Source organism: Hypanus sabinus, unplaced genomic scaffold (assembly GCF_030144855.1).
Source record: "Hypanus sabinus isolate sHypSab1 unplaced genomic scaffold, sHypSab1.hap1 scaffold_107, whole genome shotgun sequence".
NCBI classification, from domain to species: Eukaryota; Metazoa; Chordata; class Chondrichthyes; order Myliobatiformes; family Dasyatidae; genus Hypanus; species Hypanus sabinus.
In genome coordinates, this window is record NW_026779125.1 from 877708 (window position 1) to 1021886 (window position 144179).

A 144179-nucleotide genomic window follows, 5' to 3' on the forward strand; every position below is an offset into this window, starting at 1 on the left:
CAGACTGAGCCAAGTCACAGACTGATGAAGGGGAGGAATGATCCATTTTGACACAGAGAGAGAAGCAGAGAGTTTGATGTTGTGGTTGATTCCGGAACTGTGGCCAGTTAAAAGATGAAGTCTTGTCCCCCCAAATTGTTTTGAGATGTGACAGTGTTTTTCTCTGAAGGCACCATGGAAACTAAATAATCTGAGTGGAAATGTTGTCCTTCACCCACTGACGTGGTTTGTAAACTTTTAACAGTTTAGAAAAGACAAAGGATTTGTGTATGGGAATCACAAACACAACAGCACGATAGTTCCGCTGTATCTGTCAGTTCACCAGCGCTTGAATGCCGCCGATCCTTGAATGTGGAGGCGGAGATGGCGGAGAAGACAACGCTCCCTCTTGCTGCAAGGAGAGCCCGAACATGTGTCCATGCCCGTTATCTGATTGGATACATCGCCCTGACGTTATAGCAGTACTGGCTCTCATTTTGGAAGGGATTCTGTCGGCCATCGCAGATACACCAACAGCTTCGCTCTGGGAAGCGGCCGTTCACCTGCTCCATGTGTGTGAAGAGACTCATTCAGTGAACCCACCTTGTGATGCTCCGGTGTGTTTACAATAAATAGAGGCCACAGTGAGCAAAGAGTTTTACTCAATCATCCCAGCTGCTGCAACACCAACAACTTCACATCAGGGAGGAAGTTCAAATCAGCTCCGTGTTAAATGTTTAACATCACGGCGACTGAAGGCAGCTGCAGGTTCATGAGGGACTGTTACTGTCAGATTCTGCAGTTCTTGCGGCTGCTCATCGCTCCCTGGATAGAACCCTGGTCACTGAGCATTGGAGGAGTCTGTTCTGCTGATGTTAGCCTTAAACTAGACTGGTGTTTAATATTGTGGATCTGTGAAAGATAAATCAATTCTGTATCAAATCCCATGTCGCAGGTACTTAATGTCACTGCCAAACTCACAATTTACACTAGAGCGTCCACTCGATCCATCTGGTCCCTGCCCAGGTTTCTGTTCCATATCAGTATTTTCAAATTTACCTCTCACTCTCGCTGTTGCAAGGTGTCACCACTCTGTGGGAGAAGTGATTTCCCTTGGATTTCTTAGAATCAGAGAAATCTGCAGCAAATTACAGGCCCTTCGGCCCACAATGTTGTTCCGACTGTGTACCCTACTCTAGAAAATGCCTAGAATTACCCTACCACAGAACCCTCTATTTTCCTAAGCTCCATGTACCTGTCTAAGATTATCTTAAAAGACTCTATTGTACCCGTCTATACCACCGTCGCTGGCAGTGCAGTCCACACACCCACCACTATCTGTATAAAAAAATATATATCTCTGACTCCTCCCTTGAACTACTTCCAAGCACCTTAAACTATGACCCCCACGTGTTCGCCATCTCGGCCCTGGGGAAAAAGCCTCTGACTTTTCACACGATCAATGCCTCTCATCATCTTATACACCTGCATGAATTTCCTGCATGATTTTCCCCTGACTAATTAACACGATGAGCTCGCTGAGTATTTGACCTTCCTCAGGGCGCTGGACTAAAGTGGGTAAATTCCTTTTTTCCCTGCTCTTTTCAAATTTTGTATCATTTTCACCAATTTCAAAGGACTGTGCCTCAGACAGCTGGGTTGTTGCAATGCACCTCTAAACCCTGACAGCGGACTGGCGAGTGAATCTTCGGTGGAGCAGAGTCAGAAAACAAAGAATTACCAGCACCAATCAGGGCTTTGAGGTTCCGGAAAGAGATGGGGTCTGGAGGTTCCGAGCAGGAGGAGGAAGAGGAACCAGACCAGCGGGTTGTGGCTATGAAGGAAAGATGAGAAACATTTGGAAACTGGTTAATCGAAAAACAAAATGCTTAATTTCTACAAAACATTGCAGATTATCAGCAGATCAGGCAGCAAATGTGGAGAGGAATAAATGGGCAGCATATAAGCCGATCCCCTTCAGCATGTCTAGACTGTGTACTCCTCTGCTTAGTTGCTGCCTGAACCTCAGAGCCTCTTCAGCATTTTGTGTGTAATCATCTTTGTATTTCCAGCAAATGCAGAATCTCTTTTGTTTCAGATCTGTTTCAGAACACGAAATGCCTGTTGATATTGAGTGTATCGTTTATGGGAGCCGCTTTCTGCGTTAAGAAAGCTGCTGAGTTTTCTACACAGAAAAAAAAACTGAGATATGGACGTGGAACCGGTCCCTGCAGAATCTTTTAATGGCACCATACTTACCCATAAATCACCACGTTTAAAATTTCGCTGTCGTTTGAAGCACCGATCAAATGCGCAGGCGTCAGGATCGCAGCCGTCTCCGATAAATACGCATGCGCGCAGTATACAAAATGTCGGGAGGATCGGAAAGGTAAGGGTTTTTCTGACTCTAATTGGGTGACAATTGCTGTGAGAACCGGAGGCTGTCGCCCGCAAACTCAGCACAGGCCAGATTTTTTCTTCTCTCTCAGCCCCACGATCCGTACACGGGCCCCGGGGAGCTTCCGGCTAATCAGGGAACGGGAGCAGATAGATCTCACAGACGGAGCTGAGCTCCAGCTATCTGAATGCAAGGATTAGGAACTCGGAAAAAGAGAACAAAATCTTTCTATCAGCTGTTGAGAAAATCACTTTTGTTCTATCTCCTACCGCAGCAAGTGAAAATCTGCAGAAGCTGGAACTCTTTTAATGCTGGAACAGCATTAGGACTCTTTTCCATAGATTCAGCCCGGCCTGCTGAGTTCCTCCAGCATTTTGTGTGTGTTGCTTGTTCTACCTCCTCTTGTTCTGGACTTTTCTACACGTGAGGACATGTTTTGACCCGTTCTGTCTTGGTACATAATGATATCAAGCACCTTTGTCCTGGGCATCAAGCAGCCTTCAAATCACAAATATGCCAGACTCTAGTGAGTCAAACTGCTGCCCTTCCCTTCATATTCATTGGCATTGCCATAACCGAGTTCATCACCGTCCGTCACTTGAGGGAGGGTTCAGTGGAAATATTTATGTAAAATACAGAAACTGGTTGTACCTGTTTGCATTTTGGTGATGCAAAATTTGCTGGAGAATTTGCAAGTGGGAAGAAGGGGAGTGATATTTGGAAGTCTGACTTTTTAAAGCATCATTTAGTAAGAAAATTGCACACAGTGACATACAAAAGTCTGGGCACCCCTGCTCAAAATTCCTGTTCCTGAGAACAGCTAAGCGAGTAAAACAATGACCTGATTTCCAAAAGGCATGAATTTAAAGATGACACATTGTTTAATATTTTAAGCAAGATTACTCTTTTGCATCCATCATTTACAGTTTCAAAATAATAAAAAAGGAAAAGGGCCTGAGTTTGGACACCCTCCATAGTCAGTGCTTAGTAACAACCCCGTTGGCAAGTATCACAGCTTCTAAATACTTTCTGTCGCCAGCCAAGAGTCTTTCAATTCTTGTTTGGGGATTTTTGCCCATTCTTCCTTGCAAAAGGCTTCTAGTTCTGTGAGATTCTTGGGCCGTCTTGCATGCACTACTCTTTTGAGGTCTATCAACAGATTTTTGATGATGTTTAGGTCAGGGGCCTGTGAGGGCCATGGCAAAACCTTCAGCTTGTGCCTCCTGAGGTAGTCCATTGTGGATTTTGAGGTGTGTTTAGGATCATTATCCTGTTGTCGAAGCCATTCTCTTTTCATCTTCAGCTTTTTTACAGACGGTGTGATGTTTGCTTCCAGAATTTGCTGGTATTTAATTGGATTCCATTTCCCTATACCAGTGAAATATTCCCATGCAACTGGCTGTAACACAAGCCCAAAGCATGATCAATCCACCCCTTGCTTAACAGTTGAAGAGGTGTTCTGTTCATTCTGCACCCTTTTTTTCTCCAAACATACCATTGCTCATCGTGGCCAATAAGTTATTTTGTAACTTCATCAGTCCACAGGATTTGTTTCCAAAATGCATAAGGCTTGTTTAGATGTCCCTTTGCAAACTTCTGATGCTGAGTTTTGTGGTGAGGATGCAGGAAATTTTTCTTCGGATGACTCTTCCATGAATGTCATATTTGTGCAGGTATTGCTGCACAGTAGAACAGTGCACCACCACTTCAGAGTCTGCTAAATATTCCTGAAGGTCTTTTGCAGTCAAACGGGGGTTTTGATTTTCCTTTCTAGCAATCCTACAAGCAGTTTTCTCGGAAGGATTTCTTGGTCTTCTGGACCTCAAAATGACCTCCACCGTTCCTGTTAACTGACATTTCTTAAGTACATTACGAACTAAGGAAATGGCTAGCTGTAAACTCTTTGCTGTCTTCTCTTGCTTTGTGGGCATTAAGTATTTTAATTTTCAGAGTGCTAGGCAGGGACTTAGCGGAGCACATGTCTGCTGCTTGTTGGGCCAAGGTTTGTGGAGTCGGTATTTATAAGGCTTTGAAATTTGTAACACCTGGCTTTTCCACAATAACAGGCAGGACACTTTAGAAACTGTTGTAGGAGGAATTATCTGGCAGAGCTAAGTCAAAGGTGTGATAGGGGATTCGATAGTTAGGGGAACATAACTAGAAGAGGATTAACTTCCTAGTGGTAAGGCTTGCAAGTGCTAGTGGGGAGTTAAACTAAAGTTGCAGGCAGGGAGGGAACCAGAATGACAGAACAGATAATGGAGGGGGTTAATTGAATTGAATTGGCTTTATTACTTATATCCTTCATATACATGAAGAGAAAAAAACATTTACATTATGTCTCTGACTAAATGTGCAATGTGCAATTTATAGTCATAATAAATAGTGTGTACAACAGGCAGTCAACATAACATAGAGATACAGGATGAATCAGGATGAATTAATCAGTTTGATGGCTCAGTGGAAGAAGCTGTCCCAGAGCTTGCTGGTCCTGGCTTTGGGATGTTTGCACCACTCTCTGCAGAGTCCTGTGATTGAGGGAAGTACAGTCCCCATACCAGGCAGTGACACAGCCAGTTACAATACTCTCAATTGTAACCCTGTTGAAAGTTCTTAGGATTTAGGTCCCTATTTCAAACTTTTCAATGCTCTGAAGTGAAAGAGCACTGTTGTGTATTTGTCACCAAACAACCAGTGTGTATGGAACATATATTATGATATTGTAGCCGTTACTGGAACTTGGCTCCAGCCAACAGTCTGAGGAATTTAGAGCGACAATTTTTTCTCTGGTGATCGCAGACTATGCCAAGAAACAAAGCTTGATATATTAAGTGATTTTAATTTTCCATATATTGACTGAGACTCCTATACTGTAAAAGGGTTAGTTGGGGTAGAGTTTGTCAAATGTGCCCTTAATCGGGATGTAGAATTCCCAATGTAGAAGTGTGCAATAGGCTGTTAGGAAATGATCTAGGGCTGGTGACACAGAATAGTGTTCATAATTCCATGAGATTCCAAGTAAATATGGAAAAAGAGAGGTCTGGACCACAGGTTGAGATTCTAAATTGGAGAGAGGTCAATTTTGATGGTGTCAGAAAGGATCTGACAAGTGTGGATTGGGACAGGCTGTTTTCTGGCAAATGTGTACTTGGTGAGTGGGAGTTCTTCAGAAGTGAAATTTTGCAGGTGTAGAGTTTGTACGTGCCTGCAAAACTAAAAGTTGAAAGGTAACTGGTGCAGGGAACCTTGGTTTTCAAGAGATATTGAGGCCCCGGATATTTTGTTCCTCTAAATACCTCAGACAGTTGGGTGCTACCAAGACTCATTAATGACTGCAATATCGTAATTCCACACCGTGAGCTCATCCGACAATTTTTTCAGTTGTCTTCTCTTGGTTTTTAAAAGCTTCCCAATAGTTTCTGCTCTTTTGTTTGCCCTCACTTTGTCTTTTATGTTGGCTTTAGCTTCTCATTTCAGCCACAGTTGTGTCCTCATGCCTTTCCAATGCTTCCACTTCTTTGGGATGTGTCTATCACTCACCTTCCGAGTTTCTGCCAGAAACTCCAGCCATTGCTGCTCCGTCATCACTCCTACCAGAATCCCCTTCCAGACAAGTTTGGCCAGCTTCTCTGTCACAGAAACGTGGAGAAGGTCCGAACAGAAACATGCCCACTCTGGACGATCGGAATGGTAATCTATACGGGAGACAAAATAGATGGGGGAGGTTTTAAATAGTAGTTTTCCATCTGTACTTACTCAGAAGATGGGCAAAGAGTCTATAGAAGTGAGGCAAAGCAGCATCAACTTCATGGACCCTGTATAGATTACAGAGGTGGAAGTGTTTGCTGTCTGAAGGCAAATTAGTGTGGATAAATTCCCAGGGCTTGAAATGTAGATCCCTGGCACCCTGTGGAAGACAAGTGCAGAAATTGTTGGGATCCAAGCACAGATATTTAAATCATCCTTAGTGACAGGTGAGGTACTGGAGGATTGGAGGACAGACAATGTTGATCCACTGTTCAAGAAAAGCTCTAAAATTAAGCTAGGAAGTGATATGTTGGTGAATTTCACAGCAGTAGTGAGAAAGTCATTGGGACATATGTGCAGGAACCGGATATATAAGTATTTGGATAGATGTGGACTGATTAAGGATAGACAGCATGGCTTTGTGCATGATAGGTCATGTCTAACCAATCTAATGGAGCTACTCGAGGAAGATATCAGGAAAGTGGGTGAAGACAAGGCAAGTGGATGTTGTCTACATGGACTTTAGCAAGGCACTTGACAAAGTCTCATATGGGAGTTTGGTCAAGAAGGTTCAGTCACTCAGCATTCAAGATGAGACAGTAAATTGAATGAGACACTGTCTTTGGGAGAAGCCAGAGTGTGGTAGCAGATGGTTGCCTCTCTGACTGGAGGCCTGTGACTAGTGGTTGCAAAAAGGATCAGTGCTGGATCTGTTGTTGTTTTTCATCTATATCAGTAATCTGGATAGCAAATTTGTGGATGACAACAAGACTGGTGGTGTAGTGGACAGTGAGGAGGACTATCAGGGCTTTCAGTGTGATCTGGACCAGGTGGGAAAATGGTTTGAGAAATGGAAAATGGAATTTAATGCAGACCAGTGTGAGTTGTGGCACTTTGGTCTGACCTACCAAGGGAGGTCTTTCACAGTGACTGATCGGGCACAGGGGAGTGTTATAGAAGAAAGGGACCTCTTGAAGAAGAAAGTCCTTAATTCACTGAAAGTGGTATCACAGTTAGATAGAGACGGAAGGGAAGATTTTAGCCCAATGGCCTTCATGAACAAAAATACTGACAACAAAAGATGGATGTTATGTTGACTTGCAGAAGACATTGCTGAAGCCTAATTTGGAGTACTGAGTGCAGTTTTGTTCACAACCTACAGGAAAGATGTAAGGACTTTGAAAGAGTTCAGAGAAAATTCACAAGGATGTTGCCATGTCTGGAGGACTTGTGTTATAAGGAAAGATTGAACAGGTCAGGACTTTATTCCTTGGAATGTAGCAGATTGAGGAGAGATTTGATTGTGATAGAGGGGCATAGATAGTGTAAATGCAAGCTGGCTTTTACCACTGAGATGGGGTGGGATTACAACCAGAGGCCCTGGGTTCAGGATGAAAGGTGAAATGTTAAGGGTAACATGAGGGGAAACTTCTTCATACGGTCAGTCTTCCGGGTGTGGAATGAGCAGACAGCGCAAGAAGTGCATGCAAGCTCAATTTCAACATTTCAGAGGTTCATGTAGGTACCTGGATGGTAGGGGTATGGGAGTGGGCAGATTAAATAGTTCAGCACAAACTAGATGGCCCAAAGGGCCTGTTTCTGTGTTGTAATTTTCTACAAGAATCTGAAATATTACAAAAATTCACTCTGTCTTTTTAACAGCTGTGGAGACCAACCATTCACCTCAACAGGAATTTTTTATATAGCGTTAAAACTGTGGCACTTAAAGTTAATAATACATAAAAAAAAATCCCAGATGCACATCAAGAAAGACTATTTGTGTGAGACTGTTTCAGTTACTGTGGGGCCAGGCACCCATGCAGCTTACCAGGAACAGAGAATAATACCAATGGAGAGAGTCCAACTCAGCCAAGGTACAAATTGGAGATGGCAGAAATGCCCCATTCTTATAGAAACAGGAACAGCATTAGGGAATTGATGGTCATTCCAGACTGTGCCCAGTCAGGAGATGATTTATCTGTCCAACCTGGGTTTAACCTCACTGTATCAGTGTGATTCCAGATCAAACCTTGGCAACTCAAGTAATCACATCTGAAATGTTGTCCTAAACCCATTGATGGATTTTGTAAATCTTTTACAGGTTAAAAATGAGAAGGAATTTATCTCCAGGAAGCTCAAACATGGCACACCAGTTTTGTTGTCTCTGTCCAGATATTTAAGAAGTGGGGTGAGGGATTCAATCGACCATCCTTCCTGCTCAGACTGTGGGGAGGGATTCACTCGATCATCCTTCCTGCTCAGACTGTGGGGAGGGATTCACTCCGTCATCTGACCAACTGGCACGCCCGTCATTTTACACAGGAGAGAGGCCGTTCACCTGCTCAGACAGTGGGAATGTATTCACTCGGTCATCACAATTGAAGGTACATCAGCACATTCACACTGGGCAAGGCCATTCACCTGTACTGTGTGTGAGAAAGGATTCAGTCAGTCTTCCCACCTGTGGACACACCAGTCAGATCACTCTGGGCAAAGGCTGGTGATCTGCTGAATATCTGGGAAAGGATTCACTCAGTCATCTGACCTAATGGCACACCAGCGTGTTCACACTGGGCTGAGGCCGTTCACCTGCTCACAATGTGGGAAGGGATTCACTCAGTCATCCCACCTGCACAGTCACAAACGAGTTCACACTGGGGAGAAGCCATTCACCTGCTCAGTCTGTGGGAAGGGATTCACTCAGTCATCCACACTACAGAGTCATCAGCGAGTTCACACTGGAGAGAGGCCATTCACCTGCTCAGAGTGTGGGAAGGGATTCACTCGGTCATCCCAACTACTGGCACACCAGCAAGTTCACACTGGGGAGTGGCCTTTCACCTGCTCAGAATGTGGGAAAGGATTCACTAAGTCATCCAGCTTACTGGTACATCAGCGAGTTCACACAGGGGAGAAGCCATTCAGCTGCTCAGTCTGTGGAAAGAGATTCATTCAGTCATCTTACCTGCAGAGTCATCAGCGAGTTCACACAGGGGAGAAGCCGTTCAGCTGCTCAGTGTGTGGGAAGAGATTCACTCAGTCATCCCACCTACAGAGTCACCAGCGAGTTCACACCGGGGAGAGGCCGTTCACCTGCTCAGACTGTGGTAAGAGATTCACTCAGTCTTCCACCCTACAGAGTCATCAACGAGTTCACACTGGGGAGAGGCCGTTCACTTGCTCAGAATGTGGGAAGAGAGTCACTGATTCATCTGCCCTACAGAGACATCAGCGAGTTCACACTGGGGAGAAGCCGTTCACCTGCTCAGAATGTGGGAAGAGATTCACTGATTCATCCACCCTACAGAAGCATCAGCGAGTTCATACTGGGGAGAAGCCATTCACCTGCTCAGAATGTGGGAAGAGATTCACTCAATTATCCAATCTACAGAGACATCATCGAGTTCACACTGGGGAGAAGCCGTTCACCTGCTCAGTCTGTGGGAAGAGATTCACTGATCCATCCACACTACTGAGTCATCAGCGAGTTCACACTGGGGAGAAGCCATTCACCTGCTCAGAATGTGGGAAGGGATTCACTCGGTCATCCTACCTACAGAGTCATCAACAAGTTCACACTGGAGAGAAGCCGTTCACCTGCACAGAATGTGGGAAGAAATTCACTTGGTCATCCACACTACAGAGTCACCAGCGATTTCACACCGGGGAGAAATCGTTCATCTGCTCAGACTGTGGGAAGGGATTCACTGACTCTTCCACCCTACAGAGACATCAGCGAGTTCACACTGGGGAGAAGCCATTCACCTGCTCAGAATGTGGGAAGGGATTCACTCAGTCATCCCACCTACTGGAACACAAGTTAGTTCACACTGGGGAGAAGCCGTTCACCTGCGCAGAATGTGGAAAGAGATTCGCTCACTCATCCAACCTACATAGTCATCAGCGAGTTCACACTGGGGAGAAGCCGTTCACCTGCTCAGAATGTGGGAAGAGATTCACACACTCTTCCACCCTTCAGAGACATCAGCGAGTTCACACTGGGGAGAAGCCGTTCACTTGCTCAGAATGTGGGAAGGCATTCACTCAGTCATCCCACCTACTGGCGCACCAGTCAGTTCACACTGGGGAGAGGCTGTTCACCTGCTCAGACTGTGGGAAGGGATTCACTCAGTCATCCAACCTACAGAGACATCAGCAAGTTCACACTGGGGAGAAGCCGTTCACCTGCTCAGTCTGTGGGAAAGGATTCACTCAGTCATCCCAACTACTGGAACACAAGTCAGTTCATAGTGGGGAGTGGCCATTGTTATGAATCCCTAGGTTTCGTTTGATATGGACTCATTTTAAGAGAAATTAAGAAGGTGAATCAGTCTGACTTGCAGCTTGTTTACATCGCTCGCAGCTTGTTTAGTTTTAACCGAGGACACAGACACTCAGAGTCAGATGGAGATGGATGAAAAATGGAAGGATTGAAACCAGGGAACTAGTGGCTAAAGGTCACTGTTTAGAACTTTCCTGTGCCCACAAGGGTGGGTTAATTATCCATTCACTGTACATTGAATGTGTGGTTGTCCCCTTGTTTGATCCATAGACGTGTATCTGATTTGAGGTATCCTGTGAAGTCCACTTATGTGTTAACCCTTGCCTGGGTGTGACGTGGTCATTCATTTGAAGATGATACCCCTCATGACAAGTCACTTTTGGTGATAATTTGTATGTAGATTTGTAAAGATGACTGATAAAATCTACAGCAACTGGTCTCTCATTTTACCACTGTGGAACCTGTAGAACAGACAGACAGACAGACGTACTTTATTGATCCTGAGGGAAATTGAGTTTCATTTCAGCCACACCAACCAAGAATAGTGTAGAAATATATAGCAATATAATACCATCAATAATTAAATAATAATAAGTTAATCTTTGCAAGTGGAAATAATTCCAGGACCAGCCTATTGGCTCAGGATGTCTGGCACTATGAGGGAAGATTAGAAAAGTTTGATGGCCACAGGCAGGAATGACTTCCTGTGACGCTCAGTGTTACATCTCGGTGGAATGAGTCTCCGGCTGAATGTACTCCTGTGCCTAACCAGTATACTATGGAGCGGATTGGAGTCATTGTCCAAGATGGCATGCAACTTGGACATCATTCTCTTTTACGACACCACCGTCAGAGAGTGCAGTTCAACCCCCGCAACATCACTGGCATTACGAATGAGTTTGTTGATTCTGTTGGTGTCTGCTACCCTCAACCTTCTTCCCCAGCACACAACAGCAAACATGATAACACTGGTCACCACAGCCTCGTAGAACATACTCACCATCGTCTGGTAGATGTCAAAGGACCTCAGTCACCTCAGGAAATAGAGTCGGCTCTGACCCTTCTTGTAAACAGCCTGTGTGTTCTTTGAGCAGTCCTGTTTATTGTCAATTCGTATCCCCAGGTATTTGTAATCTTCCACCATGTCCACACTGACCCCTTGGGTGGAAACAGGGGTCACCAGTGCCTTAACCCTCCTCAGGTCCACCACCAGCTCCTTAGTCTTTTTCACAGTAAGCTGCAGATGATTCTGCTCGTACCATGTGACAAAGATTTCCACCATAGCTCTGTACTCAGCCTCATCTCCATTGCTGTTCGACATAACTGCCTTCTCTCGACATTTACCCTGAATTACAAATATCTCTCTCATCACCTATTTTGTGGATGAACTGAACATTCATACTTTACCATCTGAAGACTCCAAGCCTTGTTTCCCCCGAGCTCAATAGTTTGGGAGTTATATTTACACACATATATACACATAACACTGTTAATTTTCATTTAATTTGCTGAAGTTACTATAGTATAAATGGATACTAATAAGCATTGTTGTTTTCACATCAAAAACAGACTCCAGTAGTAGTCTGTTGCTGGTGGTTCGTTTCTGAAGCGTTAAGGTTCGTAACAAAATGGGGCCTGCTTCTGGGATATGATCAAATTTGAGGATTGATTAATTATCAATTTCATTGGGGAAATCTCTTTTGATTTATTTCTGTTTGGAAAATTTGCAGCAATGGATGTTGATCGATGTCAGGAAGCGCCAACCTCTGTGGCATTAGAGGACGCCAGAAGGGTTGAGTTGTTGAGTATTGCTGAAAGGTTAAAACTTGCTAAGGTGAAATTGACAATGAGGAGATGCAGAGGATAACAGCTTAACATTATGTATCTGAGGGGGTGTTTAAAGTGGAGGAGTTGGAGGGGTTTCCTGAAAGTAAACCTCGTGAGCTTGAGCTCCAGTACAAGTGAGAAAAATTAAAGATGGAGGCTGCGGAAAGGCAGAGGCAGTTTGAGGCTAGAGAGGCAGAAAAACAGACAGAAAATTGTCTCATAAAGTGTAATAAAGGGAAAGGCTTAGCATGCCTATACTGCTTTGCCAGTTGATGAAGCAGCTGATTTTTTATACTGCACCAATCATCGCCACTGGGCTATAAACGTGCAAGAGCAGTGTGTGGTTCAGTGCTTTGCTCAAAAACACTCACACTGCCTCGGCTGAGGCTCGAAAACATGACCTTCAGATCACTAGTTCAACACCCTAACCAGCTGGCCACGCACCACACATTATGACCTAGTGAAGCAGGCTGTGCTCAAAACTTATGAGTTGGTCCCAGAAGCATAAAGGCAAAAGTTTAGAAATTTGAAGAAACCTGTGAAACAGACTTATATGGAATTTGCTTATGAGTAATTTGTGTGTATTGCCCGCTGGTGCACATATAAAAAATATAAATAATGATTTTAACAGCTTGAACGAGTTGGTTTTAACTGAAGAATCCAAAAAGTGTGTCCCTGATGACATAAAGATGTATTTAGATGGAAATGATGCTGCCACTATGCAGGAGTCTGCTAGATTAGCAGATCAGTTTGCTTTAACTCATAAGGTTATGGTTACCCTGAATAAGAGTTTCGAAAAGAGTAGCAGGGATAACCAGGGTAAACCAGAAATTAATGCTGGGATTTGTCACAGTTGTCAAGTTTTGGCTAAACCTCATCAGGTCACCCCAGTGGCCCCACTCCGACCTATACCTGCATTCTGTGAACCCTTTTCTAAAGATATAGAGAATTATGTTGGCCCATTGCCAAAGCCTAAAGCTGGCCATCAGTATCTGCTAACTATTATGTGTACTGCGTCCAGATTCCCAGAGGCAATGCCTCTCAGAAATATTAAAGCTAAAACTGTGGCGAAGGCTCTTACTGAGTTTTTTTTTACTTTATTCGATTTGTCTCAAGAAATCCAGTCTGATCAAGGAAGTAATTTTACATCTGGGTTATTCCAGCAGGTAGTTTCTGAACTGGGAGCAAAACAAATTACATCGTCTACATACCATCCAGAATCACAAGGGGCTTTAGAAAGATTTCACTATACCCCCAAAACAATGATTAAGACATACTGTGTTGAAAATGGAAACAACTAGGATGAAGGAATACATTTGCTTTTGTTCGCAGTAAGAGAGTCGGTTCAGGAATCATTGGGCTTTACTCCATTTGAACTCGTATTTGGACGCAGAGTGAGGTGACCTTTGACCTTGTAAAAGGAGCGGTGGATTGGTAGGGATTTACATGTTAACTTGTTAGACTATGTTTTAAATTTCAAAAATAAACTACACCAATTCTGTGGTCTAGCGAGACAAAACTTAAAGATTTCTCAAAACAAAATGAAGTGTTGGTTTGATAAGCAGGGTTGTGAAAGAAAATACCAGGTGTGAGATAAGGTGCTTGCCTTATGTTGACGAATCCACTTCAGGTGAAATTCAATAGACCGTATGAAATAGTCTCTCAATTTAATGATGTGAATTATGTTATTACAACACACAACCTACGTAAACTAACACACCTGGCACACATAAATATGATAAAGCCTTGTTTTGACAATCAGGCACCATCTGTGTGTGTTGTTGTCAAAACATATGAATCTGGCAACCCTGAGCTTGAAACAATTGACTCGTCTGAGACTTTTTACAAGCCAAACGTGGTCCCAGTTCGGCTAATGAACTCCGTTGTTCCAGAAAACATTGATAACAAGTCGGCTCATCTGCAGCCAAAGCAACAACAACAGCTGAAGGAATTAATTCTGAAGTTTAAAGATTTCTTTCCCGATGTTCGCAAGCAAACCACGGTCTCATTACATGATGCAGATATTGGTCAAGCCAAACCGATTAAACAACACCCATATCGCATGAACGTAGAGAATGTAAATTGGCTGAGCAATTGTTGTAAGCGTGGAAACAGATTCAGTAGGTCTCAGGGGCACAGATTATGGGAAGGTAAATGAAGTAACAAAAACAGATGCCTATCCTGTCGCTAGGATAGATGATTGCATCGATAAAGTTGGAATAGCTAATTTCTTACAAAGATTGATCTGTTGACAGGGTATTGGTGTGTTCTATTGACGGACAGACATAGAGAAATTTCTGCCTTTGCGACACCATCTCGGTTGTATGAATACAATGTTTTGCCTTTTGGAAAGAAAAATGCTCCAGGAACATCCCAGAGAATGATTAATTTTGAAATTCGAGGGTTAGAACACACAGATGCCTATATTGATGACTTAGTCACAGGGAGTGACACTTGGGAAGAGCATATCTCTGATTGGTAAGAAGGCTCTGAGAAGGTTTCTGGGAATGGATGGATATTATCGTAAGTTCTGTAAGAACTTTCCTGCTCTCGCTCTTCCTCTGACTAATCTCCTGAAGATGGGTGAAAAGTTTGTTTGGACTGAACCTTGTCAGGAGGCATTTGATCGATTGAAAGATATTATTTGAGATTAGGCCAATCAATGTAGTATTCTCAGCAAATTTAATTAGCAGATTGGAGCTGTGGGTGGCAACACAAGTCATGGGTGCACAGAGAGTAAAGGAGAGGGCCAAAGTGACAACCCTGTGGGGTATGTGTGCTGAGGGTCAGAGAGACAGAGGAGATGGAGCCCACTCTTACCACCTGCTGGTGATCTGACAGGAAGTCCAGGATCCAGCTACACAAGGCAGGGTGAAGGCCGAGGTCTCTGAGCTCCTTGTCGATACTTCATGCCTTTGTATGGCTTCTGCTCTGCCCATGACTGCAAGAAACTGCAGAGAACTTTGGAGAGCAGAGAACATCAGAGAAACAAGCCTCCACTCCATGGACTCTCCCTACACTTCCCCTCCCTCGGAAAAGCAGGCCATGTACACAAAGAACCTCATAACCCGGACATTCTTGCTGCAAACCCGCTCCCACATTGGCGGAGAGATACAAAAGCCTTAAAGTGCGTAACACCAGGCTGAAGAACGGCTTCCTGTCTGCAGTTATAAGCCAAATGAATGATAAAATGGACTCGGCCTCACAATGTAACTCGACGTGACCCTGCACCATATGTCTATCTGCACCGCACTTTCTCTGCAGCCATAATACTTTGTTACAGTTATTTTTTTGTTGTCTATGAGTTCAATGTACTGTTGTAATGTATCGATCTGTGTGGATGTTACATCAGGCAAGGTTTTCACTGTAGCTCAGTACGTGATGATAATAAACAAATACACCACTTTAATTGTGTGGAAATATTAGACAGACTGAGCTTCTGCTCCGGAACCACAGAAGGAAACTGACCAGTTGTCATTTCTGTGGAAAGCAAATATATGGAAAATGCTTCAATCTCACATTACGATCTGCGGTAACTGGGATCAGGTGACTGGCGGTGGGTCTCCCATATCAATATCAGAATCAAGTTTAATAGCACCAGCATATGCCATGAAATTCGTTGTCTCTGCGGTAGCAGTAGAACCTAATTAACAAAGGATCTTAACAATTGTGACTTAAAGTAAGTATATATATATATATAGTACAAAAATATAAAAAAAATGTAATAAGCTATTCTAATTGTGTAAATGTAATAATCTAATTTAATTGTGTGGAGCTATTTGATCCGGATCTCACTGCGTTCTCTGAAAGGGACAAAGGTGAAGCTACACGTACACGTCGAGCAGTGACCCGCAAATACTGCAGATCTGCAGAAAAACGTGAACAGGAAACGGGATCAGGTGACGGGTGGAGGGTCTCCCTCCTGAACTGGTGACTCTGCTCCTCGGCCCTAACATGCTGCCCGACCCATCCGCCGCATTCCCCACATTATTCCATATTTACACCAGATACATGTCTACTTTTCCACACCATATCTACCGCGATCCCTTTCCCTCCACCCCCAGGTCACAGAGTCACGGGCTCGATTCCCATCCCCTTTTTCAGAGACTGGGATCACTGGTTCAACCGGTAATGATGTTCTGCATTTCAATGTGTTCACCTCTCAGTCCTCGATTCTCTAAATGACATTTAGAGTTACCACATTTGATCTTTCTTCAGGTTATGACCCCACCTCTCCAGGGATCAGTCAAGTGAATCTTCATTGCACTCTCTATAACAAATACTCTCTAACCTCATTGTTTATGGAATTAATTTCCATCTTCTGCAGCTCCGTGTTGCCCCAACCATTGAGCTCCCACCCCTGTCACTATTTTCACCTTCCACCTCCCCCCTCACCTGAATCCACCTCTCACTCCCCAGCTCATGCCCCATCCCTACCCCTCACCTCTTTTCTCTGACTATTTCCCCTCCACTCTCAGTCCAGAGGGAGGGTCTCGGCCCGAAATGTTTACGGTCCATCTCCCTCCACAGATGCTGTCCGACCCACTGAGTTCCTCCGGCAGTTTGCTCTTTGGTCTGTATAACCCGTGTTAATATGGGGAGCGGGATTTTACACCATATTGCAGGGTTAGGGTTAATGGATTTTTCGGTGAGACGACAACATTAATCAGGGGTTTCATCACTGAATCCAGGGTTGTGGGATGTAAAGTCCCCTGTTATGTGTCCGGCTGTGCCGTGTTGTTGGTGGAGTGGGCAGCGTGGTGTTTGTCTCGATTCGGGTCACAACACCAGAATTGCCAGCGGGATCCACACACAGTGTATTAGTCAACAGAAAACCTCTCGTCCCTGCAGTCTTTGTCTCCTGGTAAACTCAACACCCTGACAGTGTGGACCATAGATACCCCTTCCTCTCAGAGTCAGGGAATCACTCAGACAGCTGATCGCTGAGAGGAATTATATTTATTGGTCATTAAAGTTCGCCCAGATTCGTTTGGACGGATTTGATGTGGAGTTCGGGGTGTCACAGTGACAGGGCCGGACGGCCGAACTCTTTCCGTTGTCCAAACATCCTTCCAGGTGAGGCGACACTTCACCTTTGAATCTTCCGGGGTCGCCCGTTGTGTCCGCTGCTCCCGATGCGGCCGCCTCTACACTGTTGACACCGGCTCCTCTGCAGTTGTGTCGGGAAGGAACGTTTTTAACGGGTGTCGATATTTTTCTTCCCTTTTGTGCGGGCGGGAGGGGTGGGTTTTGGGGGTTGATGATCGGGATGCCGTCCTTTTGATGCGGGGGGTGGGGAGGGAGTTTCATTTTTTTTTTCTCTGAACGACTAACGTTTTCTTTGTTTCGTGGTTCTCGGAAAAGGAAAAAAACTCAGTGTTATTTATGAATTCCTGCTTTGATAATAAATTAATCTTTCAACCATCCACTCCGAGCGGGACTTCCCGGTGTCCAGACATTTCAATTCCGATTCCCATTCCCGTTCCGACGTGTCATCCCATCCCTTGCCAAGATGAGGCCACCCTCAGGGTGCGGGATCAGCAACTTGTATTCCGTCTGGGTGCCCCCACCCACCCTGATGGCATGAATATCGATTTCCCCTTCCGGTGAACAAATTTACCTCATACCCCTCCCTCCCACTCCCTCTCATCCCCTCTGTCTTTGTACGTCCTCTCACCTGCTTATCACTTCACTCTGGGTCCACTGCTCCATCCCTTTCTCAATATATTGAAGTGTACCTGTGAGTGTCGATACTCAAAATATCCTCACACGTCTGGTGTTACATGGTTCGACCTTCATACATCCTGTTTAGTGTTTAAATATATAAAAAGTTAAAGAAGCTAGAATCTTTACATAAATTATTATCGCAACTAAACGAATAGAAAATATTGTATTTTGGAAGTGACAAATGTTAATGGGAGGAGAGCAACCATTTAGGAGGTTTGGAAATGCATTTCATCTCGTTCATTGTCTCACTAAGTTACTCTTTTTCCTATCAACACAAAGAGAAAAAGAGCCTCTTTTCAATCAACTACAGTTGGTGGAGCGAGGCCAAGGAGTTAATCAGCTACTAATGATATGAAATGACGTAAAACTAGCTTGTAGCCTAGAATTTTTTTTCCATTTGGCTTCCAAAACAAAACTAAATTTATCCAGGTGTAGAAGAGGATTTTGGATGATTAGCTTGTGTATTTTTCTTTCATTATTTTCGACTCTTAAACATGGGTTTCGATGTTCATTCCGTGCTTAATATAGCTCCTTCCTGGAATCCAATGGTATCCATTGGAAAGAGCGGAAAAATGCTTGCATTTGTGTACAGGTATTTCCCAACTTCATTGGACAACGGGACGAGCGAGAAGGAATTTCACAAATACCTAAATAAAAAACAGTCACAGCTCCAGGCTTTCACCAAAAACAATCAAATATCCTAATGTTATTAGTGGTATTTCTCCCCACCAGCCAACACCCCCGCTTCTGTAAAATTCGCTCTATTTAATATGCGGGGTTGTTAAATTCCGCACTTGTTTATATTGACTTTTTTACAGAGGTGTCAGAGCGGCGCTGCTGTGAGCTCTGGTAGCACTGCACCCCTGAATGTATGAGATAGTACAGTGTTAAATGCAAAACCCTGAGCAGTGTCGATGGTCAGAGGGATCTTAGACTCCAAGTTCATCACTCCCTGAAAGAGACTGCACAGATTGATCGGGTCGATAAGAAGGCAAATGGCATGGTTGTCTTTATTAGTTGAAGCACTGAGTTCAAAAGTCATGAAGTTGTGTTGCAGCTTTGTAAAACTTGTTAGCTCACATCTGGAGTGTTTCATACTGTTCTGGTCGCCCCCATTCTCGGAAGGATGTCCGGGCTTTGGAGAGGGCGCAAAAGAGGTTTACCAGGATACTCCCTGGATTAGAGGGCATGAGCTAATTCAAGAGGCTGGACAAACTTGTGTTGTTTTCTCCAGGCTGGGGTGAGACTGGATGGACGTTTACAAGATTACGAGAGGAATAGGTAGAGTGGACAGAGGGTATGTTTTTTCCTGGGGGTTTGAAATGTCTGACACATTTAAGGTGAGAGGAGATGTGAGGGGCAAGTTTGTTTATTTCCACAGAGTGCTAGGAAGCTGTAAACTATGCCTGGGATGTTAGACCCCACCAGTCACGTGATCCCATTTGCCCCTCCCATTTAACCATAGATGTAACAATCTCTTTGTGCATGTTCTCAATCTCCAGGTGGGTGGTCACGCATCCTCCATGTTGTGTTGGGGAAATCTGATGTTGGCCACTGAGTCCCGTTAACTTCCTCCCAACTGGCCTCGTTTCCTGAGGCTCCTCACATTTGACCTGGAGCTTTATGGGTGTTGTGTCTTCTCCCGGACTGGCGTGGGTGAGAAAGGAGAACGTCCCAGGTTGTGGGGATCTTTGATTTCACTGCCTGCTTTACCGAGAGACTGGGAAGTCTCGGGGTGAGAATGTTTCCTGTGATGTGCTGATCTGGACACAAGGACACACATGCAACCTCTGCCAAGGCTCGAACTAGCAACCTTCAGATCTCTAGATGAACGCCTTAACCACTTGGCCACGCGCCAACACATGTGATAGTAGAACACTAAAGAAAGCACAATGTTTCCCTTTAAATTATCCTGGTACCAATTTGTTTGTTATTCCTGGAAATGTGTTCAGTACAGTTGTTGCTAACAAGGTGTACATAAGTAATCTCAGGAATGATCGGCTTTATGTATGAGGAGCATTTGATGGTTCTGGACCTGTGCTCAATGGAGTTCAGAGGGATGGTGGGGGTGGTGGAGGGATGTATGGTTAAGTAAACCGACTGAATGTTGAAAAGCCTGGATACAGTGGACATGGAGTGGATGTTTCCATTAGACAGCGAGTCTGTGATCTGACAGCACTGTCTCAGAGTAAAGATGCTTCTCTTTAAAACTGAGATGAGAAAAAATAAATTGGCCTTAAGGTGTCTGATCTGTGGAATTTGTTGCCACAGAGGTTGGTTGAGGCTCCAATTTGGATATATTTGTGACAGATTAATATATTCATGATTGCTGAGTAGCTTCAGGTTTACAGGAGGAAGACAGGGATATGGTGTTGGAATAAAAATCAGCCGTGGTTGAATGATGGGCAGACCAGATGTATCGAATCACCTAATTCTGTCTTATGTCTTACCATGACTGAATGATGGCTCCTTCTTATCCCATATCGTTCTGTGAGATGTGAGGGACAATAAAAGATTGTTCACTGAGATCGTTAAATCTGCCTTCAGTGTTTAAATTTCAGTGAGTTTTGTTCTTAGTAACATTAAGCAGAAAAGTTTAGTTCTCCTTTTCATTATTAATGTGCTTCATTGTCTCTCTGGTTAAAGTTAGACCTGTGGTGAGAGATTTATTGGAAGAAAAACACCAACTGGAGGCAAACCACGACTGAAGACGAGGGAACAGCAACAAGTGTACCAGCCCGAGGACTGAGAGCACCGACTGGAGAGAAACCAATCTGACTCGGAGATTCCAGTGATTCAGTCAGGAGAATGTTTGGTGAGTCTCGTTTACTCAAACACTGGTCCTTTAGATATTACATACCTGTACAAAGGAAGGTAGGTAATAGTGGGGAGTGAGACTGAATGTGCCCAGAAGAACCAGTTATGCCTCTGTCAGACCCAGTTGCAATCAGTCCCGGTCTGGTAATGTGCTTCCAGCAGCCCAGCCCTTTGAAACCACTCCCATTCCCTCACAGTGGTCACTCAGTTCAAGATCTTACATCCTCTGATGCAGCTTTTGGTCAGTTCTGAGTGGGGAGAGGGAAAGAGAGGGGAGTGTTTTTACTGACTGTCTTTCAAAAACAGTATTTGTTTGAACTTGCTGCAGACTCTCTACCCATACCCTGTACTTTCTCAACCAAATTATTGACATAGATTACAAGTAGCAATGGGTGTAACCCCAGGAATCGTCACTAAGCATGGAACTCGAGTCCAAGAAACAGTCTCTCACCATCACCCTCTGATTCCTACCACCCAGCCATTCCCAGGCTCTGGGGCTCTGTAACAAACTCAATGTTAACAGGGAGATTAGTCAGTGATTAAGATGATGAGAGAATTGTGGCCTCCTGAAAGGACATGCGAGCTGAGCTGTCTGATTCATTGGACCAGATCCACCCTCGTTGACAACATAATTTACCCCTTGTCCATCCACCCAAGTCATGTTACTTCCGATAACCCACAGTACCCCAACCACCCCCCGCACACCCACACCCTTCTGACCATTCACCCCACACCGACACATAGACAGGCCCCCTTCACCCACGTCCACCCTCCCAGCTTGGGGAACCACAACAAACTGATCCCGCGATCCCGACACAGTGCAAAACTAACGCCAGGGATGCAAGACTGGAGAGCCCGGAGCCTCCAGTTGTCCGGCTCGGTCCCGGCCCTTTGCCACTTGCACCCGGCCCTGGATTTACACAAACCCGAGATTAACCCCTTCCTCACCGCCACCTGAACAGGAGAAACACCCGCATCAGCTGGGGTTGAGCTGCAGTTGGTTCCGGTATGTGTTAAAGCTCCCCGCTGTCGGATATGGAGACCAGAATCGTACGCGGTAAAACCATATAACAATTACAGCATGGAAACAGGCCGTCTCGGCCCTTCTAGCCTGTGCCGAACGCTTACTCTCACCTCATTCCACTTACCTGCACTCACCCCATAACCCTCCATTCCTTTCCTGTACATATACCTATACAATTTTTTTTTAAATGACAAAATCAAACCTGTCTCTACCACTTCCACTGGAAGCTCGTTCCACACAGTTACCACTCTCTGAGTAAAGAAGTTACCCCTCGTGTTGCCCCCTAATCTTTTGCCCCTTAACTCTCAACTCATGTCCTCTTATTTGAATCTCCCCTACTCTCAATGGAAAAAACCTGTCCACGTCAACTCTGTCTATCCCCTCATAATTTTAAATACCTCTATCAAGTCCCCCCACAACCTTCTACGCTCCAAATAATGAAGACCTAACTTGTTCAACCTTTCTCTGTAACTCGGGTGCTGAAACCCAGGTAACGTTCTGGTAAATCTCCTCTGTACTCTATTGACATCTTTCCTATAATTTCGTGACCAGAACTGTATACAAAACTCCAAAATCTGGCCTCGCTAATGCCTTCTACAATTTTAACATCACATCCCAACTCCAATACTCAATGCTCTGATTTATAAAGGCCAGCATACCAAAAGCTTTCTTCACCACATGAGATTCCACCTTCAGGGAAATATGCACCATTATTCCTAGATTTCCTCACACTGTCTACAAGCTTTCTCTATTTGTGAACTAACCACTTCTCTCCTAGTCTCTTCAATTTGATTCGCACCCCCCAACCATTCTAGTTTAAAGTCTCCCCAGTAGCCTTCACAGATCTCCCGCCAGGATATTAATCCCCCTAGGTTTCAAGTGTAACCCGTCATTTTTGTACAGATTACTCCTGCCCCAAAAGAGGTCCCAATGATCAAGAAACTTGAATCCCTGCCCCCTGCTCCAATCCCTCAGCCACGCATTTATCCTCCACCTCATTCCATTCCTACTGTCACTGCCGCGTGGCACAGGCAGCAATCCCGAGATTACTCCAGCCCTCCCTTCTTGCTCCCTCTCTCCCTCACTCTCAATTCTCCCTAACCCCTTCCTTGTCATCACAAGGATGTTGCCAGATCTGGAAGACTTGGGTTATAAGGAGAGATTGAACAGGCCAGGACTTTATTCCTTGGAATGTGGAAGATTGAGGGGAGATTTGATGGAGGTATACTACATTTATGAGGGTTAGAGATAGGGTAAAAGCAAGCTGGCTTTTACCACTGAGATGGGGTGTGACTATAACCAGAGGCCATGGGTTAAGGGTGAAAGGTGAAACGTTCAGGGGAACATGAGGGGAAACTTCTGCTGGGTGAGTTTCCAAAGAGATCACCAGCTCGAAACCCAGCACGGATGGAATGCGTGCAGGGGAGCCGGCTGGATTCGAACTCGGGACCTTTCATCCTGAAGTCTGGCATTGATGCCACTATGCCACCAGCCAGGTCAGGAGATATTGACATGGCATTGAAACTGTGGCACTTTATATTAACATTACATAAAGGGAAACCCCAGCTGCACGTCAACAAAGGCTATTTACGTGAGAGGGTTTATTTACCGTGGGGCCAGACACCCTTTCAGAGTGGGAAGAGGGACTAATTCAAATGGACAGAGTCAAACAGAGCCAAGTCACAGATTGGAGATGGCATGTGTCCCACTCTTATAGACCATCAGAGAGTTTGAGGGTCATTCCAGATACCAGCACTGTGCCCAGTTAGAAGGTGATTTCTCTCTCCAACTTGTGTTCAACTTCATTGTAACAGTGTGATGTCGGATCACACCTTGGCAACTCAAGTGATCTCATCTCAAATGTTGTCCTTCACCCACTGATGGATTTTTAAATCTTTTCACAGGTTAAAATCGACCAGGAATTTGTCTATGGGAATTCAAACTCAACACACCAGTTGTGCTGTCTCTGTCTAGATATTTAAGGAGCAAGAGATTCAATCAGCCATCCTTCCTGCTCAGACTTTGCGGAGGGATTCACTCGGTCATCTGACCAATTGACACGTCCATCATTTTACACGGGAGAGACCATTCACCTGCTCAGACTGTGGGAATGGATTCACTCGGTAATCTCAACTGAAGCTACACACTGGGCAAGGCCATTCATCTATTCTGTGAGTGGGAAGGGGTTCAGTCGGTCTTCCCACCTGTGGACACACCAGTCAGTTCACACGGGGCAGAGACTGGTCATCTGCTGAATTTGTGGGGAAGGATTCACTCGGTCATCTGATCTAATGGCTCACCAGCGAGTTCACACCGGGCAGCGGCTGTTCGCCTGCTCAGACTGTGGGAAGGGATTCACTTGCTCATCTAAACTGAAGGTACATCAGCGAGTTCACACTGGGGAGAGGCCATTCACCTGCTCAGACTGTGGGAAGGGATTCACTTGCTCATCCACACTGAAGGCACACCAGCGAGTACACACAGGGGTGTGGCCGTTCACCTGCTCAGAATGTGGGAAGGGATTCAGTCAGTCATCTGATCTACAAAAACACCAGCGAGTTCACACTGGGGAGAGGCCGTTCATCTGCTCAGACTGTGGGAAGGGATTCAGTCATTCATCCACCCTACACAGTCACCAACGAGTTCACACTGGGGAGAGGCCATTCACCTGCTCAGATTGTGGGAAAGGATTCAGTCATTCATCCACCTTACAGAGACACCAGCGAGTTCACACTGGGGAGAAGCCATTCACCTGCTCAGAATGTGGGAGGGGATTCACTCAGTCATCTGATCTACAAAACCACCAGCGAGTTCACACTGGGGAGCGGCCATTCACCTGCTCAGTCTGTGGGAAGGGATTCACACAGTCATCCAAACTATTGGCACACCAGTCAGTTCACACTGGGGAGCGGCCGTTCACCTGCTCAGACTGTGGGAAGGGATTCACGCTGTCATCTAATCTACTGAGACACCAGCGAGTTCACACTGGGTAGAGGCCGATCACCTGCTCAGTCTTTGGGAAGAGATTCTCTCGGCCATCTCCACCAAATGTGCATGATTGTCAAGTCAAATTTGAGTTTCAGGAAGGTATCAAGGAAGAGCAAGAATTCACTGGCAGAGAGGACGGAACCTACTGCCTGAGGGCGGTTTCTGCCCAGAACATTTGGGCGGACCCCGCAGCGTCACAGTGGCAGTCCGAGAGCAGCGTCACAACCCGCGGTAAGATGCCGAACTTTAAATAATTGTTGAGACTGTTTCAGGGAAAGGAACACTGCTGTCACTGCGTTTGGTTTAACTCCGCCATCGGGATCATCGCATGCAGGCACTTCTTGAAAATGGCGCAAGGCTTAAGAAGTGCTTGCGAACCTTTGAGAGAGTTCACCCAGTTTGGAATCATAACGGTCCAGTAGAGAAACGGAGGTGCACGTCCAAAATTGTCTCCGAAGTCCGAGAGGCAGCCAGTTTTTCACCTAATCCTAATGCTAATGCTACTGCCTTATGACTAACCTTGACTAGACTAATGACTGACATGACTGATTATTTATGACTACTGACTAATAACTAAGAACTATGAAATGCCACACTTGTGAAAATAAAAATAAAAAATGGAAAAGAAGGAAAGTTGTTTGTTCATTGAATGGAATCCGGTTAAAACCTTCGGGTATTCAGTCCCGTTCGAGTGTGGAAGCTGCACATGTGCAAAGGGAGCAGTGAAAATACTGCTTGACAAAACTGTTTGACTCGGAAACTGGAGGACCAGGAAACAGAAATCTGTGAGCTTTGAGCTGGATCAGCAAGAGCAATAAACTGTAGTCCTGAAAAAGGAAGGAAGGAGAAAGGAGGATGCTGAAATACTAACACCAACGGAGTTGGGCTTTTCCTCCAATTTTCCCACGCCAGCCGTCAGACTGAAACCGACGGCCCTTCCCAAGTTTCCTGGCAGCAGACGTGATTTTCACAGGTGGAGAAAGGACTGGGAAGCAATCCAGAGGCAGAGAGAGCTGACCGGTTCAAGAGAGGTGAAAAAGGTTCAACTGCTGGACAGTCTTGACGACAAAGTCAGAAGAGACCTTCGCCTCAAAACTTATAAAACTGCAGATGTCATCTTTCGTGTTCTAGAAAACCGCTATGGAAATCGAGCGTGGAAATCGGAAATGGATAGTATTGGTGCAGCATGCGAGCCAAAATGCGGGGGTTGTGGCTGCGGAAACTGCCAGCCGGGCGGCAAAGGAATGACTCTTGCTGAAGAGAGGGAACTTGTATACAAATTCATATACAAAAAAAATCAAAGCAATAGTGATAAGGGAGAAAGAAAGGCATGAATATTGACCTCTAACTTCCGTTAATGCCCGTCCTCCCCTTCTTACCCCATCCCTGACATACTGAGTTGCCCATCATGCCACCTGTTCTCTATCTCCCTCTGGTGCTACCCTCCACCTTTCTTCCTCCCTAGGCCTCCTGTCCCATGATCCTTTCCCTTCTCCAGCTCTGTATCACTTTTGCCAATCACCTTTCCAGCTTTCAGCTTCACTCCACCCGCTCCGGTCCTCTCCTATCATTTCACATTTCCCCCTCCCCCACCTACTTTCAAATCTCTTAGTACCTTTCCTTTCTGTTAGTTCTGACGAAGGGTCTCGGCCCGAAACGTCGACAGTGCTTCTCCCTATAGATGCTGCCTGGCCTGCTGTGTTCCACCAGCATTTTGTGTGTGTTGTTTGAAATTCCAGCATCTGCAGATTTCCTCGTGTTTGCACAATACTTCACATTATGGATCATATATACAAAAAAGTAAAATCAAAGCAATAGTGATAAGCGTGGACGCTGAAAAGGCATTTGATTCGGTTAATTGGAAATTTCTTTACAGAGTTTTACATAGATTTGGTTTCCATAACAATTATTAAAACTATACAGGCACTATATGACAACCCTACTGCTAGGATTAAAATCAATGGATATTTAATCAAATAGTCTTACCCTAGAAAGGGTCACAAGACAGGGTTGTGAATGGTCAGCACTACTCCTCGCGTTTTATCTGGAACCATTAGCTCAATACATGAGACAAAATGGGGAATTACTAGTAAAGGGACAGAGCATAAATCGGCTTGTTACGTGGATGACATTTTGATCTATTTACCTGATTGATGCAATCCTTTGAACAATATGGTCAATTATCAGGATACAAGATCAACATAGATAAAACCCAATTACTTTCATATTACTACAGCCCAGCAAGAGAAATTGAAAGTAGATAACCCCGGGCATGGCAAACAGGGTCTTTCAAATATTTGGGCATCATTATGCCAAAAGATTAGGCAACATTATCAGAATGTAATTATCAGCCTGTATATATAAAAAAAATAAGGAATAGATGGCAAGATGGAACCTGATTCCTTTCTTTTAGTTTCAGTTCAAGGAGTGAGTCTATTATAATGAATACACTGCCCAGACTGTTATATCTCTTTCAGCCCCTACCAATAGAGATTAATCAAAATCAATTCAATGAATGGAACAAGATGTTATCAAGGTATATTTGGCAAGGTAAAAGACCTAGAGTTCATCTCAAAACTTTGCAATTAGCAAAGGAAAAGGGTGGATGTGGCCTAACTTCTCTTAGAGGTTATTATTTTGCAGCACAGTTGAGAGCTGTGATATGCTGGAGCAACCCATCGTATGACGCTCAATGGAAAAACATTGAGGAGCGGGTACTTCCCATCCCCGTACAAGCAATTTTGGCTGATAATAACTTGCAAAGGTACATAAATACTATTAATAATCCATGGGTGAAATTGACTCTTAAAATATGGAAAACTACTATAAAAGAATATAATCTCGAGGGAGATACTGCAATTCTTAAATGGTGTGCATATGACTCGGATTTTACACCAAATAAATTGGATGCTAGATTTAAGGACTGGACAGCTAATGGAATAACAGTTCTTTGCAACATAATGAAAGAAGGAACACTGTTCAGCTTTGAAATGCTGAAAGAGAAACATTTAGAAAAACAAGATTTTTATCAGTATATATAGATGCGACAGTATGTTAATAGGATGCTTAAAATTGTAACCAAGGCAAGTACGTGCATGTTAGAGCTGTTTAGAAAAGCATATAATTCAGATAGCGGTAGTAGAATTATTTCAAGCATGAATAAGGATTTGTCAAATCTTAAAATACATTTGACTTCATACATTAAAACAAAATGGGGGAAGGAAGGAGGGATAATTATATGTGAGGAAGAATGGACAACAATATGGAGGTATCAATGGAAGTGTACCAGTTCACAGAAATGGAGGGAGTTCGGACGGAAAAACTTGATAAGATATTTTATTACACCCTCTTAAGTATCCCATTATGATAGTAACCTCGCGGTTTGCTGGGGAAACTGTGGAAATCGAAATGCAAATCATTATTATATTTTTTGTGACTGCCCTGTTATCAAAGACTATTGGAGGGGGATACACAATGCCCGACATGACATCTTTAAATGTGAAATACCTTTGGGGAGTAAGACCATATATTTTGGATATATACCTCAAGAATGGTTGCAAAAATATAAATATTTAATGAATATATGGTTGGCGGCTGGTAAAAAGACTGTTACTAGGAAATGGTTATCACAGGAGAGCCCAAGGTTAAATGCATGGATGGAAATTACAATGGACATTTACAAAATGGAGAAGATAATCATAATCTGGAACAATTTGCTTCATACTGGGAAAAATGGTTTAACTACATAATGCCTCATAGGCCCGATTTTATTCTCACAAATCATTTAATATGTTGTTAAAAAAAATCACTCCCTACTTGTACATAGTTTCTTTTCGTTTCGTTTTGCTTGTTTTTTTTTTCTTTCACTCTTTTCTATAAGTGTATACCTCAGATATATTCAATGCTGAGATTTGTGACATATATGATTATATGATATATATCTACAATGTCTGAAATACAACTTCTGGAAATGTTTCTTTGACGATGAACTTCAATAAAAAACAACAAGAAAAACAGATAAAACTTTTAAGTATATATTTTCATCAAAAATGAACAGGATTCAGCACTCCATGTGTGTATATGCAATCGTGATAAGAGATACAGACCAGAACACGTACATGTGAGGCCAACTCAGAACAATAAATCATCACTCTGGAAGAAAACATTAACCAGTGGAATGAGTATGACCCTCCATGCGAGACATCCCAACGATCTGAGTAGACTAGATGGTGACAAGGAAGCCTTGAGCACCGGAGTGAGAGTTGGTGACTCTCCTCAAAAAACAAAGGGGTTCCTTGCAGAAATAAAGGACGCTTGACAAAAGGGGGAAAACATCAAAAAATACATGAAATATTAACAAACGAGGCAGTTAGTGCAGAAAATGCCAGAGAAAGCAGACACAACCCAACACATTCCAGGATCCTGCAACAGTTTTACTCAATCTGATTACTCACAAAGGTACAAACAAATGGCAAATATCATTCACCAAAATCTTGCTTTAAAATACAAACTCATGAATGCCCATCACTTCACAAAGGTACCATAAATTCAAGCCCGATACAGTTTTAGTGTCAAAATCTTACATATTATATGATAATCAATACATTATTTCAGATAGGACAATCCATAATAACCATCCAGCTATAATATTACGGGATAACCAAACACGATCAACTCCCCCAGCAGATTAAACCATTCCCAACACATACATGTTCCTCAACCAGTGGAGCACCTCACCACAGTCATTGTTTGTGCCATCAGTCAGACAACCAAATTATATTCTCTGTCAATCAGCTTCCAAATGTTGCTACTCTGTCATTCGTTGCCACGCCCCGCTGCTGCTTCCCTTCTCATCATACGTTCAGAATCCAAAGCCCCACTCTCTGCCCTGTGTAGACTTCCCTCGGGTTTCTGACCCTGCTTCGTTGAACATCCGACAGGTGGTTCCCCATTCTGCTTTCAGTCTTTAAAGGACAGGGGTGTTTTCAACAAATTTTAGAAGCAGGGAAAATGACCCATAATACGGAAATGAGTCGTGAATAAGGAGGTTAACTAGCAAAGTCATTCTTCATCAGTCCAGAGATGAGAGGGGCGAAGAACATGTTGGAGAGAACTGCAGTCAGCTCGTCTTCTTCAGTCTGCAGATAACTCAAGGGGAACCTCTTCCCCCAGAAAGTGGTGACTGCAACCCATTTCGCAGGGAGAACGAGAGGGGAACAACAGGGGAGGATTTAAAAGGAGAGTCGTGGAACAGAATCAGTGGTAGGGTTTAGCAGGCCTGAGTTGACTCTCTGCTGTACACTAGCACTGTTATAAATTCAACAGATTCCGAAGACTTACTAATGAGGCCGACATTATGCAGGTGTTCCAAACTATAAGTGTACAGAAACGGAGAAAGTGCGCAGTTGAGAGAATTCGGCCTTTTCTCCTTGGAGCGACTGAGGATAAGAGGTGACCTGATAGAGGTGTACAAGATGATGAGAGGCATTGATCTTGTAGATAGTCAGCGGCTTTTCCTCAGGGCTACAATGGCTGCCACGGGTTTAATGTGCTTGGGAGCAGGTACAGAGGAGATGTCAGGGGTAAGTTTTATACTCAAGAGTGGTGGGTGTGTGGAATGGGCTGCCGGCAATGGTGGTGGAGGCGGCTACGATAGGGTCTTTTAAGAGACTACTGGATAGGTACATGGAACTTAGAAAAATAGAGGGCTATGGGTAACCCTCGTAAATTCTAATGTCGGGACATGCTCAGCACAACTTTGTGGGCCGAAGGGCCTGTATTATGCTGTAGGTTTTCTATGTTTATTTTTTTCCTTTACCCCACTTTTGTGGAATCAACAAACAGAGAGGACTGGTTTAAGGTGAGAGAGGATTGATTTAATAGGGATCCCAGGGGAAAATTATTAATCCACTCTCCCTTCCGTTTCATTGTTTAACTAACACGATGAGTGCACTCTCAGGTTGGAGGAGCAACACCTCATATTACTTCCGGGTAGCATGAGCATCGATATCTTTAACTTCTATCTCCACCTTTTCATTTCATCAACCCACACGCCAGTCTCTTCCATTATGTCTCCTCACTTCTCTCTTCTCCACGGCGGATCGTCTCCCTCTAGTTGCCCTTTACTTTCTTCCCCATTGTCCGCTCTCCTCTCCTATCAGATTCCTCCTTTTCAGCCCTTTGCATTTTCCACCTGCCACCTCACAGCGCCTCACTTCATCTCCCCCCCCCCCCCACTCACTCACCTTCACTCTTATCTGGCTTCACCTATCATCTACCAGCTTGGACACTTTCCACTCCCCGCTCCATCTTATTCCGGCTTCTCCGCACTTCCAGTCCTGATGAAGGGTCTCGGCAGGAAATCTCTGTTTTGCTTCATCCCCTCTATAGTAGCTACCAGACCTCCTGACTTCCTCCAACATTTTGTGTCTGTGACTCTGCATCTCCAACATCTGCAGAAACTCAGCGGGACAGAGTGCAGTATGCAGAGACTACATCGGGTCTCACTGATGTCGAGGAGGCCACAACTGGAAAACCGGAAACAGTGGATGACCCCAACAGTCACGATGCTGAAAAGTTGCCTCAAATGGAAGGACTGTTTGGGACCCTGACTATTGGTGAGGAAAGTGGTTTCGGGCAGGTCTGGCACTTCACCCACTTGCAGTTAGCTTCCAGTCCACTTCACTATCGTTGTAAACCTCTCCCTTCTGTGGACAACACTGCCACTTGGTGGTGATTTGCCACAATAACAGGACCACCGATTTGTGGACATCCACAGCTTATATACTGTGCACGAATTGATTGTATGTTCATAAAGTGACGCTCGGCATTGGATGCCTGCATATAAGATGACAGACGGGAAATGATAAAGCAGAGGTGTTTAGTGTTGTGGAAGGGTGGGTTAGAGGGTAGAGATATTTATCAGCCTTACTGCTTGGGAAAAGTATCTGTCCCGGAGGCTGGTAATCCTGGTAAGGATGCTGAGCATCTCCCCACCAATGAGAGTGAGATGAATCGACCATCAGTGGGATGGGTGGAGATAGATTATGAAAATTAGGTTGGTGCTTGATCTCAAGAGAGGGAAATTGGAAAATACTAATGAGGTGCTTTTAGAATTGCTTGTAATTGTGCCCTCTTGAAAAATGTTAATTCTGGAATGGGTGTTGTCCAAAGAACCAAATTTGATTAGGGAGCTTATGGTAAAGGAACCACGTGGACATTGTGATCGTAACATGTTGCAATTCACCCTGCACTTTGAGAGAGGAAAGGTACAACAAGATGCATCATTATTAGTAGGGTGAGGGGAACTACGGAGGCACGGGACAAGAGCTTACCAAAGTTGATTGGAAAGGGACACTAGCAGGGATGATGGCAGAATTGCTATGGCTGGAGTTGTTCAACTTGACAGCCTCAGGGTTGAAGAGAAACACATCATATTCCACCTGCAGAGCTCCAACAGGAAGGCATGAATATCGGTTTCTCCTTCCAGTAAAAAAATTACTGCCCACCTTTCCTTCTACATACCCCCGAGTAATGTAACTTTACACATTCTGACCACTGACATCTGGGACTTCCATATTCCTGCCAGTGTCTTCTACAGATAAGAGTGATGTACGATACTTATTCAGTTCATCAGCCATCATCTTTCACCCTCACCCCATTAATACCTCTCCAGCATCATTTTCCATTGGTTTGATATTCGCTGCTGTCTCTCTTTTACACTATATATGCCTGAAGATAAAAATAGTATCCTCTTTAATAATACTGGCTAGCTCACCTAAGTATTCCATCTTTTCCTTCTTAATGATTTTAGTTGCATTCTGTTTGCTTTTAAAAGCTTCACAATCCTCCAACTTATAGTAATTTTTGTTCTGTGCCCTCTCTTTGTTTTATATGTTGTCTTCGGTTTCCCTTATCAGCCACGGTTTTGTCAACTTACCTTTAGAATACCACTTCCACTCTGTGACTTCTGAATTGCTTCTAGAAATTCCAGCCATTGTTGCTCTGTTTCATGTTCTTTTCAAATCAATTTTGACAATTTTTCTCTCATGCCTCTCTAATTCTCTTTATTCCACATCGACTTTAGTTTCTCCTTCTCTAATATCGGGGTGAATTTGATCAGATTAAGAACACTTGCCCCTGAGTGTTCTTTGGACTCAAGTGACCTAATTAATTCCGGTTCGTTACTGCACCCAATCCAGAATAGCTGATCCCCAAGTGGGCTCAATCACAAGCTGCTCTAAAAAGCATCTTGTAGGCATTCTAGGAATTCCTCCTCTTCAAACCAACACCATCCTGATTTTCCTAATCACCTGCATGACAATCCCCATGACTATTGTAACATTGCCCGTTTGGCACTCATTTTCCATCTCTCATTGTAATTTGTGGACCACATATTTACTACTGTTTTGGGGTCACTATAAAATTCCCATCAGGGATTTTTTGTACATTTGCTGTTCCTTAATACTACCCACAGATTCTACACTGCCCAACGCTATGCCACCTCTTATCTAATGATTTTATTTAATATTTCACCAACAGAGTCACACAACCCCACGACCAGCTTGTTATTTCACTAAACATATAATATCTGGGAAACAAGAGGACTTGCAGGTGCAAGAAATCGAGAGAAATTCACACAAAGTGCTGGAGAAGCTCAGCAGGTCAGGCAGCATCTGTGGATGGGAATCAACATTTCGGGCCAAGACTCTTCTTTGGGACTCTTGATAACCACGTATCTGGGAAATCAACAAGCAAAGACAACAGAAAGTAGTGCAATATTGAGAAAACCTGTGACAAAATTTATTTCAAGGCTTTAAAATCTGCGGAACAGAGCTCAAAAATCAACAAGTACAACAAAGGCAATAAACACTTCCATCAATACCGACATTGACTTTTTTTAAATGAAAATATCTTAGTCCCATTTCGATCATAAAATTTACAAAGTTAAGTAAGAACAGAAATGACAAGTTTAGAAAAGTCTATTTACACTCAAACCCACTGAGATTAACACTACCTTGGACAGAAGGAGGAAGAAGAATAACGCACATGAGAAAAAAAATCACATATGACCACAAGACACAGGAGCAGAATCGGCCATTTGGCCCATCGAGTCTGCTACACCATTTCATCATGAGCTGATCCAATCTGCCCTTTAGTCCCATTCCCCCGCCTTCTCACCATAAACTTTGATGCCCTGACTACTCAGATACCTATCAATCTCTGCCTTAAACACACTCAATCACTTGGCCTCCACTGCTGCCCGTGGCAAAAAAATGACACAGATTCACCACCCTCTGACTAAAAAAAATTCTCCACATCTCTGTTCTGCATGGGCGCCCTGCAAACCTTAAGTCATGCCCTCTTGTACTAGGCTCCCCCAGTCACTCCTGAAATTGCATTCAGCAATGGGGATGGACTAATATCCAGCCTGCAGCTTCTTGGAACTTTCTCCCCAATGTGAACCCAGTCGTGTGTTACAAGGTTAGATTATTGAGTGAATCCCTTCCCATATTCACAGCAGGTGAACGGCCTCTCCCCAGTGGAACACAATGATGCAGCATTCGTGGAAACGGTTGAGTGAATCTCTTCCCAAAGTCTGAGTAGACGATCATTGTATAACCGGTGTGAACTTGCTGGTGTTTTAATAGATGAGATGATCGTGTGAATGCCTTCCCACATTTAGAGGTCGACGGCCTCTCCCCAGTGGAACTCACTGGTGTGCCAGCAGATCAGATAACTGAGTGAATCCCTTCTCACAATCTGAGCGGGTGAAATCCCTCTCTGCTGTGTTGTTACGTACTCGTGTCACATGACAGTGGAGCCCTTGTCATGTGACTGGGGTTGAAGCTGTACTGGACTTGAAGTGATGGTCTTGTGATGGTGGAATGATGTCATTTTCCCGCCAGTAGAGATCATGTGACGGGTTTTTTTTTACAGGTTATAAAAGGTAGACCCCACCCTGTGAGGAGGGGCAGTTCGTGGCTGGATTTGCCAGGTTGACTTCATGCCACTGCGTGTTTTAAGAGATGACGCAGTTTAGTTGAAGGATGAAGTTTTTATTTAATGCCTAAAGTTTAAAAGGTTATTGCCAGCAGGTTCTTTATGATTCTGTTAGTTCGAAATTAGAGGAGAGTGAAGATTCGAAGTTGGAAGTTAAAGATCGAGGAGAATCGCTTTCTACGGTGAAACGGGGGCGACCTTTGTTCGATCCTTATTTGGAAGGATTTCGTTGACTATCTTCGTGTTAATCCCTAGGTTTACCTAGAAAGGATTGAAGGTAGTGGAGAAGGAAAGGTCAGTGCCTTTAAGCCGTTCTGTTTCGTGAATTCTTCGTGGGAATTTCGATGTCGGGGATCGAAGCAAGCGACGTGAAAGAGAACCTAAATCGTCCTGTAAAGTCTCTCCTTTTAAATGGACTGTGAGCATATCGAACTTTTGGCAATACCACTTTAAAGAACTGTTTTTGGAATATCACTTTATGAACTGTTTGGGCTGCCGCTCAGCAGCTGTTTCCGGTTACGGTAGTGTTTGTTTACTTTTGGGGGGTTGGTTTTCTGTGTTTAATAAACGTGTTGTTTGTTATAAGAAACCCTTGCCGATCTCATATATTTATTGTTGCCTGAATACGTAACATTAAATATGGGGGCTGCGTCTGGATCGAATCATTTGAGTTTGAATGCTTGCTGACTTTTATATCGGTGTTTTGGAAACGGGGATTACTCGGTTCTTTTGTTTGGCTTGTTGTGGTATTCGGCAGCAATGAATATTGATGAGTTTCTGGCTTCGCCAGCTGCGGAGGTGTTGGTGAAGGCGAAAAAAACTGAGGTGTTTGAGATAGCTAGTAGATTGCGACTTAAAGGTATTTTGCAGACTACTTCTAAGGCTGTAATACAGAGGAAAATCGCGTCACACTATGTGGATTCGGGTGTTTTTGATGAATCGATTTTAGAGTCGTTTCCAATAAGTAATCTGGAGATGCAGTTGCAAATCGAACAAATGAAATTGGAGAGGTGTAAATTGGAGGCGGAACAAAAGCAGAGAGAATTTGCATATGCAATGGAGGAATTAAGGTCTGGAAATCAGTCTTCTGATTCTAAAAAAACGTTTGTTGCTAGTCAAGAAATTAAATTGGTCCCTCCATTTAGTGAAACAGAAGTGGAAAGGTATTTTCAAAATTTTGAAACTATTGCTCGGATGTCAGAGTGGCCGAAAGATAAATGGTTAGTGTTGTTACAGGGTGTAATTAAAGGCAAAGCACAACAAGTTTACACTGCTTTAACAGCTGCGCAAGCACTTGATTATGATATTGTAAAGAGGCATATTTTAAACGCATATGTGTTAGTCCCAGAAGTATATAGGGAAAGATTCAGAAGTTTGAAAAAGTCTGTGGAAAAAACTTATGTGGAATTTGCCTATGATAAAGCTATGTGTTTTGAGAGATGGGTTTCTTCTAAAAATGTAAATGGGGACTATGATACATTGAGAGAGCTGATTTTAATGGAGGAATTTAAAAGAAGCATTCCTGTTGAAGTAAGGACCTACTTAAATGAGAAGGATACTGATAAATTGCAGGACTGTGCTAGATTAGCTGATGAGTATGTTTTGATCCATAAGAACAAATTTCCTCAGGGCAGAATTTTTAAGAGGAAAAATAACACAGAGACTCCAGGTAAATCTGAAATTAAATCGGAGGTTAATGAGAAAGTTGATGAGAAAGGAAAGCCTGTGAAGGAAAGACAGTTTGGTCTTACTTGTAACTATTGTAAGAAGCCGGGCCATGTAATAGCTAACTGTTACAAATTGAAAAAGAAAGAGAAGGAAGCAGTTCCAGATGCTTGTGTGCAACATACTGAAGCACCTGTAAAGTTACAGGGTTTGATAAAAACAAATGAGGCCTTGTTAGAGTCTGACCAAGTTAGAAAGGGATATGATCATTTTGTAACTGAAGGGTTTGTATCCTTGAAGGAAGGATCTACTCTGGTGCCAATAAAAATCCTTAGGGATACTGGTGCTTTTCAATCATTGATGTTAGACAGTGTGTTGAAGTTTAATGAAGAGTCTGATACTGGTGAGGTAAATTACATAAGAGGTGTTGGAAGTGATTTTATGCCTGTACATTTACATAAAGTAAATTTAAAGTCGGGGTTAGTTACTGGATTTGTTAAAGTAGGATTACAGCATAGCTTACCTGTGAAGGGTATTTCTTTATTGCTAGGTAATGAATTGGCAGGTGGACAAGTTTTTCCTGAAGTGCATTTGACAATGGAGTCAGAGGAACCAGAGTTGAATTCTAACACAGATTCTTCCTGTGTTGTGACGAGAACTATGGCTAAAAAGATTGATGCGCAGAATGAGGTTGTTACTCAGGACTGTTCAACTCAGGATTTGAGTTTTGAGGATGTGTCAGAGACTTTCTTATCTTCGTTGTTTGAACAAGATTCAGGGAGTAAGTCTGACTATAAAGATTTATCTTTGTCTCGGAAGGAGATGATAGCAGAGCAGAATAAAGACTCTGAGATTATAAAATTAAAAGAGCAGGTTTTACTAGATAGTGAAATTGATAAGGTGCCAGTAGGATATTACTTGGAAAAAGGAGTGTTGATGAGGAAGTGGAGATCGCCTACAATTCCTGCAAGTGAGGATTGGAATGTTGTTTACCAGGTAGTTGTTCCAAAAGCTTATCGAAATGAGATTTTGACTTTAGCTCATAGTGTGCCTTTAGGTGGACATCAAGGGGTAACGAAAACTGTGGACAAGATTTTAAAACATTTTTACTGGCCTGGTCTAAGAAAAGATGAGGCGATGTTTTGTAAAACGTGCCATACTTGTCAAATTGTGGGTAAACCAAGTCAGGTTACACCAGTAGCTCCATTACAACCTATCCCAGCATTTGGTGAACCATTTTCTAAAGTTATTGTAGATTGTGTTGGTCCATTACCAAAGACAAAAACTGGTTATCAGTATTTGTTGACTATTATGTGTACTTCTTCTAGGTTTCCCGAGGCAGCACCACTTAGGAATATAAAAGCTAAGACTGTGACAAAGGCCCTTATAATTTTTTTTTTACTTATTTTGGATTACCTAAGGAGATACAAACTGATCAAGGCAGTAATTTTATGTCTGGATTGTTTCAACAGATAGTTTATAAATTGGGAGCTAAGCAAATCACTTCGTCTGCATACCATCCAGAATCGCAGGGTGCCTTGGAGAGGTTTCATTCTACCCTCAAGAATATGATTAGGACATTTTGTGTGGAAAATGAAAGTGACTGGAATGAGGGTATAAACTTACTTTTATTTGCAGTAAGGGAATCGGTACAGGAATCTTTAGGTTTTAGTCCATTTGAACTTGTGTTTGGGCATAGAGTTAGAGGACCTTTAGCTTTGTTGAAAGAACAGTGGATTAATAAGGAGGTACACACTAATTTGTTGGACTATGTGTTGAAATTTAAGGACAGGTTACATAAAGCTTGTAGCTTAGCTAAGGAAAATTTAAAGTTGGCTCAGGAGAAAATGAAGACTTGGTATGATAAAGACGCTAGGATGAGGATGTTTAAGCCTGGAGATAAGGTGTTGGTTCTTTTCCCAGTGCAGACAAATCCTTTACAAGCTAGATTTCATGGTCCTTATGAAATTGTGTCTAAAATCAATGATGTGGATTACGTGGTAAAAACTCCAGATCGTAGAAGGTCAACACAACTTTGCCATATAAATATGTTGAAACCATATTTTGAGAAACAATCTGATACTGTGACTGTTGTGGTTAGTGAGAATGAGTTTGATTTAACTAGGAACATGATAGATGATTCATCTGACTTTCATTCTAAATCCAACATTGTTTCTGTTAGGTTACCAAATTCAACCATTCTGGAAAATATTGATGAAAAATTAGCACATTTACAGTTAGAGCAGAGACAACAGATGAAGGAGTTGATTTTTAAATATAGGGAGTTGTTTCCAGATGTTCTGAGAAGGTCTACTATAGCTTCACATGATGTAGATGTTGGGGATGCCAAACCTATTAAACAACATCCATATAGGATGAACATGGAAAAATGTGAACTTGCTGAGAAAGAAATTGAATATATGTTAGAGAATAATATCATTAGACATTCTAACTCGAATTGGAGTTCGCCATGTGTTATGGTGGCAAAGCCAGATGGTAGTATTAGGTTTTGTACGGATTATACGAAGGTGAATGCTGTAACGAAAACAGATGCATATCCAATTCCTAGAGTAGATGATTGTGTAGATAAAGTTGGAAAGGCAAAGTTCCTTACAAAGATTGATTTATTGAAAGGGTATTGGTGTGTTCCATTAACGGACAGAGGTAGAGAGATTTCTGCATTTGTAACTCCATCTGGGTTATATGAGTATAATGTTCTTCCATTTGGGATGAAGAATGCCCCAGGTACTTTCCAGAGGATGATTAACTTTGTGATTCAGGGATTGAAAGATACTGATGCTTATATTGATGATTTAGTGACAGGAAATGATACTTGGGAAGCACACATTATTGCGATGGAGAAATTGTTTGAAAGACTTTCAAAAGCTAACTTAACTATTAATTTAGCAAAGAGTGAATTTGGACATGCCACTGTGACTTACCTTGGTTATGTTGTGGGTCAAGGTAAGGTAGCTCCTGTTCAGGCAAAAGTTCAGGCAATTTTAGAGATTCCCACTCCAACGGGGAAAAAAAACTCTCAGAAGGTTTTTGGGAATGGTAGGATATTATCGGAAATTTTGTAAGAATTTTGCTAATGTTGCCCTTCCATTAACTAACCTTCTGCGGAAGAATGAGAAGTTTGTATGGACGGTGCCTTGTCAAGAAGCATTTGAAAAATTGAAAACAATGATATGTCAACAACCTGTGCTTAAGGCACCTGACTTTGGAAATCCTTTTTCATTGGCTGTGGATGCTAGTGATGAGGCTGCAGGAGCAGTATTAATGCAAAGGAATGAGGGTGATGAGGTTGATCATCCAGTAGCTTACTTTTCTAAGAAATTTAATAAGCATCAAAGAAATTATTCGACAATAGAGAAAGAATTGTTATCTCTTGTTTTAGCTTTGGAATATTTTGAGGTATATGTTAGTACAACTCAGAAACCACTTATTGTTTACACTGATCATAATCCGTTAGTTTTTCTGAGTAAGATGAAAAACAAAAACAGGAGATTATTAAATTGGAGTTTGATGTTACAAGAGTACAATATTGTGATGACTCATATTAAAGGTAAAGATAATGTGGTTGCTGATTGTCTATCTCGATGTTGAATGTACACTGTAATTTTTTTTATGGAGTGTTTTTTTTTTCAATTGTAACACTCCTACTGTATTGTGACTTATAAGCTGTTATACGCTGGTGTTGTGTATTGTATATGTTATAAAATTTATACCTTTGTTTTTCTTGTAAGCAATTGTAAAAATTTTTTGTTCCTGTCAGACCAAAAATGTTTTTTTGGAGGGAGGTGTTACGTACTCGTGACACATGACAGTGGAGCCCTTGTCATGTGACTGGGGTTGAAGCTGTACTGGACTTGAGGTGATGGTCTTGTGATGGTGGAATGATGTCATTTTCCCGCCAGTAGAGATCATGTGACGGTTTTTTTCTACAGGTTATAAAAGGTAGACCCCACCCTGTGAGGAGGGGCAGTTCGTGGCTGGATTTGCCAGGTTGACTTCATGCCACTGCGTGTTTTAAGAGATGACGCAGTTTACTTGAAGGATGAAGTTTTTATTTAATGCCTAAAGTTTAAAAGGTTAATGCCAACAGGTTCTTTATGATTCTGTTAGTTCGAAATTAGAGGAGAGTGAAGATTCGAAGTTGGAAGTTAAAGATCGAGGAGAATCGCTTTCTACGGTGAAACGGGGGCGACCTTTGTTCGATCCTTATTTGGAAGGATTTCGTTGACTATCTTCGTGTTAATCCCTAGGTTTACCAGAAAGGATTGAAGGTAGTGGAGAAGGAAAGGTCAGTGCGTTTAAGCCGTTCTGTTTCGTGAATTCTTCGTGGGAAGTTCGATGTCGGGGATCGAAGCAAGCGACGTGAAAGAGAACCTAAATCGTCCTGTAAAGTCTCTCCTTTTAAATGGACTGTGAGCATATTGAACTTTTGGCAATATCACTTTAAAGAACTGTTTTTTGGAATATCACTTTACGAACTGTTTGGGCTGCCGCTCAGCAGCTGTTTCCGGATACGGTAGTGTTTGTTTACTTTTGGGGGGTTTGTTTTCTGTGTTTAATAAACGTGTTGATTATTATAAGAAACCCTTGCCGATCTCATATATTTATTGTTGCCTGAATACGTAACAGTGTGAACTGACTGATGAGTCACCAGGTGAGATGATGTGGTGAATCCCTTCCCACAGTCTGAACAGGTGAACGGCCGGTCCCCAGTGTGAACTAACTGGTGTACTTGTAGGCTACCTAACTGTGTGAATCCCTTCCCACAGTCTGAGTAGGTGAACAGCCGCTTCCCACTGTGAACTCACTGGTGTCCCTGTAAGTTGAATGATCGAGTGAATCCATTCCCACAGTCTGAACAGGTGAACAGCTTCTCCCCAGTGTAAACTTGCTGGTGTCTCTGTAGGTTAGATGACTGAGCAAATCCCTTCCCACAGACTGAGCAGCTGAAATCCCTCTCTGCAGTGTGAACTGACTGGTGAGTCACTAGGTGAGATGATGTGGTGAATCTCTTCCCACAGTCTGAGCCACACAACCCCATCAGTTCCATTATCCAAGTCATTGACAAACTATGTAAGAAGTAGCGGTCCGAATACTGACCCCTGAAGACCACTAATCACCGCTGGCCAACCAGAAAAAGGCCCCTTTTATTCCCACTCGCTGCCTCTTGGCTGTCAGCCATTCCTCTATCCATGCCAGTATTACTTCTGACATTTATCCTGTTAAGCAGTTTCATGTGTGACACCTTATCAGATGCTTTCTGAAAATCCAAGTAAATGATATCCACTGCCTCTCGTTTGTCCATCCTGCTTATGACTTCCTCGAAGATCTGTAACAGACTTGTCAGGCAAGATTTCCCTGTACAGAACCTATGCTGGCTTTGACATTATATCATTCGTCTCCTAGTACCCCAAAACCTCATCTGTTATCATGACTCCACAATTTCCCAGCCACTGAGGTTAGGCTAACTGGACTATAATTTGTTTTACTTTGCCTTCCTCCCTTCTCAAAGAGTGGATTGGCATTTGCAATCTTCCTGTCCTCCGGGACCATGCCAGAATCAAGTGATTCTTGACGTGTCATGACCAATGCATCTGTTATCTCTCCAGCAACCTCTCTCAGGACTCTGGGATGTAATCCATCTGGTCCAGGTGACTTATCCACTTTAAGAACCTGAGTTTGCCTAGCACGTTTTCCTTTGTAAAAGCAATGGCACTCACTCCTGTTCCCTGACACCCATGGATCTCTGCCACACGGGTGGTGTCTTCCACAGACAAGACGGATGCAAAGTACCTATCAAGTTCATCTACCATCTCTTCCCCATTTGTACCCCATGAACATCATTTTCCAGTGGTCCAATATCAACTCTCGCCTCCCTTTCGTATATTTTATAACTGGTTGATATTATTGTATAGTTTGCTGTCTTATTTCACCTTTCCCCTTATAGCTTTTATTTTAAATTTGCCTGTTGTTGGATATTAAAAGCTACCCATTTATCCAACCTACTACTCACTTTTGCTACCTTATATGCTTTTATACAGTCCTTAACTTCCTTTGTCGGCCACGATAGCCCAGCCCCGCTGTTTGAGAACTACGTCTGTGGGACATATCTATCCTGTACATTATGAACTATTCCCAGAAACGTCAGCCATTTCTGCTCTGGCGTCATCTCCACCAGCATCCTCCAATCCACCTGGGGAATCACCTCTCTCATGCCTCTGTAATTCACATTCATTCCATTGAGATATTACACATGTGACCTGTGCTTCTCCCTCACAAATTGCAGTAGGAATTCAATCATATTATGATCACTGCCTTCTAATGGTTCCTTTACATTAACCTGCCTAATAAGATCTGGGTTATTACACAACACCCAATGTAAGATAGCAGTTCCCCAAGTAGGCTCAACCATCAGCTGCTCTAAAAAGCCATTTCGTTAGCATTCAATACATCCCCTCTTTTGCGATCTCACGCCAATCTGACTTTCCCGATCCTCCTGCAGATTGAAGTCACCCACTACAGTTGTGTCATTAAATTTATTACATAAAAGCCAAACATTCAGCAGTACCTGGGGCAGAAGTGAGGATACATGCTTTTACCAAGGAGAGGAGGTGTTTTTGAAGCTGAAAGGCCTGAAGGTAGATAAGACACCGCAGAGTTCAGAAAGAGGTAGCTGAAGAGATTGTGAAGGCATTAGAGTCATAAAACACTACAACACAGGAAAATGCCATTCGGCCAGTCTAGTCCGTGCGAAAGCATTAATCTTCCGAGTTCCAATAACTTCCACCTGGACCATCGCCCTCCATATGCTTCTCATCCAGTGACCTAAGCAAACTTCTCTTAAAGATTACAATCGTCCCTGCACTTGCTCAGCAGCTCGGTGCACACTCTCCCCGCCTCTGAATGAAGAAGTTCCCCCTTAGTTTTCTCTTCAAGTGATGAGTAATGATCTATCACAAATCACTAGATTTTGGAACGGTTCTGGTGGACCAGAAATTTGCAAATGTCACTACACAATTTAAGAGGAAAATTATTGGACAGTTATTATTGTTGTACAGTTATTATTATTGGACAGTCTGACCTTAGTGGTCAGGAAGATGTTAGAGTGTGCTAAGAGTGTGTTTTTTGGGTACTGTAATTGGGGAAACATGATGAAGTAGGCCAAAGTCAGCCGGATTCCTTCAAGGAAATCTTGACTGACAAATCTCTTGGAATACTTTGCGGAAATAACAGGCAAGGTAGATAAAGCAGAGGCAGTGTATGTTGTTTGCTTGGATTTTCAGATGATCTTCAACAAGGTACCCCATGCAAGGCTTATTGAGAAAGTAAGGAGGCATGGGATCCAAGGACACATTGCTTTGTGCATCCAGAGCTGCCTTGCTCACAGAAGACAAAGAGTGGTTGTATACTGGTCATATTCTGCATGGAGGTCGGTGACCAGTGGTCTGCCTCAGGGATCGGTTCTGGGACCCCTACCCTTCGTGACTTTAATAAATGACCTGGATGAGGAAGTGGAGGTACGGGTTAGTAAATTTGCTGATGACACAAAGGTTGGGTTAGGTTGCAGGGGGATATTGATAGTCTGCAAACCTGGGCTGAGACGCGGCAAATGGAGTTCAACCCAAAGAAGTGTGATGTGTTTCATTTGCTTCGGTCAAATATGATAGCATATAGTATTAATGGTAAGCCTCTTGGCAGTGTGGAGGAACAGAGGGATCTTGGGGACGGAGTCCACAGGACACTCAAAGCTACTATGTAGGTTGACTCTGTGGTTAAGAAGCCATACTGTGCGTTGGCCTTAATCATCCGCAGGCTTGAGTTTAAAAGCCGAGATGTAATGTTGCAGCTATATAGGACTTTGGTCAGACCCCATTTGGAGTACTGTGCTCAGTCCTGGTCGCCAAACTACAGGAAGGATGTGGAAGCCATAGAAAGGGTGCTGAGGAGATTTACGAGGATGTTGTTTGGATAGGGATAGGTTGAGTGAACTCAGTCTTTTCTCCTTGGAGTGATGGAGGATAAGAGGTGTCCTGATAAAGGTGTTCATGAAAATGAGAGACATTGATCGTGTGGATAGTTAGAGGCTTTTTCCCAGGGCTGAAAGTGCTAGCACGAGAGGGCATGGTTTGAAGATGCTTGGAAGTAGGTACGGAGGAGATGTCAGGGGTATGTTTTTTTTACATAGAGAGTGGTGAGTGGTTGGAATGGGCTGCTGGCAATGGTGGTGGAGGCGGACATGATAGGGTCTTTTAAGAGACTCCTGGGTAGGTACACGGAGCTTAGAAAAATAGAGAACTGTAGGTAACCCTTGGCATTTCTAGAGCAAGGACATGTTCGGCATAGCTTTGTGAGCCAAAGGGCCTGTAACGTGCCGCAGGTTTTCTATGTTTCTAAGGTGCTGCACGTGAGGCTGCTTAACAGGATCACAGCTCATGGAATTACAGGGAAGAAACTTGTACTGACAAGGGAGAAAGAGTCAGAATAATGTGGGCAATTCTGTTTTGCTGTCGGTAACTAATGCTGTTCTGTAGGGGTCAGTATTGAGACCGCATCGTTTCATGTTAAATCTGAATGTTATGGATGACGGAATTGATACCTTGGTGACGAACATTGCAGTTGATCCAAAGATCAGTACGGGACAGGTAGTTTAGAGCAAAGCGGGAGTCTGCAGAAGGACTTCGATAGGTCTGGAGAATGCCAGCAAAGTAGCAGTTGAAATACAGTGTATGCAAGTCATGTACATTTGGTAGAAGTAATTGGGCGTAGAAAAAAAATAAATGGGAGAAGCTTGAAAAAATTAGAGGTGCATAAGTGCTTGTAAGTCCTTGAGCAAGAGGCCCTAAAGATTTGCTTGTAGATTGAGTTGATTAAGGATGACAACTGCAATGTTAGCAATATAAGAGCAAGGATGCGATACTATAGCTTTATAACGCATTGGGCAGATCACTGTTGGTGTATTGTGAGCAGATTCCGACCTGTACTTCCGACTTATTATCTGAGCAAAAGATGTGTTCGTATTGGAGTGGGTCCGGAGAAGTGTCAAAGAATGATTCCAGGAAGACCAAGTGTGGATGACCTGGATGAGGAAGTACGTGGGAAGGGATTCACTCAGTCATCCAACCTACAGAAATTTATCAATATTCACTGCTGCTGATTTCCACACACAAATAAATCAAAAGGGTTATGCCCAATCAAATAGATAATTAATCGATCAATAGCCCCCAAACAACACGGCCTAGCCGGACACATAACAGGGAACTTTACATCTCACAACACTGGATTCAGTAATGAAACCCGTGATTAATGTTCTTGTCCCTCTGAAATCATAAGAAACGCACATTGAGGTGCATTTTAATACGAGCGCTTCCCCACAGGTGATGTCACACAGACCCCCCTCGTGGCTGACGTCACGCATGGGCTTCACACACTGGGATCTGCCCTTACGTGCACAGTGTCTTACGTCATCCATGCGCTGCTGAGCTCGGGCTTTAACAGTTTAATAGCTGGGCTAATAGTCACGTGATCAGCCGTCCCCCACAGCTGTCAACTGAGGATTCAGGGGCTGCGCTATTCCCTCTGATCCAAAGCGATGTCAATCACTTGTTACCACCAGTCGCAGAGGTGGACAAGTCCAGAGGGTGTTACCCCCGCTGAGATAGCCTCCCGCTCCGGCCTCAAACTCCACATCACAGTGGAGTAAATGTCCGTTTTTTGATTTATTTCCATTTCCCTCCAAGGGAAGTTGGGGTGTTTGTGAAGCGTCTGCTGCGGCCGGAGTCTGATGTGTCGCCGAGAGGTAGGAGGAGACCACTCGGCCCATCGGTTTGATGCCAGTTCCCTGGGGAGGGAGAGGAGGGATTTTATTGAATGGAAAAAGATAGTGTGAGAGGGGGCGGGCAATATGTTTGTCCCTTGTGGAAATCTGTGGAAATATCTGAGCCCACAGTGGAGGCGAACAGAGGGATTTACATTGGGGGGGGGGGGGGAAACACCAGCAGACGGTTGACCTGCAAGTGGGGCCAATGACGGGGGTAGGAGGTGAGTGTTTGGGGCAACACGGGGCTGCTGAAGATGAACATTTTTTGCACAGATGATTAACCAAGTGGTTAGAGAGTATTTGTTATAGAGTGTGCAATAAAGTTTCAACAGACTCATCCCTGAAATGGTTGGGTCATCATATGAAGAAAGATCAAATGTGATAACCCTTTCATTTAGAGAATCGAGGACTGAGAGGTGAACACATTGAAATGCCCAACATCATTACCGGTAGAAACAGGGATCCCAGTCTCTGAAAAAGGGGGTGGATGCCGATATTTTATAATAAAACCCCTATTGTTTTACCTTTACCTCCTCTCCCATTTTATGGTTGCCTTGGTCCTTCACACCCCCTTACCTGCTTAAGATTCAGCCCATTAGCAACAGTCAGCAATTCATTCTTTTTGGCTTTTCTTAATGCCTCAGGGGTTGGCGCTTCCAGAAATTTATAAATGTCCATTGCTGCTGATTTCCACACACAAATAAATCAAAAGGGATTTCCCCAATCAAACTGATAATTCATCGATCAATAGCCACCAAATGTGTTCATATCCCAGACGCAGGCCCCAAATTTGTTATGAACCACAATGCTTTAGAAACAAGCCAGCAGCAATAGACTACACCTGGAGTCTGGTTTTGATGTTAAATCTGTCTTTATTAGAATCTACTTGTAATATTGCAACTTAAACAAGATAATCAGAAGTTAATAGTGGTACATTTATAAATGTGTGTAAATATAACTCCCAAACTATTGAGCTCGGGGGGAAACAAGGCTCGGAGTCTTGAGAGGGTAAAGTATGAAAGTTCAGTTCAACTACAGAATAGGCGATAAGAGAGAGAGATTTGTAATCCAGGATAAATGGCAAGAGAAGGCAAAAATGTCGATATTATGCAGATAATATGTAGATATGTAAATGTGTACATTCCTCAGGTTCCATGGTGGTAAAATGAAAGAACAGTCACTGTAGAATTTATCCGTCATCATTCCAAATCCACATACTGATTATCACCGAAAGTGACTTGTCACAAGGGGTATGTTTTCAGGTGAACTACCACACCACAGCCAGTCAAGGGTTAACACATAAGTGGTCTCCACAAGATATCCCAAATGAGATCCACTCCCATGGATCAAACAATGTGACATCCACACATTTGATGTACATGAATCGATAATTAACCCAACCTTGTGGGCATAGGAAACTTCTAAACAGTGACCCTTGGTCACTAGATCCCTGGTTTCAATCTTTCCATTTTTCCTCCTTCGTCTCCATTTGACTCTGAGTGTCTGTGTCCTCGGTTAAAACTTAACAAGCTGAGCGATGTACACAGGCTGCAAGTCAGACTGATTCATCTTCTTAATCTCTCTCTCTTAAAATGAGAGTCCACAGCAAAGGAAACCCAGGGATTCATAACAATGGCAAGTCCCCACTGTGAACTGACTGGTGTGCCAGTAGTTGTGATGACTGAGTGAATCCTATCCCACAGTCTAAGCAGGTGAATGGCTTTTCCCCAGCATGAACTCACTGATGATTCTGTAGGTGGGATGACTGAGTGAATCCCTTCCCACAGACTGAGCAGGTGTATGGCTTCTCCCCAGTATGAACTGACAGGTGTGCCAGTAGTTGGGATGACCGAGTGAAACTCTACCCACAGTCTGAGCAGGTGAACGGCTTCTTCCCAGTGTGAACTCGCTGATTCTGTATGTGGGATGACTGAGTGAATCCCCTCCCACAGACTGAGCAGAGGAACGGCTTCTCCCCAGTGTGAACTCGCTGATGTCTCTGTAGGTGGGATGACCGAGTGAATCTCTTCCCACAGACTGAGCAGGTGAATGGCTTCTCTCCAGTGTGAACTCGCTGATGTCTCTGTAGGTGGGATGACCGAGTGAATCTCTTCCCACAGACTGAGCAGGTGAATGGCTTCTCTCCAGTGTGAACTCGCTGATGACTCTGTAGGCTGGATGAATGAGTGAATCCCTTCCCACAGTCTGAGCAGGTGAACGGCTTCTCCCCTGTGTGCACTCGCTGATGTACCAGTAAGGTCGATGACAGAGTGAATCCCTTCCCACAGACTGAGCAGGTGTATGGCTTCACACCAGTATGAACTGACTGGTGTGCCAGTAGTTGGGATGACCGAGTGAAACTCTTCCCACAGTCTGAGCAGGTGAATGGCTTCTCTCCAGTGTGAACTCGCTGATGACTCTGTAGGTGGGATGAATCAGTGAATCTCTTCCCACAGACTGAGCAGGTGAACGGCTTCTCCCCAGTGTGAACTCTCTGATGTCTCTGTAGTGTGGATAACTCAGTGAATCCCTTCCCACAGACTGAGCAGGTAAATGGCTTATCCCCAGTGTGAAATCGTTGATGTCTCTGTAGGTAGGATGACAGTGTAAATCCCTTGCCACATTCTGAGCAGGTGAACGGCTTCTCCCCAGTGTGAACTTTCTGATGTCTCTGCAGGTCAGATGACTGAGTGAATCCCTTCCCACATTCTGAACAGGTGAATGGCTTCTCCCTAGTGTGAACTCGCTGATGATTCTGTACATGGGATGAATGAGTGAATCCCTTCCCACAGACTGAACAGATGAATGGCCTCTCCCCAGTGTGAACTCGCTGATGACTCTGTAGTGCGGATGAATCAGTGAATCCCTTCCTACAAACTGAGCAGGTGAACGGCCTCTCCCCGGTGTGAACTCGCTGATGTCTCAGTAGGTGGGATGACTGAGTGAATCCCTTCCCACAGACTGAGCAGGTGAATGGCTTCTCCCCAGTATGAACTGACTGGTGTGCCAGTAGTCGGGATGACCGAGTGAAACTCTTCCCACAGTCTGAGCAGGTGAACGGCTTCTCCCCAGTGTGAACTTGCTGATGACTCTGTAGGTTGGATGACTGAGTGAATCTCTTCCCACATTCTGAGCAGGTGAATGGCTTCTCCCCGGTGTGAACTCGCTGATGTCTCTGTAGGTTGGATGATGCAGTGAATCCCTTCCCGCAGACTGTGCAGGTGAATGGCCGCGCCCTGGTGTGAACACGCTGGTGTGCCATTAGGTCAGAAGACCGAAAGAATCCCTTCCCCGAAATTCAGCAGATGACCAGCCTCTGCCCAGTGTCATCTGACTGGTGTGTCCACAAGTGGGTTGCCCGACAGAATCCTTTCTCACACACAGAACAGGTGAATGGCCTTGCCCATTGTAAACTTGCTGATATACTTTCAATTGTGATAACTGAGTGAATCCATTCCCACTGTCTGAGCAGGTGAAAGGCCTTTCTCCTGTGTAAAATGACGGGCTTGCTAGATGTTCAAATGACCAAGTGAATCCCTCCGCATAGTCTGAGCAGGAAGGACGGTTGATTGAATCCCTTGCTCCACCTCTTAAATATCTAGACGGAGACAGCAAAACTGGCGTGTCGTGTTTGAGATTCCTGGAGACAAATTTCTTCTCATTTTTTATCCTGTAAAAGATTGACAAAATCCATCAATGGGTGTAGGACAACATTTCAGATGAGATTACTTGAGTTGCCAAGGTTTGATTTAGTATCACACTGTTACAGTGAGGTTAAACTCAAGTTGGAAGATAAATCATCTCCTGACTGGGCAGAGTGCTGCTATCTGGAATGACCATCTATTCCCATATGCATTTCAAGTTCCAACTCCTTACAGTGCAGGGTTACAAACTGCAGCTGGATGCACATCTTGGGAGTGAGGGCATCAGGGACACTACAGGTCTTCCCATCTACCCTCCATACCCTCCAATACACCCTCTAACTTGTAATAACCAGTGTGTACATAAATCTTGCACTGTGCATTTTTTTTTTACCCAGTGACAAGATGTGCACAGTGAATTTTTATAGAGAGGTATTCATTTTAAGAGCTGGCAAATCACTGTCAATAGGAACATTGATCTCCTCTGGGTTCGATCCAGTTCATCTGCACTCTCACACAACCTATGTAGCTGGCCTGTAATGGGTAATGAAGGATTTTCTCACCAAAATTTTTTGCATATTGTCCATATGAGGTTTGCTTGCTAAGTTACACTTTAAAAAGTCAGATTTCCAAATATCACTCCACTTCTACCCATTTGCAAATTCTCCAGCAACTACTGCAACACCAGAATACACACGAGTATCACCAGTATTCCCCTGAAGCCTCCCCCATTGACTGACAGTGGTGAACTCAGTGATGGCAATGCCAATGAATATGAAGGGAAGGACAGGAGTCTGTCTCATTGGAGTCTGGCACATTTGGGATGTGAAAGATACTTGCTGCCCATGACAAAGGTGTTTGATATCATTACATACCCAGAGAGAATGGGACAAAACATGTTCTCACGGATAGAAAAGTCCAGAACAAGAGGAGGTAGAACAAGCAACAGACACAAAATGCTGGAGGAACTCAGCAGGCCAAGCAGCATCTATGGAAAAGAGTACTAATGCTGAATTCCTCTAGCATTTTGTGAGTGTTGCTTGGATTTCCAGCATCTGCAGATTTTCTCTTGTTAGTGATTGGAGGTAGAACAAAGGTGATTTTCTCAACTGGTGATGTAAAAGATTTTGTTCCCTTTCTCTGAGTTGCTAATCCTTGCCTTTATTATAGCTGGAGCTCAGCTCTATCTGAGAGATCCATCGGTTCCCATTCCCTCAGCAGCCGGAAGCTCCCCGGGGCCCATGTATGGATTGTGGTGCTGAGAGACAGGGACGAGAGCAGGACTGTCCCAGGATTGTTGGCCATGGTGTCCGGATTTCACAGGAATTGTCCTGAAGTCAGTGTTTAAGATAAAAACACAGAGAATTGCTCTTATCTGTACCCGACATTTTCAAGGCCTTCTGTGTACTGCGCGCATACGTGATACTCAGGGATGGCCTCAGCCTGACGCCTGCATATTTCATCTGCACTTTAGAGCCAGCAAAATTCTTAACGCATGGCCCTCTGACACATCACGGTGCCATTAAACATTTCTGCAAGCACTGGTTCAATGACCATACCTCATTTTTTTTTATAGTGTGTGTAGAAAAAATCTGCAGCTGTTTTAACACAGAAAGTGGCTCCCATAAACAATATACTCAATATCAACGTGTATCTAATGCCAAAGTACAATGCTGTTATAAAACACAGGAGATTCTGCAGTTGCTGGAAATACAGAGACACACACATGCACAAAAAGCTGGAGGAACTCTGCAATTCAGAGAGCAACTAAGCAGCGAAGTACACAGGCTAGGCATGCTGAAGGGGCTCGGCCTAAACATTGTCTTTTTATTCCTCTCCACATTTGCTGCCTGAAATTAACCACCATTTTTTTCGGTCAACCAGTTTCCAAATGTTTCTGACCTTTCTTTTGTAGTCACATCCTGCTGGTTCCTCCTGATTCCTCCTCCTCCTCGTAAACACTGGACCCCATCTCTCTCTGGAGCAACTTTAGGTTTTTGACTCTGCACCATCGAAGATTCACTCGCTACTCTGCTGTCAGACTTTAGAGGTGCATTGTGTTTCGAGACCCCAGGTTCACTTATAGTGAGTGTCGCTTTAAGTGCTTCACTGAGGTGGGGCTGTGACATCATTCACAAGGAGAGAGAGAGAGAGAGAGAGAGAGAACGTCAAAACCACAGTGAGCTCATCGTCTTTTTCACCCGGGACAAAATCATGCAGGTGTATAAGATGATGAGAGGCATTGGTCGTGTGGATAGCCAGAGGCTTTTTCCCAGGGCTGAAATAGCTAACATGAGGGGGAATAGGTTTAAGCTGCTTGGAAGTAGGTACAGGGGAGGCGTCAGAGCCAAGTTTTTTAAGCAAAGAGAGGTGTGTGTGTGGAATGCACTGCCAGCGACGATGGTAGAGGTGGATACAATAGGGTCTTTTAAGATACTCTCAGATAGGTACATGGAGCTTAGGAAAATAGGTAGCTATGCGGCAGGGTAATACTAAGCAGCTTCTAGAGTAAGATACATGGTCGGCACAGCAATGTGGGACAAAGCATCTGTAATGAGTTGTGCATTTATATGTTTCCATGCAGTTCACGGGAAATCTCCTATCCCACAGAGTGGTGACTAGTTGCAACCTGTCATCTCAGGGAGAGTGAGAGGGGAACGGCAGGGAGAGATTTTGATATACGGATATGGAACAGAAACATGGGCAGGAACCAGATGGGCTGAGTGGCCTTTTTAGAGTACATTATGAGTGTGGTAGAGACAGTAAGTACCTGAGACACGGGATTTGATACAGAACTGATTTATCTTTCACAGATCCACAATATTAAACACCAATCTAGATTAAGACTAACATCAGCAGAACGGAGTCCTCCAATGCTCAGTGACCAGGGTTCAGTCCTGGGTGCGACGAGCAGCCACAAGAACTTCAGAATCAGAACCGTCCCTCATGATCCTGCAGCTGCCTTCAGTCACCGTGATGGCTAAACTTTTAACACAGAGATGACTTGAACATCCTCCCTGATGTAGGACCGCTCAGACCGATGATGTACGGGAGAAGGAAAAAAAAGAGATAATAAAGTTGTTTGCACCGTTAGGGATAAACAGAGGGGAAAAGGTGGAATGTTTCTTGAATGCATCTATTTTAATGCTGGGAACATTGTAAGAAAGGTGGATAAGCTTAGAGTATGAATTGATAACTGGAAATATGATGTTGTATCTATTAGTGAAACATGGTTGCAGGAGGGGTGTGATTGGCAACTAAATATTCCTGGATTTTGTTGTTTCAGAAGGGCAAGGGGGGAGGTATTGCAATGCTTGTCTGAGAAAATATTGCAGCAGTGCTTTGACAAGATAGATTACAGGGCTCATTTAGGGAGCCTATTTGGGTGGAATTGAGGAATGGGAAAGGTATAGTAACACTTATAGGGGTGTATTGTAAACCACCGAATTGGAGGAGCAAATTTGTAAGGAGATAGCAGATATTTGCAGTAAGCACAAGGTTGTGATTGTGGGAGATTTTAAATGTCCACACATAGAAACGTAGAACATAGGTGCAGGAGTAGGCCATTAGGCCCTTCAATCCTGCACCGCCATTCAGTATGATCATGGCTGATCATCCAACTCAGAACCCTGTACCTGCTTTCTCTCCAAACCCCTGATCCCTTTAGCCACAAGGGCCATTTCTAACTCCCTCTTAAATATAGCCAATGAACTGGCCTCAACTGTTTCCTGTGGCAGAGAATTCCACAGATTCACCACTCTGTGTGTGAAGAAGTTTTTCCTCATCTTTGTTCTAAAAGGCTTCCCCTTTATCCTTAAACTGTGACCCCTCGTTCTGGACTCCCCCAACATCGGAAACAATCTTCCTGCATCTAGCCTGTCCAATCCCTTTAGATTTTTATACGTTTCAATAAGATCCCCCCTCAATCTTCTAAATTCCAGCGAGTATAAGCCTAGTTGATCCAGTCTTTCTTCATATGAAAGTCCTGCCATCCCAGGAATCAATCTGGTGAACCTTCTTTATACTCCCTCTATGGCAAGAATTTCTTTCCTCAGATTAGGGAACCAAAACTGCACACAGTACGCCAGCTGTGGCCTCACCTGGGCCTTGTACAACTGCAGTAGAACCTCCCTGCTCCTGTACTCAAATCCTCTTGCTACGAATGCCAACAAACCATTTGCCTTTTTCACTGCCTGATGTACCTGCATGGCCACTTTCAATGACTGGTGTACAATGACACCCAGGTCTCATTGCACCTCCCCTTTTCCTAATCAGCCATTCAGATAATAATCTGTTTTCCTGTTCTTGCAACCAAAGTGAATAACCTTACATTTATCCACATTAAATTGCATCTGCCATGAATTTGCCTACTCACCTAACCTCACCAAGTCACCCTGCATCCTCTTAGCATCCACACAGCTAACACTGCCACGCAGCTTTGTGTTAGCTGCAAAATTGGAGACGCTGCATTTAATTCCATCGTATAAATCATTATTGTAAACAACTGGGGTCCCAGCACAGAGCCTTGCAGTACCCCACTGGTGACTGCCTGCCAATCTGAAAAGGTCCCATTTATTCCCACTCTTTGCTTCCTGTTTGCCAACCAATTCTCTATCCACTTCAATACCATACCCCCAGTACCGTGCGCTTTAAGATTGCACACTAATCTCCTGTGTGGGACCTTGTCAAAAGCCTTTTGACAATCCAAATATACCACATCCACTTGTTCTCCCCTATCCATTCTACCAGTTACATCATCAAAAAATTCTTTAAGATTCGCCAGACATGATTTTCCTTTCACAAATCCATGTTGTCCTATTATTTCACTTCTTTCCAAATGTGCTGTTATTACATCTTTCAAAACAAACTCTAACATTTTACCCACCTCCAATGTCAGGCTAACCAGTCTATAATTCCCCGGTTTCTCTCTCTCATTTTTTAAAAAAAGTGAGGTCACATTAGCCACCCTCCAATCCTCAGGAACTAATCCAGAATCTAAGGAGTTTTGAAAAATTATCACTAATGCATCCATTATTTCTTGGGCTACTTTCTGAAGCACTCTGAGATGCAGACCATCTTGCCCTGGGGATTTATCTGCCTTTAATCCCTTCAATTTATCTAACACCACTTCCCTACTAACATGTATTTCCCTCAGTTCCTCCATCTCACTAGACCCTTGGTCCTCTACTATTTCCAGAAGATTATTTATGTCCTCCTTAGCGAAGACAGAACTAAGGTAGTTATTCAATTGGTCTGCCATGTCCTTGTTCCCTATGATCAATTCACCTGTTTCGAACTGAAAGGGACTTACATTTGTCTTAAACAATCTTTTTTCTGTTCACTTATCTATAAATCATTTACAGTCAGTTTTCCACTCTCGATCAGGAAATAGTATCGGAAAAGGGATTCCAGCTATCAGACGCTACAATCACTCTGTTAGGGTTCGAAGGCACGGAACGTACATATTCACGTACCCAGCCTCTGCAGGTGGAATTCCAGGGGAGCCAGTGTGAGGTTTCATTTACAGTCACCACCAGACGGGGGGTGTAATCTCGCAGGGAGAGACTTGCTCTGTCCGTTGGAAGTCGAGATTCTTTGCACAGTCAATGCTGTCACCCTTGTCAGGTGAACAACCGACAGCTTCCCCAGTTTCTGACCCCCAGGAGGAGGGCAATTAAATTGGACTCCACTCCTTCTGCCAGCAGCCAACCCTCATGTGACTCTGCGCTTTGACCCTACGGGGTGCGCCACTGTGGAAAGCCAATATTATGCATCCCCCGAGGGACAGAAGTTCCCAGTCACGGTGATTAGAGAGGTTAAAGAAAGAGACGGTATTGCATTACTGGCCGAATTTCCGGATTTCCTTTGGCGACAGGCAGAACTGGTAGTTGCCCATACTGTGGCGACCCATTTCCTAGCGTATCCGAACCGACTCACAATTAGATAGCCTACGGGGGTTTGCGAGCACAGAGCTTTGGAGCCTCTGCGCCATGGGGGGCCGGTTGACAGAGGCTTAAAAGTGAGGCTGAAGTTTTCGAATAAAGTTTTTTCCTTCGACTGCAGTTACCGACTCCGTGTCGTAATTTTAGCGCTGCGTGTAGCACACTGCTACAATACCACCATTAGGATTTGCACTGGGTTCAAGCCAAAGAGCCCAGGGTTCCTGCCCTACACCCTAACAAAACAAGCCTTCAGCACCGAGGGAGACTGTGGGTCGAGTCCAGGGGTGCGCAAACTTTTTGACTTGTGGGCCACAAAGGGTTCTAAAATTTGACAGGGGGGGCCGGACCAGGAGCAGATGGACGGAGTGTTTTGGTAATACACCTCATAAGAGAAAATAAAATATCATGGGATATGTAGACAACATGTGCTTTAATTTCAATTGAAAATGCATTACAACAAAATATCTGTCTTTGAAGTCCCATGGTATTTAGCTATTTATTGAAATGACTTTTAAAACACTGAAAATTAAATGAATAAAATACAGCTTTTTTAAATAGTAACAGTTACTATTTTAAAGCACTGAAAATTCTGTTATCCTTCAAGATAATATCATCATCACTCTCCTCCTGCCTGTCTTTATTTCAAAAACGGTAGGAGATGCAGGTCTACTTGTCCTGCTCCTTCTTATTCAATAGTCCCCTGTGCCAAAACTCAACAATGACCAGCACAAGGACAGAACAATGACAGCGCGCCAGTATGCAGAGCGCGTTATTTGATCTGGAGCGCATTTTTTATCTTGAGAACGTACGTGCACCTGCACACTACTCATGTCCATCACTTAACAGCAATGACGTAGCATGTAATGCGTATTGAAAAAAATATTTTCAAATGCATTTTTTACATAACACAACGAAGAAACTTATTTTTAATTTCAGTGGGAACAATGTTGTTGGTCTCCCTTTTTAGCCAGCGCATCAAAGTCTGGATTTAGTTTTGTTGTGGCGATTCTCAGGATGGATCTGAGGTGTTGGTCAGTTAACTTGGATCTGTGGCTGGCTTTGTTGATGTTCATGACGCTGAACGCCTGTTCACACAAATAGGTCGAGCCGAACAAAGAGTAAAGTGCAAATCTGGAGTAATACGCTGCACCTCAACAAAGGTCAATGTGTAGTGGTGTGCTACATGCAGCGCTAAAATTACGACACAGAGTCGGTAACTGCAGTCGAAGAAAAAAAACTTTATTCGAAATCCCCAGCTTCACTTTTAAGCCTCCCTCAACCTGCCCCCCGTGGCGCAGAGGCTCCAAAGCTCTGTGCCCACAAATCCCCGCAGGCTATCTCCCTTAGCCTGAACGCTGGCTAATTGTGAGCCGGTTCGGATGTGCCAGGAAATGGGTCGCCACAACTGTATATAGAGTGCGTCGTCTATTGGGAAAACACCAGAATTGCGGGGAAAAAACGTTAACAAGGCTTATTAATATAATTTCATCAAGTTCTGCGGGCCGGATTAAAAAGCTTAACGGGCCGCATATGGCCCCGGGCCGTAGTTTGCCCATTCCTGGTCTAGTCCAATATAGGAAGGAGTCTATGGTGAAGACGGGATATCTGGTAAGAAAACCTTTTAATGGTGGCCAATCCCATGCTGTACCCCATCTCTGTGCAATTTCAGGCCAAGAAGTCTGTCGCACCAACTGCCCCCCTGTCTGGATCACCATGAAAGAAGGACAGACTCTCCCATCCATTTAGCAATATCCCCTCAATCCCGAGGCAAATTTTTATGAGAATAGAAGCTCTTTTGTGGATCCAGCAGGATAACAATATTCTGACTATGCAATAGTGATGGGCAGTGAAGTAATTGAGCAGGCCTCTTTTGAAGCAGCTGTCTCCGCCCAGAAGGCTGAGCTGTTTGCTCTGACTCGTGCCTGTATCCCAGCAACAGACTAAAGTGGGAACGTTTACACAAACTCCCATTATGCATTTGGAATTGTACATGACTACTGGGCTCTCTGGGAATGTGGGGATCCCTGACTTTCTCTGCCCACCCCATTAGTAATGCCACCTTTGTAAACAACTTACTCACCGCTCTACAGCTACCTCGAGTTTTGTTTTGTTTTTTCTCTGAGGAGAAGCGAAAACTGTGGTCCCAGATGGGGTGCCAGAAAGACCCCGACCTAGGTTTTTGGATCACCCAGTGGGACAGGTTTGTGTTCCTACACAGTTTTTACCAATATTGGTCGATTATATATGTAATTATACACACCTGGGAAAGGAGGGATTGGTTGGTAACCTGTACCCTGCACACTGGGTACGAGTCCCTTGCCAGGTGGACCTTTTCGTGTCTACAAGTTGATTTTATTGAATTGCCTAGAGTACATTGCTATAGATACTGCTTAGTTATTATAGATGTGTTTAGTAGATGGGTTGAAGCTATTCCAACTACCAACAATACTGTTATGACTGTTGTGAAGGTATTATTACAGGATATAATTCCCAGGTACGGCCTGCCAGAGATGCTGAGCTCTGACAATGACCCACACTTCGTGATGAAAGTAAACAAAGGCGTATGTAATGAACTAGCTATCCAGCAACAATTCAACTTTGTACACCACCCACGGGCCGCTGGCACAGTGGAGAGAGCCAATGGCACTCTGAAGAGTAAATTGGCCAAACTAACAGTGGAGAATGGACTCAGTTGAAAGTCCTACCAGTTCAATATGAGGGTTACTCCACAGGGGAAAACAGATTTTTCACCAGTTGAAATTATTTATGGATGGCCCATGAGGACACTCTGGGGACTAAGACCTTCTGTACCATTGCTCCCAGAAAGTCTACCAACAAAATTGGATATTCATACCCAAGGGGAAGACATGGGGAAATTTATATGCCAACTATCCAAAATTTTCCAAGCATACATTCACAGGTACGACAGACTTACAAGGAAGAGAACTACTCTGCAGAGAGGAGTGACTATCCCACCATGGAACCTGGGATACTTTTTCCCTGACAAACAACTGGGATTGAGGGAACCTTGGACCTCGGTGGAGAGGACCATATTAGGTGTTGCTGACCACTTACATGGGTGTGAAACTGAAGGGGCAATCTCGGTGGATACAGCAATTAGGTGCCAAACATGTTACTGAAGGAACTGTGTAGAAGGTCTCTCTTAGACTAATGGAAAACGTATTGGTTGTTAGTGGTGTTCATGGTTATGTCTTTGAGAGGGCTCACCCCAGCATCCGGGGGCACCCATGTCAACATTTCCATCTTTCTGTCATACCTATGCCAAACAGGTAGAACTAGGTGCCTGCTGGGTTTGTGCTGAAATTCCACAGCATGGTAAAACTGTGGTTCCAATGTCAGTAATCCTGCTCAACCAGAGTGAGGAACTCTCAGCCCGGGCTTTCTCAAATAACTTCCAGGGAAGTGAGATGAGGACCTGTGGTCCAGTCAGAGATAACTGCGGCTGTCAGTGTTTTCAGGGATGGTGTCTCTGGCCCCCATCAAATGGAACTTCCAATACTGGGAAACATGCATCCTGGCCATACTTGCAGGCGCCCAGCAGCCGAGAGGAACAACTGAGTCTGCTTGATTTTGAATGATTACTTTTCTCTCCTATGGAGTAGCCAGGAATTCATTAGAGATAATCAATTTGGATACAGCACTTGAGGAGCTGGCCACAACACTGCAGGGGCCCTGACAGTAACAGAAGCCCAAGTAATGGAAATATCCACTGAAATGATTGCAATCTGGCAAACAGTCATACAGAATCGTACGGCTTTAGAGTTTATCCCAGCTGAGAAAGAGGGAACCTGTGCTGTCATTGACACAGAATGCTGCACGTATATCCCCTAATGAATCTACTAACATTACACCCCTCTCCGAGCACACTGAACAGGAGATTGACAGCATCAAGAAAGTAGGGCAGGATTTACACAGGTTCACCGATTACACGGGTGATCTTTGAAGGCCTATTTGGTAATATGTGGGGAATAAGACTGCATTATGGCCTAATATTTGTATATATCTTTATTGTAATTACTGTTGTACACTGCCTTTACCCACTGATAAGTCAATGCTGTCGTCAGATGCTTTCTCTGTAAAAAGTTACTGCATTGTTGATAATGTAATGATCAAAAGGAGGGAAGGATAAAGTGTGTAAAATGGTTAACACTTTGTTAAACAATAGCAGCCTGTTTTTCTGAAAGAAACTGCTGATGATCAATAGATGTACTAAGCCATGCTGAGCCATATTTCTTCTTGAGGGTAGCTAGCTAGGGTTTCCGGATGCTTATCTCCTTGCGCATTCACATGTAGAGATAGGATAACTTCAGTCTGTTCAGTGTGGGTAAACCATTATGACTATTTTGTAGTTTGTCTTTAGGGGCTCCAGCCTGTCATGTAGTACATAGCCTGTCTTGTGGGGGTATCTGGATGGATATATCTGTGGTGTAAGGGGAATTGTTAGTCAGTTAGTGGATTGGGTCGGAACAGTCACAGACTGTTCCTGTTTGAGCAACTAAGTAAGCAAGCCCCGGGTGCTTGGAATAAAGAGTTTGTACCGTACGGTCTCTGAGTGACTTTATCCGGATTCGACTTCCACAGAATGGGAATGGTTTTAAAGGGCTGCGCTGCTGGAAGCTCATTACCAGACCTGGAGTGATTGCAACTGGGTCTGACAGAGGCATAACTGGTACTTCTGGGCACATTCAGTCTCCCTCCAACTATCTCCAACCTTCCTTTGTACAGGTATGTAATATCTAAAGGACCAGTGTTTGAGTAAATGAGACTCACCAGACTTTCTCCTGACTGAATCAATGGAAACCCTGAGTCAGATGGGTCCTCTCCAGTCGGTGCTCTCAGTCCTCGGGCTGGTTCACTTGTTGCTGTTCCCTTGTCTTAGCCGTGGTTTGCTTCTAGTTGGGGTTTTTCTTCCAAGAAACCTCTCACCGCAGGTCTAACTTTAACCAGAGAGACAATGAAGCACAATAACAATAAAAAGGAGAACCAAACATTTCTGGTTAATGTTACTGAGAACAAAACGTAGAAAGCTGATATAATGATCTCAGTAAACATTTTTATATTGTCACTCACACATCACAAAACAATACAGGATAAGGAGGAGCCATCATTCAGTCAGGAACAGAATTATGTGATTTGGTCCAACTGGTCTGCCTCACCATTTAACCATGGCTGATTTTCATTCCAACACCACATTCCTGCCTTCCTCCTGTAACCCTGAGCTGCTCAGCAATCATCAATATGTTAATCTCTGTCATATGTATACCCAAATGGCAGCTTCAACCACCCTCTGTGGCAACAAATTCCACAGATCAGACATCTTCTGGCTGAATTTTTTCCTCCTCTCAGTTTTAAAGGAAAGCTTCTTTATTCCGAGACTGTGCCATCAGATCACAGTCTAATGGAAACATCCTCTCCATGTCCACTGTATCCAGGATTTTCAGTATTTGGTAGGTTTATTTAACCAAACATCCCTCCACCATCCCCACCATCCCTTTGAACTCTGTTGAGCACAGGTCCAAAACAATCAAATGCTCCTCATACATAACGCTGAACATTCCTGAGATTATTCTTGTAAACCTTGTTCACAACAACTGTACTGAACACATTTCTAGGAATAACAAACTAATTGGCACCAGGGTAATTTGCAGGGAAAAGTTGTGGTTACTTTATTGTTCAACTATCAAAGAGTGAGCCATTTCCACTTCCACATTAAAACTGATACATTTTAGGAAACATAAACCAATCCAGAGTGAATGTAATAAAAAGAAATTGGAATGACCAAACTGCTCAGCAGGTAAGGAACAGCTGTGGGGAGGGGGACAATCTTTACAATTCAGGTTAATAACATTTTGTCAGGATGACTTCAAACATTTTCAGTTTTTAGTGCAGAGCTCCAGCAACTTAAGATTGTGCCCGATTTCCACCACTTCATCCAGATTTGACTTCCACAATATGTGAGTGATTTTAAAGGGTTGGGCTGCTGGAAGCACATTACCAGACCTGGTGTGATTGCAACTGTGTCTGACAGAGGCATAAATGTTTCTTCTGGGCACATTCAGTCTCAACAACTGTTTCCCATCTTCTATTGTACAGGTATGTAATGTATAAAGAACCAGTGTTTGAGTAAATGAGACTCACCAAACTTCCTCCTCACTGACTCACTGGGAACTCCAAGTCAGCTGATTCAGTGTTGTTCTCTCCAGTTGATGCTCTCAGTCCTCGGGCCAGTTCACTTGTTGCTGTTCCCACATCTTTAGCCATGGTTTGCTTCCAGTTGGGGTTTTTCTTCCAATAAACCTCTCACCACAGGTCTAACAGTAACCAGAGAGATAATGAAGCACAGTAACAATGAAAAAGAGAACCAAACATTTCTGCTTAATATTACTAAGAAAAAAACTCACTGAAATTTAAACGTTGAAGCCAAATATAATAATCTCAGTAAACAATATTATATTGTCCCTCACACATCAAAAAACAATATAGGATAAGAAGGAGCCATCATTCTGTCATGGTAGTACAGGAACAGGATCAGGTGATTTAATCCATCTGGGCTATAAACATGTAGGAGCAATGTGTGGTTCAGTGCCATGCTCAAGGATACAACACACTGCCTGGCCTGAGGCTCAAACTCATGACCTTCAGATTGCTTAACCACTTGGCCACATGCACATCACAGAAACCACTCTCCCCCCTAGACTTCCCAGTCCCTCGGTAAAGCAGGCAGTGAAATCAAAGATCCCCAAAACCTGAGACGTTCTCCTTTTTCAGCCACCCCAGTCCAAGAGAAGACACAACAGTCAGAAAGCTCAAGGACAAATGTGAGCAGCCTCAGGAAACGAGGCGAGTTGGGGGAAGTTAACGGGACTCAGTGACCAACATCAGATTCCCCAACACAACATAGAGGAAGTACCCTGACCCATCTGGGGACTCTGAGCACACACCACGTCATCTTGCATTACAAAGTGAAGGGTAGGACAGATCGACAGTAAACAGACTCACGTGACCTGTCAGTGGGTCTCCCTTTTCAACTCTGTGGAAATAGACAGCCTGGGCTCCAGGTTTGGATCGTTCAATGCAGATTAAGTGAAGTCTACACATTTTTGCCCAGCCCAGATAATCGGAAAATAAATGAGTAATTGGTCCTCAGTTCGGGGCTCACGGCCAACGTCGGATCTCCCCGCTCGGGATCGGTCTCAATACTCCCCGATGGGAACGCAATATCTTCAGCCCACAGACAGTGATTCCAACCCCTGGCTCCCCCACCCAGGAGGTGAGGAGCCTTCCCTCGATCCCATAGGTGATGCACTTCAGCACTGAGCGGAAAAGAAAACACCGCCCAGACGGAGACATTGAACATGCGCGAAGTGAGTGTCACATCATCCGGAGGGCGGGTCCTCGGAAACAGATGCACAGGTGCTGCCCATCTGCTGTTAAATGGGAGGGGCAACGGGATCACGTGAACAGTCGGGTCTCCCACCCCAGGCAGAGTTCTCCAGCTACCCACCACTCTGTGTAAAGAAACAAACTTGCTGCTTACATCTCCTCTCACCATAAATATATCAGATATTTCAACCCCCAGGAAAAATAGATTGTCTGTCCACTCAGAATCCGAATCAGGTTTATTATCACCGGTGTGTGTCATGAAATTTGAAAACCGTGCAGCAGCAATTCAATGCAATACATATTATAGAAGGAAAAAAAAACAAAATAAAATAATAAAAATAAACAACTAAATCATTTACAGTTCATCTGAGACCCTTACTCTTTGTGATTTTGATAAATGACCTGGATGAGGAAGTGGAGGGATGGGTTAGCAAGTTTGCTGATGACACAAAGGTTGGAGGAGTTGTGGATAATGTGGAGGGCTGTCCGAGGATTCAGTGGGACATTGATAGGATGAACAAGTGGGCAAAAAAGTGGCAGATGGAGTTCAACCAGGATAAGTGTGAAGTGATTCATTTTGTTAGGTCAACATAATGGTAGAATATAACATTAATGGTAAGACTCTTGGCAGTGTGGAGGATCAGAGGGATCCTGGGGTCCCAGTCCATAGGACACTCAAAGCTGCTACGCAGGTTGACTCTGTGGTTAAGAAGGCATATGATGCATTGATCTTCATCAATCGTGGGATTGAATTTAGGACCTGAGAGTTAATGTTGCAGCTATATGTGATGCTGGTCACACCCCAATGTGCTCAATTCTGGTTGCCTCACTACAAGAAGCATGTGGAAACCATAGAAAGGGTGCAGAGGAGATTTACGCAGATGTTGCCTGGATTGGGAAGCATGCCTTATTAGAAAAGTTTGAGAGAACTCGGCCTTTTCTACTTGGAGCAACAGAAGATGAGAGGTGGCCTGATAGACGTGTATAAGATAATGAGAGGCATTGATCATGTGGATAGTCAGAGGCTTTTTCCCTGGTCTGAAATGGTTATGGCAAGACAATACAATAGGTACCTGGAGACACTGGAGAAAAATAAAGAAATACTAGCTTAGAACAATAGAGGGCTATGGGTAACCATAGTAATTCCTAAGTTAGGGTCATGTTGGCACAACTTTGTGATCTGAAGGGCTTGTATTGTGCTGTAGGTTTTCTATGTTTCTGTGAATCAATTAAAAATCGTGCAACAAACAGAAATACTATATATTTTAAATGTGAGGTAGTGTTCAAGGGTTCAATATCCATTTAGCAATCGGATGGCAGAGGGGAAGAAACTGTTCCTGAATCACTGAGTGTGAGCCTTCAGACTTCTGTACCTCCTACCTCATGGTAACAGTGAGAAAACGACATGCCCTGGGTGCTGGAGGTCCTTGATAATGGACGCTGCCTTTCTGAGACATGGCTTCTAATCGTCTGGTAATCTTCTAAACGTCTATCCAGTCTCACCCCAGCTGGCAAGGCTCCGGAGAAAACGACACAATTTTGTCCAACCTCCCGTTACAGCTCAGGCCCTCTAATCCAGGCAATATCCTGGTAAACCTTTTCTGCGCCCACTCCAAAGCCCCGCTATCCTTCCGAGAATAGGAGAGACCAGAACTGTATGAAACACTCCAGATGTGGTCTAACTAGTTTTATAAAGCTGCAACGCAACTTCCCGACTTTTGAACTCAATGCTTCAACTAATAAAGACAACCATGCCATTTGTCTTCTTAACCACCCGATCAATCTGTGCAGTCTCTCTCAGGGAGCGATGAACTTGGAGTCTAAGGTCCCTCTGATCATCGACACTGTTCAGGGTTTTGCATTTAACAGTGTACTGTCGCATACATTCGACCTACCGAGCTGCCAAGATGATCATCACTAATCAAATCTCACTGAGATTTCTCAGGTCCTGTTGAATTTATTGCCAAGTGCACAAGTACGGGAAGGTACAGGTACAGAGAAACACTGACTTGTGGCAGCATCACTGGCAAGTACATTCAGATAACACACGGAACACAAATTGTACAATTCTCTGTCAGTAACAAGATAGAAACATGTTTTACGTCATCCTGCTAATAGGACCAGAACAACGGGCTGAGCGGCGGCTCATCTCAGACGGTTCGGTGTGAAGGTCTCACAACCCGGACCGACCCCGGCAGATTCTGTGAAGGAAGCGAGGCGAGGCCGCCAGTTCGGGAAAGTTCATCCCCTCCCCCTTCAGGTTTCACCGATCACCTTGTGTTTCTCTCTCCCTTCCCCTCCCCCATCTTTTATTCTCCAGTCCTGCCGAAGGGCAGTAATGTCGGTAATGTCGACTGTATTCTTCCCCTAGATGCTGCCCGGCCTGCTGAGTTCTTCCGGCATTTTGTGCGCGTTGTTCGCATTTCCAGCATCTGCAGATTTTCTCTTGTTTGAGTTCGGGAAAGTTAACTCACTACCCAACGTCAGACCTCCCCGCTCGGGACCGGCTTCAATACTCACTGAATGGAAATTGTTGGTGTTGCCCCGCAGAGAATAATCCGTCTCCGGCTCCCCGTCCAAGGGACGAGGACCCCCTCCTGATCCCGATCCCGATCCCGATCCCGATCCCGAACCCGAACCCGGACCCGCCGCTGACCCACTTCCACAAAGAAAAAAAAATCACTGCCTGGCTCGGCACTGTGAGCATGCGCAATATGCTTCTTTTTTGCGTCACAGGCGGTGGGCGGAGCCACGGAAACAAACCTGCAAATGCTGCCGATCTGCGGTAAAACACGATCACGTTTCGCTGGAGGGACTCCCATGTGACCGGTGACTGTTCCTCGCCCTTCACATACTGCCCTACCCACCGCCGCATTTCCCACATTATTTCATTATTTCCCTATATCATTTCCATACGTATTTAGATTTCCCCACCATATCTTCCCCGATCCCTTTCCCTCCAGCCCCAGGTCACAGAGTTCTCAGAGTTATAGTCTCGATTCACTTCCCATCCCGACACAGTTCAGACCCACACAGAAAATGAGCTGGTTTCTTTTAAATCAGTCAACACACGCAAAATGCTGGTGGAACGCAGCAGATCAGGCAGCATCTACAGGGAGAAGCACTGTCGACGCTTCGGGCCGAGGCCCTTCGTCAGTCCTGAAACATGGACAGCGCTTCTCCCTGTAGATGCTGCCTGACCTGCTGCGTTCCACCAGCATTTTGTGTGTGTTGCTTGAATTTCCAGCATCTGCAGATTTCCTCGTGTTTGTCATTTAAATCAGTCTATGTTTATAAACACTGATTCCTATTCACATTCCTCTGGCCTCACTGGACAGGAACACTGAAACATTAAGTGAGAAACAACAGGAGGAGGCCATTCGGCCCCTTTAACCATCAGCAAGATGGAGGCTACTCTCCCATCTCAGCCACATGCTTCTACCGATCTTGATTTTCTCGATCCCTTGGCTCTCCACAAATCTGCCAGCCTCTGTTTTATGTGAGGACGATCACCGAGTCTTCAACACCCTCTGTGGTGTGGATTTACAGACATTCACCACCCTCGGAGTGGAGACATTTCCCCTCATCTCAGTCCCGACATTTTAACTGCCATCATATTTGACCTACTAAAATGAACCACTTCACACTTACCAGGGCTGAACTCCATCTGCCACTTCTCAGCCCTGTTCTGCATTCTATCAATGTCCCGCTGTAAACTCTGACAGCCATCCACACTATCCACAAAACATTCAACCTTTGTGTCATCAGCAAACTTACCAACCCATCCCTCCACTTCCTCATCCAGGTCATTTATAAAAAAACACAAAGAGTAAGGGTCCCACAACAGATCCCTGAGGCACTCCACTGGTCACCGACCTCCATGCAGAATATGACCCATCTGCAACCACTCTTTGTCTTCAGTGGGCAAGCCAGTGCTGGATCCACAAAACAATGTCTCCTTGGATCCCATGCCTCCTTACTTTCTCAATAAGCCTTCCATGGGTTAACTTATCAAATGCCTTGCTGAAATCCATATACACTGCATCTACTGCTCTTTCTTCATCGATGTGTTTAGTCACATCATCAAAAAATTCAATCGGGCTCGTAAGGCACGACCTGTCCGTCACAAAGTCATGCTGACTATTACTAATCATATTATACCTCTCCAAATGGTCATATCCATAGCGACTTATCCAACTTGATGCTTTCCAAAAGCTGCAGCACATTCTCTTTCTTAATATCTACATGCTCAAGCTTTTCAGTCTGCTGCAAGTCATCACGACAATCGCCAAGATCCTTTTCCATAGTGAATACTGAAGTAAAGTATTCATTAATTACCTCTGCTATTTCCTCCGGTTCAATACACACTTTCCCACTGTCACACGATATTTCAGGGTGAAAGGTGAAATATTTTTGGGGAATCTGAAGGGGGATTCTTCACTCAGAGGTTGGTGAGAGTGTGGAATGAGCTGCCAGTGGAAGTGGTGGATGTGGGTTCTAGTTAGACACTAAAGAGAAATTTGGGTAAGGACATGGATGGGAAGTGTATGCAGGTTGTTATTTCCACAGTCATGTGCTTTGCTGCTAATTACCGAACCCAGTAATTTACAGAATGGGTGTAGAGGCTGCCCAGTGACTGTTCCTGTGATCAAAGTCACTGAGACGTCTCATCACTGAGCAGATAATGTCTTCTCCATTCCCTTTCACTCAGTCCATCACTCAACACCTTCCATGTTTACAGGAAATCACAGAACTCACAGAGAAGGAAACCGTGACAGAGGATTCCCTGCTTTTCCTCAGACCTGGTGATGGGGAAAGGCTCCCAGTCGCAGAGAGTGATGTGGGAATCAGGAATGATTTGGCAAAGTTGGACAAAATGCTGAAAAGATTTCTGCAGCTCGGTATGGTAAAACAATGCACCGAACTGAAAATAACATTGAAATATTGCTGACGTAACAAAGAACGTCAACAAACTAACCCTGCAATATGGTGTAAAATCCCGCTCCCCATACTAATACGGGTTATACACACCAAAGAACAAACTGCCGGAGGAACTCAATGGGTCGGACAGCATCTGTGGAGGGAAATGGACCGTCAACATTTCGGGCCGAGACCCTCCCTCTGGACTGAGAGTGGACGGGAAATAGTCAGAGAAAAGAGGTGAGGGCTGGGGATGGGGCAAGAGCTGGGGAGTGAGAGGTGGATCCAGGTGGGGGGGAGGTGGAAGGTGGAAATAGTGACAAGGGTGGGACGTCAGTAGTTGGGGCAACACAGGGCTGCAGAAAGTTTAAATTAATTCCATAGAGGATGAACAAAAAGGTTAGAGAGTATTTGTTACAGAGAGTGCAATGAAGATACACCTAACTGATCTCTGGAGTGGTGGGGTCATAACTTGAAGAAAGATCAAATGTGATAACTCTAAGTGTCATTTAGAGAATCGAGGACTGAGATCTGAACACATTGAAATGCACAACATCATTACCGGTTGAACCAGGGACCCCAGTCTCTGAAAAAGGGGATGGAATCGAGCCCGTGACTCTGTGACCTGGGGGTGGAGGGAAAGGGATCGGGGTAGATATGGTGTGGAAAAGTAGACATGTATCTGGTATAAATATGGAATAATGTGGGTAATGCGGCGTATGGGTCGGGCAGCGTGTGAGCGGCGAGGAGCAGAGTCACCGGTTCAGGAGGGAGTCCCTCCACCGGTTCCTGTTCACGTTTTTCTGCAGATCTGCAGCATCTGCGAGTCACAGCTCTACGTGTACGTGCAGCTTCATCTTTTACCCGTTCAGTCAAGTCAGTGAGATCCGGATCTGTCACATCCTCTCGTTGTGGGTGGACAGTGTTTTTTTTCCCTGCAATATTTTCTGCATGTTTCATACACAGTTTCGACGTGCTGAAGTGCTGCCAACGTTTCTGGGTGTCTGACCCATTTATGTGAGAATTTAGCCATTTGTATTTATCTGAGCTTCTCAGAAATGTGTAAAGTTTAATTCAGCTTCACTTCAGAATTTCCAAAGCAACAACCCAGTCAGTCAAATAGTTCCACAGAATTAAAAGTTTATTAGATTTTTATTTTTTCTATTTTTGAACTATATATATATTCTTATTTTAAATCACAATTGTTAAAATCTTTTGTTAAGAATTAGGTTCTACTGCTACCACAGAGACAATAAATTTCATGGCACATTTCCCCTTTCATGAGTTATATTTCATGGGTTGAAATTCCCCTTGGGGATGAATAAAGTATCTATCTATCTATCTATATGCCGGTGCTATTAAACCTGATTCTGATATTGATATGGGAGACCCACCACCGGTCACCTGATCCCTGTTACTGCAGATTGTAATGTGAGATTGAAGCATTTTCCATATATTTGCTTTCCACAGAAATGACAACAGTTCAGTTTCCTTCTGAGGTTCCAGAGCAGAAGCTCAGTCTGTCTAATATTTCCACAGAATTAAAATGGGGAAATCTGTTTATCATCATCACGTACTGAGCTACAGTGAAAATCTTGCCTGATGTACCATCCACACAGATCGATACATTACGACGGTACATTGAGCTGATATACAACAAAAAAATAACTGTAACGAAGCATTATGGCTGCAGAGAAAGTGCAGTGCAGATAGACATATGGTGCAGGGTCACGCTGAGTTACATTTATCATTCATTTGGCATAACTGCAGACAGGAAGCCATCCTTCAGCTTGGTGTTACGCACTTTAAGGCTTTTGTATCTCTCCGTCAATGTGGGAGCGGGTTTACAGCAAAAATGTCCAGGTTGTGAGGGTCTTTGAGTACATGGCCTGCTTTTCCGAGGCAGGGGAAGTGTAGGAAGAGTCCATGGAGGGGAGGCTTGTTTCTCTGATCTTTTCTGCTCTCCAAAGTTCTCTGCAGTTCCTTGCAGTCATGGGCAGAGCAGTAGCCATACGAAGGCGTGAAGTATTGACAAGGAGCTCAGAGACCTCGGCCTTCACCCTGCCTTGTGTAGCTGGATCCTGGACTTCCTGTCAGATCGCCGGCAGGTGGTAAGAGTGGGCTCCATCTCCTCTGTCTCCCTGACCCTCAGGACGCATAACCCACAGGGTTGTCTCTTTGGCCCTCTCCTTTACTCTCTGTGCACCCATGACTTGTGTTGCCACCCACAGCTCCAATTTGCTGATTAAATTTGCTGACAGCACTACATTGATTGGCCTAATCTCAAAAAATAACTTTCAATCGATCAAATACCTCCTGACAAGGCTCGGTCCAAACAAACTTTTCAACCCTTCTTCAGGAGATTAGTCAGAGGAAGAGCGAGAGCAGCAAAGTTCTTCCAGAACTTACGATAATATCCATCCATTCCCAGAAACCTTCTAAGAGCCTTCTTAGCAGTCAGAATAGGAACTTGAGAAATTGCCTGGTCTTTTGCCCGAACAGGAGCCAACTTGCCTTGAGCTACAACATAGCGAAGACAGGTCACAGTGGCATGGCCATATTCACTCTTAGCTAAGTTAACTGTAAGGCTGGCCTGGGAAAACCTGTCAAACAGCTTCTCCACTGCAGGGATACCAAGTGTCACTCCCTGTAACTATGTCATCAATATAAGCATCTGTGTGATCTAATCCTCGAATTACAGAATCATTCATTCTCTGGAATGTTCCTGGAGCATTTTTCTTTCCAAAAGGTAAAACATTGTATTCATACAACCCAGATGGTGCCACAAATGCAGAAATTTCTCTACCTCTGTCCATCAATGGAACACACCAATACCCTTTCAACAGATCAATCTTTGTAAGAAATTAGCTATTCCAACCTTATCGATGCAATCATCTATCCTTGGGATAGGATAGGCATCTGTTTTTGTTACTGCATTTACCTTCCTATAATCAGTGCAAAATCTAGCACTGCCATCAGGTTTGGGCACTATAATGCAGGGTGAGCTCCAATCTGATGCTGAAGGACTAATAATACCATTTTTCTGCATATATTCAATTCCTTGCTCAGCCTATTTACACTTTTCATGTTCATGCAATATGGGTGTTGTTTAATCGGTTTAGCTTGACCATTATCTATGCCGTGTACTGCGACTGTGGTTGTTTGGGAACATCGGGAAAAAAATCTTTCAACTTCAGAATTAATTCCGTCAGCTGTTGTTGTTGCTTTGGCTGCAGATCAGTCAACTTGTTATCAATGTTTTCTGGAACAACCAAGTTCATTAGTCTAACTGGGACCATGTTTGGCTTGTGAAAATTCTCAGACGAGTCAATTGTTTCATTCTCAGGGTTACCAGATTCATACGTTTTGACAACAACACTCACAGATGATGCCTGCTTCTCAAAATAAGGTTTGATTATATTTATATGTACCACCTGTGTTAGTTTACGTTGATCAGGTGTTTTAATAACATAATTCACATCAATAAGTTGAGAGACTATTTGAAATGGTTCATTGAATTTCACCTGTAGTGGATTCATCAACATTGAAGATAAGGTAAGCACATTATCCCCCACCTGGTATTTTCTTTCGCAAGCCCGCTTATCAAACCAACACTTCATTTTGTTTTGAGAAATCCTTCAGTTTTGTCTTTCCAGAATACAGGCTTCGTGCAGTGTATTTTTGAACTTTAAAACATAGTCTAACAGGTTAACATGTACATCCCCATCAATCCACCGTTCCTTTAACAAGGTCAAAGGTCCCCTCACTCTGCGACCAAATACAAATTCAAATGGACTAAAGCCCAGTTAATCCTGTACCAACTCTTACTGCGAACAAAACCAAATACATTCCTTCATCCCAGTCTTTTCCATTTTCATCATGGTATGTCTTAATCAGTGTTTTGAGGGCAGAATGAAATCTTTCCAAAGCCCCTTGTGATTCCAGATGGCATGCAGTTGATGTAATTTGTTTAGTTCCCAGTTCATAAACTACCTGCTGGAATAATCCAGATGTAAAATTACTTCCTTGATCAGACTGGATTTCTTTAGGCAAACCAGATAAAGTAAAAAACTTGGTAACAGCCTTTGCCACAGTTTTAGCTTTAATATTTCTGAGAGCTATTGCCTCTGGGAATCTGGATGTATACCCTACTGGCACTTTCTTAATCTCATCATCTGAGAGAGCTGTTTCTTTTAAAGCTTCAAACTCAGGGTCTCGGTTCTGTTCTGCTATAATCTCCTTCCTAGACAGGGATAAGTCTTTCTCATCAGACTTACGACCTGAATCCTGATGAAACAATGAAGGCAGAAAAGTCCCTGACGAGTCATCATAACCTGAATCCCGATTTTGGCTATCATGGGTATCAGAATCATGCTGCACAGAACTCTGCATTGGCAGACTTTTTAGCCATACTTTGAGTTCCTGCGCAGGAAGGATAAATGTTAAAATCCATCTGTGGGTCATCAGTGGTTGGCTTAGTAGTGAACTGCACTGCAGGAACAACTTTACCATCTGCCAGGTCATTCCCTAACAGCAAAGTAACATCTTCCATCGGTAAACTGGAGCACAATCCTATCTCTGCAGGTCCTGAAACCAATCCTGATTATAAAGTTACCTTGTGCAACGGCACAGAAACCACACCGCCCCCAAAGCCTTGAATAAGATTTACCTCACCAGTGTTAGACTCATCACCAAACTTTAGAACACTGTCTAATATAAGTGACTGAGAAGCCCCAGTATCTCGAAGAATTTTCACTGGTACTGGGGTTGATTCTTCATTTACTAATACAAACCCATCTGACATAAAATGATCGAACACCTTCTTAACTCAGTCAGACCTCTCAGTCCTTAACTGAGCCTCAGCAGAATATTCAGAACCCTGTGGGTTTATAGGTGCTTCAACATACTGACCACGGGCATTTGGGACTGACTCCTTTTTCATTTTCTTCTTCAGGACAGAACAATTAGCCATCACATGACCAGCTTTCTTACAATAGTAACAAGCAAGACCAGAATATTTCACCTTCAACTGTTTCCCTTCATCCTTACTCTTGTCACTAGTCCCAGCTTTAATTTCTGGTTTACCCTGGTGATCCCTGCTACTCTTGGAAGCTCTTATTCGGGGTAAACTTAACCTTATGAGTTAAAGCAAACATCTGCTAATCTAGCAGACTCCTGCAAAGTGGCAGCATCATTTTCATCTAAATATCTCTTTATGTCATCATAGACGCACCTTTTCAATTCTTCAATTAAAACCAACTCTTTCTATCTGTAAAAATCATCATTTATATTTTTATATGTGCACCAGCGGTCAAAACACACAAACTTCTCAGAAGCAAATTCCATGTAAGTCTGTTTCATAGATTTCCTCCAATTTCCAAGCATTTGTAAGCTTCTGGAACCAACACATAAGCTTTGAGCACAGCCTGTTTCACAATGACATAATCAGCTGCATTTTCAATTGATAGGGCAGAAAAATTATACTTTGTAACTAAAGAGTCCAGCTTCCTTTCGGCCTCTTTTGACTTCCAGCCACTTTCTCAAAAGGCTGGAAGTATTTACCTATGTCAGTTTCATCAAATGGAGGGACCAATTTAACTTCCTGGCTGGCAATAAATGGTACAACCAACTCCTTTGAGACAGCAACTTCTTTCTTGAGCCTTAACTTATCTGTCAGAACATGCCTCTGTCTTTTTCCTTCTTCCCTCTGTTTGTCTGCTTCCTCAGCTTCAAAACACCTTTTTATCTGCTTCCTCCCTCTGTTTGTCTACCTCTCTAGCATCAAACCCCCTCTGTCTCTTTTTCTTCAGCCTCTAATCTAAGTACATCAGTCCACAATTGTTCTAGTTGTAACTGGATCTCCTCTTTACTCACAGGAAACCTCTTTAACACTTCCTTATCAAATACCTTCATAGATATATAGTGCTCAACTATTTTCCTCTGAATTTCTGGCTTTCTCATAGTCCCCTGTGGCGTCTGCAATTCGCAGCCGCACCATCAACCGGGCCTATTAAAGTGTCCTGTAGCCGTCCGTCCCCCTGATAACCTGGGAAACGACTCAGGGGCTGCATGACACCAGCCTATGTAGATGGGGCTGGATAATTGGATTCTGCTACAGCCAGAGGGGTGTTCTCTGGAGCTACGTCATTTATGGCATATCTTTTAAAGGAGAGGAATGTTTTCTGTCCCATGCAATTTACTATTGAATGGCCAGCATCCAATATAAGCCCACAGCCAGGAGCTGAGTGGTGTCTCTAGGTCTGAGGAGCATTTCGCTGCATTGTTGTAACCCAGTTTTGTTCTGTTTAGCTGATTCAAGTTACGACTCTAGAACAGTTCTGTTGAGTTTATAAACATTTTGGGTAATAAAACCCCTATTTTTTTCACCTTTACCTGCTCTCCCAGTTTTATGCTTACCCTGCTCCTTCACACCCCCTTACCTCATTGAGGTTCAATCGTCAGCAATTCATTCTTTTTAGCTTTTCCTAATACCTCAGGGGTTGGTGCTTCCAGAATTATATAAATATCCATTGCTGCTGATTTCCACACACAAATAAATCAAAAGGGATCACCCCAATCAACTCGATAATTAATCGATCAATATTTCCCCAAGTTTGTTCATATCCCGGACGCAGGATGCAATTTTGTTATGAACCGTAACGCTTTAGAAACAAACCAGCAGCAATAGACTACACCTGGAGTCTGGTTTTGATGTTAAAACCACTATCTTTATTAATAACTACTTATAATATTGTAACTTAAACAAGATAAACAGAAGTTAACAGTGTTATGTGAATAAATGTGTGTAAATATAACTCCCAAACTACTGAGCACGGGGGAAACAAGGCTTGGAGTCTTGAGATAGTAAAGTATGAAAGCTCAGTTCATCCACGGAATAGGTGATGAGATATTTGTAATCCGGGGTAAATGTCAAGAGAAGGCAATTATGTCGAATTCCACAGGTTCCATGGTGGTAAAGCGAGAGAATAATCGATGTAGATTTTATCCATCGTCATTCCAAATCCAAATACGAATTATCACCAAAAGCAAATTGTCACAAGGGGTATCGTCACCACACCCAGGCAAGGGTTAACACATCAGTGGTCTTCACATGATACCCCAAATCAGATCCACTCCTATGGATCAAACGAGGTGACCACCACACGTTCGATGTACGATGAATCGATAACTAACCCACCCTTGTGGGCATAGGAAAGTTCCAAAGATTGACCCTTGGCCTCTAGTTCCCTGGTTTCGATCCTTTCATTTTTCCTCCTTCGTCTCCGTCTGACTCTGAGTGTCTGTGTCCTCAGTTAAAACTAAACAAGTTGTGAGCAATGTAAACAAGCTGCAAGTCAGACTGATTCACCTTCTTAATCTGTCTCTCTCTTAAAATGACAGTCCACAGCAAACAAAACCCAGGGATTCATAACAACAGCCACTCTCCATTGTGAACTGACTGGTGCGCCAGTAATTGGGATGACTGAGTGAATCCTTTCCCACAGACTGAGCACGTGAACGGCTTCTACCCAGTGTGAACTCGCTGATGATTCTGTAGTTTGGATGACTGGGTGAATCCTTTTCCACAGACTGAGCACGTGAACGGCTTCTCCACAGTGTGAACTCTCTGATGTACCTTCAGTTTTGTTGAGCAAGTGAATCCTTTCCCACAGACTGAGCACGTGAACGGCTTCTACCCAGTGTGAACTCGCTGATGATTCTGTAGGTTGGATGATTGAGTGAATCCCTTCCCACAGTCTAAGCAGGTGTACGGCTTCTCCCCAGTGTGAACGCTCTGATGTACCTTCAGTTTAGATGAGCAAGTGAATCTCATCCCGCAGTCTGAGCAGGTGAACGGCCTCTCCCCAGTGTGAACTCGCTGATGAATCTGCAGTATGGATGAATGAGTGAATCCTTTCCCACATTCTGAGCAGGTAAATGGCTTCTCCACAGTGTGAACTCGCTGGTGTCTCTGTAGGTGGGATGACAGTGTAAATCCCTTCCCACATTCTGAGCAGGTGAATGGCTTCTCTCCAGTGTGACTTCGCAGATGTCTCTGTAGGTGGGATGACAGTGTGAATCCTTTCCCACAGACTGAGCAGGTGAACGGCTTCTCCCCAGTGTGAACTCGCTGATGTACCAGTAGGTTGGATGACTGAGTGAATCCCTTCCCACAGACTGAGCAGGTGAATGGCCTCTCCCCAGAGTGAACTCGCTGATGTACCAGTAGGTCAGATGACTCACTGAATCTCTTCCCACAGACCGAGCAAGTGAACGGCTTCTCCCCAGTGTGAACTCGATGGTGTCTCTGTAGGTGGGACGACAGTGTGAATCCCTTCCCACAGTCTGAGCAGGTGAATGGCTTCTCCCCTGTGTGAACTCGCCGGTGACTCTGTAGGTTGGATGATTGACTGAATCCCTTCCCACATTCTGAGCAGGTGAATGGCTTCTCCCCAGTGTGAACTCGCTGATGAATCTGTAGTGTGGATGACTGTGTGAATCCCTTCCCACAGTCTGAGCAGGTGAATGGCCGCTTCCCGGTATGAACTTGCTGGTGTGCCATTTGGTCAGATGACCGAGAGAATCCCTTCCCTGAAATTCAGCAGATGACCAGCCTCGGCCCAGTGAGATCGGACTGGTCTGTCCGCAGGTGGGATGCCCGACAGAATCCTTTCTCACACACAGAACAGATGAATAGCCCTGCCCAGTGGGAACTTGCTGATGTACCTTCAACTGAGATAACCGAGTGAAACCATTCCCACAGTCTGAGCAGGAAGAATGGTCGATTGAATCCCTTGCTCCACTTCTTAAATATCCAGACAGAGACAGCAAAATTGCCGTGCCGTATCTGAGATTCGTGGAGACAAATTCCTTCTCGTTTTTAACCTGTAAAAAGATTTACATAATCCATCAATTGGTTTAGGACAACATCTGAGATGAAATTACTTGAGTTGCCGAGGTTTGATCTCGTATCACACTGTTACAGTGATGTTACACCCAAGTTGGACAGAGAAATCATCTCCTGACTGTGCACAGTGCTGGTATCTGGAATGACCATCAATTCTCTGATGCTCTTCCTGTCTCTATAAGAATGGGGCATTTCTGCCATCTCGAATTTGTGCCTTGGCTCAGTTTGACTCTCTCCAATGCTTGTATTCCCTATTCCTGCTGAGCAGCACGGGTGCCTGGCCCCACAGTATCTGAAACGCAAATAGTCTTTCTTGACGTGCTGCTGGGAATTCTTTTATGTATTATTAACTTAAAGTGCCACCGTTTTAAAGCCATATAAAAAATTCCTGCTGAGATGAATGGTTGGTCCACACAGCTGTTACAAGTTCATAGAGTACATATTAGAATTATCTCAGGATCCTGTCACAGTCGTAGAAAAATACAAAACAGAAACAGGCCCTATGGGCCATCGAGTTTGTGTTGAACCATTTAAACTGCCCAGTCCCATACCCCTGCCATCCAGGTACCTATTACAAACCTCTTAAATGTTGAAATCGAGCTCACATACACCTAAAAAAGGCTCTAAGCATAAACAAGGAAATTATACAAACACCATTTCCAGAAAAGTTGGGATATTTTCCAAAATGCAATAAAAACAGAAATCTGTGATATGTTAATTCACATTTACCCTTATTTTACTGACAAAAGTACAAAGAAAAGATTTGCAATAGTTTTACTGAACAACTTAATTGTAGTTTGTAAATACACAAATGTAGAATTTGATGGCTGCAACACAAACACACTCAACAAAAGTTGGGACAGAGGCATGATTACCATTGTGTTACATTACCCTTTCCTTTTAATAACATTTTTGAATCGTTTTGGAACTGAGGATACTAATTGTAGTAGATTTGCAATTGGAAATTTTGTCCATTCTTGCTTGATGTAAGACTTCAGCTGCTCAACAGTCCGTGGTCTCCGTTGTCTGATTCTCCTCTTCAAGATGCGCCATATGTTTTCAACAGGAGATAGATCTGGACTGGCAGCAGGCCAGTTAAGCACACGCACTCTGTGTCTGCAAAGCCAAGCTGTTGTAGCCCGTGCGGAATGTGGTCTGGCATTGTCCTGCTGAAATAAGCATGGACGTCCCGGGAAAAGACGTCGCCCTGATGGCAACATATGTCTCTCTAAAATCCTATTATATGCCTCAGAGTCAGTGTTACCTTCACATACATGAAACTCACCCATGCCGTGGGCACTGATGCACCCCCTTACCATCACAGATGCTGGCTTTTGTACCTTTCACTGATAACAATCAGAATGGTCGTTTTCACCTTTGGCATGGAGAACTCAATGCCCGTTTTTTTCTTAAAACTAGCTGAAATGTGGACTCATCTGACCACAGTTCCACAGTCTTTCAGTCCATCTGAGATGAGCTCAGGCCCAGAGAACTTGCTGGCGTTTCTGCATAGAGTTGATGTATGGCTTCCTCCTTGAGTAATACAGTTTCAAGTTGAATTTCTGGATGGAGCGACAGACTGCATTAAGTGACAATGGTTTTCCGAAGTACTCCCAAGGCCAGATGGCTACAATTGTCACAATAGCATGACTGTTTCTTAGGCAGTGCCGCCTGAGGGCTTGAAGATCACGTGCATTCAACAGTGGTTTCCGACCTTGCCCTTCACGCACTGAGATGTCTCTGAATTCTCTGAATCTTTTCACAATATTATGTACTGTAGATATTGAAAGACCTAAATTCTCTCATGAATTTTGGCACAAAGGGGTGAGCCACGACCCATCCTTGCTTGCAAAGACTGAGCCTTTGATGGACGCTACTTTTATACACAGTCATGATACCTCACCTGCTACCAATTAGCCTGTTTCATGTGGAGTCTTCCAAACCGGTGTTACTTGAATATTCTGTGCACTTTTCAATCTTATTTTAACTCTGTCCCAACTTTTGTTGTGTGTGTTGCAGCCATCAAATTCTAAATTTGTGTATATTTACAAAATACAATTAAGTTGGTCAGTAAAACTATAGAAAATCTTTTCTTTGTTCTTTTGTCAGTTAAATAAAGGTTCACGTGAATTAACATATCACAGATTTTTGTTTTTATTGCATTTTAGAAAATATCTCAACTTTTTTGGAAATGGAGTTTGTACACTGCTTTGAGGATTTGTTGGAAGTATACAGAATTATAAGGGTATAGATAGAGGTATTTGCAAGCAGCATTTTCCACTGATGTTGGGTGGGCTGACAAGCAGAGGTCATGGGTAAGTGACTTCACCATTTATACAATACAATACAGGCCCTTCGGCCTACAATGCTGTGCCACATATTACTTACTTTTGAAATTACCTAGAGTTTCCCATAGTCCTCTATTTTTCTGCGCACCATGTACCAGAAGACTCTTAAAAGACACTATTGCATCCGCCTTCATCACAGTCGCCGGCAGCCCATTCCGGACACTCATCACTCTGCGTAAAGAAACTCACCCCCCCGTGGTGATATCACGTGCCAGGACGTGACTGGACAGAGTTCTGAGAATGCGCAGAAATGAAGAATGATCGAGAAGCATGGCAGTGTAAAACGTGGTTTTGTTGCTGTTAAATAAAAGGTCAATTCTTCCCTAATATAGTTTGTTATGAGTAACCCACGGTCCGTATAAAGAACACAACACCCCTGACATCTCCTTCGTACCTGCTTCGAAGCACCTTAAAACTGCGCCCTCTCCACGGGTTTTCTCTTGTTTGTGATTGGAGGTAGAACAAAGAAGATTTTCTCAACTGGTGATGTAAAAGATTTTGTTCCCTTTCTCCGAGTTCCTAATCCTTGCATTTAAAGAGCTGGATCTCAGCTCTGTTTGAGAGATCCATCGGTTCCCATTCCCTCAGCAGCCGGAAGCTTCCCAGGGCCTGTGTACGGATCGTGGGGCTGAGAGAAGGGGAAGACAGCAGGACTGTCCCGGGATTGTGGGTCACGGTGTCCGGCATCAGAGCAATTGTTCCACACTCGGTGTTTAAGATAGCCGCCCGTAGATTCATTCTTACCTTGAACGCTCCTGCTGAGTCCTTTTGTGTACAGCGTGCATGCGATCTGAATACGTCAACAACCTTGACGCCTGCGCATTTGATTGGTGGTTCAGAGGCAGAGAAATTTTAAACGCACTGTTTTATGGGTAATCACGGTGCCATAAAAAGTTCCTGCAAGCACCGGTTCTATGTCCACACCTCAGGGTTTTTTTCTGTGTAGAAAACTCAGCAGCTCTTTTAACGTAGAAAGCGGCTCCCAAAAACAATATCAACAGGCATTCTGTTTATCTAATGCCGAAGTACAACCCTCTTACAAATGAAGATATAAAACACAAACGATTCTGCAGTTGCTAGAAATACAGACACACACACACAAACCCACAATGCTGGAGGAACTGTGCAGTTCAGGCAGCAACTGAGCAGAGGAGTCCACAGTCTAGGCATGCTGAAGGGCTCGGCCTAAACGTTGTCTATTTATTCCTCTCCACATCTTCTGCCTGATATGTTGATTTCCTCCAGTATTTTGCAGAAATTAACCACTTTTTTTTCAATCAAGCAGTTTCCAAATGTGTCTGATCTTTCATTTGTAGCCACATCCTGCAGGTTCGGTTTGTCTTCTTCCTCCTCCTTGTAAACTCCAGGCCCCATCTCTTTCTGGAGCCCCAAATCCCTGACTGGCAACTTGGTTTCTGACTCTGCTCCATTCACTCGCTAGTCTGCTGTCAGACTTCAGATGTTCATTGTAACAACCCAGCAGTTCGAAGCGAAGACCTTTGAAATTAGTGAGAGTGACCTAAAACGTTGAAATGGGCGGGTAAGAAGGAGTTTAACCAACTTCGTCCTGAGCCCTGAACAACGTCACAACCACAGTGAGCTCATCGTCTTGTTCAGCAGGAGAAAATCATGCAGGAAATTCATGCAGGTGTATAAGATGATGAGAGGCATTGGTCGTGTGGATAGTCAGAGGCTTTTTCCCAGGGCATAAACGGCTAACACGAGGGGGAATAGGTTTAAGCTGCTTGGAGGTAGGTACAGGGGAGGCGTCAGAGCCAAGTTTTTTTTTAAACAGAGAGTGATGTCTGTGTGGAATGCACCGCCAGCGTCGGTAGAGGCGGATAAAATAGGATCTTTTAAGAGACGCTTAGATAGGTACATGGAGCTTAGGAAATAGGTGGCTATGCGGTAGGGTAATTCTAGACAGTTAAGAGACTAAGTTACATGGTCGGTACGATATTGTGGGCCAAAGCATCAGTAATATGTTGTAGATTTCTATGTTTCTGTGAAATTCAAGGGAAATCTCCTATCCCACGGAGTAGTGACTAGTTGCAATCTGTCATCTCAGGGAGGGTGAGAGGGGAACGGCAGGGATAGATTTTAATATACTGATATGGAACAGAAAAATGGACAGGGATCAGCTGGGCCGAGTGGTCTCTCAAGTGAGACACGGGATTTGATACAAACTGATTTATCTTTCACAGCTCCACAATATTAAACACCAGTATAGTTTAAGGCTAACATCAGCAGAACCGACTCCTCCAATGCTCAGTGACCAGGGTTCAGTCCTGGGCGCGATGAGCAGCCGCAAGAACTGCAGAATCTGACAGTAACGGTCCCTCATAAACCTGCAGCTGCCTTCAGTCACCGTGATGGTTAAACATTTAACACGGAGCTGATTTGAACTTCCTCCCTGATGTGAAGTTTCTGGTGTTGCAGCAGCTGGGATGATTGAGTAAAACTCTTTGCTCACTCCAGACAGAAATGTGGCCTCTATTTATTGCGAACTCACCGGAGCATCACAAGGTGGATTAACTGAATGAGTCTCTTCACACACACGGAGCAGGTGAACGGCCGCTTCCCAGTGCGAAGCTGTTAGTGTATCTGCGATGGCCGACTGAATCCCTTCCAAAATGAGAGCCAGTGAATGACGTCACAGTGCTATAACGTCATAGCGATGTATCCAATCAGATCACGGACATGGACACGTGATCGGGCTCTCCTTGTCGCGAGTGGGGCGCTGTCTTCTCCAGCATCTCCGCCTCCACATTCAAGGATCGGCGGCATTCAAGCGATGGTGACCTGACAGATACAGCAGACTAACGTGTTTGTGAGTCGCATAGACAATTCCTTTGCCTTTTCTACACTGTTAAAAGCTTACAAAGCACGTTGGAGGGTGAAGGACAACATTTCAACTCAGGTAATTTTACTCTCCATGGTGCCTTCTGAAAAAAACTGTCACAGCTCAGAACAAGTTGGAGGAACAAGACTTCATCTTCTAACAGGCTACAGTTCCGGCATCAGGCACAACATCAAACTCTCCGCTTCCCTCTCTGTATCAAAATGGATCATTCCTCCCCTTCATCAGTCTGTGACTTGGCTCAGTCTGTCTGTCTCCTTCGCATTCTGAGCATGCGCCACACACCCACTGAGATCACATTTTATTTACACGGCTGTGACTAGAGACTTTCTGATTATTATGTCCCTCCCGGCATTTGACGGTGGTAAACTCAGAGTCAGCAATGGTATTGAACATCGGGAGTAGGTGATTAGGCTTTTTCGTTGGAGATCGATAAACTGTCGGTAGTGTGTGGCTGGATGAGTGGGTCATTTTCAGACTGGAAGGAGGTAGCGTTTGGAGTACCCCAGAGATCAGTCCCTGACCACAGTTGTTCACAGTTTAATGTCCTGGCGGAGGCAGCGAGATGTGAGATGCCCCAGTCTGCTGTTGACGCAGAAAGAGTGGAATTGGGGGAGGGGAGGCTATTCACATGCAATTTCGTAGCTTTGCAATCAGTACATAGTGCACTGTGGGGCTGCAGTGGCGGGTCCCAATCTGCTAAGTAGATTTGCTGACGGCACTACATTGATCGACCGAATCCGAAATAATAACGAGGCAGCCGACAGAGAAGAAGTCATCACCCCGACACAGTGGTGTCAAGAAAACAACCTCTCCCTCATTGTGACAAAAACACAGGAGCTGGTTGTGGATTACAGGAGGAATGGAGACAGGGAACAAATTCAACATTTCCAAGTCTGTTATTGACACAAAATGCACATTTTAATATTGATCATGGCACAATGTATTTTATATATTGTTAATGACATAAAACATATTTATAGATTGTTACTGACAGAGAATCGTATAATTTGTGTTCCGCGTGTTATCTGAATGTACTTGCCTGTGATGCTGCCACAAGTCAGTGTTTCTCTGTACCCGTACCTTCCCGTACTTGTGCACTTGGCAATAAATTCAACAGGTCCTGAGAAATCTCAGTGAGATTTGATTAGTGATGATCATCTTGGCAGCTCTGTAGGTCGAATGTATGAGACAGTACACTGTTAAATGTAAAACCCTGAACAGTGTTGATGATCAGAGGGATCTTAGACTCCAAGTTCATCGCTCCCTGAAAGAGACTGCACAGATTGATCGGGTGGTTAAGAAGGCAAATGGCATGGTTGTCTTTCTTAGTTGAAGCATTGAGTTCAACAGTCGGGAAGTTGTGTTGCGGCTGTTACGAGCCTGTGGTCGTACTGTGACTGTTTCTTTAAGAGCGCCGGCGTGAGGAGGCGGGACTATGACGTCAGTCACAGGCTGACAGCGCTGACTGTGGACTGAACCATGAGAGAGAGTCACAGGCTGACAGCGCTGACTGTGGACTGAACCATGAGAGAGAGAGAGAGAGAGAGAGAGAGAGAGAGGAGAGAGAGGAGAGAGAGAGGAGGAGAGAGAGAGAGAGGGAGAGGGAGGGAGAGAGGGAAGAGGGAAGAGGGGAAGAGAGAGAGAGAGAGAGAGAGAGAGAGAGAGAGAAGAAAAGCTGATCGCTTTAGTTAGTCGCAGCAGATGCTTGGAACTCTCCTATGTCCACAAGAGTGGTTTGATCATCGGTACACGGAAACACAACGAATGTGTGTGGCTGTCACTTCGTATAATCCATAGGAGTGGATTGTGGAATATCTTGTGTTAACCCTTGCCTGGGAATGTTGTGTGGTAACCCCTGGAAGACGGTATTCATGTGACAGGTCACTTTCGCTGATAACTCGTCTGTGGACGGATTCAGCGGATAAGAACTTCGACGGTGGTTGTTTTGAAGTAACGGCCTTTTCTCTACGTTTCACCTTGGATTACAAATATCTCTCTCCCATCATTTATTCCGTGGATTACTGAACTTTCCTACTTTACCATCTCAAGACTCTGAGCATTGTTCCCTCACGCTCGATAGTCTGGGAGTTATATTTACACATATATACACATAACACTGTTAACTTTCCTTTATTTCGTTAAGTTACTATATTATCAGTCGATACTACTAAAGATAATGGTTTTAACATCAAAACCAGACTCCACTGTGAACTCTATTGCTGCTGGTTTGTTTCTAAAACGCTACAGTTTGTAACACAATTTTATAAAACTAGTTAGCCCACATCTGGAGTGTTTCATACAGTTCTGGTCGCCCCCATTCTCGGGAGGATGTCGGGGCTTTGGAGAGGGCGCAGAAGAGGTTTACCAGGACACTGCCTGGATTAGAGGGCATGAGCTATAACGAGAGGCTGGACAAACTTGTGTTGTTTTCTCCAGAGCGGCGCAGGCTGGGGTGAGACTGGATGGACGTTTACAAGATTACGAGAGGAATAGATCGAGTGGACAGACGATATATTTTTCCTGGGGGTTGAAATGTCTAATGCAGTTAAGGTGAGTGGAGATGTGAGCGGCGTTTGCGTCTTTCCACAGAGTAGTGGGTAAACGGACATCTATCTGGGGGTGAGAGACCAAAGCGGCCATGTGATCCCGTTTCTTGTTCACGTTTCTCTGCAGATCTGCAGCATCTGCGGGTCACTGCTCTACCTATACGTGTAGCTTCATCTTTCCCCGTTCAGACAAGGCAGTGAGATCCGGATCTGTCACGTCCTCTCGTTGTGGTGGACAATATGGTTTTTTTCCGGCAATATTTTCAGCATGTTTCATTCCACTGTTTTCACCTGCTGAAGTGCTGCCGATGTTTCTGGGTGTCTGACCCACTTATGTGAGAATTTAGCATTTATAATTATCTGAGCTTCTCATAAATGTGTACAGTTCAGTTAAGCTTCACTCCACTACTTCCAAAGCAACAACCCAGTCAGTCAAACAGTCGGCACAGTTAAAATAGTTTATTACATCTTTTTTTCATTTTGTACTATTTATATAATTTAACAATGTGATATTAATATTCTTATATTAAATCACAATTGTTAAAATCTATGGTTAAAAATTAGGTTCTACTTCTGAACGTATTTCATGACATATGCCGGTGCTATTAAACCTGATTCTGATGTTAATATGGGAGACCCACCACCAGTCACCTGATCCCACTTACCGCAGATCGTAATGAGAGATTAAAGCCTTTTCTATTTACTTGCGTTCCTCAGAAAGAGAACTGTTCAGTTTCCTTCTGTGGTTCCAGAGCAGAAGCTCAGTCTGTCTAATATTTGCACACAATTAAAATGGGGAATTTGTTTATTATCATCATGTACTGAACGACAGTTCAAATCTTCCCTGACGTACCATCCACACAGATCGATACATTACAACGGTACATCGAGCTGATATACGATAAAACAATAACTGTAACAAAGCATTATTGCTGCAGAGAAAGTGCAGTGCAGATAGACATATGGTGCAGGGTCACGTCGAGTTACATTGTGAGGTCGAGTCCATTTTATCATTCATTTGGCTTATAACTGCAGACAGGAAGCCATCCTTCAGCCTGGTGTTACGCACTTTAAGGCTTTTGTATCTCTTCCCCGATGGGGGAGCGGGTTTGCAGCGAGAATGTCCAGGTTATGAGGTTCTTTGAGTGCATGGCCTGCTTTTCCAAGGGAGGGGAAGTGTAGGGAGAGTCCATGGAGGGGAGGCTTGTTTCCCTGATGTTCTCTGCTCTCCAAAGTTCTCTGCAGTTCCTTGCAGTCATGGGCAGAGAAGTAGCCAGACGAAGGCGTGAAGTATCGACAAGGAGCTCAGAGACCTCGGCCTTCACCCTGCCTTGTGTAGCTGGATCCTGGACTTCCTGTCAGATCGCCGGCAGGTGGTAAGAGTGGGCTCCATCTCCTCTGTCTCTCTGACCCTCAGCACACATACCCCACAGGGTTGTCTCTTTGGCCCTCTCCTTTACTCTCTGTGCACCTATAACACTGTGTTGCCACCCACAGCTCCAACCTGCTAATGAAATTGGCTGACAGCACTACATTGATTGGCCTAACCTCAAATAATAACTTTCAATCGATCAAATGCCTCCCGACAAGGTTCGGTCCAAACATACTTTTCACGCTTCTTCAGGAGATTGGTCAGAGGAAGAGCGATAGCAGCAAAGTTCTTACAGAACTTACGATAATATCCATCCATTCCCAGAAACCTTCTAAGAGCCTTCTTAGCAGTCAGAATAGGAACTTGAGAAATTGCCTGTACTTTTGCCCCAACAGGAGCCAACTTGCTTTGACCAACAACATAGCCAAGACAGGTCACAGTGGCATGGCCAAATTCACTCTTAGCCAAGTTAACTGTAAGGTTGTCCTGAGAAAGCCTGTCAAACGGCTTCTCTACTGCAGAGATATGCTTTTCCCAAGTGTCACTCCCTGTGGCTAAGTCATCAATATAGGCATCTGTATGTTCTTACCCTCGAATTAGAGAATCAATCATTCTCTGGAATGATCCTGGACCATTTTACCTTCCAAAAGAGAAAATATTGTATTCACACAACCCAGAAGGTGTCACAAATGCAGATATTTCTCTACATCTGTCCGTCAATGAAACACACCAATACCCTTTCAACAGATCAATCTTTGTAAGAAATTTAGCTTTTCCAACCTTATTGATGCAATCATCCTCCCTAGGGATAGGACATGATTCTGTTTTTGTTAATGAATTTACCTTCCCATAATCAGTGCAATATCTAACACCACCATCAGGTTAAGGCACAATAATGCAGGGTGAGCTCCAATCTGATGCTGAAGGACTCATAGTACCATTTTCAGCATATATTCAATTCCTTGCTCAGCCAATTTACATTTTTCAACGTTCATACAATATGGATGTTGTTTAATCGGTTTGGCTTGACCAATATCTACATCATGTACTGCGACCGTGGTTTGCTTGGGAACATCGGGAAATAAATCTTTAAACATCAGGATTACTTCCTTCAGCTGTTGTTGTTGCTTTGGCTGCAGATGAGCCGACTTGTTAACAATGTTTTCTGGTACAACCGAGTTGATTAGCCTAACTGCGACCATGTTTGGCTTGTGAAAATTCTCAGACGAGTCAATTGTTTCATTCTCAGGGTAACCAGATTCATATGTTTTGACAACAACACTCACAGATGGAGCCTGCTTGTCAAAATAAGGCTTTATCATATTTATGTGTACCACCTGTGTTAGTTTACGTTGGTCAGGTGTTTTAATAGCATTATTCAGATCATTAATTTGAGAGACTATTTCATGCGGTCTATTGAACTTAGCCTGAAGTGGATTCATCAATATTGGAGATAAGGCAAGCACCTTATCCCCCACCTGGTATTTTCTTTCCAAAGCCAACTTATCAAACCACCACTTCATTTTGTTTTGAGAAATCTTTAAGTTTTGTCTCACTGGACTACAGACTTGTAATTTATTCTTGAACTTCTACACAAAGTCTAACAAGTTAAGATGTATATCCCCATCAATCCACTGTTCCTTTAACAAGGACAAAGGTCCCCTCACTATAAATTTTAAAAAGGGTTCACCGAATGCAGGTATAGGGCAGAGTGATTCAGTTTACCCACAACTTGACAAGTGTGACAGATTCTGCAAAAGGTCACAACATCTTTCCTCAAATTAGGCCAGTAGAATTATTTCATAACTGTTTACAGTTTTATTCACTCCAAAATGTCGACCTGATGGCAGACTGCAGGCCAAAGTTAAAATTTCAGCCATATAACTTTAGGAACTACAACTTGGTGAACAATTGCCCATTCCTCACTTGCTGGAATAGCAGGTGGCGGGGGGTGGAGTTTCAAGATGGCGACGTAAGCATCTGCCTTTTAGGCGCTCTTTATTTTTTCAACTATAATCACCCTTTAATTCTTTTCGAACTTAATCATATGAGTTGCTACTTCTGATTGACCCTTTTTTCCTAAAATAATATTTGATCTAATTTTGTCAAACTTAAAATGGCTACAAGTAAGAAATCGGCTAAGGATCCTTTATCTATCGATACAGTTGCTAACCTTCTGGATTCTAAACTTGCGGGTTTGGAAGGCAGACTAGAAGGTAAATTGGATAGTAAACTGTCAAGTTTGGAAAAAAGGCTTACCACGAAAATATCCGATCTTGAAGGAGTTGTTAGATCGCTTGAAATTAAGTTTCAGTCGCAGGCGTTAGATGTTCAGCGGCATGAAAATATGATCACGACTCTTGAACAATCAATTTGTGAAAAAGCACGTACAATTGAAGTGTTGGAGAAGAAGTTAGAGTCGACTGCTAAAACTTTGGATCAGTATAAGTTTAAAATTACTGATCTTGAAAATCGATCTCGCAGACAGAATTTGCGCATCATCGGATTTCCCGAAAAAGTTGAGTCCGGTGATTTAACTGAATTTTTCTCTAAATTACTGTGGGAAATTTTCGGTGGTGAAGGTTTGCAAAATGAACCTGTTATCGACCGCGCTCACAGAGTTGCGAGGTTTTCGTCTGCGACTGATAAACCACGAGCGGTGATTGTTCGTCTTCATTATCCTCGTGAGAAAGAGCTTCTAATTCGATTAGCTCGTTAAAAAGGTATGATCTCCTACAAAAACTATTCATTTCGAATTGTTGAGGATTATTCTTATGAAGTAATGAAAGCCAGAATCGCTTTTAAACCAGTGATGGCAGAGATTCATTCGATTGGACTTAAACAAGTTTTAATGTATCCAGCGAAGCTTAGAATTGTGCTGAACGACAACAGTCTACGATTTTTCAACACTCCGGAAGAAGCGAAGAAATTTGTTGAAGAATATCGATCCTCTAGTGCAACTTGAACTATGAGTTACATTGAAGATTTTTTTTTTTGGAGAGAGGATGCCATTTCATTTTAAGTTTTAACCCTTGAAGTTGGGTTATAACTTCTTATTTTGAATTATGGGTCTGGGTTTTTTTTTACTACTATTATCATTGCTTATAGATGCTGTTTTAATTTTTATAATATCCTTTTTTATACACGTTTGTATTTTGTAATAATGAATTATTTTTTCAAAATGTCGTTTCTTCTGCCCATAAGTCTTTGCTTTTTGATAAGCGTTTATTTGCTTGCCTGTATTTAGAAATGGAACAAAGGTTTTGAATTCTTTTTTTTAGTCTATTTTTTATATATATGTTGTAGTGTCTATTAAATCTTTTTTTAAAAAAAAATTTATTTTGATAACTTTTTTTTACTAAATTGTCTTATTAGATTGCTGAACTTATATTCATATTTTGTAATATGGTTTTCTCAAAATGTCGTTTCTTCTTCCCATAAGTCTTTGCTTTTGAAACGCCATCTTTGTATTTGAATATGGAATTTTTTTTAAAGGTGTATTACACTTTTAAATTTTAATGTTCATTTTTTTTATTAATGATTTTTCTGGTTTTACTATTTTAGTTTTTTTTTAACTTGACTGATATGTGTATGTATGTGTATGTGTATGTATATATATATATGTATGTATATGTATATATATATATATATTTTTTTTTTGCAACTCTATATTTTAATTTGGGTGTTATATAGTTTTTTCTTTAAAAAATTTTCTTATGGAGCTGCCATCTTGAAATGGGGGTAATATTAGTATTAGTTTATGCGCTTGCCGCTTGGCTTTCTTTCAAAGGGTGGGGGGAGGGGGGAGGGATCTTTTTTCATGCTTTTGCTTTTTATTTTTTTGCTTTTAGTTTATGGGCTGACTTTAAATGATTAATATTGTTGAGGTGTCAGGATCTCCGGTTGCTCCTGAATCAATTTTCCTTCTTCCTAAATTGTGGGTTATGTGTCTTTTTAACCTTTTATGATACACACAATTAATATTGGTATGATGGATAAATCTATTAACTTTATCTCGTGGAATACTGATGGTTTAAATCATCCGATTAAACGTAAAAAAAATATTTAAAGTATTCCATAGATTGAACGCTAATATTATTTTTGCACAGGAGACCCATATTAGGAGGGAGGATAATCAACGTTTTTTTAGGTTCTGGAAAGGTCAACAATTTCACTCGAATTGTACCGCTAAAATTAGGGGTGTGTCTATTTTTATAGACCCCTCAATTTCGTTTACACACTATGAAGTTATTTCTGATCCACAGGGTAGATTTTTGTTGATAACTGGTTCACTTTTTAATCGGAAAGTTGTTTTAGTTAATATTTATGCTCCAAACTTTGATTGTGCTGAATTTTTTAAACGTTTATTTACTTCCCTTCCTAACTTGAATGAATATATGTTGATAATGGGTGGAGACTTTAATTGTTGTTTGAATCCTTCGATGGATAGATCTAAACCTATTCGAACTCTTCCGAATAGATCAGCTTTACTTATTAATTCTTTTATGGTTGATTCTGGAATTACTGAAATATGGCGGTTTTTGAACACTAAAGATAAAGAATTTTCATTTTTTTCACATGTATATCATAGTTATTCTAGAATTGATTATTTCCTTATTGATCATCGTTTATTAACAGATGTTATTGATTGTAAATACGATTCTATTGCTATTTCGGATCATGCACCTTTGAAGTTATCTATCAAGATTCCGGACTCTTCTATCAATACTAGATCTTGGAGAATTAATGCTACTTTGCTTCAAGATCCAGAATTTATTACCTTCATAAAACAACAAATTGACTTATTTTTTTCAACAAACTATACAGAAGAGATTGATAGAGGAATACTTTGGGACTCTTTCAAGGCTTTTATTCGTGGACAAATTATTTCATATTCCGCTGGTAAAAGAAAACAAAGATATTCAGATATAGCTTTATTGGTGGATAAAATTAAAGAAATTGATAAGATTTATTCCGTTACTCCTACCAAAGAACTTTATAAGAAGAGAGTTGAGCTTCAAATGGAACATAGTTTATTATTATCTTTTTCAATTGAGAATCAATTAATTAAGACCAGGGCTCAATTTTATATTCATAGTGATCGAACTGGTAAATTGTTAGCTAATCAATTAAAAGCTATTTTGACTAAGCGACAAATTATTAAAATTCGTAAACAAGACGGTAATTTAACTACTGATTATAAAGAAATCAATAACACTTTTCAAGATTTTTATAAATTTTTATATCAATCGGAATTTGACGGTGACCGGTTTATGATGGATAATTTTTTTAATAACTTGAATATTCCTAAACTGATAGATGAAGATTGTAGCTTGCTTGATGCTCCTATCTCTATGGATGAAATAAGAGAGGCTATCTCATCAATGAACTCAGGGAAAGCTCCTGGTCCTGATGGTTTTATTGTAGAATTTTTTAAAACGTTTTCTTCATTGCTTTCTCCTTGGCTATGTGAAATCTTTAATGATGCGTTTGTTAAGAAGAGATTACCTCAATCTTTTTATGAAGCTACTATTTCTCTAATTCTTAAAAAAGATAAAGATCCTACTTTATGTGCATCTTATCGCCCTATATCATTATTAAATGTAAACTCTAAGATTCTTACAAAAATTTTAGCCATTAGATTAGAAAAGGTACTACCACAGATTATTTCAGAAGATCAAACTGGTTTTATTAGGAATCGGTATTCCTTTTTTAATATTAGAAAATTGATTAACATAATTTATACTTCATCACTTACAACCCCAGAATGTGTTATCTCATTAGATGCTGAAAAAGTTGATAGAGTTGAATGGACATATTTATTTAATGCATTGAGAAACTTTAATTTTAGTCCTAATTTTATATCATGGATTAAATTAATATATTATAAACCTGTTGCTTCTGTTCTTACAAATAATTATAGATCCTCTTTTTTTCAATTATCTCGTGGTACGAGACAAGGTTGTCCTTTAAGTCCTTTATCATTTAATATTGCATTAGAACCTTTAGCTATTGCTATTCGTGAGTCTCCTAATATTTTTGGTATTATCCGTAATGAGAAGTTATATAAATTATCGCTTTATGCTGATGATTTGTTGTTATATATTTCTAATCCTAGTAGGTCTATTCCTGCTATTTTATCCTTGTTGGCTCAATTTGGTAGCTTTTCTGGTTATAAGCTAAACTTAGATAAGAGTGAGTTATTCCCTTTAAATGCGCAAACCTTATTGAATGACAGGATGCCATTTAAAGTTGTTACTGATAATTTCATCTATTTAGGTATAAAAATCACGAAGAAATATAAAGATTTATTTGGACTGAATTTTTTACCAATGCTTTATCAAATTCAACAACTTACTACAAGATGGTCTCCCTTATTTTTATCATTAGTTGGTCGGATTAATGCTATTAAAATGATGATTTTACTGAAATTTTTATATTTATTTCAAGCTTTACCAATTTTTATTCCTAAATCTTTTTTTGATAATATTGATTCAAAAATTTCCTCATTTGTGTGGCAAAATAAAAACCCTAGGTTAAGCAAAAGGCAATTACAAAAGTCTAAAAAAGATGGTGGTCTAACTTTACCTAACTTTAGATTTTATTATTCGGCGAATAATAATAGTAACCTTATGTACTGGAAATTAGATCTGGATTCACCTGTGTGCCCACAGTGGGTAAATTTGGAATGTAGTGAGGTAAAGGGATATTCTATATTTTCCGTTCTTGGTTCTTTTCTTCCTATTGATTTAGCTAAATTCAATAAACAGATATCTAACCCTATTGTCAAACATACACTACGAATTTGGTTTCAATTTCGCAAATTCTTTAATCTGAAAAACTTTGTTCTGGACAGCCCTATTTTATGTAATTTTTTTTTTCAAACCTTCACTGACAGATCAAGCTTTTAGCATATGGAAAAGGAAAGGTATAAAATGTTTTCGTGATCTTTTTTTTTAAGGTACTTTGATGTCTTTTGATCAACTTTCCAACAAATTTGAATTACCTAAATCGAATTTTTTTAGATACTTACAAATTAGAAATTTCTTACATAAAATTCTTCCATCTTTTCCTAATTCAACTCCATCGGATTTTTCAGATTTGATTTTTACTGTTAATCCTTGTCAGAAGGGATTAGTAGCTTTTATTTATAACATGATTATGAAGATACAGCCAGAAATATCGGATAGAATTAAACAAGAATGGGAAAAAGAACTTCGATGTAATATATCAACAGATAAATGGGAAAAAAATTTACAAATGGTTAATTCCTCTTCTATTTGTGCTAAACATGTTTTAATACAATTTAAAATTGTACATAGAGCTTATATGTCTAAAGATAAGCTTGCCCGATTTTACTCGCATATCAACCCTCAATGTGACAGATGTCACTTAGAAGTGGCTTCATTGACCCACATGTTTTGGGCATGTCCCACTTTACATGACTATTGGAAGGACATCTTTGATGTCATTTCCTCAGTATGGAATATCGATTTACAACCCCATTTTATTACTGCAATTTTCGGTATACCAAATGAAGATGGCAATCAGCTTTCCCCTTCAATCAGACGAATGATTGCCTTTGTAACATTAATTGCCAGAAGGTCTATATTACAAAACTGGAAAGAAGTAAATCCTCCTACTACATCTCAGTGGTTCTCCCAAACTATTTCCTATCTGAGTTTGGAAAAAATTAGAAGCACTATTTTTGATTCTTCAATTAAATTTGAAGAAACCTGGGGACCATTTATTCGACACTTTCATATGAATTAATTTGGCCTATTTCAGATCCTTTTCTCTACTTATCCTTGTTCAGGTATGGAGTTCCGGAGTTTTTTTCTTGACACTATCATATATTTATAAACTGTTATTTATTGCCCATGTTAGTTTAGTTTAGTATTTTTTTTCAATATATATTTTCTTCTATATATTTTCAATTTCTTTTTTCTTTTTTGATGATTATTTTTGTTTTTTTCTTCATATATATTTATATAGACTTGATTGATTTAAGTACCTTTTGTTGATTGATGTTTAATAGGATTATTATTATCCTATTACTAATGTAATTTCAAGTTTATTGAATTTGTAATCTATTCATTATCATGTGTTTTTTTTTATATATGTGAAATTTAATAAAAAGATTGAAAAAGAAAGAAAGAAAGAAAAGCAGGTGGCCTCCACTTCCTCATTGACGCTCCATCCTTGAGATAATACCCTACTGGCACTTTCTTAATCTCATCATCTGAGAAAATTGTTTCTTTTAAAGCTTCAATCTCAGGGTCTCGGTTCTGTTCTGCTATAAACTCCTTCCGACACAGGGATAAATCTTTCTCATCAGACTTACGACCTGAATCCTGTTGAAACAATGAAGGCAGAAATTCCCTGACATCATAACCTGAATCCCGATGTTGGCTATCATGGGTATCAGAATCATGCTGCACAGAACCGTCTGCATCGGCAGACTTTTTAGCCATACTTCGAGTTACTGCGCAGGAAGGATAAATGTTAAAATCCATCTGTGGGTCGTCAGTGGTTGTCTTAGTTGTCAATAGCACTGCAGGAACAATTTTAGGTCATTCCCTAACAGCAAACTAACATCTTCCAATGGTAAAATGGAGTATAATCCGATTTTAACAGGTCCCAAAACCAACCCTGACAGTAAAGTTACCTTGTACAACGGCACAATGCCTTTAATAAGATTTACCTCACCAGTGTTAAATCTCATCACCAAACTTTAGAATGCTGTCTAATATAAGTGACTGAGAATCGCCAGTAACTTGAAGAATTTTCACTGGTTCTTGGGTTCACCCTTCCTTTACTAATACAAACCCATTTGACATAAAATGATCAAAAGCCTTCTTAATTCGGTCAGAACTCTCAGTCCATAACTGAGCCTCAACAGAATGTTCAGAACCCTGTGGGTTGATAGGTGCTTCAACAGACAGATCACAGGTATTCGGGACTGACACCTTTTCCTTTTTCTTCTTCAGGACAGAACAATTAGCCATCATATGACCAGCTTTCTTACAATAGTAACAAGCAAGACCAGAATATTTCTCTTTCAACTGCTTCCCTTCATCCTTACACTTGTCACTAGTCCCAGCTATAATTTCTCGTTTACCCTGGTGATCCCTGCTACTCTTTTGGAAGCTCTTATTCTGGGTAAACTTAAACTTATGAGTTAAAGCAAACTCATCTGCTAATCTAGCAGACTCCTGCAAAGTGGCAGCATTCTTTTCATCTAAATATGTTTTTGTGTCATCAGGGACACACTTTTTGAATTCTTCAATTAAAACTAACTCTTTCAAGCTATTAAAATCATCATATATTTATCATCATCATATATATCATCATATATGTGCACCAGCGATCAAAACACACAGACTTCTCATAAGCAAATTACATATGTCCGGTTCACAGATTTCCACAAATTTCTAAACTTTTGCCTGTATGATTCTGGGACCAACTCATAAGCTTTGAGCACAGCCTGTTTCACTATGTCATAATCAGCTGCTTCATCAACTGTCAAAGCAGAATAGGCTTGCTAAGCCTCCCCCTTGTAAGAGAACCAACCCTCTTTTGGCCACTTTAAATTCTAAGCAACCTTCTCAAAATGCTGTAAGTATTTATCAACCTCTGTCTCATCAAATGGAGGTACCAATTTAATTTCCTGACTGGCCTCAAACTCATCACCAGAGTCTAACGCTAGACCCCTTTGCTGCAACCACTGTATCTTTTCCAGCTCGAATAGCCTCTGTCCTTCTGCTTCCTCCCTCTGTTTTTCTGGCTCCTCTCTGACTTTCTGCCTCGATAGCCTCAAACTGCCTCTGCCTTTCCGCAGCCTCCATCTTTAATTTTTCTCACTCGTACTGGAGCTCAAGCTCACTAGATTTACTTTCAGGAAACACCTCCAACTCCTCCACTTTAAACACACTGTCAGAAACATAATGTTCAGCTGTTATCCTCTGCAACTGTGCCCTCCTCATTGTCAATTTCAACATAACAAGTTTTAACCTTCTAACAAGACTCAACAACTCAATCCTTCTGGCATCCTCTAATGCCTCAGAGGTTGCCGCTTCCAAACAATAATCAGCATCCGCTGCTGATTTTCCACACACAAATAAATCAAAAGGGACTTCCCCAATGAAATCGATAATTAATGACGACGCCCCCATAGATGTTCATATCCCGGATGCAGGCCCCAATTTTGTTATGAATTGTAAAGCTTTTGAAACAAATCAGCACCAATAGACTACACCTGAAACAACACTCACACAAAATGCTGGTGGAACACAGCAGGCCAGGCAGCATCTATAAGGAGAAGCACTGTCGACGTTTCAAGCCAAGACCCTTCGTCAGGACTGCCTGAGACTGCCTGACGAAGGGTCTCGGCCTGAAACATTGACAGTGCTTCTCCTTATAGATGCTGCCTGGCCTGCTGTGTTCCACCAGCATTTTGTGTGTGTTTGAATTTCCAACATCTGCAGATTTCCTCGTGGAGACTACAGCAGGAATCTATTTTTGATGTTAAAACTACCTTTATTAGAATGTACTTATAATATAGTAACTTAAGCAAGATAAACAAAAGTTAACAGTGTTATGTTTATATATGTGTGTAAGTATAAATCCAAAACTACTGAGCATGGGGGAACCAAGGTCTGGAGTCTTGAGATGGTAAATTATGAAAGTTCAGTTCAGCCATGGAATAACTGATGAAAGAGATATTTGTAATCCAGGGTAAATGTAAAGGGAAGGCAATTATGTCGAATTCCACAGGTTGCATGGTGGTAAAACAAGAGAACAGTCACTGCAGATTTTATCTGTCATCCTTCCAAATCCACATACTAATTATCACCCAAAGTGACTTGCCACAAGGGGTATCGTCTTCAAATGAATTACCACACCACACACAGGCAAGGGTTAACACATCAGTGGTCTTCATAGGATACCCCAAATCAGATCCACTCATACGGATCAAACGACGTGACAACCACACAGTTGTGTACGCTGAATCGATAATTAACCCACTTTTGTGGGCATAGGGAAATTCCAAACAGTGACCCTTGGCACCTATTTCCCTTGTATCGATCCTTCCATTTTTCCTCCTTCATCTCCTGACTCTGAGTGTCTGTGTCCTCAGCTAAAACTAAACAAGCTGGGAGTGATGTAAACAAGCTGCAAATCAGACTGATTCACCTTCTTAATCTCTCTCTCTTAAAATGACAGTCCACAGCAAAACAAAACCTAGGGATTCATAACAACTGACTGGAGTGCCAGTAGTTGGGATGACTGAGTGAATCCTTGCCCACATTCTCAGCAGGTAAAAGGCTGCTCGCCAGGGTGAACTCGCTGATGTCTCTGTAGTGTGGAAGAGCGAGTGAATCTCTTCCCACATTCTGAGCAGGTGAATGGCCTCTCTCCAGTGTGAACTCGCTGATGTTCCAGTAATCTGGATGACTCAGTGAATCTCTTCCCACAGACGAAGCAGATGAACGGCTTCTCCCCAGTGTGAACTCGCTGATGTCTCTGTAGGCTGGATAAATGAGTGAATCTGCTCCCACAGTCTGAGCAGGTGAATGGCCTCTCTCCAGTGTGAACTCGCTGATGACTCTGTAGGTGGGATGACTGAGTGAATCTCTTCCCACATTCTGAGCAGGGGAACGGCATCTCCCCAGTGTGAACTCGCTGGTGTTCCAGAAGGTGGGATGACAGAGTGAACCGTTTCCCACATTCTGTGCAATTGAACGGCTTCTCACCGGTGTGAACACGCTCATGTCTCAGTCGGGTGGAAGATTGAGTGAATCCCTTCCCACATTCTGAGCAGGTGAACGGCTTCACCCCAGTGTGAACTCGCTGATGACTCTGTAGGTCGGATGACTGAGTAAATCCTTTCCCACATTCTGAACAGGTGAACGGCCTCTCCCCAGTGTGAACTCGCTGATGACTCTGTAGTTGGGATGACTGAGTAAATCTCTTCCCACATTCTGAACAGGTGAACGGCTTCTCCCCAGTGTGAACTCGCTGATGACTCTGTAGGCTGGATGGATCAGTGAATCTCTTCCCACAGACTGAGCAGGTGAATGGCTTCTCCCCAGTGTGAACACGCTGATGGCTCAATAGGTGGGATGACTCTGTGAATCTCTTCCCACAGACTGAACAGATGAACGGCTTCTCCCCAGTGTGAGCTCGCTGGTGTCGCTGTAGGGTGGATGAATGAGTGAATCTCTTCCCACAGACTGAGCAGGTGAACGGCTTCTCCCCAGTGTGAACTCGCTTATGACTCTGTAGTTGGGATGACTGAGTAAATCTCTTCCCACATTCTGAACAGGTGAACGGCTTCTCCCCAGTGTGAACTCGATGATGACTCTGCAGGTTGGATGGATCAGTGAATCCCTTCCCACAGACTGAGCAGGTGAATGGCTTCTCCCCAGTGTGAACTCGCTGATGACTCTGTAGGTGGGATAACTGAATGAATCCCTTTCCACATTCTGAGCAGATGTACGGCTTCTCCCCAGTGTGAACTCGCTGATGTCTCTGTAGGCTGGATAAATGAGTGAATCTGCTCCCACAGTCTGAGCAGGTGAATGGCCTCTCCCCAGTGTGAACTCGCAGATGACTCTGTACTTGGGATAACTGAGTAAAACTCTTCCCACATTCTGAACAGGTGTACGGCTTCTCCCCAGTGTGAAGTCGCTGATGACTCTGTAGGGTGGATGAATCAGTAAATCCTTTCCCACATTCTGAGCAGGTGAATGGCTTTTCCCCAGTGTGAACTCGACGATGTCTCAGTAGGCTGGATAACTCACGGAATCCTTTCCCACATTCTGAGCAGGTGAACGGCTTCTCCCCAGTGTGAACTCGCCGATGTCTCAGTAGGCTGGATAACTCACTGAATCCTTTCCCACATTCTGAGCAGGTGAACGGCTTCTCCCCAGTGTGAACTCGCTGATGTACCAGTAGGTTGGATAACTCACTGAATCCTTTCCCACATTCTGAGCAGGTGAATGGCTTCTCCCCAGTATGAACTCGCTGATGTCTCCGTAGGTTGGATGTCTGAGTGAATCCCTTCCCACAGACTGAACAGGTGAACGGCTTCTCCCCAGTGTGAACTTGCTGGTGAGCCATTAGGTCAAATGACTGAGTGAATCCTTTCCCAGAAATTCAACAGATGACCAGCCTCCGCCCGGTGTGGTGTGAACTGACTGGTGTGTCCACAGGCGGGAAGACCAACTGAATCCTTTTTCACACACAGAACAGGTGAATGGCCCTGCCCAGTGTGAACTTGCTGATGTACCTTCAGTTGAGATGACCGAATAAATCCCTCCCCACAGTCTGAGCAGGAAGGATGGTTGATTGAATATCCTTGCTCCACTTCTTAAATATCCAGACAGAGACAGCAAAACTGGCGGACTGTGTTTGAGATTCCCGGTGACAAATTCCTTCTCATTTTTATCCTGTGAAAAGATTTACAAAATCCATCAATGGATTTAGGACCACATTTCAGATGAGAATTCTTGAGTTGCCAAGGTTTGATCTGGTATCACACTGTTACAGTGATGTTCAACCCAAGTTGGACAGAGAAATCATCTCCTGACTGGGCAGAGTGCTGGAACCTGGAATGACCATCAATTCCCTGATACTCTTCCTGTCTCTATAACAATGGGGCATTTCTGCCGCCTCCAATCTGTGACCTGGCTCATTTTGACTCTCTCCGTTGGTATTATTCCCTGTTCCTGTTGAGCAGTATGGGTGCCTGGCCCCACAGTAACTGAAACAGTCTCACGCAAATTGTCTTTGTGGATGTGCACCTAGGATTTTCTTTTATGTATTATTAACTTAAACTGCCACAGTTTTAACACCATATAAAAAAAAAACTCGTGCTGAGATGAATGGTTGGTCCACACAGCGGTTAAAAGGGGTTAGAGTGAATTTTTGTAATATTTCAGGTTCTTGTAGAAAATTACAACACAGAAACAGGTCCTTTGGGCCATCTAGTCTGTGCTGAACTATTTAAACTGCCACTCCCACACCCCTACCATCCAGGTACCTACATGAACCTCTTAAATGTTGAAATCGAGTTCGCATGCACCACTCGGGATGGCTGCTCATTCCAAACCTAGATGACCATCTGTGTGAAGAAGATTCCCCTCATGTTCCCCTCAACATTTCACCTTTCACCCTTGACCCCTGGCCACTGGTTGAAGTCCCACCCAATCTCAGTGGAGAAAGCCAGCTTGCATTTACACTATCTGTGCCCCTCTACCACAATCAAATCTCACCTCGATCTTCCACATTCCAAGGAATGAAGTCCTGACCTGTTCAATCTTTCCTTATAACCAAGTACTCCAAACTTGGCAACATCCTTGTGAATTTCCTCTGAAATCTCTGAAACTCTTTTAAATCTTTCCTGTAGGTAGGTGACCAAAACATCACACAACACTCCAAATTAGGCCTCTTTTACAAGTCAACATAATATCCATCTATTGTCAGTATTTGGTTCATGAAAGCCAATGGGCTAAAATCTTTCTTTCCATCACTATCTAACTGTGATACCACTTTCAGTGAATTAAGGACTTATATTCCCAGGTCCCTTTCTTCTACAACACTCCTCCGTGCCCGACCAGTCACTGTGAAAGACCTCTGTTGGTAGGTCAGTCCAAAGTGCAACAACTCACACTTGTCTGCATTAAATTCCATTTTCCATTTCTCAAACCATTTTCCCAGGGGGTCCAGATTGCACTGCAAGCCATGATAGTCTTCCTCGCTGTCCACTACACCACCAGTCATAAATCTGCTAATCCAGTTAACCACACTATCATCCAGATTACTGATCTAGATGACAAACCACAACAGATTCAGCACTGATCCCTGTGGCAACCACTAGTCACAGGCCTCCAGTCAGAGAGGCAACCATCTGCTACCATACTGCCAAAGACAGTGTCTCATCCAATTTACTATCTCATCTTGAATGCTGAGTGACTGAAACTTCTTGACCAACCTCCCATATGAGACTTTGTCAAGCGCCTTGCTAAAGTCCATGTAGACGACATCCACTGCCTTGTCTTCATCCACTTTCCTGATAACTTCCTCGAGTAGCTCCATGAGATTGGTTAGACATGACCTACCATGCACAAAGCCGTGCTGCCTATACTTAATCAGTCCACATCTATCCAAATACTTATATTTCCGGTTCCTGAACATACGTTCCAGTAACTTTCCCACTATTCACTACTAGTCACCACTCCGTGGGTTTGGAGATTTCCCTTGAATTTCATAGAATCATAGAAATCTATAGCACATTACAGACCCTTTGGCCCACAGTGCTGTGCCGACTATGTAACTTACTCTAGAAGCTGCCGGGAGTTTCCCTAGCGCATAGTCCTCTATGTTTCTGAGCTCCATGTAACTATCTAAGAGAGTGTTAAAAGTCCCTGTTGTATCCGCCTCGACATCCGCTGCTGGCAGTGCATTCGACACATCCAACACTCTCTGTGTAAAAAACCTACCCCTGACATCCCCTCCGCATATATTTCCAAGCACCTTCAAACTATGCCCCATCCTGTTAGCCATCTTAACGCTGGGAAAAAAACCTCTGGCTATCCACACACTCAATGCCCCTCATCATCTTATACACCTAAAAAAGGCTCTAAACATAAACAAGGAAATTTTACATTGCTCTGAGGATTTGTCAGAAGTAAACACAATTATGAGGGTATAGATAGGGTAAATGCAAGCAGCTTTTTCCACTGAGGTTGGGTGGGACGACAACCAGAGGTCATGGGTAAGTGGGGAAGGTGAAAATTTAATGGGAACATTTGGAAAAGTTCTTTGCTGAAATGGTCGTGAGAGTGCAGAATGAGATGTCAGCACTAGTGGAGAATATGAGCTCGATTTCACCATTAAGAGAAGTTTGACAGGTACCTGGATGGTAGGGGTACGGAGCGTGATGATCCCGGTGCAGGTAGTTGCATTAGAGAGATTAAATGTTTTTGGCATTGACTAGATGGGCCAAATAGCCTGTTTCTCCACTGAACTTCTTCATGTTTCTGTGACAGAGAAGCTGGCCAAACTTGTTTGGAAGGGAAAAGGTAGGAGTGACAACGGAGCAGCAATGGCTGGAGTTTCTGGGAGCAATTCGAGAGCTGAGAAATCGATACATCCCAAAGACGTGGAAGCATTGGAAAGGCAGCAGGGCACAACCGTGGGTTAAATGAGAATCCAAAACCAACATAAAAGCAGAGGAGAGGGCAAACAAAAGAGCAAAGGACCATTAGGAAGCTTTCAGAATCCAACAGAAGACAACTAAAGGAAAGTCAGATGAGTTTGGGAGTGGAATTATGAAATGGCTGTCATTAATGAGTTTTGGTTGCACCCAACAGTCCGCGGCACTTAGAGGAACGAGATATCCAGGGCCTCAATATCTCTTGAAAACCAAGATTCCCTGCACTCGTTACCATTCAACTTTTATTTTGTCAGACACATACAAACTCTACACCCTTAAAATTTCACTTCTGAAGAACTCCCACTTACCAAGTACTCCTTTGCTAAAAAACATCCTGTCCCAATTAACGCTTGTCAAATCCTTGCAAATATCATAAAAAAATTGGCCTTTCTCCAATTTAGAATCTCAAGAGAGGTCTAGGCCTCTGCTTTTCTGTATTTACTTGGAATCTCATGATCAGTAGATACAAAGTGTTCCCATACACTAATTTCTGTCACTAGCCCTAGATCACTTCCCAATAGCTTATTGCACACTTCTACATAGGGAATTTTACATACTGATTAAGGTAGATTTGATAAGTTGTACCTCATCTAGTCCTTTTACAGCCTAGGATTCCAGTCAATAAACGGAAAGTTAAAATCATTCACTTTATCAACCTTTGTTTCTTGGCATAGTCCGCAATCTCTCTACAGATTTGTTCCTTGAAATCCATCAGACTGTTGGGCGCAAGCAAGTCCAAGTAATGGCTACAATATCATAATTTCATGTCCTGAGGTCTGAATGACATCTGTTTGATGTCAAAAAAAGAACCTTGCCCTCAATGTCACTGAAACAAAGGAGCTGGCTGTAAACTACAGGAGAAATGGAGACAGGCTGACCCAGGATCTGGGGCTGAGAGGGTGAACAGCTTTAAGTTCCCTGGCACACACAACACCGAGGATCTCACCGGGTCTGTACATACTGGCTGTGTGGTGAAAAAGGCACAACAGCACCACTTTCACCGCAGGCGGTTCAGGAAGTGTGGGACGGGGCCCCAAATACTAACAACTTTCTACAGGGGCACAATTGAGAGCATCCTGACTGGCTGCATGACTGCCTGGTATGGGTGCTGTACTTCACTCAGTTGCAGGACTCTGCAGAGAGTGGTGCAGACAGCCCAGCGCATATGTAGATGTGAACTTCTCACTATTCAGGACATTGACAAAAACAGGTGTGTAAAAAGGGCCACTGTGTAAAAAGGATCATTGGGGACCAGAGTCACCCCAACCACAAACTGTTCCAGCTGCTACCATCTGGGAAACGGTAGCACAGCCTGAAAGCCCGGATCAACAGGCCCAGGGACAGCTTCTTCCACCAGGCCCTCTGATTGATTAATTCATGCTGATACAATTGTACTTTTATTTATCCTGACTGTCCTGTTGTACATACTATTTATTATAAACTATTATAAATTTCACATTGCACATTTAGACAGAGACGTAACATAAAGATTTCTGCAACTCATGTATGAAGAATGTAAGTAATAAAGTCAATTCGATTCAATTCAACCTCTCCACTATCTGTTCTGTCATTCTGGCTCCAATCCTCCCTGCAACTTTAGTTTAACCACCCACCCCACAGGGGAGCACCAGCAAGCCTTGCCACTAGGATATTCATCCCTTTCTAGTTCTGTTCCACTAACTAACAAATCCCCTATCACCCCTTTGACTTTCCTCTGCCAGGTAATTCCCCCCAACAGTTTCTAAAGTGTCCACCTGTTGTTGTGGGGGATAGCAACAAGAGTACTCGGCGATGGCTATTTAACCTCATTCCCCTTCCTGACTCTCACCCAGTTTCCTGTGTCCTGCACCTTGGGTACAACTCACCTCTCTGCACGTCATACCTATCACACCCTCTGACGCTTGGATGATGCGGAATTCATCCATTTCCAGCTCCAACTCCTTAAAGTGCAGCTGGATATACACCTTCTACATGAGGGCGTCAGGGACACTGGAGGTCTCCCCGCCTTCCCACCAATGTCCCCTCTAATTTGTAATGACCAGTGTGTGCAAAAACCTTGTACTGTACAATTTTTACCCAGTGACAACAACATGTACAAACTGAATTTTATATAGAGAGATATTCATTTCAACAGCGAGCAAGTCACTGTCAGTAAGATCTTTAATCTCCTCTGGTTGAGTCTTGATTGAGTTCATCTGCACTCTCACACAACCTATGTAACAGGTTAATGAAGGATTTACTCGCCACAGCTTTTGCAAACCACCTATTTGTGATTTTCTTGCTAAATGATGCTTTCAATTTCAGATTTCCAAATATCACTCCACTTCTTCCCACTAGAAAATTCTCCAGCAACAATACAGACGGTACTGTACATAAGTATTTCCCCTGAAGTCTCACCCAGGTGACTGACAGTGGTGAACTCAGTGATGGTAAGGCCAAGGAATACTGCCTTTAAGGACAGTAGTCCGTCTCCCTGGAGTCTGGCACATTTCTGATGTGAAAGCTACTTGTTGCCCAGGGCAAAGGTGTTTGATATCATTACGTAGCCAGACAGAATTGGTGGAAGCGTGTTCTCACTGGTAGAAAAATGCAGACCGAGAGGAGGTAGAACAAGCAACAGACACAAAATGCTGGAGGAACTCAGCAGGCCAGGCAGTATCTATGGAAAAGAGTACTAATGCTGAATTCCTCCAGCAATTTGTGTGTGTAGCTTGGATTTCCAGCATCTGCAGAATTCCTCTTTGTGATTGGAGGTAGAACAAAGATGATTTTCTCAACTGGTGATGTAAAAGATTTTAGAGCCATAGAATAGAACACTACAGCACAGTACAGGCCCTTCAGCCCTCCATGTTGTGCCAACCCATATAAACCTTAAAAAAAGAACTAAACCCACACTACCCCGTAACCCTCCATTTTTCTTTCATCCATGTGCCTGTCCAAGAGGCTGTTAAATACCCCTAATGTTTTAGCCTCCACCACCACCCCTAGCAAGTCATTCCAGGTACTCACAACTCTCTGTGTAAAAAAAAAACTTACCCCTGAAGTCTCCCCTAAACTTCCCTCCCTTAATTTTATACATATGCCCTCTGGTGTTTGCTGTTGGTGCCCTGGGAAACGGGTACTGACTATCCACCCTGTCTATGCCTCTCGTAATCTTTTAGCCCTCTATCAAGTTCTAGACCTTTCATATTATTTCACATTTCATAAAGATTGAAACAGAATAGGCTGAAACACAATGTTCAAAAGTGCTGGCGTTCAATCTATTTGGTGCATTGACTCATTACATTTTTTGGGTTTATGTTTGTCAGAAACACATCCAACAGATTTCCCATCAGAAGTGCAGGAAAATTCTGTACCTGATTTCAAATGAACCACTGAGCACTCTGAAAAAAAGGTGCGGCAGAGGCCGATTTCTCCCTTGTGCTTTTATTTTCAGTGTGAACTATGTAACATTGATGGTGATTAATGATCATTACTTTCAGGCGACAGCCCTCCAAACATGTGACGAACCACAGTAAAACTTAGTGAACCTGCCATGGTTGGGTCTTGGGTGTCGGACCAGCAGATTTTCTGTATTATTAGATGTTCTCTTATTAATACATCATACCTCACTTCCAAATCACTGTTTTTAGACATCACATTCTAGAATGATGTGCAAATAAGGTCAAAGTAAGTTTCAAAGTCATCTGGGAAACAGAAACGTGCAAGTTTAAAGGGAGCAGAGATACCTGACTGACCTGCATGAGGTGTTGAGCCACCTAAAATGCATTCTTGAACGTATACTGCAGATTTAAAGCATTAATTGGATTTAAATTATTTTATTAAATTAACATTATCTTGCATCTCTTAATCCTAATTCACAAGTTTAACATAGAATTAACCTTTCTGCATTTGGATATCTACAATTTTTGTTCTTTTCTTTCGAAAAATGCAGTCACATCATAATACTATTCAAACTTCTGACCAAAAGTCTTATTTTTCCCCCTTTTATTTTTTCCCAGGAAAAAAATACTATAAACTTTTTGCTATTTAAAATTGGTAACATTTATCAATTCATGCTTTTGTTTAAAATTAAATTGCTTAACTCCCTGAAGCAAACTTGTAAGTTCACTAGCTAATAAAGAATTGAACAAAGAGGATTGTATATTTTACGCACAAAGCAGCATAATATCAATGCTCCTACATCATAAATTGGGAGACAAATGTACACATCCCAACCTTATTAGGTATTTGTATTCAATTTTTCCCACAGATGGTGAACTGCTAATCTTGGCTGGTTCATCAGGCACAGCATGGAGAAGGTCTGAAGGGAGGTGGAGTGGTTTGTGTATTTGCGGCAGTGCTGGGAGGAAAAATCAGCATGAATGATGAATGTCTTTAATGTCCCTTCCTATAAAATGCTCGACAGATGTTTCACACTTATTTGACCTTGAGCTTTTTTTTAAAACCATATTACACTTTAGTCAGGATTACTTAGAATTTCAACATCTCTTTTCCAGTGAAAATATTAAGTGGGAAGGGGTATAATTTAAAGATCCTATATATTCAGTTTAATCTACCCCGTTCTAATGAAATGTTTATTCAGTTATTCATGCTATTGACAAGGCTCCGAATAAAGCAAATGAGGACCAATAGGTGTGGTCCATTCTTACAACCAGTTCAATGGCATAATTTTAAACTCACTTCCCCAAGTTTTCACATTTAGGAGCAGAATCACAAGAAGAGCTGGCAAATGACCAGGGAAAGCTTCACACAGAATCACAGAACAATTTTATAAAATTATTGTTGGCATGAAAGGAGATCATCAACCAGAACTATCCCTTCAACTCCAATCCTTTTCTCTTGCCCTGCATCACTGCAAAAATTCACTCTCATTTCCTTTCCAATTCTATTTGGAAGTACTGTCTTAGTCTTCGACAGTACTGTCCTGTGGATATCCACTAACTGTGCTCTGGAAGTCTAATCCAAAGTAGAATCTTTGCTAATCTACAATGCTAGCACTGCACCTCACCATACTTTATGTCCAGTAATTTAACCAAGATTCCGATTTTCTAATCACAGAAAAGACTAAGTACTAATTTAAAACAAAGGCTAAGGTTTAAACTTTCATCTTATGCTGATGATCATCTAATGTTATACTGCTTTTCCATATATAAGATAGATAGATAGATAGATAGATAGATAGATAGATAGATAAATAAATAAATAAATAAGGAATGACAGATAAGGTTGTGGTCTAAGGAAGAAGGAGTCAATTTTAGAAAATCCAGCACATCTATTTTTCAGCATAGTCCACTCCAACATTTACACACTTAGTCCAGCGGTCGTGTAACATACGAATCTTAGACCTCCAGAGAGTGTCCACAGATGGGTGATGTAAAAGATTTTGTTCCCTTTCTCCGAGTTCCTAATCCTTGCATTTAGATAGCTGGAGCTCAGCTCTGTCTGAGAGATCCATCGGTTCCCATTCCCTCAGCGGCCGGGAGCTCCCCGGGGCCCGTGTACGGATCGTGGGGCTGAGAGAGAGGGAAGAGGGCAGGACTGTCCCGGGGTTGCTGCCCACGGTGTCCGAAATTCAGAGGAATTATCCCGAAGTCGGTGTTTAAGATAAAAACACGGAGAATCGCTCTTACCTGCAACCGACATTTTCAAGGCCTCGTGTGCTGCGCGCATGCGTGATACTCGGGGACGTCGTCAGCCTGACGCCTGCGCAGTTCATCAGCGCTTCAGTGCCTGATAAGAATTATTCTGGCAGGGCCTTTTGGGTAATACCGGTGCCATTAAACAGTTCTTGAAGCACCGATTCAATGTCCATATCTCATTTTTTTTTCGGGTATATAGAAAAAATCTGAAGCATTTTTAACGCAGGAAGCGGCTCACATAAACAATGTATTCAATATCCACGTGTATCTAATGCCAATGTAAAATGCAAGTATAAAACACAGGAGATTCTGCAGTGGCTGGACATACAGAGACGCACACACACAAAATGCTGGGGGAGCTCTGCAGTTCAGGTAGTAACTAAGCAGTGGAGTCCACAGTCTAGGCATGCTGAAGAGGCTCGGTCTAAAAGTTGTTTATTTATTCCTCTCCACAGTTGCTGCCTAATCTTTTGATTTCCACCAGTATTTTGCAGAAACTAGCAATCTTTTTTCCAAATTTTTCTGATATTCCTTTTGTAGCCATATCCTGTTGGTCTGTTTCTTCCCTCTCCTCCTCCTCGTAAACTCCAGACCCATTCTCTCTCTGGAGCCGCAAAGCCTGACTCAGGCTGGCAACTCTTTGGTTTCTGACTCTGCACCATCGAAGTTTCACTCGCCAGTCTGCTGTCAAACTTTAGAGGTGCACTGTGTTACGAGACCGCAGGTTCGTTTACTGTGAGTGTCGCTTTAAGTGCCTGAGTGAGGCGGGTCTGTGACGTCACACAGGCGCTGCAGCAGAGACAGAGAGACAGAGGGGGGAGGAGAGGGAGGGGAGAGAGAGAGAGATAGAGGGAGAGGAAGAGAGGAAGAGTGAGAGAGACTTCAGCTTGTCACTGCTATGCCCAAAAGATTGGGTTGATCATCGGCACGCAGTGCACAACGGATGTGTGACTGTCACTTCGTATAATCCATATGTGTGGATTTCCCTTACCCGGAATCGGGGTGTTCTGTGGTAACCACCCGAAGAAGATATTCCTGTGACTGTCACCTGGTGATATTTCTAAGTGTATTTCGGAACTAATCGACGGATAAGATCTTCGGCGACTGTTATTTCGTTCACCCAGCGTGGAATGTGTGTGGAATTCGTCGTAATTGCCTTCTCTCTACATCTTCGTGTGGATTTACAAATCTCTCCTCTCACTCGCTTGTTCCGTCGATTACTGAACTTTTCCACTTTACCATCTGAAGACTTTAAGTATTGTTTCCCAATAGTTTGGAATACGTACAACACCGTTAATTGCTGTTTATTTCGTTCAATCTTTTAGATTTGGAGTAGATACTAATGAAGAGAGTGGTTTTAACATCGAAACCAGACTCCGTTAGTGATCTATTGCTGCTGGTACGTAAAAATTGCAACAACCCAGCTGTCTGAGGCACAGTCCTTTAAAATAGGTGAAAATGACACAAAACATTGAAAAGAGCGGAGAAGAAGGAGTTTAACCAACTTCGTCCGGAGCCCTGAACAACGTCACAACCACAGTGAGCTCATCGTCTTGTTCAGCCCGGAGAAAATCATGCAGGAAATTCATGCAGGTGTATAAGATGATGAGAGGCATTGGTCGTGTGGATAGTCAGAGGCTTTTTCCCAGGGCAGAAACGGCTAACACGAGGGTGAATAGGTTTAAGCTGCTTGGAAGTAGGTACAGAGGAGATGTCAGAGCTAAGGTTTTAAAGCAAAGAGTGGTGTTTGTGTGGAATGCATTGCCAGCTATGGTGGCAGAAGCGAATACAATAGAGTATTTTAAGAGTCTCTTAGATAGGTACACGGAGCTTAGGAAAATAGGTGGCTATGCGGTAGGGTAATTTTAAAGCAGTTTCTAGTGTAAGTTACATGGTCGGCGCAACATTGTGGGCCAAAGCGTCTGTAATGTGTTGTAGATTTCTATGATTCTCTGAAATTCAAGAGAAATCTCCTATCCCACGGAGCGGTGACTAGTTGTAACCTGTCATCACAGGGAGAGTGAGAGGGGGAACGGCAGGGGTAGATTTTAATATACTGATATGGAACAGAAACATGGGCAGGGACCAGATGGACAGAGTGGCCACTCTAGTGTACATTGTGAGTGTGTTAGAGACGATAAGAACCTGAGACACGGGATTTGATACAGAGCTGATTTATCTTTCACAGCTCCACAATATTAAACACCAGACTAGTTTAAGTCTAACATCAGCAGAACCGACTCCTCCAATGCTCAGTGACCAGGGTTCAGTCCTGGGTGCGATGAGCAGCCGCAAGAACTGCAGAATCTGACAGTAACAGTCCCTCATGAACCTGCAGCTGCCTTCAGTCACCGTGATGGTTAAACATTTAACACGGAGCTGATTTGAACTTCCTCCCTGATGTGAAGTTGCTGGTGTTGCAGCAGCTGGGATGATTGAGTAAAACTCTTTGCTCACTCCGGACAGAAATGTGGCCTCTATTTATTGTGAACTCACCGGAGCATCACAAGGTGGGTGAACTGAATGAGTCTCTTCACACACACGAGCAGGTGAACGGCCGCTTCCCAGTGCGAAGCTGTCGGTGAATCTGCGATGGCCGACTGAATCCCTTCCAAAATGAGATCCAGGGAATGATATCTCACTGCTCGGAACGTCATGGCGATGTATCCAATCACATCACGGACATGGACACGTGATCGGGCTCTCCTTGTCGCGAGTGGGGCGCTGACTTCTCCAGCATCTCCGCCTCCACATTCAAGGATCGGCGACATTCAAGCGCTGGTGAACTGACAGATACAGCGGCACTAACGAGCTGTTGTGTTTGTGAGTCCCAGCATGAAAGTCGTTCAGAGAGAAAAATCAAACTCCCACCCCAACCCCAGCTTAAAAAAAGAACGGCATCCCGATCATCAATCTACAAACCCCACCCCTCTGGACAAAAGGGAACAATAACATCGAGCCCCCCCCCCCAAAGGAAACAACCCTACCCCGCACAACAGCGGAGGAGCCGGTGTCACCAGGGTAGCTGAAATCTGGAACTCACTGCCCGAGGTGGTGGTGGAGGCAGGTCCCTTCACAACATTTACGAAGAGGATGAACATTGAAACTGCCGAGATACAGTCGGCTGTGAACCAAGTGCTGATAAATGGGACCAGTGTAGACAGTGAGTGGATGGTCAGAACAGGTATGGCCGGCCAGAGGCCTGTTCCCGTGCTGTGTGATCCACCGCTCCGGACATGGTAAATTAACGATTTATTAACAATCACCGCAAGGATGGTTTTCTGATTCAGTCTGAAGGTTATGGTACATTCAGTTCGTCATCAGACCTGAAAAATCATGTCTTCCCGCAGCTGGTTCCACCTGTTGGTGTGTCCTCTTTCGTCCACCTCCAGGGAAGCTGCATCTCCACACAGACTCCTCACTTGAGAATACACACAGTGTTTTCTGTTGACTAATACACCGTGTGTGGACCCCGCTGGCAATTCTGGTGTTGTGACCCGTATCGAGACAAACACCACGCTGCCCACTCCACCAACAACACGGCACAGCCGGACACATAACAGGGGACTTTACATCCCACAACCCTGGATTCAGTGATGAAACCCGTGATTAATGTTGTTGTCCCACTGAAAAGACCATTAAGGTGCTTTTAAATGCCAGCGCTCGCCCACAGGTGACGTCAGACACAGTTCCCACGCGCCTGACGTCACACATGGGCTCCCCACACCGGGATCTGCCCTCACGTGCGCGGTGTCTTACGTCACCCACGCGCTGCTGTGCTCGAGCTTTATCGGTTTAACGGCTGGGCTAATAATCACGTGACCAGCCCCTTCCCCCATCGCTGTCAACAGAGGATTCAGGCGCTGCGCTATTCCCATTGGTGCGAAGCGATGTCAATCACAGGTTACAACCAGTCCCGGAGGCGGACATGCCGAGTGGGCGTTACCCCGCTGAGTTCGTCTCCCGCTCGAGCGCCGACCGCCTCCTCAGAGCGGAGAAAACCTCAAAGTAAATGTCCGCTTTCTGATTTATTTCCATTTCCCTCCGAGGGAAGTTGGGGCGTTTGTGAAGCTTCTCCTGCGGCCGGAGGCTGATGTATCGCTGAGGGGTAGGAGGAGACCGCTCGGCCCGTCGGTTCGATGCCGGTTCCCCGGGGAGGGATTTTACTGAAAGGATGAAGATGGTGAGAGAGGGGGCGGACAGGATGTTTGTCCCGGTGGGGACAGGAGGGGCTCATCTGTGGAAATGTCTGAGCACACGGTGGTGCCGAGCAGAGGGATTCACCACATTGGGGGCAAACACCGGCAGACTGTTGCCCTGCAAGCGGGGCCAATGGTCCGGGTAAAGTGATAATTATCTGTGCTTTGTTGAGATTGTACCTGGAATATGGTGTAAAATCCCGCTCCCCATACTGACACGGGTTATACAGACCAAAGAACAAACTGCTGGAGGTACTCAGTGGGTCGGGCAGCATCTGTGGAGGGAAATGGACCGTCAACATTTCGGGCCGAGACCCGCCCTCTGGACTGAGAGTGGACGGGAAATAGTCAGAGAAAAGAGGTGAGGGGTGGGGATGGGGCAAGAGAGGTGGATCCAGGTGAGGGGGGGAGGTGGGCAAGAGACTGAGGTGGGAAGGTGGAAATAGTGACAGGGGTGGGAGGTGAGTGGTTGGGCAACACGAGGCTGCAGAAGATGGAAATTAATTCCACAGAGGATTAACAAAGAGGTTAGAGAGTATTTGTTATAGAGAGTGCAATGAAGATTCACCAGACTGATCCCTGGGGTGGTGGGGTCATCATATGAGGAAAGATCAAATGTGATAACCCTTTCATTTAGAGAATCGAGGACTGAGAGGTGAACACACTGAAATTCACAACATCATTACCGGTTGAACCAGGGATCCCAGTCTCTGAAACAGGGATAGACTGTGCGGGACTGAAATGAGGGGAAATGTCTCCATTCCGAGGGTGGTGAATGTTTATAAAACCCCTCCACAGAGGGCGGTGAAGACTCAGTGATCGTCCGCACGTAAAACAGAGGCCGGCAGATGTGTGGAGTCCGAAGGGATCGAGGAAATGAGGATTGGGCTGAGATGGGTGAACAGCCGCCATATTGCTGATGGTTAAAGGGGCTGAATTGCCTCCTGCTGTTTCTCACTTGATGTTTCAGTGTTCCTGTCCAGCAAGGCTCTGGAGGAATGTGAATACAAATTAGTGTTTATAAACACTGAACTGATTTAAATGAAACGTGAACATTTCCTTTTTGCGTCTGAATTATGTTTTGGACCTGGATAGGAATGAGCCGCTGACTCTGTGACCTGGAGGTGGAGGGAAAAGGATCGGGGAAGATACGGTGTGGAAAAATAATCTTGTATCTGGGGTAGATATGGAATAATGTGGGGAATGCGGTGGATGGGTCGGGCAGCATGTGAGGGGCGAGGAGCAGAGTCACCAGTTCAGGAGGGAGTCCCTCCACCCGTCACCTGATCCCGGTTCCTGTTCACGTTTTTCTGCAGATCTGCAGCATCTGCGGGTCACTGCTCTACGTGTACATGTAGCTTCATGTTTCCCCGTTCAGACAAGGCAGTGAGATCCGGATCTGTCACGTCCTCTGTTGTGCGTGGACAATGTTTTTTTTTTCTCTGCAATAGTTTCTGCATGTTTCATTCCACTGTTTTGAGGTGCTGAAGTGCTGCCAATGTTTCTGGGTGTCTGACCCGTTTATGTGAGAATTTAGCCATTTGTATTTCTCTGAGCTTCTCATAAATGTGTAAAGTTTAGTTCAGCTTCACTTCAGAATTTCCAAAGCAACACCCAGTCAGTCAAATTGCTCCACACAATTAAAATAGCTTATTACTTTTTTCTCTATTTTTGTACTATATATATGTATATTCTTATTTTAAATCACAATTTTTCAAAACTATTATGAATTAGGTTCTGCTGCTACCGCATGGACAACATGACACATGCCGGTGCTATTAAACCTGATTCTGATATTGATATGGGAGACCCACCACCGGTCACCTGATCCCAGTTACTGCAGATCGTAATGTGAGATTGAGGTATTTTCCATATATTTGCTTTCCACAGAAATGACAACAGTTCAGTTTCCTTCTGTGGTTCCAGAGCAGAAGCTCAGTCTGTCTAATATTTCCACACAATTAAAATGGGGAAATTTGTTTATTATCATCATGTACTGAGCTACAGTGAAAATCTTGCTTGATGTACCATCCACACAGATTGATACATTCCAACAGTACATTGAGCTGATATACAACAAAATAATCACTGTAACAAAGCATTATGGCTGCAGAGAAAGTGCGGTGCCGATAGACATAAGGTGCAGGGTCACGTCCAGTTACATTGTGAGGTTGAGTCCATTTTATCATTCATTTGGCTTATAACCACAGACAGGAAGCCGTCCTTCAGCCTGGTGCTACGCACTTTAAGGATTTTGTATCTCTCTGCCAATGTGGGAGCGGGTTTGCAGCAAGAATGTCCAGGTTATGAGGTTACATGGCCTGCTTTTCCGAGGCAGGGGAAGTGTAGGAAGAGTCCATGGAGGGGAGGCTTGTTTCTCTGATGTTCACTGCTCTCCAAAGTTCTCTGCAGTTCCTTGCAGTCATGGGCAGAGCAGTAGCCATACAAAGGCATGAAGTATCGGCAAGGAGCTCAGAGACCTTGGCCGTCACCCTGCCTTGTGTAGCTGGATCCTGGACTTCCTGTCAGATCGCTGGCAGGTGGTAAGAGTGGGCTCCATCTCCTCTGTCTCTCTGACCCTCAGCACACATACCCCACAGGGTTGTCTCTTTGGCGCCCTCCTTTACTCTCTGTGCACCCATGACTTGTGTTGCCACCCACAGCTCCAATCTGCTATTTAAATTTGCTGTCAGCACTACATTGATTGGCCTAATCTGAAATACTGATAACAATCAATCAAATGCCTTCTGACAAGGCTCGGTCCAAACAAACTTTTCACCCTTCTTCAGGAGATTAGTCAGAGGAAGAGCGATAGCAGCAAAGTTCTTACGATAATATCCATCCATTCCCAGAAACCTTCTAAGAGCCTTCTTAGCACTCCGAATAGGAACTTGAGAAATTGCCTGGACTTTTGCCTGAACAGGAGCCAACTTGCTTTGACGTACAACATAGCCAAGACAGGTCACACTGGCATTGCCAAATTCACTCTTAGCCTAGTTAACTGTAAGGTTGTCCTAAGAAAGCCTGTCAAATAGCTTTTCTACTGCAGAGATATGCTCTTCCCAAGTGCCACTCCCTGTAACTAAGTCATCAATATAGGTATCTGTGTGTTCTAACCCTCGAATTACAAAATCAATCATTCTCTGGGATGTTCCTGGAGCATTTTTCCTTCCAAAAGGCAAAACATTGTATTCATACAACCCAGATGGTGTCACAAACACAGAAATGTCTCTACCTCTGTCCGTCAATGGAACACACCAATACCCTTTCAACAGATCAATCTTTGTAAGATATTAGCTATTCCAACCTTATCGATGCAATCATCCACCCTAGGGATAGGATAGGCATCAGTTTTTGTTACTGCATTTACCTTTCTACAATCAGTGCAAAATCTAACACTACCATCATGTTTGGGCATAATAATGCAGAGTGACTCCAATCTCATTTTGAAGGCCTAATAATACCATTCTCCAGCATATACACAATTCCCTGGTCAGCCAATTTACACTTGTCTACGTTCATGCGAAGTGGGTGTTGTTTAATCGGTTTGGCTTGACCAACATCTACATCATGTACTGCGCCCGTGGTTTGCTTGGGAACATCGGGAAATAAATCTTTGTACTTCAGAATTAATTCCTTCAGCTGTTGTTGTTGCTTTGGCTGCAGATGAGCCAACTTGTTATCAATGTTTTCTAGAACAACCGAGTTCATTAGCCTAACTGGGACCACGTTTGGCTTGTGAAAAGTCTCAGACGAGTCTATTGTTTCATTCTCAGGGTTACCAGATTCATTTGTTTTGACAACAATACTCACAGATGGTGCCTGCTTGTCAAAAAAGGCTTTATCATATTTATGTGCACCACCTGTGTTAGTTTACGTCAGTCGGGTGTTTTAATAACAGAATTCACATTATTAATTTGAGAGACTATCTCATACGGTCTATTGAATTTCGCCTGGAGTGGATTCGTCAACATAAGGCAAGCACCTTATCCCCCACCTGGTATTTTCTTTCGCGAGCGCTGTTATCAAACCAACATTTTGTTTTGAGAAATCTTTAAGATTTGTCTCGCTAGACTACAGGCTTGGTGTAGTTTATTTTTGGACTTCAAAACACAGTCTAACAAGTTAACATGTACATCCCCATCAATCCACTGTACCTTTAACAAGGTCAAAGGGCACCTCGCTCTGCAACCAAATACAAGCTCAAATGGACCAAAGCCCAGTGATTCCTGCACTGACTCTATTTCTGTGGATGAAAGCAAATATGTTCCTTCATCCCAGTCTTTTCCATTTTCAACACAATGTCTTAATCATTGTTTTGAGGGTAGAATGAAATCTTTCTAAAGCCCCTTCTGGTTCCGGATGGTATGCAAATGATGCAATCTGTTTTGCTCCCAATTCATAAACTACCTGCTTGAATAATGCAGATATACAAATACATCCTTGATCAGACTGTATTTCTTTAGACAAATCGAATAAAGTGAAAATCTTAGTAAGAGCCTTCACCACAGTTTTAGCTTTAATATTTCTGAGAGGCATTGCCTCTGGGAATCTGGATGTAGTACACATAATAGTTAGCAGATACTGATGGCCAGCTTTAGTCTTTGGCAATGGGCCAACACAATCCACTATAACTTTGGAAAAGGGTTCACCGAATGCAGGTTCAGGCCACTGGGGTGAGCTCATTAGGTTTACCCACAACTTGACAAGTGCCTTTTGGAAACTCTTATTCAGCGTAAAAATAATTTCATGAGTTAAAGCAAACTGATCTGCTAATCCAGCAGATTCCTGCCGAGTGGCAGCATCATTTCCATCTAAATACGTCTTTATGTCATCAGGGACGCACCTTCAGAATTCTTCAATTGAAACCAACTCTCTCAAGCTGTTAAAATCATCATTTACATGTTCAGATGTGCATCAGTAGTCAATAGACACAAATTTCTCATAAGCAAATTCCGTATGTCTGGTTCACAGATTTCTTCAAATTTCTAAACTTTTGCCTGTCTGCTTCTGGGACCAACCCGTAAGCTTTGAGCACAGCCTGTTTCACTAGGTCATAATGTGTGGTCATAATGCGTGGCCATGTGGTTAAGGTGTTGAACTAGCGATCTGAAGGTCATGAGTTCGAGCCTCAGCCGAGGCAGCTTGTGTGTCCTTGAGCAAAACACTGAACCACACACAGCTCCTGCACATTTATAGCCCAGTGGCGATGATTGGGGCAGCATAAATAAGTAAATAATAAGCTGCTTCAGCAACTGTCAAAGCAGAATAGGCTTGCTAAGCCTTCCCCTTAATTACACTTTGTAAGAGAATTTTCTGTCTGCTTTTCTGCCTCTTTAGCCTGAAACTGCCTCTGCCTTTCTGGAGCCTCCATCTTTAATATTTCTAACTTCTACTGGAGCTCAAGCTCACGAGGTTTACTTTCAGGAAACACCTCCAACTCCTTCACTTTAAACACATCCTCAGATACATAATGCTCAGCTATTATCTTCTGCATCTGTGCCCTCCTCATTGTCAATTTCACCTTAGCAAGTATTAACGTTCTAGCAATACTCAACAACTCAATCCTTCTGGTGTCCTCTAATGCCTGAGAGGTTCACACTTCCAGATATCTATCAACATCCATTGCTGCTGGTTTTCCACACACAAGTAAATCAAAAGGGATTTCCCCAATGAAATTGATAATTAATCAATCCTTAAATTTGTCATATCCCAGACACAGCCCCATTTTGTTACAAACCATAATGGTTTAGAAATGAACCAACAGCAAAAGACTACTCCCAGTGGCCACACATTTTAATTCCACATCCCATTCCCATGCTGATATGTCTATCCATGGCCTCCTCTACTGTCAAAATGAATCCAAACTCAGGTTGGAGGAACAACACCTTATATACCGGCCGAGTAGCCTCCAACATGATGGCATGAACACTGACTTCTCTAACTTCTGTTAATGCCCCTCCTCCCCTTCTTACCACATCCCTGACATATTTAGTTGTTTACCTGTTCTCCCCCTCCCTCTGGTACTTCCACCCCCACGCTTTTCTTTCTCCCAAGGCCTCCCGTCCCATGATCCTTTCCCTTCACCAGCTCTGCATCACTTTCGCCAATCACCTTTCCGGCTCTCAGCTTCACCCCCACCCCCTCAGGTCTTCTCCTATCATTTGCATTTCACCCTCCCCCCATTACTTTCAAATCTCTTACTATCTTTCAGTTAGTACTGTCGAAGGGTCTCGGCCCACAACGTCGACAGTGCTTCTCCCTATAGATGTTGCCTGGCCTGCTGTGTTCTATCAGCATTTTTTTTGTGTTTGTATTTCCAGAATCTGCAGATTTCCTCGTGAGTGTTATGTGTATGTATGTGTGTAAATATAACTCCCAAACTTCTGAGCTCAGGGGAAACAAGGCTTGGAGTCTGGAGATGTTAAAGTATTAAAGTTCAATTCATTCACAGAATAGGTGATGTGAGAGAGATATTTTTGTAATCCAGGGTAAATGTTGAGAGAAGGCAATTATGTTGTATTCCACAGGTTCCATGGTGGTAAAAAGAGAGAACAGTCGCTCTAGATTTTATCCATCATCTTTACAAATGTACATACGAATTATCACCTAAAGTGAATTGTCATAAGGGGTATCATCAAATGAATGACCACGCCACAGCCAGGCAAGGGTTAACACATAAGTTGTCTCCACAGGATATCCCAAATCAGATCCACTCCTGTGGAACAAATGAGGTGACAACCACACATTCGATGTACGGTGAATCGATAATTAGCCCACCCTTGTGAGCGAAGGAAAGTTCCAAACAGTGATCCTTGGCTACTAGTTCCCTGGTTTTGATCCTTCCATTTTTCCTCCTTTGTCTCCGTCTGACTCTGAGTGTCTGTGTCCTCAGTTAAAACTAAACAAGCTGCGAGCAATGTAAACAAGCTGCAAGTCAGACTGATTCACCTTCTTAATTTCTCTCTCTCTCTCTCTTAAAATGACAGTCTACAGCAATCAAAACCAAAGGATTCATAACAATGGCCTCTCCTTACTGTGAACTGACTGGTGTGCCAAGAGGTGGGATGACTGAGTGAATCCTTTCCCACATTCTGAGCCTCTCTCTAGTGTGAACTCGCTGATGACTCTGTAGGGTGGATGACTGAGTGAATCTCTTCCGACAGAATAAGCAGGTGAACGGCTTCTCCCCAGTGTGAAGTCGCTGGTGTCTCTGCAGGGTGGAAGAGTCAGTGAATCCTTTCCCACACACTGAGCAGGTGAACGGCATCTCCCCACTGTGAACTCGCTGGTGACGCCGTAGGGTGGATGACAGAGTGAATCGCTTCCCACATTCTGAGCAGGTGAATGGCTTCTCCCCAGTGTGAACTCGCTGGTGTCTCCGTAGGGTGGAAGAGTCAGTGAATCTCTTCCCACAGACTGAGCAGGTGAATGGCTTCTCCCCAGTGTGAATTCGCTGATGTACCAGTAGGATGGATGACACAGTGAATCCTTTCCCACAGACTGAGCAGGTGAATGGCTTCACCTCAGTGTGAACTCGCTGGTGTCTCTGTAGGGTGGATGACAGAGTGAATCCTTTCCCACAGACTGAGCAGGTGAATGGCTTCACCTCAGTGTGAACTCGCTGGTGTCTCTGTAGGGTGGATGACAGAGTGAATCCTTTCCCACAGACTGAGCAGGTGAACGGCTTCTCCCCAGTGTGAATTTGCTGATGTACCAGTAGGCGGGATGACAGTGTGAATCCCTTTCCACAGTCTGAGCAGGTGAACAGCTTCTCCCCAGTGTGAATTCGCTGATGTACCAGTAGGGTGGATGACAGAGTGAATCCTTTCCCACAGACTGAGCAGGTGAAAGGCTTCTCCCCAGTGTGAACTCGCTGGTGACTCTGTAGGTTGGATAACTGAGTAAATCTCTTCTCACAGACTGAGCAGGTGAACGGCTTCTCCCCAGTGTGAATTTGCTGATGTACCAGTAGGCGGGATGACAGTGTGAATCCCTTTCCACAGTCTGAGCAGGTGAACAGCTTCTCCCCAGTGTGAATTCGCTGATGTACCAGTAGGGTGGATGACAGAGTGAATCCTTTCCCACAGACTGAGCACGTGAATGGCTTCTCCCCAGTGTGAACTCGCTGGTGACTCTGTAGGTTGGATAACTGAGTAAATCTCTTCTCACAGACTGAGCACGTGAATGGCTTCTCCCCAGTGTGAACTCGCTGGTGACTCTGTAGGTTGGATAACTGAGTAAATCTCTTCTCACAGACTGAGCAGGTGAACGGCCGCTCCCCAGTGTGAACTCGCTGGTGAGCCATTAGGTCAGATGACAGAGTGAATCCTTTCCCAGAAATTCAGCAGAAGACCAGCCTCTGCCCAGTGTGAACTGATTGGTGTGTCCACAGGTGGGATGACCGACTGAACCCCTTCTCACACACAGAACAGGTGAATGGCCTTTTCCAGTGTGAACTTGCTGATGTACCTTTAGTTGAGATGACCGAGTGAATCCATTCCCACTGTCTGGGCAGGTGAATGTCCTTTATCCTGTGTAAAATGATGGGCGTGCCAGTTGGTCAAAATCACCGAGTGAATTCCTCCCTACAGTCTGAGCAGGAAGGGTGGACAATTGGATCCCTTGCTCCAGTTCTTAAGTATCTAGGCAGAGACAACAAAACTGGCGTGTCGTGTTTGAGCTTCCTGGAGATGAATTCCTTCTCATTTTTAACCTGTAAAAAAATTTACAAAATCCATCAATGGGTTTAGGACAACATTTCAGATGAGATTACTTGAGTTGCCAAGGTTTGATCTGGTATCACACTGTTACAGTGAGGTTCACCCCAAGTTGGACAGAGAAATCATCTCCTGACTGGGCAGCGTGCTGGTATCTGGAATGACCATCAATTATCTGATGCTCTTCCTGTCTCTATCAGAATGGGGCATTTCTGTCGTCTCCAATCTGTGACCTGGCTCATTTTGACTCCCTCCATTGGTATTATTCCCGGCTCCTGCTGAGCGGCATGTGTTCCTTGTCCCACAGTGACTGAAACACTCTCATGCAAATTGTCTTTCTTGACGTGCAGCTGGGATCTTCTCTTGTGTATTATTAACAAAATGCCACAATTTTAACGCCATTTAAAAAATTCCCGCTGAAATGACTGGTTGGCCGCACATCTGTTAAAAGGACTTAGAGTGAATTTTTGTATTATTTCAGGTTCTTGTCGCAATCATAGAAAATTTCAACACAGAAACAGGCCCTTTGGGCAATCTAGTTTGTGCTGAACTATTTAAACAGCCCACTCCCACACCCCTACCATCCAGGTATCTACACAAACCTCTTAAACGTTAAAATCGAGCTCGCATGCACCACTTGTGCTGGCTGCTCATTCCACAGCCGGATGACCCTCTATGTGAAGAAGTTCCTCTCATGCTCCCCTTAACATTTCACCTTTCACCCTTAACCCATGGCCTCTGGTTGTAGTCCCACCCAATCTCAGTGGAGAAAGCCAGCTTGCATTAACACTATGTGTGCCTCTCTATCACAATCAAATCTCCCCTCAATCTTCTACATTCCCAGGAATAATGTCCTGATTTGTTCAATCTTTCCTTATAATCCAAGTCCTCCAGACATGGCAACATCCTTGTGTATTTTCTCTGAAATCTCTGAACTTCTTTTACATCTTTCCTGTAGGTAGGTGACCAAAACTGCACATAATACTCCAAATAAGGCCTCACTAATGTCTTCTACAAGTCATCTATTGTTGTCACTACTGTGGTTCATGCAGGGCAATGGGCTAAAATATTTCCTTCCATCCCTATCTAACTGTGATACCACTTTCAGTGAATTAAGGACTTGTATTCCCAGGTCCCTTTCTTCTACAACACTCCTCTGTGCCCGACCAGTCACTGTGAAAGACCTCCCTTGGTAGGTCAGACCAAATGCCACAACTCACACTGGTCTGCATTAAATTCCATTTTCCAATTCTCAAACCATTTTCCCACCTGGTCCAGATCACACTGCAAGCCATGATAGTCTTCTTGCAGCCGCTAAACCTCCAGTCTTGTTGTCATCCACAAATTTTCTGATCCAGTTAACCACACTATCATCCAGATTACAGATATAGATGACAAACAACAACAGATCCAGCACTGATCCCTATGGCACACAACTAATCACAGGATTACAGTTATAGAGGCAACCATCTGCTACCACACTCTGGCTTCTCCCAAAGACAGTGTCTCATCCAATTTACTGTCTCATCTAGAATGCTGAGTGACTGAACCTTCTTGACCAACCTCCCATATGAGACTTTATCAAGTGCCTTGCTAAAGTCCATGCAGACAACATCTACTGCCTTGCCTTCATCCACTTCCCTGATAACCTCCTCGAGAGACTCTGAAAGATTGGCTAGTGCCATGCTGTCTATCCTTTATCAGTCCACACCTATACAAATACTTACAGTATATACTTGGTTCCTGCACACACATTCCAATAACTTTCCCAGTTCTGATGTCAAGCTCACCAATGGATAACTTCCTAGTTTATTTTTACAGCCTTTCTTGAACAGCAGAACAACACTGCCTGTCCTCCAATCCTCCAGTACCTCACCTGTCACTAAGGATGATTTCAATATCTGTGCTTAGGCCCTGATAATTTCTGCACTTGTCTTCCGCAGGGTCCTGGTGAACAACTTGTCAGGCCCTGGGGATTGATCCACACTAATTTGCCTCAAGACAGCAAACGCCTCCACCTCTGTAATCTGTACAGGGTCCATGAAGTTAATGCGGCTTTGCCTCACTTCTCCAGACTCTGTGTCCATCTCCTGAGTAAATACGGATGCAAAAAAAATCTCCCCAAGTCTATGCTATCCTTCATATGGATTACCATTTTGATCTTCCAGAGGATTAATTTTTTTTCCCTTGCAATCTTTTTTGCTCTTAACATATCTGCAGAATCCCTGAGGATTCTCCTTCACCTTGACTGCTGGGGCAAACTCATGCCTTCTTTTATTTCTTTCATAAGTGTTCACTTGAATTTCCTGTATTTCATAAGTACCCCATTTGCTCCTATCTGCCTGTACCTGGTATGCACCTCCTTTTTATTGATCTGGGAGAGGAAAGCCAAAGGGGTGATAGATCTGCATGCTGGGAGGTGGGGGTAAGGAGGGTTAAACTAAAGTTGCAGGGGGAATGGGAGCCTGAATAACGGAACAGATAGTGGTGGAGTTGTGGAGAAAGATTTTGTTCAGGCCTCAGACAAAGTCAGGAATGAAAAAGTTGAGTGTGGTGCAGTGAATATGCTGAGCCCTGTGTATTTCAATACAAGGAGCAGCGTAGGAAAGGCGGATGTGTTCAGGGCATGATCAACACTAGGATCTGGCAACTGTGGACTGGGACAGGCTGCTTTATGGCAAAGGTGTGCTTGGTAAATGGGAGGCCTTCAAAGCAAAATTCTTAAAGTAGAAAGCGGGTATGTCAGAATCAAAGGTAAAGATAGAAACTGTAGGGAAACTTGGATTGCAAGAGATATTCAGACCCTGGTAAAGCACAAAATGGAATTACATAACAGGGATAGGCAGTCAGTTTCTTATGGAGTATAAGAAATGCAAGAGAACACATAAGAAATAAATCCGGATGGCTAAAAGATGGCATGAGGTTGCTGTCACAGAAAAGGTGAAGGATAATCCTCAGGGATTCTAGTGATAGATTAAGAGCAAAAGGATTGCAAGGCAAAAAGTCGGTCCTCTGGAAGACCGGAATGGCAATCCACGTGTGGAAACAAAGCAGATAGGGGAGATCTTAAATATTTTTCAAACTCAATTTACTCAGGAGATGGACAAAGGGTCTGTGGGAGTGTGGAAAAGCAGCATTAACCATTTCAACCCTGGGGAAAAAACACTCCTCTGGCCACTCACACGCTCAATACCCCTCATCATTTTATACACCAAAAAATGTCTCTAAATATAAATAAGGAAATTATACATTGCACAACCTACTTTCCATGATTCAGTACATTTACACAGACAGGTGTGTAAGAAGGGCCCAACAAATATCAGGGACAAACGGGCCCAATGCACCCCAAACACAAACTGTTCCTGCTGCCACGATCCAGGAAATGGTATCACAGCAAAAGGACCAACAGGCTCTGGCACATCATCTTCCACCAGGCCATCAGACTGATTAATTCATGCTGATACAATTGCATTTCAATGTTATATTGACTGTCCTATGTGCAAACTATCTATGTAAATTACACGTTGCACATTTAGATGGAGATGTAAGGTAAATATTTCTACTCCTCATGTTTATGAGGTATGTATCTAATAAAGTCAATTCAATTCACCCTCTCCACTATCTGTTCTGTCATTCTGGCTCCCATTCCCTCTACAACGTATTTTAACTACATCACCCCCTCCCCTGCTCACTACCACTAGTAAGCCTTACCACTAGGTTATTCATCCCCTCTTGTTCTGTTCCTCTACCTGACGAATCCCCTATCAGGCCTTTGACTTTCCTCTGCCAGGTAATTCCCCCCAACAGGTTATGAAGTGCTCCACCTGTTGTTGTGGGGGATGGCCACTGGAGTACTCTGCGATGCCTATTTAACCTCATTCCCCTTCCTGATTCTCACCCAGTTTCCTGTGTCCTGTGGGTGTGACTCACCTCTCTGCATGTCATATCTATCACCCCCTCCAACTGCTGGATAATCTGGAATTCACCCATTTCAAGTTGCAGCTCATTGAAGTGCAGGGTTACAAGCTGCACATCTTGTAGGTGAGGGCATCAGGGACACTGGAGGCCTCCCCTCCTTCCCTCCTATACCCCTCTAATTTGTAATAATCTCCCCTCTAATTTGTAATAACCAGTGTGCAGATAAATCTTGTACTGTGCATTTTTTACCCAGTGACAATATGTGCACAGTGAATTTTATATAGAGAGGTATTCATTTTCACAGCTGGCAAATCACTGTTGATAAGTACTTTGATCGAGTTCATCTGCACTCTTACACAACCTATGTAGCAGGCCTGTAACAGGAAATGGAGGATTTTCTCACCAAATCTTTTGCACATTGTCCATATGTGGTTTGCTTGCTAAATTTTGCTTTAAAAAGTCAGATTTCCAAATATCACTCCCCTTCTTCCCACTTGCAAATTCTCCAGCAACTTTTGCATCACCAAAATGCAAACAGGCATCACTAGTTTCTGTATTCTACATAAATATTCCCCCTGAATCCTCCCCCAATGACTGAGGGTGGTGAATTCAGTGAATGCAATGCCAATGTATATGAAGGGAAGGGCCGTTCTCTGTCTCACTGGAGTCTGACACATTTGTGATGTGAAAGCTACTTGTTGCCCAGGGCAAAGTTGTTTGATGTCATTACGTACCCAGAGAGAATGGGACAAAACATGTTCTCACCGGTCGAAAAGTCCAGAGCAAGAGGAGGTAAAGGAAGCAACACACACTAAATACTGCAGGAGTTCTGCAGGCCAGGCAGCATCTGCGGAAAAAAGTACTAATGCAGATTTTCTCAACTGGTGATGTAAAAGATTTTTGTTCCCTTTCTCCGAGTTCCTAATCCTTGCATTTAGATAGCTGGAGCTCAGCTCTGTCTGAGAGATCCATCGGTTCCCATTCCCTCATCAGCCGGAAGCTCCCCGGGCTCCGTGTACGGATCGTGGGGCTGAGAGAGGGGGAAGAGGGCAGGACTGTCCCGAGATTGCGGATCACGGTGTCCGGATTTCACAAGAATCGTCCCGAAGTCGGTGTTTAAGATAAAAAGACGGAGAATCGCTCTTACCTGCAACCGACATTTTCAAAGCCTTCAGTGTACTGCGCGCATGCGTGAAACTCAGTGACGTCATCAGCCGGACGCCTGCGCATTTCATCGGCGCTTCAGCGCCGGTGAAATTCTTAACTCATGGCCCCATGGGTAGTCACGGTGCCATTAAACATTTCTGCAAGCACCGGTTCAATGTCCATACCTCATTTTTTTTACCGTGGGTATCGAAAAAATCTGCAGCTGTTTAACGCAGAGAGCGGCTCCCATAAACAATATACTCAATATCAACGTGTATCTAATGCCAATGTAAAATGCAGATATAAAACACAGGAGATTCTGCAGTTGCTGGATATTCCTCTCCAAAATTACTGCCTGACCTGTTGATTTCCTCCTGTGTTTTGCAGAAATTGACCACCTTTTTTTTTCGATCAACCAGTTTCCAAATGCTTCTAATCTTTCACCTTTAACCACATCCTGCTGGTCTTATTCGTCGTCCTCCTCTGGACACCATCTCTCTCTGGAGCCCCTGACTCAATCTGGCAAATCTTCGGTTTCTGACTCTGCACCATCGAAGATTCACTCGCTAGTCTGCTGTCAGATTTTAGAGGTGCATTGTGTTCCGAGACCGCAGGTTCGTTTACTGTGAGTGTCGCTTTAAGGGCCTGAGTGAGGAGGGCTGTGACGTCAGACACAGGCTGCGGCAGCCTGAGGGAGCGGGAGAGGGAGAGGGAGACAAGCTGTTGGAACTTCAGCGTGTGACTGCTATAGGCTGCAACTCTTCCATGCCCAAAAGGTTGGGTTGATCTGATCATCGGCACGCAGTGCACAACTGATCTGTGACTGTCACTTCGTATCATCCATGTGTGTGGATTTGCTGGAGTATCCTGTGGTATCACTTTTGTTGGCCCTTACCTGGAATCGGGGTGTTCTGTGGTAACCACTTGAAGACGATATTCCTGTCACTGTCACCTGGTGATATTTCTAAGTGGATTTCGGAACTAATCGACGGATAAGATCTTCGGCGACTGTTATTTCGTTTACCCAGCGTGGAATGTGTGTGGAATTCTTCGTAGTTGCCTTCTCTCTACGTGTTCGTGTGGATTTACAAATCTCTCCTCTCACTCGCTTATTCCGTGGATTACTGAACTTTTCCACTTTACCATCTGAAGACTTTAAGCATTGTTTCCAAAGCTTGATAGTTTGGGAGCTATATATACGCATTACACAGTTAACTTCTGTTTACTTCCTTTAATCTTTTATATTTGGAGTAGATACTGTTACGTACCCCGTGACGGGTCAAAGAACCAGCAGAAATAGGAAACAATGTATTGCTGTAAACTAATGCTGTTTATTAGTAACTACGCGATACAGCAATATAAATGCAGATATATCAAACAGGATAGCAATGATTATATGTGTGTGTGTGTGTGTGTGTGTGTGTGTGTGTGTGTGTGTGTGTGTGTGTGTGTGTGTGTGTGTGTGTGTGTGTGTGTGTGTGTGTGTGTGTGTGTGTAAATAGGAAAGCCAAGCTTCTTCACGCCTCGGGGTAAATAGATACCGTCTGACGGTGATGAGTGAAGTTCGGTTCAGTTCGTGGGATTGAGTCGAGTAGTGATGGAGAGAGAGAAGGAGAGGTTTGAGTCTTCAGGTAAGCTGACGCCGTCGATAGTCCCGTCGTCCCCCGAAATCCTTTGGAAGTCACCGACTGTGACCACTACAAACGGGACCGTTCTTCTGTGGTGGAGTTATTAACCCAGGCGAGGGATGGGCACACGAATAACTCCCCACAGGTCACAGCCTTTTCACACTGCGAGAGCCACTGATCGATGCTCCGGATCGATCTTCCAAAACCCACCTTTTTCTGTGGACACAACAAAGCTGATTCAGTGTCCAAAACCATGTGCCTGGAGGTCTATCAGCGGACCTCCTACTTATCTCACCGTGCTGAGCCCCAGCTGTCCATCAAACAGTTCCTCCCTTCTCTCTCTGGAAGAACACAGAAGCTGACAGTGTCCTTGTAAAAGTGTCAATAAGCTTGCAGAGAAAGCATAACACCATCTCCGATCACTCACTCACTCACTCACTCTCTCTCTCTCTCTCTCTCTCTCTCTCTCTCTCTCTCTCTCTCTCTCTCTCTCTCTCTCTCTCTCTCTCTCTCTCTCTCTCTCTCGTGTTGAACATCTCCCTCTCTCTTTTCAAAAACACAGTTCATAGGGGAATTCAGGACCCCGTCACAATACTAATGAAGATAGTGGTTTAACATCGAAACCAGACTCCGTTAGTGATCTATTGCTGCTGGTAGGTAACAATTGCAACAACCCAGCTGTCTGAGGCACAGTCCTTTAAAGTTGGTGAAAATGACACAAAACGTTGAAAAGAGCGGGGAAGAAGGAGTTTAACCAACTTCGTCCGGAGCCCTGAACAACGTCACAACCACAGTGAGCTCATCGACTTGTTCAGCCCGGAGACAATCATGCAGGAAATTCATGCAGGTGTATAAGATGATGAGAGGCATTGGTCGTGTGGATAGTCAAAGGCTTTCTCCCAGGGCTGAAACGGCAAACACGAGGGGGAATCGGTTTAAGCTGCTAGGAAGTAGGTACAGAGGAGATATCAAAACTATTTTTTTTTAAGCAGAGTGGTGTGTGGAGTGCACCGCCAGCGACGGTGGTAGAGGCGGATACAATAGGGTCTTTTAAGGGACTCTTAGAAAGGTACATGGAGCTTAGGAAAATGGGTGGCTAATGCGGTAGGGTAATTCTAACTATTTTCTAGAGTACGTTACATGGTCGGTACAACATTGTGGGCCAAAACATCGGTAATATGTTGTAGGTTTCTGTGATTCTACGAAATTGAAGGGAAATCTCCCGTCCCACGGAGTGGTGACTAGTTGCAACTCATCATCTCAGGAAAGGTGAGAGGGGAACGATAGGGAGAGATTTACATATACTGATATGGAACAGAAACATGGGCAGGGACCAACTGGGTCGAGTGGCCTCTCAAGTGAGACACGGGATTTGATACAAACTGATTTATCTTTCACAGATTCACAATATTAAACGCCAGTCTAGTTTAAGGCTAATATCAGCACAACAGACTCCTCCAATGCTCAGTGACCAGGGTTCAGTCCTGGGTGCGATGAGCAGCCGCAAGAACTGCAGAATCTGACAGTAACAGTCCCTCAAGAACCTGCAGCTGTCTTCAGTCACCGTGATGGTTAGACTTTTAATACGGAGCTGATTTGAACTTCCTCCCTGATGTGAAGTTGCTGGTGTTGCAGCAGCTGGGATGATTGAGTAAAACTCTTTGCTCACTCCGGACAGAAATGTGGCCTCTATTTAGTGTGAACTCACCGGAGCATCACAAGGTGGGTTAACTGAATGAGTCTCTTCACACACACGGAGCAGGTGAACGGCCGCTTCCCAGTGCGAAGCTGTTGGTGAATCTGCGATGCCCGACTGAATCCCTTCCAAAATGAGAGCCGGTGAATGACGTCACACTGCTATAACCTCATGGCGATGTATCCAATCAGATCACGGACATGGACAAGTGTTCGGGCTCTCCTTGCAGCGAGTGGGGCGCATCTCCGCCTCCACATTCAAGGATCGGCGGCTTTCAAGCGCTGGTGAACTGACAGATACAGCGGAACTAACGAGCTGTTGTGTTTGTGAGTCCCATAGACAAATCCTTTGCCTTTTCTACACTGTTAAAAGCTTACAAAGCACATCAGTGGGTGAAGGACAACACTTCAACTGAAATAATTTTAGTTTCCATGGTGTCTTCTGATTAAAACACTGTCACATCTCAAAAACAATTTAGAGCAACAAGATTTCGTCTTTTAACTGGCCACAGTTCCGGCATCAGGAACAACATCAAACTCTCCGCTTCCCTCTCTGTATCAAAATGGATCATTCCTCCCTTTCATCAGTCTGTGACTTGGCTCAGTCTGTCTGTCTCCTTCGCGTTCTGAGCATGCGCCACACACCTACTGAGATCTCATTTTATTTACACGGCTGTGACTAGAGACTTTCTGATTATTATGTCCCTCCCGGCATTCGACGGTGGTAAACTCAGAGTCAGCAATGGTATTGAACATCGGGAATAGGTGATTAGGCTTTTTCGTTGGAGATCGATAAACTGCCGTTAGCGTGTGGCTGGATGAGTGGGTCGTTTTCAGACTGGAAGGAGGTAGCGTTTGGAGTACCCCAGAGATCAGTCCCTGACCACAGTTGTTCACAGTTTAATGTCCTGGCGGAGGCAGCGAGATATACAATAGACAATAAACAATAGGTGCAGAAGTAGACCATTCGGCCCCTCGAGTCTGCACCGCCATTCTGAGATCATGGCTTATCATTCACTATCAATACCCAGTCCCTGCCTTGTCCCCATATCTCTTGATTCCCCTATCCATCAGATATCTATCTAGCTCCTTCTTGAAAGCATCCAGAGAATTGGCCTCCACCGTCTTCCGAGGCAGTGCATTCCACACCTCCACAACTCTCTGGGACAAGAAGCTCTTCCTCAACTCTGTTTTAAATAACTGACTTATTCTCAACCCATGCCCTCTGGTACTGGACTCTCCCAACATCTGGAACATATTACCTGCCTCAATCCTATCAAATCCTTTAATTATCTTAAACGTTTCAATCAGATCCCCTCTCAATCTCCTCAATTCCAGCGTGTACAAGCCCAGACTCTCCAATCTCTCTGCGTAAGACAGCCCTGCCATCCCAGGAATCAACCTAGTGAATCTACGCTGCACTTCCTCAATTGCCAGAATGTCCTTCCTTAAACCTGGAGACCAAAACTGTACACAATATTCCAGGTGTGGTCTCACCAGGGCCCTGTACAAATGCAAAAGAACATCCTTGGTCTTGTATTCAATTCCCCTTGTAACAAAGGGCAACATTCCATTTGCCCTCTTCACTGCCTGTTGCACTTTCTCATTCACCTTCATTGATTGGTGAACTAGGACTCCTAGGTCTCTTTGCATTTCCCCCTTACCTAACTCTACACCGTTCAGACAATACTCTGCCCTCATGTTCCAGCTTCCAAAGTAGATGTGAGATGTCCCAGTCTGCTGGTGACGCAGAAAGAGTGGAGTTGGGGGAAGGGAGGCCATTCACATGCAATTTCGTAGCTTTGCAATCTGTAAATAGTGCACTGTGGGGCTGCAGTGGCGGGTTCCAATCTGCTAATTAAATTTTCTGACCACACTACATTGATCGGCCGAATCCCAAATAATAACGAGGCAGCCTACATAGAAGAAGTCATCACCCCGACACAGGGGTGTCAAGAAAACAACCTCTTCCTCACTGTGACAAAAACACAGGAGCTGGTTGTGGATTACAGGAGGAATGGGGACAGGGATCAAATTCAACATTTCCAAGTTTATTATTGACACAAAATGCACAGTTTAATATTGATCATGACACAATGTATTTTATATATTGTTAATGGCATAAAAGATACTTACAGATTATTACTGACAGAGAATCGTATAATTTGTGTTCCGTGTGTTATCTGAATGTACTTGCCTGTGATGCTGCCACAAGTCATTATTTCTCTGTACCTGTATCTTCCCGTACTTGTGCACTTGGCAATAAATTCAACAGGACCTGAGAAACCTCAGTGAGATTTGATTAGTGATGATCATCTTGGCAGCTCGGTAGGTCGAACTTATGAGACAGTACACTGTTAAATGCAAAACCCTGAACAGTGTCGATGATCAGAGGGATCTTGGACTCCAAGTTCATCGCTCCCTGAAAGAGACTGCACAGATTGATCGGGTGGTTAACAAGGCAAATGGCATGGTTGTCTTTATTAGTTGAAGCGTTGAGTTCAAAAGTCGGGAAGTTGTGTTGCGGCTATTACGAGCCTGCGGTCGTACTGTGACTGTTTCTTTAAGAGCGCCGGGGTGTAGAGGCGGGGCTATGACGTCAGTCACAGGCTGACAGCGCTGACTGTGGACTGAACGAGAGAGAGAGAGAGCGATCTGCAGACAGGCAGTCGGCCAGTCTAAAGAGAGAGAGAGAGAGAGAGAGAGAGACTGGAAAAGCTGATCGCTTCGGTTAGTCGCAGCTGAGGCTTGGAACTCTCCTATGCCCACAAGAGTGGGTTGATCATCGGTACACGTAACCACAACGAATGTGTCTGGCTGTCACTTCGTATAATCCATAGGAGTGGATTTTGGAGTTAATCGTTGCCTGGGTATGTTGTGTGGTAACCCCTAGAAGACGGTATTCCTGTGACAGGTCACTTTCGTTAACTCGTATGTGGACGGATTCAGCGGATATCTTCGTCGACTGTTATTTTGAAGTAACGGCTGTTTCTCTACGTTTCACACTGGATTACAAATACCTCTGTTCCATCATTTATTCCGTGGATTACTGAACTTTCCTACTTTACCATCTCAAGACACTAAGCTTTGTTCCCTTAGGCTCGATAGTCTGGGGGTTATATTTACACATATATAGACATAACACTTTCCTTTATTTCGTTAACTTACTATGTTATAAGTAGATACTAAGAGTAGTTTTAACATCAAAACCAGACTCCAGTGTGAACTCTATTGCTGCTGGTTCGTTTCTAAAACGTCTCAGTTAGTAACACAGTTTTATAAAACTAGTTAGACCACATCTGGAGTGATTCATACAGTTCTGGTCCCTCCCATTCTCGGAAGGATGTCGGGGCTTTGGAGAGGGCGCAGAAGAGGTTTACCAGGACACTGCCTGGATTAGAGGGCATGAGCTATAATGAGAGGCTGGACAAACTTGTGTTGTTTTCTCCAGAGCGGCGCAGGCTGAGGTGAGACTGGATGGACGTTTATAAGATTACGAGAGGAATAGATAGAGTGGACAGACAATATATTTTTCCTGGGGGTTGAAATGTCTAATACATTTAAGGTGAGATTAGATGTGAGCGGCAAGTTTGCTTCTTTCCACAGAGTAGTGGGTAACTGGTTCTCTGTCTGGGGTGCGAGACCAAACCGGTCACGTGATCCCGTTTCCTGTTCACGTTTTTCCGCAGATCTGCAGCATCTGCGGGTCACTGCTCTACGTGTAAGTGCAGATTCATCTTTCGCCCGTTCAGACAAGGCAGTGAGATCCCGATCTCTCACGGTCTCTCGTTGTGGTGGACAATATGTTTTTTTCTGCAATATTTTCAGCATGTTTCATTCCACAGTGTTTACCTGCTAAGTGCAGCCGATGTTTCTGGTTGTCTGACCCGTTTATGTGAGAATTTAGCCTTTTCTATTTCTCTGAGCTTCTCATAAATGTGTACAGTTCAGTTAAGCTTGACTCCACTACTTCCAAAGCAACAACCCAGTCAGTCAAACAGTCGGCACAATTAAAATAGTTTATTACATTTAAAAATATATATTTTTGTACTATTTATATAATTTAACTACAAAATGTATATTCTTATTTTAAGTCACAATTGTTAAAATCTATTGTTATGAATTAGGTTCTACTGCTGCCGCAGGGACAACGAATTTCATGACATATGCCGGTGCTATTACACCTGATTCTAATATTGATATGGGAGACCCACCACCGGTTACCTGATCCCAGTTACCGCAGATCGTAATATGAGATTGAAGCCTTTTTCATATATTTGCATTCCTCAGAAAGGACAACAGTTCAGTTTCCTTCTGAGGTTCCAGAGCAGAAGCTCAGTCTGTCTAATATTTCCACGTAATTAAAATGGGAAATTTGTTTATTCTCATAACATACTGAGCTATAGTGAAAATCTTGCCTGACGTACCATCCACACAGATCGATACATTTCAACAATACATTGAGCTGGTATTCGACAACAATAACTGTAACAAAGTATTATGGCTGCAGAGAAAGTGCAGTGCAGGTAGACATATGGTTCAGGGTCACGTCGAGTTACATTGTGAGGCCGAGACCATTTTATAATTCATTTGGCTTATAAACACAGACAGGAAACCGCCCTTGAGCTTGTCATTACTAATAACTGCAGGTCTTCTTTTTTTCTCACTTTCTCGTGGCACCAGACAGGGATGTCCATTAACCCCTTTATTATTTAATCTTGTATTGGAGCCTTCAGCTATAACACTACGTGAAGCTAAAAATATTCTCGGTATCTCTACGAATGGAACCACACATAAGATTTCTCTTTATGCAGATGATCTTTTTGTTTTTATTTTAGATCTTGAGGAATCAATTCCTAATCTTTTGGAAACACTTAAAGATTTCGCTAAATTTTCAGGATATAAACTTAACTTGAATAAAAGTGAATTGTTTCTTTTAAATGTCCCTTTTAGTATATATAATGATATTCCTTTTAGAATTGTTAATTACTAAAAAATGTAAACATCTCTGTAAAGCGAATATAGTTCCTTTAATGGACGCCAGGAAATAACTATTTTCTCGATGCTATCCACTTACTTTTTCTTTAATAGGTCGTGTTCGTGCTGTGAAAATGATGATTTTACCTAGATTTTTATATATTTTCCAAAATATACCTATCTTTTTAACTAAAAAATTTTTCGATCAAATTGACTCTCTAATTTCTTCCTTTATTTGGAACAAAAAGAGACCAAGATTTAATAAGTATCACTTAGAAAAATCTAAAACGTACGGTGAAATTGCACTTCCTAATTTAAGACTATTATTGAGCTGTGAAAGTTAGACAATTATGTGTTTGGTTATATTGGCTTGATAAGAAACAAAAATCATTATGGGTTGATTTGGAATTAAAAGCTGTTAAACAATTTTATTTAACTTCAATTTTAGGAGCTCCATTACCTTTACAGCTCTCTAAAGTTCCAAATTTAAATCTTTTCCCGGTTATTAAACAATCCCTACGGATTTGGGTTCAGATCCGTAAATTTTTAGAATTTTAAACAATTTAAGTTGTCTAGTTTTTTGCATCGAAACTTTTCTTTTAAACCTTCAACAACTGACCCCATTTTTCTCCTATGGAAAAATAAAGGGATCCATTCTTTTACAGATTTATTTTGTGGTGGTCGATTGATGACCTTTGAAGCGTTAATTAACAAATTTTCTCTCGCCCATACACATTTTTTGCAATCTGTTCAGGTGAAACATTTTTTACAACAATGTTTACCTGAGTTTCCATATTTACAAGAATCTGATTTGTTGGAAACCATTTTGAAATTGAATCCCTTAGTGAAAGGTTCCATTAACAGAATTTATAATTTATTTTTGTTACGAAAAGAGAAACTATCACTAATGATTAAACAAGATTGGGAGAGAGAGCTTAAAATGACCCTTGTTAATGAAGATTAGCTTCGACTTTTGAAAAACGTAAATTCATCTTCTTTATGTGCCAACCATTGTTTAATTCAATTTAAAATTGTTCCCCGTTATTATTTAAGAAAGGAGAGAATATCTAGAATATTTCCTACTATAGACAAATGCAGTGATAGATGTGAAACTGAAGTAGCTACTTTGTCACATATGTTCTGGTCATATTATTCATTAAAATCGATTTGAAAATCTTTATTTTCTACAATTTCTAAAGCTCTGAAAATTAATATACAACCTAATAGAATGACTGGTCGATTTGGAATAGCTCCACATCATATTCAGGGTATTTCACCTTCAGATCAACATGTAATTGCATTTGTTACGCTACTGACAAGAAGGGCTATTTTATTAAACTGGAAAGACATTTCTTCCCCTACATTAACTGAATGATTTTCTCAAGGAATGTTATGCCTTAGTTTGGAAAAAAATAGAAGTAGAACTTTGGATCCTCGATTCGATTTTGAGAAAAGATGGGGTTCTTTTGCCAAATATTATCTTTTAAATTGAATTACACTATATGATTTCCTTCCAATTTTATTTTTTATATAAATCTGAAATGGCGGTTGATTTTTCTTATTTTCATACTTAAATGATGATTGATGGTCAAATGTGTGTTTCTCATGTAGTTAGTGGGTTTTTTACCAAGTTAGATGGGGTTCTTTTTCCCCCATACATATATATATTTCCAATTTTATATTTTACGATCAGTTTTTTCAGTTTTATTAATTGTATACATATTAATCTATTGAAGTTTTGTATCATTTTGTAGCTGTAGAAGATTCTGTACCAATAAAAAAAAATTCTACAAATGAAAAAAAAATGAAAACGACAAAACAATAACTGCGACAAAGCATTATGGCTGCAGAGAAAGTGCAGTGCAGATAGACATATGGTGCAGGGTCACGTCGAGTTACATTGTGAGGTCGAGTCCATTTTATCATTCATTTGGCTTATAACCACAGACAGGAAACCGTCCTTGAGCCGGGTGGTTCGCGCTTTAAGGCTTTTGTATCTCCTCCCCGATGGGGGAGCGGGTTTGCAGCAAGAATGTCCAGGTTGTGAGGGTCTTTGAGTACGTGGCCTGGTTCTCCGAGGCAGGGGAAGTGTAGGAAGAGTCCATGGAGGGGAGGCTTGTTTCTCTGATGTTCTCTGCAGTTCCTTGCAGTCATGGGCAGAGCAGTAGCCCGTACGAAGCCCTGAAGTATCGACAAGAAGCTCAGAGACCACGGCCTGCACCCTGCCTTGTGTAGCTCGATCCTGGACTTCCTGTCAGGTCGCCGGCAGGTGGTAAGAGTGGGCTCCCTCACCTCTGTCTCTCTGACCCTCAGCACACATACCCCACCGCGGTGTGTCCTTGCCCCCTCCTTTACTCTCTGTACACCCATGACTTCTGTTGCACCCACAGCTCCAATCTGCTAATTAAATTTGCTGACGACACTACACTGACTGGCCTAATCTCAAATAATAACGAGGCAGCCTACAGAGAAGAAGTCATCACTCCGACACGGTGGTGACAAGAAAACAATCTCTCACTCACTGTGACAAAAACATAGGAGCTGGCTGTGGATTACAGGAGGAATGGAAACAGGGACCAAATTCAACATTTCCAAGTCTGTTATCGACACAAATACACATTTTGGTATTGATCATGATACAATGTGTTTTGTATATTGTTAATGACATAAAACATATTTATAGATTGTTACTGACAGAGAATCGTATAATTTGTGTTCCGTGTGTTATCTGAATGTACTTGCCTGTGATGCTGCCACAAGTCAGTGTTTCACTGTCCCTGTACCTTATTGCACTTGGCAATAAATTCAACAGGTCCTGAGAAATCTCAGTGAGATTTGATTAGTGATGATCATCTTGGCAGCTCGGTAGGTCGAATGTATGCGACAGTACACTGTTAAATGCAAAACCCTGAACAGTGTTGATGATCAGAGGGATCTTAGACTCCAAGTTCATCGCTCCCTGAAAAAGACTGCACAGATTGATCGGGTGGTTAAGAAGGCAAATGTCATGGTTGTCTTTATTATTTGAAGCATTGAGTTCAAAAGTCGGGAAGTTGTGTTGCAGCTGTTCCGAGCCTGCGGTCGTACTGTGACTGTTTCTTTAAGAGCGGCGGCGTGAGGAGGCGGGGCTATGACGTCAGTCACAGGCTGACAGCGCTGACTGTGGGCTGAACCATAAGAGAGAGAGAGAGAGCGAACTGCAGACAGGCAGTCGCCAGTCTAAAGAGAGAGAGAGAGAGAGAGAGAGAGAGCGATCTGCAGACAGGCAGTCGGCCAGTCTAAAGAGAGAGAGGGAGACTGGAAAAGCTGATCGCTTCAGTTAGGCGCAGCCGAGGCTTGGAACTCTCCTATGCCCACAAGAGTGGGTTGATATTCGGTACACGGAACCTCAACGAACGTGTGTGGCTGTCACTTCGTATAATCCATAGGAGTGGATTGTGGAATATCTTGTGTTAACCCTTGCCTGGGCATGTTTTGTGGCAACCTCTGGAAGACGGTATTCCTGTGACAGGTCACTTTCGCTGATAACTCGTATGTGACGGATTCAACGGATAAGAACTTCGTCGACGGTTATTTTGATATAACGGCCTTTTCTGTACGTTTCACCCTGGATTACAAATATCTCTGTTCCATCATTTATTCCGTGGATTACTGAACTTTCCTACTTTACCATCTCAAGACTCTGAGCTTTGTTCCCTCAGGCTGGATAGTCTGGGAGTTATATTTACACATATATACACATAACACTGGTAACATTCCTTTATTTCGTTAAGTTACAATTTTGTAAGTAGATACTAATAAAGAGAGTGGTTTTAACATCAAAACCAGACTCCGGTGTGAACTCTATTGCTGCTGGTTCGTTTCTAAAACGTTACAGTTCCTAACACAGTTTTATAAAACTAGTTAGACCACATCTGGAGTGTTTCATACAGTTCTGGTCGCCCCCATTCCCGTAAGGATGTCGGGGCTTTGGAGAGGGCGCAGAAGAGGTTTACCAGGACACTGCCTGGATTAGAGGGCATGAACTGTAACGAGAGGCTGGACAAACTTGTGTTGTTTTCTCCAGAGCGGCGCAGGCTGGGGTGAAACTGGATGGACGTTTATAAGATTACGAGAGGAATAGATAGAGTGGACAGACGATTTATTTTTCCTGGGGGTTGAAATGTCTAATACATTTAAGGTGAGAGGAGGTGTGAGCGGCACAGAGTAGTGGGTAACTGGAGTCACTGCCTGCGGTGGGAGACCAAACCGGTCACGTGATCCAGTTTCCTCCTCACGTTTTTCCGCAGATCTGCAGCATCTGCGGGTCACTGCTCTACATGTACGGGTAGCTTCATCTTTCGCCCGTGCAAACAAGGCAATGTGATCCGGATCTGTCATGTCCTCTCGTTGTGGTGGAGAATATGTTTTTTTCTGCAATATTTTCAGCATGTTTCATTCCACTGTGTTTACCTGCTAAGTGCAGCCGATGTTTCTGGTTGTCTGACCCATTTATGTGAGAATTAAGCCTTTTCTGTTTATCTGAGCTTCTCATAAATGTGTACAGTTCAGTTAAGCTTCACTCCACAATTTCCAAAGTAGCAACCCAGTCAGTCAAATAGTCGACACAATTAAAATAGTTTATTACATCTTTTTTTTTCATTTTGTACCATTTATATCATTTAACTATGTAATACTTTTATTTCTTATATTAAATCACAATTGTTAAAATCCATTGTTATGATTTAGGTTCTACTGCTGCCGTAGGGACAACGAATTTCATAACATGTGCCGGTGCTATTAAACCTGATTCTGATATTGATATGGGAGATCCACCACCGGTCACCTGATCCCAGTTCCCGCAGATCGTAATGTGAGATTGAAGCCTTCTCCATTTATGTGCATTCCACAGAAATGACAACAGTTCAGTTTCCTTCTGAGGTTCCAGAGCAGAAGCTCAGTCTGTCTAATATTTCCACACAATTAAAATGGGAAATTTGTTTATTCTTATCATGTACTGAGCTTCCAGTGAAAATCTTGCCTGACGTATCATCCACACAGATCGATACATTACAACAGTACATTGAGCTGATATACGACAGAACAATAACTGTAACAAAGCATTATGGCTGCACAGAAAGTGCAGTGCAGATAGACATATGCTGCAGGGTCACGTCGAGTTACACTGTGAGGCCTATTCCATTTTATCATTCATTTGGCTTGTAACTGTAGACAGGAAGCCGTCCTTGAGCTTGTCATTGCTAATAACTGCAGCTCTTCTTTTTTCTCACTTTCTCGTGGCACTAGACATTAACCCCTTTATTATTTAATCTTGTATTGGAGCCTTTAGCTATAACACTACGTGAAGCTAAAAGTATTGATGGTATCTCTATGAATGGAACCATACATAAGATTTCTCTTTATGCAGATGAACGTTTGGTTTTTATTTCAAATCTTGAGGAATCAATTCCTAATTGTTTGGAAACACTTAAAAGATTTCGGTAAATTTTCAGAATATAAACTTAACGAATAAAAGCGAATTGTTTCCATTAAATGTCTCTGTTAGTATATATGATGATACTCCTTTTAGAATCGTTAATACATTTAGATATTTAGGTATTATAATTACTAAAAAATATAAAGATCTCTATAAAGCGAATGTAGTTCCTTTAATGGACTCCATGAAACAACTTTTGATTTTATATATTTTCCAAAATATACCTATCTTTTTAACTAAAACAAATTTCGATCAAATTGACTCTCTTATTTCTTCCTTTATTTGGAACAATAAGAGAGCAAGAATTAATAAGTATCATTTACACAAATCTGAAAAAGATGGTGGACTTGCACTTGCTATTTTAAGACTATTATTGGGCTGTGAATATTACACAATTATATTTTTGGTTATATTGGCTTGATAAGAACCAAAAATCATTATGGGATGATTTGGAATTAGAAGCTGATAAACAATTTTATTTAACTTTTATTTTAGGAGCTCCATTACCTTTACAGCTCTCTAAAATTCCAAATTTAAATCATAACCCGGTTATTAAACTATCCCTACGGATTTGGGTTCACTTTCGTAATTATTTTAAAAAGTTTAATCAATTTACGTTGTATAGTTTTTATATCGAAACCTTTCATTTAAACCTTCAACAACTGAACCCATTTTTCTCCTATGGAAAAATAAAGGGATCCATTCTTTTACATTTATTTTGTGATGGTCGATTGATGACCTTTGAAGAGTTAACTTTCTCTCGCCCATACACATTTTTTGCAATATGTTCAGGTGAAACATTTTTTACAACAATCTTTACCTAAGTTTCCACATTTACAAGAATCTGATTTGTTGGATACCATTTTGAAATTGAATCCCTTAGTGAAAGGTTCCATTAGCAGAATTTATAATTTATTTTTGTTGCAAGAAGAGAACCTATCACTAAAGATTAAACAAGATTGGGAGAGAGAACTTAATATGACCTTTGTTAATGAAGATTGGCTTCGAGTCTTGAACAACGTAAATACTTCTTCTATATGTGCCAACCATTGTTTAGTTCAATTTAAAATCGTTCACCGTTATTATTTAACAAAGGAGAGACTATCGAAAATATTTCCTAGTATAGATAATTGCTGTGATAGATGTATAACTGAAGTAGCTACTTTGTCACATATGTTTTGGTCATGTTTTCATTAAAATCGTTTTGGAAATCTTTATTTTCTACCATTTCTAAAGCTCTGAAAATTAATTTATAACCTAATAGATTGACTGTTCTATTTGGAATTTTGGAATAGTTCCACATCATATTCAGGGTTTTTCATCTTCAGATCAATATGTAATTGCATTTGTTACACTACTGACAAGAAGGGCTATTTTATTAAACTGGAAAGATATTTCTTCCCCTACATTAATTGAATGGTTATCTCAAGGAATGTTATGTCTTAGCTTGGAAAAAATTAAAAGTAGAACTTCTGATCCTCGATTCGATTTTGAAAGAAGATGAGGTTCTTTTGCCAAATATTATCATTTAATTTGAATTACTTTATATGGTTTCCTTCCAATTTTATTTTTTCATAAATATGAAATGGCGGTTGATGATTTAATTTATATTTAGATGATGGTCAAACGTATCGCTTGGGGGTTTGATTTGCTATGAGTGATGAACAGACCTGATGGACAATGGGGTACAGAGTTAACAACCCCCTCCTGAGAACCACGAACTATTACTGTTGCTATGCTGACCATGAGAAAGAGAGACGGAAAAAGCAAGAACATCGGCGACAAATAAGAGAGAGGTGGAAATTGCTGATTAACCGTATTGTGACTCCTTTTTGAATTATTTACTCTTTCGCTGCTAGGACAATAATTTGCTCATAAACATTCCTCAGTGGATTGAAGGAGTGGCCTTATTTGATGGACACAGTCATTCAGGAGTGATGGATAGCTGAGTCCCCGTGAGTAGGGATAAAAGACAGGTCTGGAGTGACGCCCTCCAGACACGTCAGTGAACAATGATTGAGTGTTGGAACCCACAAGAATGGTGGGGGCTTCAGAGACCGAAACAGGAGATCGGTCAGTAAAGCTCACAGTGTTAAAGCAGGGCCGGTGGGAACTTGTGTGTGTGTCCACTCATGCCAGAGTGACGAGTCCACCACAGAAGAACGGTCTAGCAGAAGGACCGAGAGGTCATAACTGAATGACCACACCGATACGACGGATTAAGAAAGCAAAGGAAGGTTTGCCTGACTGTAGCTGTGACATCTCTCTCTCTCTCTCTCTCTCTCTCTCACGATTACAATATAACAACCATAACTACATCAGCACTTAAGAACTGAAATTAACTTAATACTTTTCTATGACAATTTATTTACCCCAAGACAACGATAGAGCTTGTTTATTATTGATTATTATTATTCCTACACTTTTAGGTTTAATGCTGCTAACTTGTTTTATATGTATATTAGCATTATTGATAAGTTTTTGCTTATTTTTTTTATTAATAAGCACCTTTAGTAGAGTACCACCAGACTCCAACGAATTCTTCTTTCATTGCTGATTGGACACCCAGTTAAGAGCTACGTAAAAGATTCCTAATGGATTGGTTTTTCCTTTTTTGTAGTTAGTGGGTTTTTTTCGGAATTAGATGGAGTTATTGTTTTCTCCTTCTTTTTATATATAACTTCAGGAGACTAGTCAGAGGAAGAGCGAGGGCTGCAAAGTTCGTACTATAATATCCATCCATCCCCAGAAACCTTCTAACAGCCTTTTTAGCAGTCAGAATAGGAACTTGAGAAATTGCCTGGACTTTTGCCCCAACAGGAGCCAACTTGCTTTGACCAACAAAATAGCCAAGACAGGTCACAGTGGCATGGCCAAATTCACTCTTAGCCAAGTTACCTGTAAGGCTGGCCTGGGAAAGCCTGTCAAACAGCTTTTCTACTGCAGAGATATGCTCTTCCCAAGTGTCACTCCCTGTGACTAAGTCATCAATATAGGCATCTGTGTGTTCTAACCCTCGAATTACAGAATCAATCATTCTCTGGAATGTTCCTGGAGAATTTTTCCTTCCAAAAGTCAAAACACTGTATTTACACAAACCAGATGGTGTCGCAAATACAGAAATTTCTCTACCTCTGTCCATCCATGGAACACACCAATACCCTTTCAACAGATATATCTTTGTAAGAAATTATCTATTCCAACCTTATCGATGCAATCATCTACCCTAGCAATAGGATAGGCATCTGTTTTTGTTACTGCATTTACCTTCCTATAATCAGTGCAAAATCTAACACAACCGTCAGGTTTGGGCACAATAACGCAGGGTGAGCTCCAATCTGATGCTGAAGGACTATTTTTCAGCATATATTCAATTCCTTGCTCAGCCAATTTACACTTTTCGACGTTCATGCAATATGGGTGTTGTTTAATCGGTTTGGCTTGACCAATATCTACATCATGTACTGCGACTGTGGTTTGCTTGGGAACATCGTGAAATAAATCTTTAAACATCAGGATTACTTCCTTCAGCTGTTGTTGTTGCTTCGGCTGCAGCTGAGCCAACTTGTTATCAATGTTTTCCAGAACAACCGTGTTCATTAGTCTTACTGGGACCACGTTTGGCTTGTGAAAATTCTCAGACGAGTCGATTGTTTCATTCTCAGGGTTACCAGATTCATATGTTTTGACAACAACACTCACAGATGGTGCCTGCCTGTCAAAATAAGGCTTTATCATATCTATGCGTACTACCTGTATTAGTTTACGTCGGTCGGGTGTTTTAATAACATAATTCACAACATTAATTTGAGAGACTATTACATACGGTCTATTGAATTTCGCCTGAATGCAGATATAAACCACAGTGGGGCCACAGGGTGACCTGATTAGGTTTACACACAACTTGACAAATGTGACAAGTTCTGCAAAAGGTCACAACATCTTTCCTCAAATTAGGAATTAGGAGAATTATTTCATAATCCTGTTTACAGTTTTATTCACTCCAAAAAGGCGACCTAAGGGCATACTGTGGGCCACATTAAAACTTCAGCCCTATAAGCTTCAGGAACTACAACTTGGTGAACAATTGCCCATTCCTCACTCGCTGGAATAGCAGGAGGCCCTCACTTCCTCATTAACACTCCGTCCTTGAGATAATACCCTCCTGGCACTTTCTTAATCTCATCATCTGACAGAGTTGTTTCTTTTAAAGCTTCAATCTAAGGTTCTCAGTTCTGTTCTGCTATAAACTCCTTCCGACACAGGGATAAATCTTCCTCATCAGACTTACTACCTGAATCCTGTTGAAACAATGAAGGCA

The 144179-nt window shown here is 43.1% G+C and overlaps 2 protein-coding genes, 2 long non-coding RNA genes and 1 pseudogene across 7 annotated transcripts; 1 reads left to right on the top strand and 4 right to left on the bottom strand.

Annotated features, from left to right (window-relative positions):
- The first annotated feature begins 2327 nt into the window (after window positions 1-2327).
- Window positions 2328-25592, top strand: LOC132386230 (gastrula zinc finger protein XlCGF26.1-like). Of its 3 annotated transcripts, XR_009509436.1 has the most exons (4): window positions 2328-2368; window positions 8226-15912; window positions 20607-20775; window positions 23706-24085. XR_009509436.1 is itself a non-coding variant. In XM_059958510.1 (2 exons), exons 1-2 carry the CDS (start codon window positions 8673-8675, stop codon window positions 24792-24794), a joined length of 1962 nt encoding a protein of 653 aa, XP_059814493.1. In that variant the 5' UTR covers window positions 7890-8672; the 3' UTR covers window positions 24795-25592. The 3 variants fall into 3 exon arrangements, 1 of the variants encoding a protein (XP_059814493.1); XR_009509437.1 differs by lacking the exon at window positions 2328-2368 and having other exon boundaries at window positions 7891-13632; XM_059958510.1 differs by lacking the exons at window positions 2328-2368; window positions 20607-20775; window positions 23706-24085 and adding an exon at window positions 24377-25592 and having other exon boundaries at window positions 7890-10216.
- On the bottom strand, window positions 17174-19089 carry LOC132386231 (uncharacterized). The gene is made up of 2 exons (XR_009509438.1): window positions 17911-19089; window positions 17174-17587 (listed from the first exon to the last, which is right to left on the bottom strand). It is a non-coding gene; the product is annotated as an uncharacterized LOC132386231 (long non-coding RNA).
- Window positions 25593-47149: 21557 nt separating the features above from the next.
- LOC132386227 (zinc finger protein 721-like) lies at window positions 47150-108153 on the bottom strand (annotated as a pseudogene).
- Window positions 52194-65934, bottom strand: LOC132386229 (uncharacterized). Of its 2 annotated transcripts, XR_009509434.1 has the most exons (4): window positions 65799-65934; window positions 62034-62206; window positions 60666-60832; window positions 52194-52949 (listed from the first exon to the last, which is right to left on the bottom strand). It is a non-coding gene; the product is annotated as an uncharacterized LOC132386229 (long non-coding RNA). The 2 variants fall into 2 exon arrangements; XR_009509435.1 differs by lacking the exon at window positions 52194-52949 and having other exon boundaries at window positions 60665-60832.
- A 6219-nt stretch (window positions 108154-114372) lies between the features above and the next one.
- Window positions 114373-119961, bottom strand: LOC132386228 (zinc finger protein 664-like; the record flags this gene model as incomplete). Its single annotated transcript, XM_059958508.1, has 1 exon — window positions 114373-119961. A coding segment is annotated over one exon (630 nt), but the record flags the coding sequence as incomplete, so codon positions are not given.
- Window positions 119962-144179: the final 24218 nt, after the last annotated feature.

Excerpts from the sequence above, each read along its gene's own strand:
- LOC132386230 (XM_059958510.1), top strand. The coding sequence starts at position 8,673 with ATGGCACACCAGCGTGTTCACACTGGGCTGAGGCCGTTCACCTGCTCA. Across the intron at positions 10,217-24,376 it reads TCAGTTCACACTGGGGAGAG|GCCGTTCATCTGCTCAGACT; the intron begins GCTGTTCACCTG and ends CACTGGGGAGAG.